Here is a 112,182-nt window from a genome sequence, read left to right as displayed (position 1 = left end):
AAGCTTGTTAAACCTGAAGGATTCAGGTATGTAATGGTGTGTGACTGCCTTGTTCTGCTACTGCTTGAGCCAAGACTTGAGTATAACACAAAGTAAAATGCGACGAGAGAAAAAAGTTCAAACCCAACCAACTAAAACCCTCAGAAAAAATCCCCAAACCTTGCAGTGTTGATTAATCTTATCAGTGATGTGGGTCAGGCTTGCATATCAGGGTCTTTAAACAACTTACGTTTTAAGCGCTATCTTAAAAGTAAATGTGAATAGAAGAGAGAAAGTTTTAAATCCAAGGCAGCCTGAATTTGCTCTTGGATTTGCAGATAAACTGATTTTATACAGGTAACATCTATCTAGAATGATTTTTCCCCACTATCTTATAGGAGTGCCTCTACAATGAGAGAAACCAGTTCTGTGGACTGGACTCACTGCTCCAGTTGCTGGATATGGGGGTGTGTAATTCTTAGGTTCTTTAACAGACATTTCACTGTGGATCCAACATTCACACTTACAGTTTAGGAAGACAGCTGCTTTCTTTGTGAAAGGTCTCTCTTAATCAATTTATTTCCTCTTTTAAGTTGCTGTTACCCAGAAAAAAAGTTACCCAGAAAAAAATGTCATTGATGTTGAGACAGTTCATCAACAGGAAATTTGGTCAAGGTTTTTATTTGTTTTTATGTTACTTGTATTACAGGAAATGAGTATGTCATTACTAGTGCCTTTCTGTGATTTTCCTACAGTATTTTTGCATTTACAGAATTTGAATGTGAAATTCTTACTAATCTTTAATCAGACTCATGCAGACCAGAAGCCAAAGTTTGCTGAGTGACAATTTTTATGATGTACAAGTCACAAGTGTAGAGATAGGAAGGGAAAAAAACTCTTAAATTCCTATTATTGACCAAGAACGGAGAACTTGGAATGGAGGGCCTGAAGAATGGGTGAAGTCCTGGCTGAGGAGCAAAGAGGTTTTATACTTTTATGCATCAAACCATGCTCTTTAGTTTTTGAACCATTCCCTGTGGGACAGAATTCTTTGTAAAGTAGAAACAAGTTTCCTAGGGCATCCTTTCTGTTCAGGTCCCTTGGGTAAGGAATAGAGAGGGAGTTTCCTTGAGGGTGGGAGGAGGTTTGTGATCACTTGTGATTGAGGACAAACCCTCCCTGCACTGTACTGACTCAGCCCTGTGGTCACATCTTTTCAACAAGACAGGCTCTGATGGGGGGATGTAGAAGTCCTCACATTATCTCACCTGCTTTTCAGTGAGCCAGAGCACTCGTGCTGCAGGCCAGGCTTACAAGGCAGCCAACTGAGTGTGGCAGATGAAAGGCTGGTGCCCATCTGCCCAGCCACATGTACCTGGCTAAAATAAACTCTGTCTCCTGTAATTGTCAACAAGTGCAATTTATTATTGTGGACAAGGCACCCAGGAAAGTGCCTTTTGCTTTCTTTGGGAATTGTGCTCTGCACTGCAGTGCTGTGATTATGCCAGACGTTTTTCTCTGACTGCCTTCCCTTAGCTGTTTTTTGAAATTTCTTTTTTGTCTAAAAGTTTATGCTTCATAAGTGAAGCAGTGGTCTGTGTCTGTTGGAGCTCCTTTAAGCTGCAATGGGTCATCTGGCTGATGGAGTCACAGACTTTGGTTGAGGCACAGGGGAGGCAGGTGGTGGCAGTTGTTATGTAAGAACTGGTACAGCTTGGGCTTGTCTTTGGAGGAAGAAGGTTAGAAACTGACCCTAGGAGATATCAGAGGACAGGCTTTATCCAGGTTCCTAAGACTTCTCCTAGTTCCTCACCTACAGCAAGACAATGTAACTTGCCAGCATTCCCTCAGAACCTGCTAAACTCATTCTGCAGCAACAGGAATGTCAGGCAATAGCTGTACTCTGATTAAACAATGACATTGGGGTTGATTTCATGCACTGCATGTACGAAGCATAATTTAAACTTAAACTAGAAAATACACCACCACTTTTCCATTTGATGTACAAGGTGCCTGATGTGTTTTCTTCTACACAGTTCTAGTCAACAAACAGTAAGCAATTCAATCATTTTCCAAAACCAAAGCTTGATGCAGAATGCTATGCCATGACTGTCATCAGTGAAAGAAATTGAACTTAGCAGTTGCATTCAAGTAAAGAACTAAAAATAAAAAACTGCAGTCATTAATCTACATAGATCTGTTAAAATTTGGATTTTCTTCTTGTGAAATAGTTTGATTTTTCATTGATGGGCTTCTGCAAATGGTAACATAGCACACTGCATGGTGGAACTGCTTGTCCATTCTGGAAGAGGACATACTTTGATGTTAAGTTTATGTTAAGTTGTTGAATTCTTGCATACTACAACAACTCAGATCTTTATAGCAGGATCATAAATGTGCTATCAATTAATTTATTTAAATCAATAAATATTTAATAACTTTTTATTACAGCTCTAAAAAATATAAATCTAGTTTTAATATTCTCAAGTTTGTTTTGAGTTATACAATTATAGGCAAAATACAAAAAATTCTTCTGATAACTGACCCTTAACTGACCCTTTATCCTTTAAGATCTAATTTACACAGAGATTAATGCCCAATTAATAGTATCCTGCTACAGAGATCTTAGCAGTATTTAAACAGAAATAACTGAAAATAAACCTAACAATTTACTATTGGTTGACAAATGGTAGTTCACCATAGAAGGAGCTCTATCCCTGTTTAACAGGTAAGTGTTGGTTACAGTTATGAATAGTTAGGTGAAATGTGAAGGCCCTCTGCAAAGTTTTCATCAAGTTCATCAAGCTCCTTACTGACGTCAAAATCACTGTCACAAACAAACAAATTTGAAGCTGCCTCACAGGTGGGTGAAGTGTCTGGGTGTTCTTCAAATACCACACCACAGAAATCAGACTCTTTCCCAGCACCCAGAATTTCAGCGGTATCTTCTGAGAAGTCCTCCTTGCCCCGTGTCTCCCTTGACCTTTTGCTCCGGGACAGTGATCCACATTTGCTTGGTTTCATTAATGACAAGTCCCTGGTCTCAAGGAATTCTTCATTTTTTGTAGCTTTCCTCAGCCTGTGACCTTTACTGGCAAACTCGAGCTCTTCTGTTGTATCACACTTCTGCCGCTCCAGTGGGCCCGAGGCCTCCTGATCTGCATGTGTTGGCTCAGTGTCGCTGTCCTGGTCGCAGCCAAGGTCTGCTTTCAGCACATCCAGCATCTGGCGCATTTTGCCCTAAGGGGTGGAGGAGGAAAAGGGTGACACTGCTCCAGCCCCATGGCACCTGAGCACCACTCACACAGGGCTTGGCTCTGACAGAAGGAAAGGGAGGCTGCTTGCAATCAAGTGACTAAATGAAACACTGAGTGTCACCAACTGAATTGACTGTTGTCCATTCTTTGTCACAGTACCTGTGACTCCTAATCTGCTGTGATCCATGAGTGAGCAGATCTCATTCATGGAGAGAGAGAGGCTCCCCACTGAGTATTCTGAATATTCTGGTTACCTTTAGCCTCCAATATACCTGTGCCTTTGCCCTGCTCTTTGGAAATGTCACCTAAACCATATGCAGAGACTACTGTAAGGGCAGCACATACCTCATCAAGGCGGTTCTTATTTTCTTCTATATGGCACTTAAACAGTTGCTCCAGAACCCTATAAATAAAAAATCAAATTATTTCACAGGAGGAAAACCAACTTTTAACAGACGTACATAACCTAATGACAGTATGTTTTTATTTCCATTTCTTAGCTGAATGGCACCTCTAAGACTGTTTCAATTCCTCTGTCACAAAGAGGGCTACCTGTAGTCAGCAACCCACTGGACACATGCTCAGCAGGCAGGCTTGGCTTTGGGCAGCACATGGCAATTGTGGGGTGATTTGTTGTACAGCTATGTGTGTGTTTGACCTGGTGTGCCTATGTGCTCCAATCCAGTGGCGATTCTACTGGCATGTTGAAGTATACAAAATCTCTTGGATGCACCATAGTGGCTGCTATACACAAGAATAAATAAAGAGAAGGAATAAAATCCAGAGTCAGTAAAAAGAAAAAAATCCAGAGAAAAATACTCAGTCCTGAGAGCTCTCTTCCATTTCTTAGGCTGAATGAGAAAAAAGATTCTGTAAAGAAAGTGTTCTGTGACAACTAAAGTACACAGTCACTGGAACAGAGTTCTAGAAAGTCAAGTGAATTTAACCTAGCTTACATGCGAAATTATAAAAAAAATGTGTAAGAAGGGTTCTAGTGGAAGAAAAAATTACTGTAAAAGAGCCAGACGTAGACTGCTTTCAAAATTTCTTGAAGATGAATTTTTTTACTTGGTGTATTTAGTATTCTTATTGACAGCCTTGACATAAGAAGAAAAAATTAAGAGCACATAGAATAGCAAAAACAGCTGGGAACATTATCAACCCAAAGCAAGATCAGAATATACGAAATTAGACTGCCTTGAATGCAGATTTTCAAAAACGGTTTAAGATTCTGTACATATATTCTGTGTATGTATAGAAATACTGCAATGGTTTTTTGCATAAATTGAGAGTTCTTTACTAGAAAGAACCAGTATCATATTGAAAATAAAGTTCTGATTTAACAGTTGGTGAACTTGTATCTGCAAGAGAATGTAACCCTTGCAACTCATGTTGAAGACTGAATTCATACTGGAACTGGAAGGACAGAAGGGGGACAAAGGACCTGTTGTGTAAAAGACTAGTAACTCAGTTTATTTAACAAAACAGATGTTGCAGACTAAAATGAGTTCTTAGTATTTTTCCACCTAGGGTTCCAGGTCAGTTTTTAACAGAAGCTTTTATCTCATGGTACATAGCAGCAGATCAAAGTCGATGACCCAAAGGTATTTCCTAGTTCCTCTTTCTTACATAAAGCAAAAAAGAAGAGGAAACAAAACAAAAGCAAGGGCTAACTGTGTATATGTGTGTATAAAGACATTATTACTAATCACTACTTCCCTTACTTATGGAGTCCATGGGTTTCTGACATAGCATTGCAAAATTGGAAACAACTGTAACCTACCTGTTAGAAAATATGCCAAGTCTAAGAATTTCATTTGTTACTTCTTCAATGAAAGTTAAATACAAAAGCTCCTCTTCTCTGCAGGGAGAATAGAAATCCCAATGTTAAATGCTCTACCATAGAAACACATATGACATATTTTAGTAGGTTTAATCACCTTCACTGGAAAAAAGATTTTATAGTTCTTACATCAGCAGTTATGTTTCATAAAAGGTAAGGCTATCATGACAAGCTAAACCTTTTGTTCAATCTGGATAATAAAAAACTGCAAAATATGAGACTGTTAGAAAGGTAGTCATAGTGCTTTGCCTTTATGCTAACTTTCTGCTGGAGAATAAATTAGCAGAGAGATCCCAAGCGAGGGAATCAGTGAATCTTGGCAAGAGTTCAGAACCTGCACTGCCCTCAAGAAAGGGGAGTTAACTGGGAAAAAAGTGAACAATTGCAGTTTCATGCTCTGGGTATAGGCTTCCAAAGGAGCTTCTAGAGAATTTTCTCTGAAAACTGCAGCTGAAAATTGCTGGTCCTAAACGGAAGCTGAAAAGGATATAACTGCTTATTTGCAGCATCCACTCATTTCAACATATCTCCTTGATGGATAAAATCTTAGTGTGAGATGTGACTTTCACCTCTTATCTCTATTTTAGTACCTCCAAAAGAGTTGTTGATGCCAATTACTCTAAATTGGACACTTAAAAAGTCTGGAGTTCTGCTTGAAAGACAACAGGAAAGAAAACCCCAAAAGAAAATATTTCAGTTTCTCTTTCACAACATCTTTCTAAATCTCCCAAAGCATCCAATCAAACTCTACTGAGTCATTCTCCAGTCTTAATAAACAGAAAATAAAAAATGGAATACATTTTGCATGATTTTCATTATATAAAATTTGTTATTGTGCCTAAAGATTATAATTTTGGTTCCCTCTATAGTCAAGGAAGTTACCTACAGCTGGTATTTGAGACCTTTATTATAAGCCTTAAGTTAGGCATACACAAGGCTGTCCTAAAGCACAAAGAATTAAATGACTTTTCCAAGGCCACTTGATGAAGCTTTACAGTGTTTCTGAATATAACTCAAAACTCTACTAATTTTCATCAAATTTCAGTGCAGAAATGTGGTAAGAATGCCTTTTAATTTGGTGCTTCGTTTGCCAATATTTGCTTCAGAGATTACAGACCTAAAAAGAAATGGAAAAAAAACTATAGGCACTGTACAATCTTCTGAAGATAAAATAAATTTTCTTTGTTTTTTGATTCACATAAATTTTTAAAGTATTTTATTTTTCAAATTCATCAGTTTTGAGGAAAGCCTTCTAGTTTGATGTTGTAAATGAGAAGAAAAATGCTTTAAAAGCATACTTACTCAGCATCGTCACTTCTCTCTGGTGAAGACTTCTGAGGACACCATGATGTCTCTCTAATCAGAGGGCAAGAAAAAAAACAACATTCTAAACCCCTTTTATACTACCTTACATGTAATTTTCTTCTGGAGCCATGGAGTGCCATTATATGATGCTCTTTCACAAAAAAACCCACCATAACACCCCTAAACCCTGCTCCAGGAGCAAAATCCCCTGCTGGCACTGAAACCTGAAAGACTTCAAGAGTATTACACCACCTCCCTCGATGCAGTGCTCAGAAGACCTTGGTGCTACTTCAGATGCTATTCAATCTCTGTTATCTGTAAGAATGCTTTTTTAACTCAGAGTACATTTTTTTTCCTTAGATAAAAATGCCTTTGTATGAAAAGGCCAGAGAGCAAATCAGCGAGTCATGCGTGACACTTAGGTCAGCAATGAGGAGAATCAGCTCGGAGCCCTTGGGCTCTGGCCTGATTTCCAGCACTGCTCTTGTATTACAGCTATCCCAGTATCAAGTTTTCAGAAAAAGTTGTGGGAAATGCTCCTGCAATGTAGTATTTAGTTATAGTACTATACAGTCTGTGAACTCAGAGGTGCAGAACTAACAACTGTATTAATGTCTCATCAGTCAATTCTGACAAAAATACTCATATTTTTCAGAGCTCTCTTTCTTAATTGGCTTCCCAGTGGAACTTATCTCAAGAAAAGAATGAATTTTGAAGTTGGAAAAGGCCATTGATATAAAAAACCCAATAAAAGTTCTGTGAGAAGAAGACATGAAGAGAAATGCTAGTGAAGACTAATGGCCTAAGGACCAGCTGTATAGAAAGGAACATTTCAAATATTCCCTCCTGCTGTAAATCAGGCACCTTGGGATGGAGAGTTGAAAATCATCTACTCCTCTCTCAGGCTCATCCAAAGTATATCTTTTATCTTCAGCCTACAACACAGAAACAAAAATCTTTATTATTAGTGCAAATATACAGCAAATTTCACCATTAAAATGAATCTAACAACTCTCTGCAATTAAGCAGCCCTAGAAATTCCATATCTTTTCTGAGAAACTCTGGGTAAACAGACAAATGGGACACCTGCTGCTGGAAAGTCATGTAGCAATTATCTATGGCCTTAACAGATATTTGATAGTGGACTTATAGAAACAATAAAAAAAATAAAATTAAAGACATCTCTTCATGGGTCTCAGTGTTTTTTCTTATAGTTTCCACTTGGTATTCTGAAATTCTCTCTCCTCTATGGAACTGACTCATGTCATGGCAATAGAGAGAAGAACAGCTAAATCAGCTGCTCACTGCTGTGGCAGTGATGAATTGCATTACCCCACAGTGATGGTGGTGGGGAGAGTACTCAGATGACTGACACATGCATCATTACCTTTGATTTGATCTTCTGCTTTTCACCCATAACTTTTCTCACAGGCACTTTGTCTTCAGGTGGAAAGCTACAAAATTTAGAGAGGTATTAGATTCCCAAGTAGACTACTTTCAAAAAATGTAGGATGAGAATAGCAGTGCCACTGTGGAAATGTCTTATTGGCCTCAACAGAATGTAGTAACAAACAGTTCAGAAAATTTCTGCCAGACAGGTGATCCAAAATAATTTTTTAGCTGCATATTAGCAGTGGATAACTGAACTATTCAAAATAATTGTTCAGAATTAAGAATGGAGATGATCCTAAAATTAAAAGTGCACCAGGAAAATAGACAACCCACAGATAGAAAATCTACAGTTGCAATACAGAGCCAAAGATATCATAATTCCAGTCTTAGGAAATTCCTAATTTATTCTATGACAAAACTGGAGTTGGACATGCAGGCATGGAGGGCACAGAAGGGAAAAGACTTCTCTTTACAAGGTAGTATCAGTAGAAACAAAATCAGAACTGTTCAACTTGCTAAGAAGTTCAATGCAAGAGGACACTAATTTTGTTTCAAGTATTTTATACATAGTATATACCTGTATATAATTTAATTTAAAGGTATTTTAAAAAATGAAGAGCTGCAATCAAGAATTAAAAAAAGACGTTTGCATGATGCATTAATTAACAGACTGGAAAGCACGAGACTACAGAGGCAATAGTGGGAACTACTTGCATTCTTATATTGGTTAATTCTTTACAAGACAGAACTATACATCAGAGAGCACAGGGAAGAGAGAAGGAATGATTATTCCCAGCAGATGTGAGATTCCAAAGTTTGAATTTAGTAGCACTTTGTATCCAATCTGTATAAATTAAAACAGTTGTTCCAGAAAGAAGACAGGAAAATATGCCAGTGAAAAAAGGAAAATCACATTCTTTTCTGGCTTTTCCTAAGGTGTATCTAGAATAATTAGTCTAGTTGTAAGTTCTAGTAAGGCATCAGTACAATTATTCTGGTTTTATACAAATGTAATGAGAGCAAAACATCTCGCCTTTATGAAGATGTTATGATAACATCTAAATTCCAGAGCTTCAAAATAAAGCTTCACTCTCTGTACCTGGTCATATCAGTCTGTGTTTGAGCTTCCACAAGCTGTGATTTGCGGTGATTTCTCCTCCTCCTTTGAGCAGGAGTGTAAAACCTGTACTCTGACAGGAAAGGTTTAGCATCTGATATTAGTGTGCGTGGAGTGAAAGGCTTTCGGCTCTTGGTGAAGCATTCAGAGTGCCTCTCTAGAAGGTCCCCGCCCATGGCCTGGGAGTGGTGTCCTTGGCACCCGTGGGAACAACCAACAACGCTGCCAAAACTCTCGATGGAGCGGCTGCGGGGCAGCACAGAGCGCCTGCCCGCTGCCCGTGACACACACACACTGGGGTACGACGCCCCGGCCGCGTTCCGACAGTGTTTCCTGGTGCATTTCCCTGCACCGCAGTGAACCAAGCAATCCTCGCCGTGAGAAGATGCTGCTCCTGATAGGTACTGTGCCTGCCCAGCAGAGGGGGAGACACCATCTGCTTCTGAGAGACTCTAGAAAAAATAAAACAACATTTGATTGCCTTGTAAGTTACCTGCTTTGCTTATGATGGTACTCCCAGATATTACTGGGAGCTATCCAGTTGGAAACTGGGAGTTACCAACTTAGAGCCTCAGTGCTAACAGATTTTAAAACCTAGTCACTGGAAATAAGAGAGTAATAAGGAAATGGTTTACTTCAGTAGCAAAACATTGGTGCTCTGTTACAGAATATTGATGGCTACATCAAACCAAGAGTTTAATCAATAAATTTTTAGATGTCAAGAAATCATTCCACTGAGTCAAATAATTTGGAACAGTTCAAATATTCCCCCCCTGTCCATACTACCTGGGCAAGCTAAGGCAGATATTACCCATAATTATCCCATGCTGAAAAATTCAAGATTATTCCAGAATTGTATTATGACACTGTGACAAAGACAAATAAGACAGAAACACAACTAAATTCCAGTGATACTTTAAGGTGGAGTTTTTGGTTGGTTTGGTCATTTTTTGTTTGTTTTGCTAAATTAGAATGAACAATTAAATAGAAATTTTATTTCCGTCATAGAGTTTTGAAAAACTTGCAATATCAAAGCATAAATACCTGGATAGGTAATTTTACTTTACAATGTGTCTAAAACACCTTATGGAAACAGATGTTGTATGTTATTTTCCCACCTAGGATACAGCCACCCACCGAATATTCTGTCAAATCAGTGAAAATCATGTATGACATTTTACAATCTCCATGGGCAAGCATGCTGCAGAACTGGAAATTAAACCAGAAGCCTATCAGCAAACAAAATTTTGTATAAACCAATTTATTGCATCCACACATATAACTATTTATGAAATTCAACAACTGTGTGATGCAGAAGAGATGACTCCCACTGCGTGTACTCAACTATCTAGCACCACAACTCCCAGAGACAGGGCTTACAGTGCAACAGTGAGAGAGACAAGCTGAGGATAGTGTAATTCTGGAAAATCTCACTGCTGTGCCATGCAATCAGCAAGGCAAAACAACAGCTGAATTATAAAATCTGAGAAAACCCAATTCAAAGCCTACAGCTAACTTTCTAAAATTACTATCATACTTTCATAACACTAGGGCAGTTCATATAGGTCCACATCATCAGCAATAAATTGTTGTAAGATTTTAAGATAATGTATACAAGTAGAGGTGTTTCCAAAGAAGAAAATTAAATTTCTAAGCCATTTGAGGTTTTTAACAAACTTGAAGTTTAGTTCAGATAGGCTAACACAGAAATTAACTTGTCCATGTACCTCCAGGACCTAACAAGAAACAGGAAGACAAGGAGACACCAGTACAGACCATAAGCTCTGCAGTGACAAAAGGAAGAAAAGGAAGATGATTTCCATATGTGTTTCATTCATTTCTACTATACTTCTATCAGCCAAATAAAAACTATTAAGCAGAAGCATTACATTACTGAAGTTACTGAAGGAACATGTGCCCTATGGGAAGCCTGAGAAAGGGTGGATGCAGTATGGTGTGACCTGTACATGTGCTGTGACACATTTATTTATGACATACAACCATAATGCCAATTGAGAAGATTCACAGATTCACCAAGTAGCCTATCCTGATCTCACAATTAAACTATGTGGAAACTACTTTGAGGAAGTAAGACTGAAATACTGATCCAGTGCATTTCCAATAGGGCTGCATTGCCTGAGCACAATATAAACCTTGAGAAAATCCTCAAGAATACTTCACTTTTTGAAAATAATCAGCTGATTAAGATTTGGATTGAAGGCTGGATGTGTGATTTTCCCCACCAGGAAGTGACAAATGGACTGAATGCCAACAAAAGTCACAAAAACAACTGTAAAATAAAGTGCCTGTGGGGATTCTGCAAGATAATCAATACTTGTCCTGAGACTTCTGAAGTCTCCTACTGGGGTGAGCATGGAGAGAAAAAAACCCAATAACCAAAACTAGAATCTTTATACATTTATTGAAAATTTGTGACATTCTAACCTATAAATAGATAGTGTAAGATAGTAATATATTACTAGCAAACCAGTAAGACATAGTGTAGTATATTAACCTATATAATTGGTAGTATAGCTTGTAAATTTTCTATTCTAACATTCAACCCTAAAAAAGGTGTTTTTAAAAATTCTTAGCAATAGACTCTAACTGCATAAATGCTCCAGTTTCTCATAATTCTGCTACTGTTATTGCTTAGAATCTACACTATTTCATTCTTTTTCTTTTCAAACACAATATTTTAAATTAAAGCTGAATTATGATGAATATACATTTTGTAGCATGCAGTAAATGCTATTTACAAGAATATTAAAAATGCAGGTATTTCATTGTGAAAATTAAGTCACAGATCACACTACTATCATACCATATATTTTCTTCATAATTTTCTCTCACATCAGTAGATCTATCTAAATTATTCCAGTATCCCTAAATATCCAGTTGCTGGTGCCTAATGCAAAGAAGTTTTCTTTTACTTAGCTGAGGCAAAATAAGCTCTTCTTGATGGTGTCCCATGTGAGTGAACTGCATTTTACTACTACAGCATAATTAAATGCTGAACTGATAACATGCAGTTACAATGCCAAACAAATGCCTGTGTTAGCAAGCAGAATAATGAGGCTTACCAGTGTGATTGTTTGCATATAAAGTGGTTGCAGTGGTAGCTCAGCACTATAGAAAACAGATAAGACTGGAAAGTTTCAGCATCCACCTATATAGATAAAAACTAATTCCATACCCTTCAGTGTATATTCTAAACAGCTTAATTCTTGTGAATGCTTTACTCTCAGTGACTAAAGCAGTTTCATTGAACTGCAATATAAATTGTATTGTAGAAGCATTTGTCAGCATATGAGGACTGGTTCCCTGCATTATGCAAAATAATTATTAAGAAAAGAAACGAAGTTGTATTAGCCAATTATTTATCTACACCTCATGAAAATGAAATGCTCTGTTCCTCAGAAGCAGTTGAGTTGATACAAAACAAGACAAAATCACAAGGCTGACATGGAAATATCCTAAATTTAAGCAGTCCTTATGTATGAGGAAGCTTAGGGCAGTTATCTTCTTCTCCTTCTCAAATATTTCATAAGTAGAACAGACCAATTAGCTCACTCGTGACTAGAAAGAATTTCAACCCAAAGCTGCATCTGTGCCAGCTGTGAGATGTACTCCTCCAAATACTGAGAAAAGAATGTCTTTCAAAGCCCTTATCCTGAGGCAAAACTTTACCACTCAAACAGGGAGAAGTACACTCCAAGTAGACAAAGAAACAATATCATGAACATGGAACAATGTCACTTCAAAAGATTTTAAGGAGTGTCAGAGAATGCTGTTTGTCTGCAATTTGTCTCTTTTTTAGAAAATTATCCTGTGTTGCAAAAAAAAAACGTAAGCAAGTGTGCTCACTTTCTGCTCTGTTTTCTATTCAAAACATCAGATGTTTAAGTAGAAAACAAAAAAAGACAAAAAACATGCCTACAAATAGGAAGCTTATTAAAATATATTATTAGTTCTATTCTTCAAATAAAATTTTAAAGAAATTCCAGTATAGTAACTGAACTTTAGCTGTTATAACTAATGTAATTTGGAGTAAAAAATCTTGACTTATATCTCGCTTATCAATATATGTTTCTATTCTGTTAATTCAACCAAGTACAATCTGTTTTGAAAGATACAAATCTACTCAATGATACATTTCAGCAACTCCTTAAAAAAGTTTCATAAAGTATGTATTTATGCTTTGATTTCATAGTCACAAAACTGGGGTAAACTGAGCAGTACTTTGCAAAAAGGATGTAAAGAAAGGACCTCTGAATTTTCATGGACTCTGTGGAAGAGAAAATTCAGTAAAAAGAGATCAAAGCATCCTGCTGTCATCTGATGGGCAAAAGTAGTAACACAGAGAAAGAATCCAGATTTCTCTATAAGTTACTTTTAATTTCTACAAGAAATTTAGTTTTCCAGCTCAAAAGCCACTAAAGTATCAGCTGCCTTATAGAAAACCAAACCTTGAAAAGAAAGGTTGCTAAGTACTTTTTCACATAAAAGGTCCAATGCAGCTCTCACTGGGGTCACTGAAATTACAGTAAGATTAGTTTAATCTTGAAATTAACTTGTTCTTGTATGAAAAGGTCTTCCAATAGAATAGTTCATCTACCATTATAAAATGAGATCAAAGAGATGCCTTATGAACTGCACAGTCAGGATACAGAAGCTGCAAATTTGCAATAAATGAGTGTATGATTCTTTTAACTTGAGAAAGCCATTTAAATATTGCTCTAAATCAGCTGAGCTCCTGCTCTCTGCTGTCTGGGTAGAGCAAAACTCTCCTATAGGAAGTGACAAGCTGCCTTTAGAGAAAATTCTTACAAACATGTGAACAAATAGGACCTTCTATAAATATATTCAGTTTGTATCCTGGTACCACTATTTTTCAAAACTATGGTCTTGGTACACTCTTTCATTTTGTGCATGTGTGTGTGGGTGTCAATTCTTTAATGTACTAAGTTCCTACTTTTATCAAATACTGTGATGTTATCAAGAAGGGGTATTACTGAGTGTGCATTAATTCAAAGAACCAGCACAAGAGGTGATTGTCACTATGAAGCCTAAAAGGAAATTTGAATATTCCTAATGAAAACAACTTTCTTTGATGCTCAGAAGGTTCTTCTGCTTTGTTTAGTCACTGACATCTCCCATTATGACAGAACTAATTTAAGCACAATACATGTTCAGACTGCTGGTATCATAAGAGTGTAATAAATTTTTAAATATAAAGCATTTCAGTAGGCATTTCACATAGCCACATGTGTGTTGCATACAAAATTAACAAGAGACTAGAACCAGTTAATGGTGTTTCCCAATCTATATTTCATATTCACAAGCAGATAGCCACAACTTTCATTCTTTAGAAAAAAAAAATCTCAAAAAAAAAAGGCTGAAAGGGATCTTGAAAGGTCAAGGCAAAGGCACACTTCAAATAGTTAAAAGAGAAAATTTAACCTCCTATGAAGCAGCCTTCCTTCAACTTCCTTCAACACTTTTGGCATGGATTAATTTATTTTAAAAAATTCATTAGCAGCCAGAAATGCCTATTAATAGGATTACTTGACCACAAGATATGAAATACCAAGTTTTGTTTAAATCAGAGATTTTACTCATGGCCAGCTCAATTCAGGTAGAATTTTAGAAAATCTTATTTTGAAAAACAAGGGGAAAAAGCTGCACTTTGTTATAGTGTGTCCTTTCATTTTAAAGCTGGAAGTTCATGCAGTATTTAGAGACACAGGTTACTTGGTTTTGCAATGAAACAATTTAAGGAACTTTGCCTGCCCCAAGTTTGCAAAAAAATAACATGTAAGAACAAAAACAGTATTAATAAAAAATAAAATTTAGATTTTAAATATCACATTTCCTCCCTTTTGTTATTCATGCCTGTGCTTTCATCCATAACTAGGAGCCATGTATTGAATTTCAAAGCATTATTTCTCTGCACTGCAATAAGGTCACACTCTGGCTGCCTGGTACAAAAATCAGTCACACAGAAAGAAACTGATGGTGTTTGCTGTACTACTTGGAAATGTCCTCTAGCTTTACAGATATTTAAACAATGTATGAAGCTTATGCTGTTAGAATCACAGAGTTAAGTCATTATTCTATTTCAAGATGCAATTGCTCATTTACAGTGATGAACAAGAATGTAATTTATTGGGCTATTTATGTATTTATTTATTAGTTAGAAATATACACCACATATCTTGATGAAATGCCAGCCAAACTAAGTGAGCCTATGCATATAAGCAGAATATATATATACAGAATGGTATATTTTGGTCTTGAAAGCATTATTTCTGCTTTGAAGAAATGCAACTGAATGATTTAATATACTGTCAGATAAAAATGTATTATCAACTAGGACTTCTCATTAAGAAAAAAAAATGAAGATTCCTGATACTTCTGCTTGGAAGGGTAGAGATAACAGAGCTCTGCCTTAGGAAATGGTACAAAGCTCTGGAGTGACAGAGGACAGGAATTCCAGGTGAGGTGAAAGCGAGAGAATCCATGGGAAATTAGAGCTTGTATTTACTGCAAGCACTCTTCATCCAGATACCTGACATCTTTGTCAGAAGGTCAAGACATGCATTCAGTGTTGGGCACATGCCAGGAAGATCCTTGTCTACTTTCTGCTGCTTGAAAGATGCCAGCCCTCACCTCACAGCTGCACAGCAGTGATCAGCTGTTACTATGGGAGGCAAGTATATGATAGGATCCACTAAACAGAATTAAAATACATACCTTTCTAGAAGAGGATGGCAGAGCCCTTCCTCTGTCTCTTGGATGGGATGGAGAGACAGCTTCACACACACTTAACTTCTCTCTACACCTGGCTATCTTCTTTTTCAGTTTCTCTCTTCTTTGCTGGTCAGCAACTTAGGGAAGAGACAAAGTTGGTCAGATCCAAGCTGAAATATTCTTTGTTTTCTTAAGTGATTTGAAAACACTGAAACACTGTAGTGGTTTCCAATTGCTCAGTAAAGTCAGACTATTGAGATACATTCCACTTCCAGCACACAGCAGTTATAAAATTTATGTCTACTCTTAAAAGAAAAATTATTAATAGAGTATACTGGTAGCGGAAGCTGTGCCTTAACTTTCCTGAAATTTTCTTACCTCACAACAAACACCAGCATACAAGACTTCCAAGATCAGGATTGCTAACAGAGCATTTTGCTCAAAAAGTTACAAGCTTTCTATCAGTTTTTTACAACTAGAACTCCTTTGACTCTACTCTCATCCAGTACTTCACAAAAACCTCTCTGTTTATTGGTAGCAAATCTGACATGTAAAAAATCCACACTTACAACATGGAATTTCCTAAATACAGAAGTCCTGGGCAGAACAAGCAAATTTTTCTTAAGAACACAAAAAAAAAAAAAAACGAAGGCTCTGAGAGGGCTACTGTCAGATGAGAGCGGGGCATTTTCATCAGTCCACACTGGTCTGCAGTCCCAGACCTCCCCTGCAGTGCAGAAAGTTGAGTCAGGTGTCTATGTCATCAGATAAAGTAGCCCAAAGGACAGGTAAATTTTCTGTGTATGAGTTTGCCATCAGTCACCTAAATCTTACACAATACAGTCCAAAGTTTTGGCAGATTATGAGCAGCCAGGTTTCACAGATGAAACAAAAAATTATTTAGGTTGGAAAAAACCTCGAAGAGTGAGTCCAACCATTGACCAATCACCACCTCACCAAGTGAATCACAGCACCAAGTGCCACATCGAGTTGTTTCTTAAACACTTCCAGAGGTGGTGACTCCACCACCTTCCTGGGCAGGCCATTCCTATGCTTGACAACCCCTTTCCATGTAGAAATTCTTCCTGATGTCCAACCTAAATCTCCCCTGGCATGCTTAAGACTGTGTCCTCTTATCCTGTTGCTGGTTGCCTGGCAGAAGAGGCTGACCATCACCTGGCTAGAGCCTCCTTTCAGGCACTTGTAGAGAGTGACAAGGTTTCTCCTGAGCCTCCTTTTCTCCAGGCTAAGCACCCCCAGCTCCCTCACACACTCCCCACAGGACTTGTGCTCCAGACCCCTCACCAGCCTTGTTGCCCTTGTCTGGATACACTCCAGCACCTCGACGTCTTGACGTGAGGGGCCCAGAACTGGACAAAATACTCAAAATTTGCAAAGTTGAAAAATCAAAATGAGGCTGATGAAAAAGTTAATAATTTCATTTCCCAAATAGGGAAAAATTAAGCAAACACACTTTTGAAGTCTGTATACCAAATGAAAATTTTCTCATTCACTTAACACATATCCAAGTGTGTGAATAATTTGTTTGATAGAGACACACAAAGGCCTTTGAGGATTTCTTCTCTAGTTTCATAATATATTTATATCATACTCTGGGAGACCCCAATCTGCACATGCACTACTATATTTAATGCATGGAAATGTAAAAAACTTCAGGGATTGGTGTGGTACATTCTTTTACACAGCTGAGACCTATAGTAATCTGAGGATGTTTAATCAACCTTTAAACTGCATTCATCTGTGTACCCTACATACATATTACTCTCCAGGAAATATTTAAGTAAGTGCATTCATTGCATTTAAACATTTTAGTCCCCTTTAAAGTTGGAATTTAATCTTTCAGATGTGAAATCTTTGCTCTCATTGCTCAGGAAACTCCCTCTTTCTTTTAATTCTTACAATTGGTGAGTAAAATATAGAGTAATTTCTTTTATGGCTGCTGATTTATCCATCCTATGCTATTAAAGTACTTCCAATATGAGACTGCTTAAATTACTGTGAAAGAATTAGCTGAAGTTAACAAATGCTACATTATACAACTCTGAATTAAAAACATACATTTTAACAGAATGATAAAATATACCGTACCATTAAATAATTAAAACTGAATGCTTTTCTTTCTATACTGAGTTATTGTGTCTGTTCTAAATTAGTATTATTTCTAATTGTGGTTGTCTTAAAAGTTACAGGGAAGCACTCAAAAATTAGCTACAGATTAGACATTTCATATGTTTGAGATAAATAATTACTTATTCTGGGCCAATACAGCATGTCTAAGTGTGCACATCCATGGAGGCTATAAAAACTCACATCTTGCCTACTGCTCAGGTAAAATGGTGATGGCTGATTGAACAAATATCTAGAGAAACAATGGGTGAATGAGAACCCTACAAAGCAAAAATGCAATACATACAGAAGTATGGGTAAGGGTGAGTAGGTGTCTGAAACAGCAAATCCTTACACTCAGGTGCTTAGGTGAAAAGTGGGTTTGTCTACGACAATACAAGCTTTAACATTGTACTGCATGTTCCACCTGCACACCATGGCTTAACAGGAGTGTCTGGGCAAAGTGCAAAGCAGTGCGAATATTACGGCAAAGCAGAATTCCCATGTTGTCCTTATTCTGCTCTTCACAGGAGAAACTCTGAAATTTGACATACATGAATGCCTTTACTATTGGCATTCAAAGCTGTTAAAAAACCTCCTCCAGGACTGCGGCTGTGACTTTTCACTCAAAGCATGGCTTATGCCGAAGTATAAAGAACAGTAAGGAGTCCAGCTAAGACTATCTTGGGATATCAGAATGACCCTCTGGGACTACCATCACCTGCATGGGAAATGTGGAGTCCTTGTCTCACACCTGCCATACAGTGAGCTTAGCTCAACTAATCCATTAAGTGTGCTCCAAAACCCATAAAGTCACTTATGTACTGAAAGGCAGCACAGACATGCAAAACAGAATGTCAGAAAACTCCAGTAATATACACCTTATTGCCAAATCAGGAGTTTTCAGGCTAGATCTGTGGTAAAAGCTAGGAATTTTGAAACCAGCAATGTAAGAGATAGAGAAATCCTTCTAAAAAGAGTTAGTGTAGATGTAAACAGCTGGAGGTAAGTTAGGATAGCTCTGAGGCAGTCAGCAAATAACAAATGCAGAAACAGGCACGCTGTCCTACCTCTCCTTAGCTCGTGTCCTTCACCCATGCAAGGACTGGAGAATCCAGTCTTATGCTTTGACTTCAGCCAGATAGAAAACTTGCCTGGAACTCTGAGGCAGTAATCACAGTATTACAACTGAGAGGAGCTGAAGATACTTAAGGCTGTCATAGATAACCACTTGTGTTGTAGTGCAAATATATTAAACATAGAAAGAAAGAGACCAGCATTCAAGAGACATCCAATTTCAGAAGAGAGATTTAGCTTTTAATTGAAAACACTGCTCACTGTTTAAGTGAGTTTTATCTTCTGTTTCAAACCCATTACAGATATAAAGCTTCTTTAGCTTTCAGTGAGGTCCATAAATTACATATGAAAGAAGTGCCCTTGGCATACTGTCATAGACTAGTAGAAAGTAAACATAAACTGCATTTGTTAACAGATACTTAAAACAGTTTCACTGCAAGTAGGTTTTATTTGAACATTGGCTCCAGGAACATGTCACATATGCAGAGTTAAAAATGGGAAAACTACATAATAGTACATATCTCGTGACAAATAAATGAAAAAAAAAAAGAAAACCACTGGGTTACTTTTAATCTTTTTGAAAGGGGAAAACAAAATGTGCAGCAATAAAATAATACAGTTTGTAAATCCAAATAATGAGTCCCTTTAAAAGTCTTATTAGAGCTTTAAAGATTAATTGTATCTCATTAACTACTGTGCTCAAAAGCCCACAGATTCACAGTATAGTAAGAGAAAAAGTATTAGAATATAAACTATTTAGTGATCAGATAAATTCAGTCTGTGAACCTAGATTCCATACCTTATGGCATGCACTCCCCATGAATCCATTCTCTTAATTTTGTTGTTAGTGAAAGGGAGCATAAGAAAGACTGAATTTCAGATGTTAAACTGTAAACTCCTCATAAAGAGGTACCTGTAAGACACTGATCAATCTGTCACTTTTGCCTAGGCAAATACTCTTCCCAGAGTACACCACACTTCAAAGCAGAGATCACATCACTTTATCTCCCTTTTAGAATACTCCCTCTATAGGCTTAAGTATTTTTGCTGTAAGTCTAGACTGCAGCAGCATTTCAAGACATGTTTAAAGTTATAAAACAAATGTCATAAATCTGGAAGAAACAAACTAATCATATATATCACAGTCCTAGTCAGTTTAAAAGCTCTGCACTTAGAAGGACAGTATGATCTGGAATGCCAGTGGTTGTTCTTTGCTCTGAATTTCCAGTTGCTAGATTTATCACATTACAAAACAGTCTGCAGTTAAACTTCAAGTTATTTCACTTTTGATGTAAATAATTGATGGCAAAAATGAAATATAAAGTAAGACTTAAATTGAGTTCAGCTTACAGAACAATGTATCTCAAAGGAATTACCCAACACTCAGAATTTCTCTACTGTCTTTTTATATAAGCTATTTTTGCAATAACACACTTGGAGTTATTGTTTCCCTTTTGAATTCTTTTTTAGACAAATCACACAAACACCATCTCAGCTGAGCTTGAAATACCTAGTGACCATAACTAAAGTGTCCAGTATATCAGTTGGTGATATTACTTCTGCAAGCAAGCTCTTCCTTCTCTAAGAATTTTTACTATCAGTTTCCTAGCTCTACATGAACTTCCAGTACATTATAATTTAAGCACCTGGGGTGAGATCTTATCAAATATAAAATGAATTTTGCCATTAGCTATGAAGTTCAGGTCCCTTATAAGTCTAACTCTAAATTCTTTAACATAAAAATTTTAATTTTTATAACTCTTAAGAGATGATTTTTTAGTCCTTCTTAACATCTGATATTAGTAGCACTGTTTCATCAAACAAGGGAGGAATCACCATAAAAAAGAGTGACAAAGTATTTATTAAGGGTTTGATAGTAAAGCCTTGCTTGCATCAAATACAAAGTAACAGCTATAAGAGGGTTTGTACTTCAGAAATCTGATACTACTTGGCAAAGCTACTAATGGTGAAACCTGGTCATTGCTAAGACTTGGAAATAAAGCCTAACAGTGAGATATGAATCCTTCAAAGGCATTTCAGAAGAGGCTAGAAGCACTGGATCATCCCAAATCTATCCACCCCTGATGCTGCTCATCCAGCAGACATCCCCTACATCCTTGTGTCAGCCTTATGAAGAACACAGCAGCCTGCCAACAGTGCCTGCACACTACCTGTGCAATGCTGCACCAGCCCTGAAGGACTCATCTAAGGCTGCCCAGGTAAACCTCCATGTGTGCACCCTAGAGAGAGGTCCAGCAGGCTTCTGGGTGGCCCTTGACAGTGATTTTGTTTTCAAGGTATCACTGGGGCAGCCCCTAAGGACAATTTAGACATGCTGTACTGAGAGAACACTGAAAATAAGTGAAATGCATAATCTTATTCTTGTTCTCTGGTATGCTATGGCTACTTTATAATCCTGAGTAATGATGGACACTTGTAGAAAAACAAGAGTCCTCCCCACCAGCAGACAGATGGTAAAGCTGGGTAAATTAGAATAAAGATAAGGGACACATTTTCAGTAATAATGATGAATAATTACTGAAACATCTACAAAAGGAAATTATGTTTTTTCTGTTTCTTGACCTTTACAAGTCAAGATTGCAGGCTTTTCTTGTTTATGTGCTTTATTTACCACATTCAATATGGCTGTTTAGTTCCATTTTAGAACAACTGTATTGAACTTTTGGTTTGCTTAACTCATGATGTCAGTCTTGATGATCCAAAGTCTTTTCACAACTACAAGTTGTGAAAAATGTATTTTTGATGTACATATCTAAAATTAATTACCTCATAAAAAACCCCAAAACCTTTTATTATAGAAGAAACTTTACAGTAAATAACTACTGGGGAAAAAAGTAAAATCACTACAGTTAAAAGTACAGATTCATAAAAAAATTTTTCTGTAAGTTTTCCTGCTCACTAAATTTCAGACTTGAAAAATATATTAGAACACCTTTCCAAAGACATAACACAGGCATTAGAATTACCTGAGTGTTTGAATTTAAAGACATTATTTTAGTTGCTTATAATTTTCATTTTCAGACATACATACTTAAGGACAAGATTTAACAGAAAAAAAAGAGATAGGGTGATTTTGTGAAAGCTTCCTGTAAAATGGCAGCAACAACAAAACATGTAAAACAGCTTTTCATAGATCTCTGCTTTTTCATAATGTAAAGTGTAAACAGATATATGTGTTCATGGGAAAAATAAGATTTAAATACAGAATTACATAACAATATGTATTTCTTGATATTTTTGCTAGAACTTAACCCCTTTAAAGGGTAGAAAACCAACATTACTATCAGTCTGAATTGTTGCCTCTCCCTTTCTCTCACTGCCCTCTCTCCAAGAATTCAAATTCCACCAGGCTAGAATAGATCTATGGTGGGTAACTTCTCAGAATATTTGTTTTCCTTCTTCTTCTCCCCCTGCCCCAGTATCAAAGAGACCTGCATTCCTAAGCACACTAATCACTGAGTTCAAGCTGTACTATGAATATGCCTTGTGGAAAAACCTCTAAACATATGGATTGAAAAGTTAGTACTGTTAGAAACCAGGCATGTGTAGCAGCAGCTGTCTTACTTGGCATAGCCTTTGTCAAGTTTTCTGGCACAAGTTTCACAACCACAGGCTTCTAATGGCCACTGGTATCAATCAACATGCTTGGACTAATTCTGAACATAGAAGTTTCACATTTCCAGAAGTTTCACATTCTAACAACTATTTTAAGTCAGTAAGCCTGATCTAATACACAGGAACATGCTCACTGCTAGCCCAGGGGCATGGCACCTTGCCTGCTTTGCTGCCAGCTAAGATACCAGGAAAAGAACAGTGGAAACTAAATCCACTTTAAGGACAGAACACATTCAGTTGGCCAGGGAGAAAGCCAACTACAGTATCATGTTTAATTCTTAAACGGTAATGACTGATTCATGGCAACAACCCCAAAGGGAAATACTCACCTGCTATTCTAGCAGTACATGAAGCACATTTTCAGGAGGTATTTTTTAACACTATCTGCAGGAATTCTGTTTTGTAACTCTATGCTATTAATAAATCTTATAATTTTGAACTAAATTTGCCCCCTTGCCCAAATCTTGAAATAGAGGGGGAACAGAAACTTTATTTGGAATGCAATAACTACACAAAGAATACAAAGAGAAAAAAGTAATAATAAGCTTCAGTTGAAACAATGACATGCTACTGAGAGAACTACTCACAGTGAACTACTGTGAGAATAAAGGTGCAAACCCCTCATCCTCAGTGACACTAGAGATACTGCTGATATTCAACTATATTGAAGTTAAAATTGTGCCTGGATAAATCACATATCTCATTTTGAGCAAGAAAGAAGAAATTGTTTTGAAAGTATTCTAAAACCCCTCTTCCATTACTTTTCTTCCTCAGCATATTTGCAACATTCTTCCTGTCTGAGCTATTGGCTATCATCTCCATGTAATCTGTTTCACAAAACAATAGAGGAAGAAAAATGATTCTCCAGTGGTTTACCAGAGACTCTACAAACGGTACCTTGCACTGAGCTCAACACCTGAACTTGTCACACTTGATGAACAATGCATAGAACTGCAGGGAAAAAATGCAGTCACTCTAATTTTAGGTACAAAATAAAATTGAAATAATTTTAAACTTCATTATAAAAACCTAGAATTTATAAGGATAGTGCAGAAACTGAAAAAGATATGCCTGGGTAGTCTTAACTTTAAATACCAAGAAGTCAGTGAGACCAAAAATGATGAATTTGAAAGTAGGTGTTTCCCATGGAATTATCTCTTTGATAACTGCAAAAATTAAAGCCTAAATGGCAGAGTTTCTTATCTTATTATTTGTAAAGGAATCTTGGTCAGATGGAACAGCCTATAAAGTAAAGCAGGTCAGAAAAAAAGATACCAGTTACATGCACACATTGAGCAGTGAGAGAAATCCTCAAAGGCTTTTGTTAAGAAAGGTCCAGGACTTTGCTATGCATTTGTACCATATACTTAAGATTATCCTATCTCTTGCAGTTGAGACACTTTTGCCATTGACAAATGAAGTGTCCTGCTAAGCACAGCTAATCCCTGACAGCCCAGATCCATCTCTCCAGCATTCCATTGATGCAGATTCAAGGTATCTCCAAGTAGCTGAAGAAGGATGTGAAAACTGAATAAACAAGCAGATACATGAATGCTCAGTTAAGGGTTCTATGCTATTGTTACTCTTCACTGGCTCTTTTGCCAAGTTAGTTTTATAGCAGCATTTGCACAATCAACATAGAACAAATACTTACGTTTGATGCTGGCCAACCTACTTTTGGGCAATGAAGAGTCTACAGCTGCTGAAAATAAGAAAAACACCAAATGTGAGTGACTCAATATTTACTTAGTATATGTGATAGCTAGAAAAATGGAGCAATAAATGAACACAGAAGACTAATTTAATTCTTTATTTTAAAATATGCTAGTTACTGTGTACCTAAAGTCTTAGGTTGTCATTAATATGGTCACAGGATTTGAGATAAAGCTCTCTGGGTAAAACACATATTTAAAGGAAAAATCATCACTTAAACGAAGACTCCTTTCAAAAGGTTTCTGTACATTTTGTTCTGATGGCATTTACCTGCATCCCTAAGGATACTGAGTATATCATGAGACATAACATTGTGAGTATTGTATTTGTGAGCATGGACTCTGTCAGTAACATGATTTTCTCATTTGCAAACACACAAGGCAATTTTCACAGTCCTTAGAACTCACTATTACTATTCATTGCAAGATGAACAAAAGATTATGAAGTTTTTGAAATAAAAATAATAAAAGAAAGACATTGTGATCTGAGTTTAAGTAGAAATGTTCTGCCTTCATTCATAAAATAATTTTTGTATGTTTGCTGTTATGACTATCACTATGACCTTCAGTTCAGCCTATTATTTCATAATTAATTATTTCATCAAAAGCAGAATGAAGTCAATACAGCACAAAGTGCTCTAAAATTAAGGTAGAATCTTTGGTAACATTTAAGGAAAATGTTTTCATACAAGACTTCCCATCTCAATAATACAGAAGTACTATTAAGTAGAAGCCACATCTCCTTGCTGACACATGTATGGGTAAGAAAAATCAATGAGGCTTTTCTGAGAGATTGAGACAAATTTAGGGGGAGACAGTTCATTCATACATGCACATTTTTACCTTTGGCTGAAAGAACTCTGTTATAATGAACCACCATGTGATCTCTGATCAGGTATTGGCTAGCTAGATTTCGAGAGGAGCCAATGCAGAAAGCTGTAAGATTAAAATACATTGGAACATTAGAAAGGCAAGCAAAAGAATACTACAATTTTAAACAGTTATTAACTACAATTCAAAGTCACAAACTTTAAGACACTGTTTAACTTTGCTCAAAGGCAGTATTTTTTTTACCAGTTACTATCACATTTTTTTCTTTCCCCAATGAGCCATTAATTCAATAAATAGCTGCAAAAGTAGCTGAAATTGTACTACGAATATGTTAACATGGAAACTTCTTGTTCTTCACTCTATGTTCTTTTGAGAAAAAAAAGGTGTCTGAGGTATCAGTATAGCACAGAATCACAAACTAGCCCATGTAAACTACTGTCTCTAAAGGAACATGTTTAACCTCAGGGGTTCTTTAATATGGTAAACATATATATTTATAAGTATATTACAGCTAACAGAGATGGGAGATTTTTATATATTTGTTCATCTTGCTACCAATTTGTAGCCAGCAGTAAAGTCAAGGCAAAACTAACTCCTTGAAAGTATTTTCAGTAATGCATACTAAATATAAGTACTATTAAACTTCTTCAAATAAGCTTGATACAGAAGTTTTAAGAAAAAATTAAGCACAAAATCAATGAATTCACATAAAAGGAACCAAGTTGATCTTCTGATGAAAGTATACGTTACTTACCATTACTTTTATTACTTAAGTGTCCTTTAAATGGACTTGCTGGACCACATCTGGGAATGACAAGAGCTGAGCATTCATTCATCTTAACTAAACATGAAACAAAAACCAAAGTTAGAGAAAAATCCCCACACATATTTTTATAGACAAGATAAAGTCTTTCTCCAAAGAATGCAAGAATGGTTCTAATGGATCTTCTTCAAAATCATCTTCAATCATTTTATAATCACTGAACTACAAGTGTAGTTAAATAATTTAATCAAACACCAAGATACAATGATAGTGCTCTCAGTGGTTTAGTGAGCTAAACAGCAGAACAGACCATCAGAACACTTTAGTCTGAACTTAATGCTGGTCATTAAACTGTACAGAGATACAGTCACAATTCTGTTTCTATGCTAACCTCCAATTTGTTTCAAAGTTCATGGCACTTTGATAAGACTGGGAACTCCATAGACAAGTGGAGATGTCAACAAAACTTAAGAAACCAGTTGTTCTGGAAAATGAGAGAATGTGGATTAAAAGATCTGCATCTCCTCTTTGAAAACATGTGGCTGTCATGCAACCTAAGATTTAAAAACTGGCTATAGAACAAATTTGTTTTAGAACAAATTTGGACAGGAGATATGCTAGGACTACAAATACTAGTGTATACAGAGCACTGCTTTAAGGCATTCAAGGTATATAAAATGTAAACCAAAACAAACAGGATTTTTTTAACAGGGTAAGTATACCAAACACACTTACTTAACATTAATTCTAAAACTGTACAGACAAGTTCTACAAATTTAATACTATTAACTCTCAAGGTCCATGTGGTCTTGCCATCCCCATCGTACTTCTCAGCTGTCAGTTCAAGAGTCTGCAACCACCATGCAGGTGAAGTGGGTAACTCAACTGCTCTACTGCTCCTGCTGACCTCTGGCTTTGCCCCTTTCAGCCCATGAAGAAGCACACTGGACCTACCCAGTATGAGCAGGAATCTCCTCCCAGTGACCTCAGCTGGGTGATAAAGGCTGTTTACCTTTACAAACTGACCAGGGGTGCAGGGAGCCATGGTGACAGCCGTGCCACACATGGTAACAGCTCCTCATTCCACCTCTCACAGCTTACCTCCTGCATGCCCAGCACTGGCTGTCCAGGGCTTCTTTTTCATTTCCCACTGTTATATAACGACTGCTCAAGTACTATTGCAATTACATATATAACTACCATAGTATAGAACTCTATTTTTAAGTTCAACAGCATGTTGCACAAGATGGTTAACATGGTGTCTTAAATATTAATAGTAGAGATTGCAGCAAAACAAACCATTCGTTTAATGATGTTTTAACATTATTTACCCAAGGCCTTACAAAAAAGCCATACTGAACTAAATTTTGAATGACTCACTAGTATAGGAGGCCATAAAAAATATCTTAAGAAAAAATAAGAAAATTAAAATAATTTTCCCCTGTTGTGACATAACAATAAATCTGGATCAATAGATTCAACCTTTCTTACAAAGCTCAGAAAATACCAAAGCAATCTTGAATTACTTTCATACTTTGAAAAGCCAGCTTTTATACAGTACAGGCTTCTGGGGATTTATAGTATTATCTGTGGTGTTTGCAATAACAGCACTCTCACTCCTTTTGCTGTGAAGCTGCCAGATCAGCAGTTGAAAAAGGACAATGAAAAGAAAGAAGAAAATGCTCTTGGAGATTTTTTTCAACACTATCCTGCAATTGTTTTAACTTTATACTGTTATCTTTAAAGCCAAAGGACAACACTCCTGCTCATCTGTATCAATTTCAAATGGCTCATTCCCCTCATGGCAACTCTTCCTTATCTCAGTTTGTGATTTAAACTGAGATACACATGAACAAACAATAAATTATTTTTCAAATATTAAAATTCCAAATATACATTTATTAGATTTATTAGATTCAGGATTTTCTATAATAACTGCAAACCTTTTCCAATAAAGCATTTCTTTCCTGTTAAAATATTTTATTTCTCTACCATACATTACTACATACAAGTGGTGTCCACAGTCTAGCTGGATCCACCCTGAAACCCATGACTTCCAGAATTTACAACATGCAGGTGTTGGAAGAATGCAAGTCTTTGGGAGGACTTGAATGTTAGATTATAAATTTCAGTTCATAGAATTTTCTCTAGTGACAAAGACCTGCATGCATATATACCTGCAATCTGGATTACAGCAGACAACTGAGAACCAGAAGTGTTTCATTCACAATTGCTCAAATAACCTAAATATTCTTCTGTTTTCTTGCTTCAGAGCTAGGCCATAATTCCAGAGGGAAGAATCTGTGGTATTGTTAGGTAAATGCTTACAGTACCACTGACTCACCCTTATGTGACAGAATCCTAGAAGATCAAGTGTGATCACGTTAAAAAAAGAGACATGGCTCTCTCTACAATTGATTCTCTTTAAGTAAGCTAAATTACTTTGTCCCACATTAAACACCATCAGGGACACTCAGAAACCCGTTGCTTTTTCTGTCTCCAGCTGGAGAGACAACTGTTCAGCACTGCAGGAAGACTGGACTTTACAAGGTTCACTTGCTTTGCATCACCAGCAGATGGCACAGCGGAAATTCTACAGGAAAAACTGGCTGCTGGTTTAGTCCTTTACAATTCATTTGTACCGGGGAAGGAGCAGGGAGGAAAAAAGGAGTCGGCATCAGTACTTCACAGGCGAAAAAAAACTGTCAAAAAGCGTCAGTCGGGGAAAATAAAGAACATTTCTATGCCCTCTACTTGGACTATGGACATACAGACAGCACAGAAATCACTCTTATCATGAAAACACATGTTGCTAATGTCAGAGAAGAAACTGGAGAATTTGGTATGTGCAGGCTCCTTCTACCTTACTTTAGGCAGAAAGTGCTAAAGGTCAAAAGTTTCACAACTATCATTTCAGGCTGTCTTTTGACTTGAACGGGTATTTATTTGGATTCCAGCTGTGTTTTCAGTTATTTGCACAATAGCAGAAACAAATTGATGGCTTAGATATGTGAAGAGAATTTTAAAGGAGAAGGTGGGATTTTCAGTAATTTACAGCTAATCAAATACAAACCAAACAATGAGAGAATAACTACGAAAATATCTTTGATATGTGACACGTGTAACTATCTGATCTAAATGTAAATTTCCTTATAGACGTAAGTGGACTGTCCTTACTGAATATAAAATCAGGATTTTCAAACTGAGTGTTCTCCTAAAGTACAGACAGCAAACAAATTAAATACTTCTAAAAATTTATTTGTCCTTCTATGACACTAAGCAACAAGGAAGAAAAAACTAAAAAAGCTTTCTCTAAAATTTTTTCCAGCTGGTATCAAACATAAGCATTAACTACATCATTCCAAAGAAAATGAAAAATATTTTGTTTGAATTCTATTTTTATTTTAATTTAATTGCATCCTATCTTGATTTCTGGTTTTACAGTATTAAAACTTATAGAAATTGGTGGTTTACTTTGTTTCCTGGTTGTTAGTGGATAGGCAGAATTTATAGAAATTATTTTTCTACAAAGCCATTTCAGATTTGGAACGTGAATATATACTGGAAAGAAGCCCAGTCTTTCATTACCATGTTCTCCCAGAAAAGATTTTAAACACAAGTATTAGACTTACTATTTTTATAACAAGTATGTACTTCAGTCATAGCAAATGAAAATTAAATAAATAAATCAATCTATCACGCTACCCTTACCCATCAAGACTTGCTACTTTAAAGATAATCCATAAAAATACAGAGACCTCAGGGAGGATATTGGATATAGGCATCTAAATCCAGCACTACAAGACATCAAACCTTAACTAGAGACCTGTGAACACTGTAATTTCCAAAAGACAGCTCCCAGACCTTAGCCTGGGTTCAAACAACCCTCAGCCCCAGGTGGATTTAGACCTCAGGTCTCCCCAGCTGTTCCAGAAGAATATGCTCATCACTGTCAATATGGACCCTCCTGTGCAGCAGTTTGGTTTTGGGGGCTCCAGGACTCTTGCATTCCTAGCTCTATAGTGGCTTCCTCTCAGCTGGCAATGCAAAACACCTCTGCCTCTAACAGACTAGAATTGCATCATTTGCAAGAGATTTGGGCATTTGATCCCTCTGAGCCTCATAAGGACCCAAGCTGTCAAATGCTTTGCAAAGACTCTGGCCACTGCAGTGATTTATAAAGGTTTGCTGTTCTTGCTTTTACTGCCAACACTTTTTCTTCCTTTTTTCCTTCCCTAATATCGCAATGCTATAAAACCAGAAAGAGTTAAAGAGACACCTTTGCACAAGTGGATAATTCAGGCAACAACATGCAGATGGTTTGTGCTGTGAATTTCATACACGTCAAGGATGTCTGCCATTACCACCCTTATTCTACCAACCAGTTTTATGACCTCTTCAGCGGGCTCCCTGCTATGAATCAACTCTTCTAACTCTCTACAACTAACAGTACACAACACTAATGCTGTACACGTGCTGAGGAAAGAACAAAACTGGTTTAAATAATCTCTGTGAAATCTGAAATGACTTCAAGCAGTGATGGAAACTCGTTTAAGCATCTTATCTAATATGTCAGACAAGGTCATACTTGAAAGAACTGAATTATAACCTGAAATACATGTTCCTTACCTTTTCAGGTAGAGAACTAGGAGAATTTTCAAACCAGAGTATCCATTAATTCTTTATGCTACAGAAATTTTTATATAAATGAATACAACACAGAAATACAAAGAGGAAAGATGATAGCTCAAAGTACATTAAAAGATTAACCTAGTTATGAAAATCCACACTGGATTTAAACTTTATTTAAATAAGAAACTAATTTTTTCTATTTTTAACTGTTTTCCCTTTACATTAGCACAATATACTCAAACCCCCCCATATTCTATTAGTACTATTAATGAGGCCAGGTCTCCTATTCATGTAGCTTACATCTTTGTACCATCCCCCCTAAACTCCCTTCAATATCCCCAGTTTGCTGCCTCTTCCTTACCTGTGGCCATTCCTCCCCTCAAACACTCCCTACTTGCTCAGCTGTGGCTGACCAGGTGCTAAAGAAACTACAACTGCTCATCTAGTTTAAGCTTCTCTGGTTGCTTATCCTTGGCTGCCTAGTTCTTACCCTCTACTTACATATCTGGGAATGAACAGAGAACAGAATGAGTTTCTCTACAAAATGTGTATTAATTTGTTGGGTTTTCTCCTACCCAGCCACTGGGTAATACTAATGCTCCTAGTTCTTACTCACTGATGGGTGAAGCTGGCAAACTGCTGCAGAACTGGATAGACAAAAAGGCCAGCAGAGAGCAGTGACTCACCCACAGACTCCTTCTCTAGGTGAAGAACACAGGCAAACATGGCGAGTCTCCACTACTTTTCTGCAACACCAATGCAATCATGAGAGGCCTTCAAACATGGCTTTAGATTTAGCCACTTACTGAATGCAGATACTGCTCCATTTTATTTGAAAGTTACAGTGAGGCAAAACAAGCATGTCATAATCACATTTCTCATATTTCTTTCCTGTTCATGCAAGTGAAACAAAAGCCTCTTGGACCCCTTTCTGGTTTCACTGAAAACAAAACTCTTATCAATCTTGGGAGTATAAAGTCTCATATGTGAAGCCATCTTTAAAATAATTACATTTAAGAATTCACCAGCAGAAAGGATAGTCATTATTATCCAAACTTCCTAAAGCAAACTCAAAGAATAGAGACCCAGGAAATCACACGACTTCAATTTTGAAATAAAGTCCCAAATTTTCCATCTGAATTTTGCATGGGATCATTTGTGTCACAGGCAAAATATGATAAAAATTATACACCCCCTGATCAGCACTATACATAACCTCCTAAGCCATTAATTAGATGGGTGCTATTTATACACTTACTATGCTGGATTACACGAAAGCTCTTCTTTACATATACTCTCAATGCCTAACAGTTAGATCTCTCAGACCTTTAGAATTAATAATCTTACAGTATTCTGCATTAATTAAAACCATGCTACCAAAATTGTATTTCAGTTTCAAGAGTCAAGCCCTCCTCTAAAAAATTTAAGGAACTTAATGAAATAATACAGTAGCCTTGAGTCATATCTGATTACATAACTCTGGAAAAATAATTGTTAAAATTTTTCTAGCTATAGGCTTCAGCAAGGGACGTTCTGGATGTAAACTATTGCTCTATTCATACTCCAAAAGCAGAAACAAACAGCTGTGTATGTCAGTAGCACCTTTTGTGATATGGAGTGCAGGCAAAAGAAAATGAATTTACGTCACTTTGCTACAACTACCTGGAAGGAGGCTGTGATGAGGTGGGTATCAGACTCTTCACCCAATCACAATTTATAATTTATTGAGTGAAGGTTTTAGTTTGGTAAATTACAGTAAATTTGATAAAAAGTTAAGAACACTGAATAACATTTCCCAATTTCAGTTAAAATTATTATGATTCAAATAAAACTTGTAAATGTCCTTCCTTCTTTGAAGACATAACTAGATAATTTTCCATCTTTCTTGTTGGCCAAAGAAAATTTCAGCTCCTAAAAACTGGTGCTACCAAACAAATAATTTAGTAAATTCAATTAAACACCCTTTCAGCTCTAGTCATATTAATGCAATGCAGGAAAAATTGAAATAAGATGATGTTGTCTATAAACATGTGAAGCATTTAAATTTTGTTTTAAAATTCTGGAAGCCTGTGCAAATTGCCTAAACCTACCAGCAGCCTCCATGCAGCAGTAAGGATGAGTCCTCCACTCACCCCCACTTTATGCTGTAAGATAAAAGTGGCCCAAATGTGTGTCATTGATTGACAGTAAGTGCACGATGCTGTCAGGTCCTGCTGTTCCTGAACACATACCTGAACAGCAATGGGCATTAAACAGCCCAATGCAGATGACTGGATTTAAGCAACAAAGCTGGTTTAAAATTACAGTATTCAGATTATTTGAGGTCATACTACAAATCTGTGAGTATATTAACTGGCTCCTGAAAATACAACAGTAAATAACTTCAAGGTTTATACCTGGAATTAGGGAAAAACATAGCAGATTAATTCTTTGGTATTTCTAGGAGGGTAAAAAAAATCTCAGCCTTATTTGAACTTTGACAAGACCTACATGAAAATCCTATATACTCTGATATATTAAATATATATATATATTTTCTCAGTATTCTCACTAGACAAAACAAGGTCTGATGCAAACAAGTGCTAAATTTTGGTTTTTTCTTTAAAATGATGAGGCTAAGACTGAACAAGAAACTTTGAATGGCATACAACCACAACATAGAATAGTGTATCCTACTTTCTCTGTATTAACATTTTAGATACAGCTCTTTTGAGAAACCATAAATATGATGTGTTCTCCTCCTTTCATGAACTGCAAGCAACCCAGTGGCTGTTCTGCCAAATTTGTTCAGGCACAGAGATTTCCAGCTCAGCTCAGTGTATTAGTCTCTCTGCCTGTGCTAATCTTTGCTCTCTGTAAGGAGCTGAGAACCCCCACACTGGACTGTTCGGCCACACAATTCTGTCTCCATTGTAACCTCCTATGCAGACTAGCAATGGCTCCCCAATTTAACAGACACACAGTAATTCTTCCCTACTTTTGAACTTTTTTTGCTAAACAGAAGTCATTCAAGTAAAGCTTGTGGCAACCTGAATGAAATTTAGATCTTGACTCCTACTTATTCCCTTTTTATGGTCAACAATTGGCATGCTTTCTGATTGTCTATAAAGTATTCTGACAAACATAAGAGTAGTCAGAAAAAGCATGTATTTGTCATAAAACTTCCTTCACACTACATAAGAAAGCATAAAAATTGGGTGTACAAGTTTTTGCTCTGAATTTCATATTCCCATATAGTATTAGAATTTATGTTCAAACTGTACTTTGATATCAGACATCTTCTGAAGTGGCATCTGTCACTGTCTCCAAAGATTGGAACTGACACTGAGATGCAACACAATAGCCTAATGTTATCTCAAATGGCTCTGATTTTATGCAGCGATGTATGATCTTGACATTACAATGCAGCACTGAATAATTCCTACCATTGTTATACATTATGCATGTAATCAAGTTTATACCTGAAAATATTTTAGGTATTTTCCAAAAGCCACAGTTGGCTCATGCAAGCATTTTCGCATGTTTGCATCTTTTTTTATCATGAATGACAAGTGCCCCTAGGATTATTCATAGGAACAGGGCACCAAAGCAGCCCACGGATGGCTAAATGTGAGTAAGGAACCACTTTATAAGACCTTTAAAACTTCTGACTCTTTTATTTTTTAACTACACTTGCATTAAAATCCCACCAAGCCAAAATACTTTGATCTACAGCTAAACGCCGTGGGATGTTGTACACACAGGGTACAATCCATTATAACCCATGAATAACAGCTTTGCAGAAGACGAAAGTTGCCTAAGAGAAGAAGCTGGCACAGAAATCCCAGCAGCACTCGATGCCGGTCCTGTAAGGAGGCACCGTGCGGTGACGGCCGCAGGACGCCCAGTTCCAGGCCCCGACTCTGGGAGGATTACAGCCGGTCCCGGGCCGTACGCGTTCCCTTCCAGAGCCGTGGCACTCGGCTCCTTCCCCCGCCGGCTCCCCGCGCGGCACGGCCGGGCCGGCACCGCTCGGGGCGGCCGCGAGGGCAGGAGCGAGGCGCGACCCCCCGAGCCCCGCTCTCGGGCGGCCCCCGAGCTCCGTGAACCCCCGCGGGCTCCTTGCCGGCTCCTGCCCGTTCACACACGCCAGCGGGGAAGGCGGAGGCACCGCCTGCCCCCAGCCCCTGGGCGAGACGAGCCGCGCCCCGCACCCCCACGGCCGGCAGGGACGGGGGAGGCCGGAAGGCAACGCGTCCCCCGGGCTGCAGCCGCCGCCCGGCCGCGGCCAGCGCTCCCCGCTCCTCCCGCAGCCGCCACCGAGCCCCCCGCACCTTGGCTCCGCCTGCTGCCGCCCTGCATCCTCAGCCCCATGCTCCCGGCCGGGGCGGCGCCGGCCGGGCTCGGCGGCTGCGGCGGTTCGTCCCGCGGCGCGGGCGGGCGGGGCTCGCCGGGGCCTGCTCGGCGTTGCCATGGCGGCGGGCGCGCGGCGGGCGGCACGGGGCCCTGGGCCGGGCCGGGTGGGGCCGCGGGGCCTCGGGCCCGAAACGCCCTGCAGGCGGGGAGGTGCTGGCCCCGTCCGTAACGGGCCCTCCTGAACTAAGCCTTTTCCTTGTAACTTGACGGGAAGTTGTAGAATAATGAATGTCCGGGAGAAATTTAGGGCAATCTGCTGATATCTGAGGGAACGAGTGACAAAACGAGAGCCTAGAGCGTTGCCAGTGCGTTACACTGAAGAAATTAATCTCAATGTCTTTGAAAACGAAATGCACCTTAAAAATGAACCACAAAATAACCTTTTGAAAAGCAGCCTTTGATCCCATCACTGATTAATGTGTGCGTGCCGATGTGCTAGATTTGAACTTTGTGAAGAAGCAATAGGGTGATATTTACAGTTTGTCTGACAGGTTGCTATTTTCTCTAATCTGTCACAAACATGTTTTATGAAAAATCCTTTCCTTAGGATTTTTTCTCCTGAGAAGCTCAGAGGCCTCAGGAACAAAATGTAAACAATGGTTATCTGCTGCTGTAGAATGCAACAGGTGCATCTGGGATTGATCTGATGTGGTTGTTTCTAATTAATGGCCAGTCACAGTCCAGCTGTCCGGACTGTCTCAGTCAGTCACAAGCCTTTGTTATCATTCCTTTTCTATTCTTAGCTAGCCTTCTGATGAAATCCTTTCTTCTATTCTTCTAGTATAGTTTTAATATAATAAATATCATAAAATAATAAATCAAGCCTTCTGAAACATGGAGTCAGATCCTCGTCTCTTCTCTCATCCTGGGACCCCTGCAAACACCACCACACTAATTGGGGAAATCTCTGAGGGTTTTTGTGCTTCTTGTGTGAAGATTTTTCTCACTGACCGGCCAGGAGTACTGCAGTCCGTTCCATAGCCTAACACATCACAAAATCACATTGTCCCAGATGGAGGGACATTCGTCTTCACTATCTAGAAATGAGTATTAATTATAGGCTAAATACAGTGTTTTATATTATTTGCTACACTTCCTTACATGCTAGAAAAATTCATTTGAATGTAGCTCAAAATCATAGCAAAATCAAGGGGATGTTATTTGAAAACCACTTTTTTTCCTTATTTCTGCCTCAGTCAATGCTCCCATTTGGTCACACAAGCATACGTGCTGGATGAAATCAGTAGTTTATCTTCCCCAGTACTTTGTGTAGACTCTACCAAATACTTCAGAAAACTCTTCAGTAGTATTCTGACTATTGAATGTTGTGAAGTCCCTTTTAATTTTAGATATACCAATTATGAAGTACTCCTTTGATGTAGCCTTAGTTTCTGTGATTCATGTTGTAGTTATCATTTTGGCAGTTGGTTTTCTGTTAAATCATCCTTAAATGTAGTTGGTGTCAAATTTGTCTGGGAGAGGTCAGGGAAGAAATATATGCCTTGGAAACTCACTGATACTCCATCTTCTGGTGGCCCTCTGTCTTTCTGACTGCTTTTTATATAAAAGCATCAGTTGCTGTGGCATTTCAACTACTGTCAACCATAAGGTCACAAGCACCTTACCTTCTTGTCAAATCAAAATAATTGTATAGCATTTTGTCATTTTCCTTTATGTCTCTTGGATTTGAGGTCAATGTCTTGGAAAATATCTACCAGGAAAAATCTACAAAACAAAAAAACATAATCCAAGAGTTTGTGTGTGGGTTTTGTTTGTTTGTTAGCTTTTGTTCATTTTTTTTGTTGTTTTATTTTTTGTTTTATTTTATTTTTTGTTTTGTTTTGCCGTTTTTTTCTCCGAAGCAGATTGTGTGAGAAATTCGAGATTTGGGGAAAGGGCTTCAGGAAATTATTTACCATTGTTCTTGTGTTTCAGGGCCTCTGGTTTATACTTTGATCCAATTCAGATTGTTAAATCTGTAGATCTTAAAGGCAGAGATAGACTTTAAACAGTTTCCATTTCAGATACCTGAAGATATTGGAGAGAATAAAAGTAAGTGTACAAGATTCTCACCTCTATGTGGTTGGCTGTAATACTCTCTACTACAGAGATCATGTCACAGAAAACACTTGTCTCTGCTTTTTCAAAAACAAAACAAAAAATACCCAAAAAATAAACATGTTTATAGTTCTTTCTAGACTTTTTAAAGACTTTTTTGTTTGTTTCTTTTTCTGAATATCAGTTTCCCAATTACTCAGTTTGTAGTACTCAACATACAGTGTTAGTCTGTTCTGTACAAACCCCTATGGCAGATTTCTCATAGTCTCTTCCTTATTGTTCCTATGCTTTTTTCCACCACATAGATAATTAAAACACATAAATGTAAGTAGGCATTTTTAGAAATATTCCCCTGGTTTCTAGGCAACGCTGAGGGAATGTAGAGATTTCCATTTGTTCCCTTTTAGTCAGCAGTCACAGCATCATAGAGTTAAACTGCTCTGAAATTTTTGACCACCAGTAGCAACACATCCCAAAGCTTTATGTATTTCTAATTGGTTTCACTAATGGGCCTGAGGTGGCTTTTGGCCTCCTTTGGTCTGTGAGAGTATATATATTTTGAATGTAATTAAAAAGTAATGCAACTTTATAATAGTGTGCACATTAAGTCCTATCACATGCATTAAACAACAACAACAAAAAAAAGCCTTAACAAAAATGCAATCAGTTCTAGATTTTGATCTGCTCAAAAAAGTAAAAAAATAAGTTACACAGATCACTGCAGAGATCTTACCACTGTTAAAGAATAACATGTCAAAACCTGTAAGATTTGTCCTTTCCCAATCTGAAAACAGGAAACATGGTAATCACTGTTGTTGTCTGTCAGCAGCAGGAATTTTCCCCTTTTCCTTAGGATGCATTACAACAGAACATGGTTTTAAAATGTGCCTTCACTGGGAGGGAAGGAAATCACCAGGAATATGAGAATCACATTTGCAAGTGTAGGTGGGCATCTGTCCCCACCCTGGCATGGACTTAGGGAACAATTGCCTTCTTTTCTATACTTCTGCCCTCTGTATCACCCAGTGTAGACACCTAACTTCTGTAAAAATGTACAGTTCATATATTCAGCAACAAACCAACACAGAGATAATTATGTCCAAAAAAAGGGAAATACCCCATAAGATGTCCACTTTTGCATGCTTAGCCCAGACAAGTTTCCATTCCTCTGAAAAAGATGGTGTGTCTGGCAGGACCTCAAACAAACCTGCTCACTTGGGACAGAGATCTGTTCATAATATCACAACTTTGCTTTTGTAGGATTTGGCTTTCTTGGAAAAATGGTTTGCGTGCACCCTGGTAAATTAATCTGCAGTTCTTTGGAGAGTCCTTCTCTTTCAAGCCATCGATTTTCTTTTATGCTTGCTTTTCCTTACAGCAGTCAAGTGACCATACATATGCAGGCAGGAAACAGCCCAACAACCAGATCCCCACACTCTATTCACAGACTATTCTAGAACAGTCCTAAATTCATCACAATATGTACTTGATCATGGAAATAAGTCTCCTGGCTGTACTTGAGTATTTATTTGGCATAAGTGCCCTATCTCAGTGCAGATTGTCACCTGCCTGTGGCTCTGTGTGTCAGTGTTCCAAATCCCTCATTGCAGCTCTCAGAGGGCTGTCACTGAGTTGCAGCAATTCCCACCTGGCACATTCAGGCCATCAACCTTGAAGTCTGTTCCCCTACAACTATGTGGAAATAAAAACATTTACCTGAAAGATTAGAGGACGTGGTACCTTCTAAATGCATTTAAACAGACTGGCTGAGCAGTTTTCTTTTGCTACCTACTTAGGAAATTCTTGTGTTGAAACGACTGAAGTAGCTTTCAGACAGCTGGTATGAGGGGAAAAAAGGATTTAATAACTACTGAAATATGTTGTTTGCTTGTTTTGGTTTGTTTTGGATTTTTTTAAAGAATTGGTTTTCCAGGAGGAATGGTAGGTTCTTTTCTGCCTTGTGTTTGCTGCATGTTCTTTGGTAATGTGGTTCTTTAAGTTATTTAAAATCATGTACAGTCTTGAAATATCATTGCAGCTTTCTAAATGATGGAGAGTTATGTGTTTTGGCAGGGCTGCAGACTCCTTTGCTTTCTTCATGGCAATGCATTTAGTTGTTCTGTTGTTGTCTGTATGGCAGCAGTAGTCATAGATTGTTGCAAAGCTAGGGCTCCAGTGGGAAAGATGATGCAAAAAAACTTCAGAGGAGATGATCCATATCTTAAAAACTATAGTTTTTAATACCTTGTGATTTAGAATGCAATAAGGGAGCTAGCCTAAAATAAGAGGGCAACCATAGGAATATATAATGATATAAATTTTCTATGAACACTGTATTAAAATTCCATAAAATTTATCAGCTTAGAATGAAAAATCTCCCTGGAGCATTTATAGAGTAAGTGCTACAAAAACCCCTTCAGGAAGCTGTTGTGCAGATGTGCACTATACAACTATTCTTTCTCTTTAGATCTATACAGAGTTTTATAATGCATCTATACTGTCATACAAGTCTATTTTTAGATGTGTCAAGGAAGAAACCTGTATAAATTGTATGTGATATTATTCTCAGCTGTAATGTAATATCTAGTAGCTGGGGTGACTCAGGATCTGCTTATATTTCTCCTTATATTGTGTCATTTTCTGTTTGCTGTTCCCATGCAAGTTTGCAGATGGAAGGCTTCTAGGTGAAAAGCTGTCCTTTAGTAGGGCTGACTGCTGAGGGCCATTCTTTTCTCATTAGTTTAATTGAACTGTTAGGTATTAAAGAATGTAGACTGGAATAACTAATGGAATTTTAAAGGGAAAAAAGCCCTTTATGGGCTTTATGTGATAACTCTGTTATGTCTTATGTCTAGATCATAAGAAATTCTTTATTATCTGACTGATTTACCTACTGTAATACATAAAATTCTTACTCATACTAATTAACAAGAAACAGGATGATTTTTAAAAAAAATATTTTGCTGAAGATGAGAATCTTATGACCCAGATTAGACATATATAAATGATATAACTCCAGTAAATTCAGGGAAGCTATTCCTGCTTAGGCTGGATGGATCATCTATGTCTATCTAGCCCATCTCAGGCAGACAGAAGGATGTCATTATGGCATTTTGTGTGGCCCCTCCACTTTCTGCTACAGCATGCTCAGGCTGACATGGCAACGTATTAGTCCATGCACATGCTTGAATAAATGGGATCCTTTGTGCTAAAGAAAGTTCTTCCAGCTTTGTCAAGGTCAAAAAGAGAAATTCTCAAGGGTATCTTTAGAATTTTCTACAAAAGGAGACACAGATATACTATGATTTTGCAAAGCCCTTTGTTACATTTTCAATATCTGCATGAGCATGAAAAACAGTTTTACTAGAAATGGGCTTAAATTCCTGCTCAGAAGACTGTGGGGGTATTATTTATCCTTAAAAAGGTACTGTAGTATTTACACATTAACTTCATTAAAGCCTGTGTGTTTATACAAATTGGAAGATGAAGGAAACAGGTTGGGAAAATAGCTGGCATGCAAAGTTTCATAAGTAATAGCAATTTTGGTCATATTAACCTCTTCTAATTATGTGAGAAAGAAAGCAAGAAAATAGCCAAGAAAATGGCCAGAATCAAAATGCAGTGTGTGGAGTTTAAGTACTGCACTGAAATAGTTTGAGTAATTTTTCTGTGGAATAATTTTATCAATACTTAGGAAAAAATCTTTGGAAGAATTACTGTAAGTACTTTTTGTTATATTCTTTAGACTCACTTTCATCTAAAAGTTATCTTCCAAGGAAACATCTACTACACACTAAACTTACATGTTTTTACTGACATCATAAAATTTCAGGAATACCTAGTGTTCCGATTTAGACAGAACCTGAAATGTACTTGTTTAAAATTTGATATACAGCCTTTTTTGCCCCCTCTGTCCATTAACATGTTAAATGTATCAGAAAAGAAAGGAGCTTCAGTTTGATGGATGTTTCACAGGCCCAAGGGCCAGGATGCTCAGGGTCTATTTATAGCTTTGTCAGTGACACGTGTGACCTTGTGTAGAGCAATTTGGGTGTCTCAGTAGGTTGCAGTCCAAATCACCTTAATTCATAGTTGGTAGTAAAAATGGAAGCATTTAGAGTTAGTGCATTTTTCTGCATTTTTGATACATGCCTTTTTGCACTATGCTTATGATCAATAGGAACAGAAATTACATCTATCCTTTGAGTAATAAATATCAGAACTGCAGATTACATTATATGGATGAGACCTTAACACAGAATAATATTTATCCCTAAGATAATGTCACAGAAGCCAGTAGGGCCTGTTATTTTTAATATTAAAGATGAATATCTGTAGTGGAGTCTAGCAATTCCACATAAGACTAGAAGAAGTTGAATTTAGTCTGAGTAAGCAAATCAGTTTTACAATACAGAAAGAAAGAAAAACACAATTAGGATGGAAAGTCTTTTGTGTTATAATGGTGTATTTAATAAAAGACATCATCATGTAAGTCTCTTCCATAAGCTGTTTAATCTCTGTCTTGAAAGTTGCATGTATTTCTTCTTGCAGACCTCTTTAAAAGTTTGCTCAAAAATTCAGTTCCATAGAGGAATACAAAACCTTTATATTCCTGATCAGTCTATATGCAGTTAATGTTGTGTATTAGTCTCAGGTGGAATTAGTCTCATGCTCTTCTGTTCACTTTTCAGAAGTTAGCATTCCCATTCCCCCAGTCCATGTTTTCCTTCATATGTTCTAGTAAGATCTGTGCTAGAAATTTCAACCTGGTTGAAATAAATTTTATTTTCTAAAACCTTCCATGCTCATTTAATATTCCTGTGTCTCATTCTTCCTGTGTCATCTGCTTTTCATAACGACAGTTCTTTTTTCTCATCCAAGGCATGCCTCTGCACTTAATGCTGCTAATACCAATTGTTTTCTAATTTGTACCACACAAATCTGCAGTATTAGTAAGTACTCTTCAAATTATATATTGGCAATACCTTTCAGTTTCTGTAATTCCCACACCCCATAATTTGCACAACTAGCTATTTTACAGAATATACTATGATAGTATTAAAAGTTTTTCAGGATCATCACTAATAACGTCAATCCTTGTAGTTTACCTATCAAGAAAACATCTTTGTCTCCCTTTTAGCTAAGTGCATCTAAAAACCCCTCAGGTTCTATGGGTTTTATTACATTTAGTGATTACTTCTGCAAGTCCTTTATTTTTGCTTTCTTTAAAACATATCCTTCAAGAGTACTGAGGTCAAACCAGCAGGCCTCTCCCTACCTGGATAATTTTCCTCCTTTCTAAACTATATTGTGTTCAGAGTTTTCTTGCTATTTAGTATCCCCTTGAGCTTGGTTGCTTTGTTTGGGCAAACCATGTTTCTCTCCCAAGTTTTCTCTTTTCAGTTTGTTCAGAACTATGGAAGGATTTCTGGAGAATCTTCACTGTGTTATGAAACTTGATAATCTTGCTATGTCCGATAGATAAGGACATAGCCCTTCATCTGTGAAGGGCTAAGACACCTGACAACTGTAAGGCAACAAACTCTTCAGTAAGTGCCCAGTGCATTATACATTAATACCATGGATTAGAAAATATTAGGAGGTTCTTTCTACCTTACTGAAAGTTATGGGAAAAGAATTTCTGTTCACTTTACTGCAGATGTAGCAATTTCATTCTAAACAATGTGTTCTAATCACACCTCATAAGAAAAGGAGTTTAAGAGATGGCAATTTTAGACACAAGTTTCTTGACTAATTAAAGCTTAATGCAAGTTTTAAGTAGCCCTAGTTATTCTTGGTCTTAGTGACATTAGCAATTTTTGAGGTGGAATAAAATGTCTGAGAAGGAAGATAACATATGAAACAAAGCACTCATGATCAAAATAAAATGGAATTGAATGCAAGGCTCCTTGTAAGACTTTAAAGCCTATAAAAATGTTCGAGTTAAAATTAAACTAAAGTTAAAATAAAATAAGAGTGGGTTTTGTTTTTTTTTTTTTTTTACAGGGGAGTGGGCAATACTGGTAATTTTCATTTGAAGATTTGACTAACCATTTCTGTTGCATTCCAGAAGATTTTGAGGAATACATTACTGGTAACTAACTCATGTTTTCTGTGTTATGACTGATGCAGTGTTACTGATTTGAAAACTCATTTGTCATAAATAAAATGTATAGCTATATTGGTTTTCTGTTGTCAGTTCCCATGGCAGCCTCTCCAGCTCTAAAGATGGTATCAGCTGGCAGACTATTCTGTATCCAATGGTTGCAACAGCTGGATTTCCTCCTACTACTATGTGTTTGTTTTAATTACATCATCCCTAAAGCCAAAACTGAAATATTACTCATTTTGGAAAACTTCATGACAAAGAACAGCAATCTTAGAGAATATTCATGCACAAAGTCCTAGTCCCTGTATCTCGAAATCTGTTGGTTTGTGTTCATTACATAACCAAAGAAAAAACCCACTTGTTTAAAATCCATCCCAAGTCAGTGAAGCAAAAAGAGGTTCTATGGGCCATGGATATGCTACAACTCTGAAGATGAAAAAAAAATGTTTAAAAGACAGATACTAAATATCACCTCATTTGTTTTAGAGCTTGTCACAACTTAAGTGATTACTGCCTTCAGTGTTTTTGGCAATTTCCTACAAGAAATAGGCAAACAATAGGTTTCCAGCATTTCTGTAGTTTACCTTGAGTGAATGTCTTTACCCAGTTATGAGAGAAGCAATACTATGTTTAAAAGAACTGAGCATAGTGCAAAAAAAGTTTGCTTTCTAATTATATAAAGTTGAAATAGATATTTAATGATCATACCTGTATTTAATTCAGTTTTGACCACTGCTTCTCAAGACAGTGGAATGAAGATAAAAAAGACAAAGAGCATTATAAAAGTCAGAAAAAGGATGTTGAGGCATGAGGTTAAATTGACAGGTATAAGTTTCTGTTCTTACAAAATGGAAAATTAAAGAGTCTTTGTGATTTATTCTTTTTAGACTGTTAAAAAATCAAGGAAGAGATATTTATTATAATTAAAAGATGATGCTATTCTTCCATAAAGTGATATGAAATTGCTAGCATGTATAATTTATACATGTTTGTGGTAATTGAGGGAGAGAGTGGTTTTATGCAAAGATTTAGTATTGAATAAATTGCTGGAATAATAGGTGTAATATTGTAAAGCAAAATGATAATTACAGTTACATGCATATCTTGGTTCTTATACTATTTCTTTAACAGCAATGGTTTTCAGTATACCAGTCTGGGTTTTTAGGTCATAAAATTACCCCTTTTTTCTGATTAAGTGGTTGTGTTTTGTAAAACCTTATTTTCACTTTTCACTGTACTGAGAATTTTCATGAAATTAGATGATGTGCTAGACCATTCCATATAGCAATTAAATAATCTGAAATGGCTATAATAATATTTATTCTAAAGGGTTTTCATGATTCACTTTAGCTAGTGGACTGTTTTCAGACAGTGAACTGGAAGACACTAAAGAAAATAATGTTAGTTGCATTATTTTTCTACTTGAAATAGCATGTACAGGCACTGGAAATTGCAAATTATTGATCTGTATAGCAAAATTCCATGCCTCTTTACATATTAAGCAGCATCTAATGTTAGTTAAGTCCAATTTATGGAAACAGTTTTACAACCACAGCTGCTCTGAGTTCCATCCCAGCATTCAGAAAGCTTGTGCCATAAATCATCACCTGCGCGCTACTTCTGAACTCGTTGACAATGGAGTCCACCATTATAACTTTGTGCAGATAGAGAATTATGATGGTGTCAGAGCCTTCATTCCATCACCTTTCTTTACTCAAAATGCTGGCCAATAGAGTGCTCTGCTAAATTCTTTCCTTCTTTAATTCCACTAGCATGGTTACAGTACTGATGCATTAGGTGATGTGTACTTAAGAGATCTGCAAGGTATTTAGATGACTACCTAACTGTCATTGACTCAGAGTTTCTTGCCTAAATACCTTTGGGAACTTGTGAAACTATTTCTTTGTGATAATGAAAAAAAAAGGGGAAAAAATACCCAGAGTGCTTTCAGACTGCTTAGCAGAGTTTTACATGCCTTTTTTAATAGCAATTTTTATCTGGCTGTTCAATAATGTTAAGTCTCTGGGATCTAGATATTGCCTACATCACATTAGTTTATATAGTAAAAAGGCAGATTAGAATTATTAAGTGGGATCTGTATAGACAAATACAATGTAAAGATGTAAAAATACATAGTGGTTTATATTGTTCCTTTTAAACAGAAAATCTCAAGGATTTTCTATGCATTACATACAGAAGTAACTGCAGCTGGTTTAGAGCTGTAAGGGTGCATTCCTGAATTACTCCATAAAAGGCTTGAAGGGATATAATGGAGGCTGCCTGAAGACAACCTGCAAATGTTAGCTTAGGAAATAATTATATATTACATTTTTCCATTCTTCAACATGAAGATATGTTATCTTCAAAGATATACAATAGTTCCCAAGTCACGTAAACTCTTCTTTGCCTTTATATTACCAGAATACAAATGGTCCAGAACATTATTACAATTATATACAGTGACACATTTCTTTAGATGGGTAGCTGAATGAAATACATGTCACCTCTTGGTCTGTAGGCTGTAGCAGATCTGCTAACTGTGAGAAGTCACTGCCTATGGGTTGATTCACAGTGAGGTTCTCACTTTGCTGAGAATATGCCATGTGTGAGTAACACTGCATTCTCTTGCCATGTTACATCTAAACTGTTGTAATTCCACTACATCTTCTCCCACAAAATACTATGAAACAGGTAAGGAAATGGAGAATGGTGATTATTCCAGAAAGTTACATTATGTATTAGGATAAATCCAATTTTTTCAGTGCTCTCTTTTTGCCAAATGCACTAGATTCCCCTCATGGATTTGTGTTGGGGGTTTTCTTTTTGTTTGGTTGGTTGGTTTTGGGATTTTTTGTGACTCTAGATGTGTATGCACAATTTGTGTAGAAACCCAAATTGGGATGCATCTACTGTTAGGCTTTGCATCTTCAGAAATGCAGAAATAGCTTTTTCCTTGTGAGTATATTAAGACAGTCATGAGCTGTTTTCATGACTGTTATACTGCCTGACACACTGTTCCTACTATTAATATTGATGATTTCTAACTTACACTCAGAACACAGCCCTCACTCTTCCTACAACAGAATAATAATTTATTGATTTGACTTTGCTTGAAATATCATCCTGTTTCAAAGTAATTTTCCCCTGAGAGCTCCTGCACTGAAGGTGGCAATGGTGTGCAGATAAGGGGACACAGGCAAATCCCAGTGTTAACCTTCTGAACAATGGCTAAACTAGTGATTGTAAAAGTTCTACATCTGGCTGAAAAAATGCATGTCTTGTATTACAAGGCTGAGGAAAAACGTGGGACAGTGTTGGAGTGAAACTCAATAGAAAGCCTCTTCTCATTCCTTATTCCACAGCTCCAATCTCAATCCCATTGCTTTCACTTTTTGGGAACTGCTTCTTACTACTCGAGCCATGTGAGAAATATGTTACTGAATTTAGAAAGTAGTAAAGCTCTTCTGAGTACTGTAAAAGTGATGATGATTAATGCAAGAGTTGTAGTCAGCCCTTCAAATGCTCAGTGTAGCTTCTTTCTTCCCTTGCTGTTGAGAGTAGAAAAGAAATAGGCAAGACTGAAAGCTATAGGAGGACTGGTCACAGTGAATGGTGTTTGTGCAGACTGTTCCTCCCTACTTCAACTGTTCTATAGCTGCATTAATCCCCACATTTAATAGGCTGCTGATATGATATATTGCATTGCAAAACACTGAAAGGAACAGCTGCTGTTAGTGGTTGATTCTAAGAAATGTGGAAGTTTTCAGTCAAAATGGGTGGTAAGACATTTCTTCTGAGATCAGCATTAATGTCTTTGGTGTGGATGGCCCCTGATCCTGCCCCACTGGCTGATGAGGCCACTGTCAGCTCTGTGGGAGGTAAGGTCAGAGTGAAGGATAATTGTTCTTCCATGTAACTGCATTCGTTCTATTCCTGCTGAGGAACAAGCAAATATGCAGGCTAGGCAGCAACACAGAAAACAATCTGAGCTCTTACCCAAGATCTCTGTGTCTTCTAAGTGCAAAGCTTTGTAGGTTTGTTTCTTATATCTGAAGGCTTTAAACAAAGGGACATTAGTGCAACAAGCATATACATAAAACTATGGGAAGTTTGGCTCTATTTTCCTTTCCTTTCTACTCAAGCAGTGCAATTTTGCACCTTGCATGTGAAGGTGTGGTTTAATGTGTTTCTTCCACTCATTTATCCCTCGTTCTGTGTTCAAGCTAGCGAGTCTCTCCAACCTATTTATTGTTACCCTTCTCATGTCAAAGCCATTTATTCTTTGATCTTTTATTTGTATTTCAAGTGTTGGGGTTTTCCTGTTTCTTTCTGAGATCCCCACTAACATGGTTGCCCATGCTTCTGTCACTATGCTCCTGATATTGATTGTCTTTCATCTGCTGCCTCTCATTTTCCCTTTCTGGATATTTTGTGTGCTACTCTTCCTCCGTGCCTGCTGCTGCGTTCCTTCACAAGGTGGCAGTGCCACTGCCCTGGCGCTGCATTGCCTTGGCAGGCGGGACTCTCACACGGGGCATGGACCTCATGCCCAGCGGGGCTCACAGCCCCGTTTCCCCTCCCCGGCCAGCCCCAGAGCCGTGGGACCCATGGGTAACAGACGGCCGGGGCGGCAGAGGGTGTCCCTGTCCAGGGTCCTGAAAGCTGGCTAGGCTGGCTCCTGCCACCCGCCTCCGCCCTTCCTTTCGTGGCTCTGCTGCTGGTGTTAATGGCAAAGAAACGGAGGTATCTTCGAAAGCTAACTCCCAAATTTCCTGTTTAATATGGAAGAAAGTTATCAGCTGGATAAGATAGAGTTTCATGTATCTATCAAGTAAGAAATCTTTGAAAAGTGACATGAGGGAAGAGAATAGTACTGCTTAAAATGAACTTGATGGCTTGTTTTTATTAATCAGGCTTGCTATTTTTGTCAGATATCAGCCTTTGATCTTATGAGAATTCTTCAGGGACATCATGGAAAAACTGAGAGCCAGATTGTAACTCTCTCATGAGTATGATGCAGGAGTAATTGAACTGAAGTCAAATTAAACTAATGTGAAACAGATGTAAGTGGGTTCAGACAGACTCAGTTTCTGCAGCTTTAGTTAATATTTTCTTATGAGACAAAAAAAAATCTACACTATACTAATACACTAATAATGTGCATGTAGTTTTTCAAATAGAAGAAAAAAGTGAGGGAACTACTACACTATAGTCCCTGCTGGCCATAGAAAGGGACTGATATAAAAGGTGTCTGAAAGCATGAGTCTGTTTAATGAGGAAAGGCTACCAGAAAAAAGCCAAGAATGGTGAAGATGATTACAAACTGTGAACCAGGTACCCCCTGTGCTCTTCTGGCACTAAGATGACTGATGTGTTAGGATGTGAGAAGCAGGATCATGGTGTATTCTGTTTAGTGTCACTGGCCAAAGGAACTGCAGACAGGCTGTGGTACCATCCCAGCATAGTTTAATGCTGATGTGTAGTTTCCTCAGGCAGATTCACTGTTTTCATTTAAACCATTTCTGCCAATCAGTACATTTTCTGTTCTGAGCATTAATCCATGAAATAAGGAAAACATGGCACTTCATGGGGTAACTTAAAAAGCGAAAAGAAACTCCATGCAATAAAAGACAATAAAAATAACGTTTCCTTTCCTTGCGTAGTCCTGATTCTTAGTTAACTCTCTGATTCCTAATGACAGTAAACCTTCTGAAAACTACTTGAACAAGAAGTTTTCAGCTTATCCTAAAGAGGAAGTTTTAAATGTTCTCCTTGACAGAAAGCTTCCTGGAGAATAAAGAAATTATAAAAGGATTCTGCACTGGATCATGTCCAAATTAATACTACTGCAGGATGGGTCAATAGAACATAAAGAACAGGATGCAATTCACTTGAGTTGCTCTCTTGGTCTCAGTGTAAATAACAGCACTCCTGTGCCAATAAACTGAAAGAAAATAATCTTCACAATTAGAAACACCAGATTTCAAACAACTATATAGGTAACCATAAACTGAATAGTTATATACACAAATGAGTACAATGTTAAGTCTAGAAAAAGACTGTCTAGGCTTCCATCTAGCCCTGCCTCATTTCTTCAGAGCATGTAAGAAATGGAACGAACAAGTTACACATGATTTCTGTCTACTATCAAGGATCAAGTTATTTTCCCATTCCTGCTCACTAGATTTAAGTAGGTATAAGTGGTATTTATTCATCTGGTTTTCTATGGCTTTCTTTGAATTACATCAATTTCACTTCTAAATCACTCACCACATTAATGAACAGTAAAAGGGCACTTAGCATTTTATTCTTTTTCCAATGAGATGGCTTGCAATAGACGGCCTTTTATCTTTTGTGTTGTGACTGTCACAGGCCCTGTCGTGTAAGGTGCTGATTTTCAACTAACTTCAACTCTGAGGATTTTGAGTCTGAACAATAAACCCTGAATGAGAAGTAAGAATTTAGGAAGACTAGTCAAATCCTGAAAATTCCTGTCCAGGTACTAAAATAGGTTTATTTTTCTTGGTGATCTTTCATTTAAACATTAAATACTACTGAATCCACTTAGCTTATAAAAGTTGACAGAGTAACAGCTTGAAATGCTATAGCTTCAAGGCACCAGTTCTCCCTGTCATAAGAATATGACATCACTGAGGGGTGAAAGGCCTTTTATTTGCATAAGATAATAGTTACGTTTCTATGCAGCAGCTGTGCTGTCAGTGAAAGATGCCAAATTTATCTCTGAAGTAACCCCATTGATTTTAAATGAGTTACTTTGGGAATAAATTGGCCCTCTCAATAAAATTGCAGGTTTGAGGCATTGAAATAATTGAGCAAGTTTTCCACGATCATAACATGATTAAAAAATTACAAAACAATTACATGATGTCATGCATTTATGTACCTGATAGACCACAACTGATTTGCCACAAGGTTTCTCAATCATAAAGCTAGAGCAAGTATGTAGAGCTTACAGATATTTTTTGGGAGTATGGGATTAAGGGGATACAAGAAACATAAATATGTTATTGTGTCATTATTATCTATTTAGTTTTACAGTAAGTCAAACAATTGTGAGATGTCTCATCATATCATTTTCATGACAATTCCTCTTCTTTAGCCAGTAACAATCAGGATGCATTTCTGGTAATACACCTGAAGAATTCACCTCCAGACTATAGACTTCTTGCATGTCTTAGCAGGAATTTAATGCCCTCAGTTTATCAATGGACTATTTCAGTTTGGCCATCTTAGGTGAATTCCCAGCGTACCGGTGTCTGTGGCAGAATACACTTCATCAGTTAACTGCTGATAGTTATGGTGGAGGGACAGGGTAGTGCTTGGGTTAGGGTGACACAGCTGAGTGATGTTTGTCTTTATGTTAGGTTTTCCCTGGTGATATACAAGGAAGACGCCAGTAAGCTGGAAACTTCTGCATGCTAAGGAAAAGTTATTTACACACATATGTATATATTATACATGTGTGTGTATAAATACATGAATTGTTCCTTATTGATACATATTTGATAACTTGTCTTGTTGGGGCTTCAGAAAGCTTCTGAAGCCTTTTAGGTCACTGTAACCCTAATTAAAGTGATTACACAGCACAATTAGCAAAGCCTACCCTCAATTTTGTTCCCACTAAGTTTGCAGAAGTAACATCAACAGAAATCCCAAAGTGTGTTCAGAATGCATTGTGGTTTGCTTGCAAAGGAAATACCTTCTGCTACTGATGTCATCATTGCAATCATCTCAAATTCAGTCTGACTGAGCAGGCTCATTATCATTCTCACCATGTCCTCCCTTAGAGCAGCCTCTCCCTCCTCCTCCTGTACAGCACAAAACAAGAGCCACAGGGGTGCTCAGATTAGGGGAACGAGAGACTCCTAGCACCTCCCCCAAGAAAACTTGCTGCATTACTTCCATCTAGTTTCTTCAAACTACGTGCTGCTTTACAGGACCTTGCACCCCAACCCTAAATGAAAGAGTGGATTCCCAGTACCGATTTCCTCTTCCTGTTTAGGGTTGAACAAAGACTAGGAGAAAGCATGGATTTAGTTTCACAACGTCGATGTGAAAAGAGTCTGTCAGTCTTCACAGTAAGAGTTTCCTAAGGAGAGTCACACATTTTGGACCACTTTGAGTTTGGTTTTTTTTTTTTTCTTCATCAGGGCAGATTTCTCCTTTTTGGTCTTACGAGGTTAGCTCAGAGCTAACCTCGAGCAACAGATAGAAAAGAAAAACAGAAAAAGGGCAGTTGAGAAAAAAAGTACAGGGAAAAAAGCAGAGCACAAATTATCATAGGCATCAGGTATAGATCCCAACCACATTTCCTGAAAATTCAGAAGGTCTATGGACCTCTGGATTAATTCTGGTATGGGTCTCTGACCATGACATATGAGAATCTGTGGATCTGTCCACTAAACCATCCCCTGTAGGTGATCCCCTTCACACAAAGAGTTGATTTCCACTGTGAAAGAGAATAGGCAAGACAGGGTTAACCTCACACAGTTTTCCTTCAGGCCCCCAGAGGGGCTGGGGTTTTGTTTTCCTGGCTAACAGAGGGGAGCTGGGGCATGTATTGTAACTGGAAGTGGAGACCTTTCTGGTGTTACTAGCCTGTTTTGGGTTTGAGGGAAAGCCTGGAGAATGAGGAAGAGGAGGGAGAACGCAGATCTGGAAAGAAGCAAGTGCCTGGTAATTGCACAAGTGTCCTCCGTTTCCCCGAAGGCCCCTGACAGCTTAGGGCAGCTTCGAGGAACCTCCAGCCTCCTGCCCCCTCCCTGCAGCTTGGCCGCGTCTCACAGCCCCGCTGTGCCAGGCACTGCCTTGACGCGAAGTGTCTGTCCCTGTCCACAGTGCGGATCGAGGACAGAAAGGGTGCAGGGGTCCCTTGGCTTTCGGGGCACCCGGTCCTGGTCCCCAGAGGCTGCGGGGGCTCGGGCGATCCCCTGCCCTTCCCCTCCCCCTGCGCTGCAGAGCCTCTGGATGCTGCCGTACTCCTGCCATGTGCTGCCGCCGCCGCTCCTGCTGCTCGTAGCTTATTCGAGCGTGTCTCCGGCTGCAAACTCCGCCAAACAAGGCTGCATTCCCCTCCCGGGAAGGATTCCTCGTGAGTACCAGCCGGAGCCTGCCCCCTCCCTAGGCACCCGCCACTGCCTCTTACAAAGGGACTCGCAGGCTCTCCCCACCCCCTTTTTATGCCAGTGAAGAGAGGGGCTCCGTGAATTCCCTCCAAAGCTATAGGGTGGCTCCCTCCTCCTTCTTCTCTTCTTCCTGCTCCGGCTCTCCTGGGCGAGCCAGGCTGCTGCTGCATTGAGCCGGGGTAGTCCCAGCCTCGCCCCTGCCTCGCCCCAGCCGCGCTGCTGCGGCTCCCGCCCCATGGCTGACTTTTGCTACCCCTCTAGAGCCCGGGGCTGAACTGAGGTGCGCTCATTTTTGGGGGATGGCTGAGGCCAGGGAGCTTGTGCACGTGTGGGAGGTGTCTCTGGGGGCGTGGGGGGCTGGACGACTCCCCGAGCCTTGCAAGCCTGCGTTGTCTCCAGCCCGGGTTCCCCTCGGGTGGGCGCAGCAGAGGGGCCGCGCTGCAGCGGGGACCCCGCCACCCTGACATCTGCAGGTGGACGGGGCGAAACAGCTGCGGGAGCCTCCCCAGGAGCCAGCAGCGCCCTGGACCCGCTGCCTACCTCAGTCTGCTCCGTTCCTGCTCCTCCAGATTCTCTCCTGTCCTCAGTCCATCCCTTATACCCCTCTCTGTGCTGGGGTGCCTGCAAACCCCTCCATTCCACTCCCCTGCCCGCCCCTCCCCACCTTCTTCGATTTATTTGTGTATTTCTTTCCTTGGCAACCACCAGTTTCCCTCTGTCAAACAGCGCAGGCTCCCTATAATTTGAAATTAATTTGTTTGACTGCAGCATCAGACAGGAAGGTTGGGAATTTATTTAATTCTTTTTACTCCCTTTGCAAAAAGGAAGCGATGAAATTTCCAATTGAGACTCCAAGAAAACAGGTGAACTGGGATCCTCAAGGTTGGTGATTCTCTATTACTATCATTACTACTGTAATAACAATTATTATTATTCCTTGTGTCTATTGACTTGTAGCAGACTATGTGATTCCAAATGGGAGGAGGCGTTGGATGTTTGTCTGCTTTCCATGAGCACTGCTCAGTCTTTCTTGCTCAATCCTATAGCAGTGCATTAGAAAATGCTACTGAGATGTCGGGTTGGGTGGCTGCATGGCTAAAACCTCTTCTAGGTATAAGTTTTACAGTTTTATATTTGATATCTCTCTTGCCTCCCCCTCTCCCTTTTTCTTGAGTATTTTCAAGGCAAACTTGGCTGGCATGGCAGTGATCTCTGGCTCACAGCATTGTTTGTTTTATCAGTGGCTCCTTTGTTGTTTCTAGTGATCATTGTCTCTGCTAAATGGGTGGTACAGGAGTGGACACAGATGTGAGTGCTTGTTCAGGGCTCCTCGATGGCACGTGTTGGTTGGCAGGAGCAGAATGCTGCAGCAATATCACCTTTAGTGTGGACAGAGCTTTAGTCTGAATGGTATAAAATGACACATTAAATAAGGGAGCCCAAAGGGACCTTCACACTCTTTCCTGTGTCCTATTAACAACTGATCAGCCCAAGTGGATAGTTTGATTAACTACATTTGGTACATTTGGACTCAATCTTAGGAAATATGTTTGTGTGATGGTGGAATGAGATTTACGCCAGTGCAGTGGTTTTCAATAAGATGATCCGAGTAGTATTTAAAAATAAACCATAGTCAAACACTCTCTTTGCCTGACATGGGGAGGAGGTTCATCTGCATCCTACAGAAGTGACTGAAAAAACTCTTTTGGTAATTTGTACACTGGTGTGTCATATTTCTGTGCATTGGTACAGGAGCAGAACAACTTGAAGCCATTGCTCAGGTTTGCAGCAGAACTGCTGGCAGCCAGTTGCTGTACAGCAGTGCTTGCAGGAATTATGAAGTGATAACACGGGCTTTGATTATTCCTCTTTATTCTACAGGTTTGGTTTTAGTGGTCAATTTGCCTGTCATCCTCCATTCCCTCACATTTACAAAATGAAACATTAGAAACAGTTTCTCATGTTATAGAAGGAATACAGCAGAACAATCTGCTGTACACACAATTCAGGTTTAGTTTAACCCTCAGTATATCTTTAATTAGATGAAGGATGAAATTGACACATCAGCCTCCTCCGCCCTCATCTTTCTAATGAACACATGGGTAGTAGTGCTAACAGAGATTTAATTATTTAAAAAACAATATATTCCTTATCCTAGGGTCTAAATTCTTTGTGGTGAAAACTTGGTCTACCCAGGTGCTTTTCTAAATGTGTGTTTGCCATTTTATGAATTGCAAAATATCTTTTAATGAAAAAATCTTTTCCCTTCTTTTGTCTGACAAGACACTTAGGAGGATGTATGATGGCATTCTGTGTGCAGCCCTTTGCTTGGCAATCAGTTTTAAAGCATATGGATCCAACAGGTGGTTGGCCACAATTTACTGATGTGATAAAATCATAGTATTTTAGCAGTTAAAACACCCCAAACCCAGCAGGTTTCCTCTCCGCCTGCTAAAAACTTCAGAATCCTACCAGTTATTTCCCCTTAGTGTATTGACTTTGTTAGGTAGACAGAAAGGATGCTGATGTGTTGCTAAGAAGGAAGCAAAAAAAGTTTTTTTCTAATTCTCCAAGAGACTCAGAAAATAGATAATATTTGGTGTAATAGAAAACAGGCAATTTGACAAGGAAAAGCTGTCAAAGTCCCTATCCTTTAACCAACAGAGGAACAGTACAGTGACATTGTACTCACATAGTCCCACTGAAGAATTATGAGTGTAGAAGACAAAGTAGATCAGAAATCTGTTATTTTTGAAACAAAAATATATTTATGTAGATATAAATGTTACCAATGATCTATGTGAAATAACTAAAAACTCTAAAATGAATTTGATTTACAATCACATTTATAGTCTGTTCTCTGCACATGCAAGAATGATGTTATGGTTTGCATCCTGTGTGGTATATCTGGAATTAAGAGCTGAAGTAGCTTTTCTCAGATACAACAATCAATGTGTAGAAAGTTGGTGGTGAAGGGATGCAAAGAGTCCTAAGTATTAGAGCACAGCTCATGTCCAGTTAGCATTCTCACTCTAATACCAGGCTCATTTCAGAGTTTATTTTATAACTGTGCCCTGTTCTGGTTGTCAGCCAGAGAACATGCAGTTTCCATACTTTTGTCTGGTAGGAATTGTGATAACTTGTGCTAACAGTATTTGGAATAAATCAGCTGATGCTCCTGGCAAGCAAGATAGCAAGGACATAAGTGAGGGCTATGGCATCTCAAAGACTGTTTAGACCTGATTATTGCAGGCAATATTTTCTAGAAACTATACACATTTTTAAAGGTTGGGACTCTTTTTTTGGAGATGTGGCTGGCTTGGAATTGATGATATTGCTGGTTTGAACCCAGGTCAGAATGATAGTAATTGAAATGAATTAATGCTCAATGCCATAATGCTGACTAAACTATAAATATTTACATAGATAAATAGATAAGGGGTTGCTGGTGGCTCTCTTCTGGCATAGAACTAGTATTCTCAGTTTGCATCAGCACAAATCAATATACCATAGAAAGACTTTGTTGGCCACAAAATCAACAAAGACTTGGAGAGTGGAGAGAAGGTGTTTAAAAGAATATAATTGACATGAAGAATGGTCTGACAGACAGGTGATGGGACACTGATTTCTTAGCCATTAAGCTGGTCCAAGCAGGGCTTGGAGATGAAACTGTGACTTTATCATGTTGTGAATTATCTTCATGTGTCTTGGGCATAAAGTATATCTCTGTGTTACATGTAAATGCTGAGTGTGTTTTATATATAAATCAAATATTTCATAAACCTGGAAGTGTTAAGTCTGGATTCCTACAGTGAAGTCCCCTTACTAAATCAAGCAATCAAACTATATGAACCCCTTAACAAACAGATCAAAATAAATCACAAAAATCATTGGAATTTGGCCTTAACAATTCAATGTGAAATATGCCCTAGAATTTTATATATATTGATTAAAACCCATGTAATTAATATTCAGTGAATTAATAGGTTAAGAAATTACTAAAAAAACCCCAAGCAGGTACTTCAAGAATGTTTTAGGGAGCACTGGACATGTTGAGTAGGAATAAATGATATCACAGTACCTGGCCTTACATTTTAAAAAACAAGCTTGCTATTTTGTGTTACTGGTGGAATCAGCATGTATGTACTCAATCAGAAAACATTTGATCTGCCAATATCTTATTGTCGCTTCTCACATTTGGTGCAAATCTCATCTATACATTCCAGAATATAAGATTGGATTTTTAGCAGCATGTGAAGACTTCAATTCTCATAATTGTTGTTCATATCTCTCCTTTCTTGCAATCCTCCTGCTGTTTGTTACACCCGCCTGTTTTCTGTGCTTGAATTAGCTCATGTCTTTGCACATGTATTTTTATATAGTACCTAAAACAAAGTGTGTCCCTCATCCTGTCTGAGACATCTGGATGTCACAGAAATATAATTTTTTTTTCCTGAAAATTATCTGCTTAAAATTGGTGTTTCTTTGTAGGAAAAAAAAATAGATGAGACAGCTTCAAATATGCTTAGAAATTATCCCCAAGTGTGACTATCTTTTAGGGTGAGGATGAGATGTCTTTTTCAAGGGAAGGATGTCTTGTGATGCTCATAGCAGGGAGCAAATGGAATTCAGTCTTGTTTGTTCCTTTGTGCCTGCAGTTTCTGCTGTCATTGTAGTGATATGGATTGTCAGAGCTTTTTGGATATCCAGCTCAATGTTTACCTCAACATTAAAGTTTTGGAACTCTGAAGTTTGCATTCAAGTTCCTGCATCCTTTTACAAATGCACTGTTTGCAGTTTGAAACTCTACAATCATGTATTTATTACTATCCTTACATTTAGCATGGGAGTTTATGGTCTGTGGGAAATAAAAACTGTGGTTGAGAGTCTGGAGTTCCTCTTCAAATTTTGCTACTGACTCACTGTTTAACCTTCAGGAAGCCACTTACCCTTTCTTGTCTTCCCTTTATCCTAGACTGGAAAACAGGAATATTAATACTTCCCTAATGCACAAGGGTGTTGTGAAATATAATTAACTTGTTTAGAGCAATCTAAAATCTGCCATTGAAAGAAGAGCTTATGCATTGCAATTAAATGCTAAAACAATTAGGAGGGAGCAAAACAGCCTGTCATCATACACAGATCACATCGATTAAGAAATAAGGTTGTCTCTGCACTTTACAACTAGAGGAAACTAGTATCATTTATGCTCCTTTACAGAAACTGAACAGCCAATTGAGTTTCCCATTAGAAGTACCAAAACACCTTTGATATTCCCCAGCTGCTGCTTCAGAGAAGCTCAAATCTTCCATAGGTCCTTTGTCACTGACCTTGGGATTTCTCAGATCTGAGACACCTCAAGCAGCACTGGACACTTATGTGTGGGACAATTAGCTGAGTCTCAAATGCCTTCATGCAGGTATCAGGATTGGACCTTGATCCCTTGATGACTGTTTGAAAAATCTTCAATATCCGTACTCAGTACAAATTAAATTGATGCTGCTGGTGAAGTGTTACAAATTGTTGCAGTACCTGCTTTTTCTGTTATTTTGTTTGAAGAGACCAATGCAGAAGGTAAGCTTGATTAGAAAGGCAGAGATGAGTAGAATAAAGGTGCTTGTTTCTGTCCTCTGTTTTCAAGGAGAGATGTAAAAAGGAGTAGAATCCAACTCTGAGTTAGACAATATCTTTCTGCACTAGCAAGTCCGTTGTTACTAGCTCAGTAGATAAAGGCTGTTCTGGGAAGATGTAATGTATGAAAAATTAGGTCTGATCCCTGCCAATGACCCATGATCAGAGGGTACTGACCCTGTGCTAATTGTGCCACAAAGTCATATTGGCTACTTACCCACCCATCTGATAGACTGGGACTGCTGTGCCTGGTTAGTATGGATTGTAGAACACTGCAGGGAGTTTATTTAAATGAGATATCTGAAGGAGGATATAAACTGGACAAACAGGAGGACACCTGGAAGTGCAAGGTGTAGGCACAATAGTGCCAAATACAGTAAAGTGGAAAATTTGAAGAGTTTGGAAAACAAATAGAGGAGAATAAGACGCACAGAGCTTTACTGAAGGCTGTGTGGAACCTGCAGAGAAGACGGATGACTACTGTGGATGCCAGTGTGACAAAAGATAGAAAGATGCAACTGAATTAGGAGGAGAGGAAGAAAGACAGCAGACAGCTATTAGTTTTCTCATTGTTGTCATTAAGGTGCCCTGGTAATGGTAAAACAAAGGATTCAGAAAAGTAAAATTAGTAGTAAGAAAGTGGCAGAGCAAAAGACTTGACAGTAGCTTTCTCAGAGTAGTGAAGGAAGACTGAACTCTAGTCAAGGTAAGAAGTATGGAGGGAAGGGTATCATTAAGATGTCATCTGTAGTGTGAGGAAAAGGGAATGAGAAAAATCAAAGGCAATAGGAAGCTGTAAGTCTAAGATAGGAAGAGCAATAGAATTGTCATCAGTGGGAGAGGTTAGGACAGGATTTTGATTTCAGTGAAGAATACCAATGCTCTTTTTTGCTGTGTATGTACAAGAGTAATCCGTTAACGTCTTTTGGACAGAAAAGCCCCTTGGGCAACTCTTGAAAAAACTGATGGTACCTGAAGTGATGGAGTTTGCTCTTGGGATGAAGATATATGATACCAGTTGTAATTGGGCAGGTTTTGGTTCAGCTTTTGGCATTTATGTGGATTTATGTAGCTAGTGTGCGGACTATATCAGCTTCAGACAGAAGAGTGCATATAGATGGCGATACAGTTTAATTCTTACCCTCCTTATTTAATCCAGAGCTAGGACTTATACCACTCACTTCAGTGTGAGCAAAATGCAATTTTTCATTTTTAAAGAACTGTGTTGTTGCTGCAGGCTACTAAGTTAAGAGTAAGGGAGTGCCTGGAATTACTGGGAAAACAGAGGCCCTAGATTTTGTGCTCTAAATAGGGTAAGCACCTGGAGTGCAGAAATGGGAAGGGAAAAATGAAGAGGTCGATATAAGAAAGGGATAAGCAACACACTAGTATTCAAGGTCGATTATTAAAGACCTCAGTGTGATGCAAGGGCCTAACGTTTATTTTATAATAATCTCAGTGTAATAGCAAAGGCCAAAGCAGAGAATATGAATGCTGAGCAGTTGTCTTTTTTTTATATAGAAGTTTTATGTAAAAGAAGTGACATTCAGCAAAAGGCTAAATAATACCTTTTAAAATACCTTTTTCATAGGAATATCTCTGGTCTTTTCTGTAGGAGTTAAAAACATCCTGGGACCTGGCCTTTGTCAAACAGAGGCTGCTTATATCCCAGTTCCTGAAACATTGGTTATTGGTAGTTTGTCTATAATGTAATGGGAAACCTGCTCTAAGATGAACCTGCTGACTTTCATAAATGATGTGCCATGCAGTTCTCACTGGTTACCCCAATGAGATAAAAACACAGGTGAGAACAGCATATATCCTACACCCTTGTACTTCACTGTGGTAGTACCAATCCTTTTTAGTCCATGGACCACTATTATTCTCCAAGCATACTTTCTGGACTGCTTTTCTCACAATCAAATATCAACTCAGAGTATTTAAACAAAAATATACTTCAAAATTGAACTATGTTACCACGCTAATGAGTCACAGAATTTAGGGACTGTTTCCTTGGTTTGGGAATGCTGAAACCAAGAATTCCGATTTCATCTTTTTCTTTAATTGCTAATCAATCCATATGCTATTACAAATCTTACTATTGGCAAAGTGTCTCAAGTACATGTCTTAATATGTGTTATCCAGTTGTCCTAAAATATGATGAGCATAGGAGAACATTGGTGCAATTTTGAGGTTAGGGTAGAAATTTCAATGTGGGTATATCATGGTGTTGGAAGTTGAAATAAAAGCTAGTAGGGTGATAGAATATGTTATCAAAATCTATATGAGAGAATAAAAAGGTGGAAGAGAATGCACAAGCCTGGCTTAATTTTATTTTTATGCTTTTAAAATGGAAAGGAAACATCCTTCTGGAAACTGAGTTGTGACAAGAGGCGTGAGATATAGCATATATGAAAGGGATTGAAATATGCTGCACTTAGGAACTGGAGTCCTGAAAAGGAGTAGTAATCAGTTGCAAAATCTGGGTGTGGTTCAATTTATTTTTTGAAACTCAGACGTACTTATTTCCAGCATTTTGTGAGAGTTTGCTATTTGAAATTTTAGAAGGTATTTGAAAAGATATAAAGACCTAACAGAGAGAGACAAAATAAGTTGCTTCAGGAAATATGGATTACAAAAGTGTGGGTATAAAGTGTGATAGGGTCAAAGCTGCTGACAGAAGTGCAGAAAATGCTGAATGAACAGAGTGTACCTGTGGTAAGGCTGAAAATGCAGTGAAAAGAAAATAAATGTGTAGACATAAAGATGAGTTTGTCTGCCTTCAACTAGAATTCACTGTTTTCAAGTATATGTTGTTATTTTGACTCTTAGAAGTAAGCATATATCATAGTTCATATTTTAAAGATCCCTGAAATATCTTTGTGTTCTCTATTGGTGCCACAGGCATGTATCAAGTTCTTCTGTGACTCAAACTAAATCACATTATAAATAATCTCATGGACATATTACAAAATATTTTTAGCTCATGAATTAAGTATCTGTTTTAGATGATGATCTGTTTATTTCACTAGTCTTTCATTGGAGAAACATGCTTAATGTTTCTTCCTTTTGTTCCTCTATTTTGTCCCCAAATGGATGCATTTAATAGAACTTTAAATTGCCTCAGTTCTTTTTCTGGTAATCTGTGTATTATGCAGGACTGTGTGACATTTTTTTTGCTGAAGACAATGGACTGTTTTGCTAGCAGAGGATGACAAAAAACAACACCCTAAAAAATCTTGGAAAGCAATACAAGTTATTATGGTATCCCTGTCCTACAGGACCATCACAGTGCCTTAAGCACCAGGCTTTGAGTACCTAGGTTTGTTAGAGCCATATGTTCATATCTCAGCAGGACTGACTCATCTTTTCTTCCCAGGGAAGAAAAAACAACATGCCACTGACTTTACTGGATGAAGATTTTGGATTTTGGCAACTTCAACTTGTGCCACTGAGTTTTTGAAGATTCAGTGATATGTTGTTGAAGGGTGTTTGAATGATTTCCTACTTGATACTGCACTATAATAATATTAGTGTGATTTGAAACCAGAAAATACATACTGACAGCTTGTCCGGGGCTTTTAACCTCTCAAATTTCAGCTTTTCATCTTAGAGAAACAAAAGACAGTCACTAACTACTGTGTGTGAAAGACCTCATTGATTGAAAGAATTATGAAAGATGGTACTGCAGAAGCTCCCAGCTGAAATGCAGGAAGCAGCAAGAACATCTCAAAGATGTTCTTCTAGGTTAACCCAAATCTATCACTGATTACTTAAATGTTAACATTGCTGAGTTTGGATTGCACAGGAAAGCATTGGGCAAAGAGGCTTGAGTAGCAGCAATCATGACAACTGCAGAAACCACCTCAGAGTCACCTCTTCGTGATCCTACAGCCTAATTTGTCTTCATAGGAAATAGAGTCTGTTTATTGGGTTACAATGATGAACTGACATGTAACTTTGTGACCTGAATTTTTCATTCCTATCAGACATTTTTTTGTTGATTCAGTTTTCTAAAAATAGGCATCTGCTCATATTTAAGGGGCTTTAAGGTAGCTGACATATTTGTATAAGCCTGGTATATGTGATAACAGACCTAAGGGAGACTTCTGCCCTTCTGGAGCACAGCTTAAGGTGGTTAGGTTATCCCATAACCTCACACTTGGTTGTGGTATAGGCAACTGAATTACACCATTTGAGTATGACTTAGTTGGAGAATAAAACAGCCACAAATAAGTAGGTATCTGAAATTCTAGGGTATTCTAAGTTTCTAAGGACCTTCAATGGTTTAGGGAGCTATAGGCAAATATGGTTATTGGAGCCAGGAGAATTTTCAGTTAATGTCTGGTTTAGGGTCAGCAGATTCTCTCTAGGCTGCACTGATCGATTTGACCACGTCTGTATTGACAGATTAATGGCACGTAATCCAAGTTACAGACAAGCAAAGAAATGAGACAAGGGTTGTTTCTGTTGACTTACACACTCAAAGTGTAAAAGAAAAATGTGTGTCTTACAAAGAATTTAGAGTAAGAGGATATAAAAATGCCTATGCTGAATAAATATGTTTCAAACAGCAACTTCTTATTCCTTGTGAAAAATGTTTTCTGCACAGATTAATCTTGTCCCACCTGTTTTGTATGTATTCTTCATCCCGTTCCAGAATAGGTTTTTAAAGTATTGAGAAGCTTTCATTCACTTTAACTAAGAGTATTAAAGTATATAAGAACTTAAGACCACAAAATAGATTGAATCCTCAGGTTATGCAAATAGTATAGCTTCAGTGAACTAAGATTTCAGACCATTTCCACATGGAAAGATCCACTTTTATTGCTGTTGCACAGAAAATTTGAGAAATTATCACTTAATTGAAATGCTAATGAGGTTTGCTTGAATTTGAAGTATTTTTCTATAGTTCCTATGCAGTAATCAGACTGGGGGACATGCCACTAGCCTGAGGTCCAGTCAGTGATGCTGCTAGAGTCGCCTTCTCATGACTGAGATGATCAATAAATGCCTTCACTCCACTGTAAGGCTGTACCTCTGGCAGACAGCCAGCATCAATCATATTTCAATATAGATAGCTTAGATAGCTTCCTTCTAGGGAGGCCAGCACAAATCTTTGCTTCTTGTCTCTGCCACTTGATTACTTTACCCCTAAGTTTCTTTTAGTAAGAAAGTCCCTCCATTTGTACACAGGCCTTCTTATGCTAAATTCCAAGACTTAGGTTTCCTTGACTATTTGGTCTGGCCATGAGACCATTGGCTGAATTTCTTTTCTGACTCTGTGAGACAGAATATTTGGAAGATTCCAGCAAAATCCCTGACCCTAGATCATCCTGTGAGTACTTTGAAGAGGAACACACTGAAAACCTGTGCTGGGAGATTCAGACTCTTCCTAAATGTTGCTGGAATCCTGGGACACTTCCTATTGAGGAAAACTAAACAACTTGCTTCAGACAAAGCACATAATGGTGTAATGAGAAATTTTGGTTTAGTCTGTAAAAAGAAGATTATGGATAAATAGAAGCATCATATTCAATCTGTCTGTTGTTCACTGAAGGGTGAAATCTGCAGAGAGCCAGAGAGCAGCTGTTTATTCTTTGGTGCTTGTACCATACTGACAAAAAATCAGTTTTTCTATATGTTACCTAGTGAGGAAAAACAATGATATGGTCATTTCTTTTGACAGGGACTCTTTTTCATAAAGTCATCTCTACACCTCAAGATCTTGAGCCAAAAGCACTTGCTTCCTATTTGGCAGAGGAGAGACCGGCATGAACTAGAACTCTCAATTTTAGCAGGAGCAAGAGCTACCAATCTATTGCTAGGGAAACAAGTTTTAGTATGATCTATTACTTTTAGTCTTATTTCAGGAAGAGAAAGGTGAGAATTTTTCATGAGTTTCTCCGTATTCAGTTTCTCTATAAATAGCCTCATAAAGCTGATAATAGCTCTGCTGCCAATGAGTGTGTTGGAACAAACACAGTCACCAATCTTGAAGCAGGATGGTTCCATATTTGGGACTTGCCCCTGCCAATCACTTCTAATCTCCCCTCAGTACTTCCTGCTCCTCATTGTAATGCTCTTGTGCTCAATTTTTCATTCTCCTGAAGTTCATTGATGAGCCCTGTCACACATGGACATGGGCTCAGATGTCGGGGGCTGTGGGAAGGGTAGTGCTGAGAAGAGGAACTGAACAGGGAGGTAGGGGTGTGCTACCTCCCATGCTGCCAGCACGGTTGGAAAGAAGTGAGGGACAAGAGCAGATGGATGGATTTGGAGGAGGGCAGGGTAGAAGAGAGGTCAGGAGAGAGAGAAGGCAAAAACAAGGGAAACAAAATCCAAACAGCCCTCCAGCAGTGAGTGTACAATCTCACTCCAGCACGAGACAAACCTCTATCAAGTATTCGTCTGGACTTGGCAGCTCTGTAAGTAGTGCTACAAATGGTGTCAGCAGCAGTGCATCTTCCTGCAAATGCCAGTGCTAGCTAGGAACCTCCCTGAGGACTGCTGTCCTGAAGCCAAATGAGAAAAAAACCCTGATGCTTTCAGCTATTCCTGGAGTTCATGTCCTGCCTTAGCACATCCATTCTTTTGACCAGTGAGCTGTCACGTATGCATTAGAATAGCGCAGTGCCTGGGAGAGGGAGGAGGGAGGGGAAAGTATCCCAGCATCCCATGACCATGACTTTTGCAGATTTTTTTTAATGTCAGTGGATAAGTCCTGGCAGATACCTGCTCAAGCCAGCCTTGGGCTTCCTGTTGTTTCCCTGACATTTGCATAGCCTCAGTAGCAGGAGCTCTAAGGCTGTGTTTGCAGAGACTAACTCTTGGGCACTCCGTTTTCAGTTCATGAGCACGCTCAGACTGCAGTTCTGACAGAGGAGAGGCTGGTTCAGAATCTGGAAATTCTTGTAAATAATATTCTAGACCAGCTTACACATGGTCATCATATTTTTCCTTTATAACCAACAAAAGAAAGAATCTGGTTTATGGCTGTCCATTATATTTGTAACAGATAGAATGGCATTCTAGTAGCGTCTAGTGGAAAAGAGCACGTCCCCTAAAAGAACTTGAAAATTTGCTAATACATTGATGAAAAATCATTGTACCTTCTTGATGCACATATGAAAAGAGCTTGTTTGATCAGCTTTTAAAATTACTTGTGAATTTAATTAATTTGCTAAGTTCTCTGTGGCAGTGTTTACATGAAGCAAACTGTGCACACATACAGTGTTGTTTCTTTCCAGTGTCACAGGGGTTTATCTATTATTTGTGAAATGCTATGAGATTTAGCACAACTGATACAAAAAGGAATGTTGAGGTGTGATTGACTATCTTACATTGAAGGGGAGGAAAAGGATTTCAAGAGCATTTTCCTGCTAGGAGTTGAGACTAGATTGTCAAGATGGATGATATTTATTTATTTATTTATTTATTTATTTATTTATTTATTTATTTTAATATACCTTTAACATTTCAGTAGTTGGGGGTTTTTTAACAGATTCTGGATGTTGAATATGAAAATATTAGCCTGTTTTTCTCTGTTACCCTTCACTGGTAGCTTTTCTTCTTGGATTCACAGGGATATGCAGGACATGAATAACACTGACAGTTTCTGGCAGGTGATTTTATGCCCTGTTCTTAGATACTTCCAATAAAGCTCATTTCAATGTATTGATGGCTGTTCCCATGCTTAGCTCTCCTTGTAGCTAGACTTTTTCCTAATATATATTCCCCTACTTCCTTGGTACAGATTAATCAGTTATTTCCTGCTCTGTTCTTAAGAGATCTAGGAAAGAATTTATCACTCTCTTTAGTTACTCGTGTCTTCTTTCTCTTATTTTTGTGAAATTACACTTCACCTTTTTACATATAATCTAAACAGCATTTTCATTTATGTTAAGCAAATACTTTGGAAGCTGCAATGGAAATTGATGTGGGATGTTGAATAGATGACTGCATTGACTATTAATAAGGACATATACAAAAACTAATTTAGGAACAAACTTACTGGCATAGCGAGATTTTCTGGGGTTTATATGGTTAAGGGCACTTAGATTTTATCCCTTCAGACTTCTTATTTTCCTAGACCACCACTGTGAATTTTCCCTTTCCCTGTTTTGAAAGCTCCTGTGAGATGCTTGAACTGCCATTCTTCTGTCCTTTAAAACATTCACAATTAGAAATGGCACTGCCTTTCAGATATAGAATAAGCATGAAAATGGTATTCAGACCCTCCTCTCTCACTACACTTTCTTGACTAAAATTAAATTTGCTGATGCATACATTTTTCTATCTCTTTAGGGACAGTAGGTTCAGAATTGCTAAATTATAGAATAGCAGAGTTTTACAACAGCCTCACAAAGCAGAGGGACATGGCATAGCTCAGGGGGAATGATAATTGCATAGACTTTTTAATCTTTTGCATACTTGTTAAACTGATTACAACTGGATTAATAAGTAATCCAACCTCTCAGGTTTACCCAGCACCCAATTTCAAGCCATTTAACATCTACAAGAAGACTGAGGTTTTCTTATACTTTTTTAGGATTTTCAGAGGCATCACATTGTATTGGTACCTCATTGGTTACATATGCATGGACTTCCTGCCAACATGAAAAATTTAATCAATTTGACATTTAGCTTTATGTGAAAATGTATGCTGCTGGCATCCATTTTTCTTAAATGTGTGTAGAGAGTGAAATAAAATGCTTATGTTTGAGAAGGGAAAACTAGAATGAAAGGTAATAAAAAGTGAAAAAATCAAATCCACTCAACAAGACAAATGAATGTTTTTGTTCCAAATTGACTCAGCTCCAGTAGAGAAGGACAAAAATGCCTTATTGTTGGAAGGATGTTTGCTCCCTCTGTAGCTAACTCCTGTTCATCATTGTTCTTTAAATCCTGATCTATACATTGATGTTCTTAGTGCTTGGACTGATGACTTTTTCACAAAATCCATATGCAAATAACTGCTGGGACTCAGGGGAAAAGTGTTGCTGAAAAATACAGTCTGAGTTGTGTCCTCATCTTTATTGCACTTGTGCAAACTCTCTGTGGTGGGTTGACCTTGGCTGGCTACCAGGTGCCCACCCAGCCACTCTCACTCTTCCTCAGAGATAAAAGCAGGGAGACCAGTTAGAGATTGCCATCACAGGCAAATGAGACTTGAATTGGGGAAAGTTTATTTGATTTATAGCTAATTAAAATAGATCTGGGTGGTAAGAAATAAGGACAAAGGTTAAAATAACCTTTCCCTGCTTTACGTTTTCCTAGCAACTTTATTGCTTCATTCCTGACTGTTCTTCATCCTCCCCACCTCACATGGTGCAGGGGGGATAGGGAATGGGGGTTTTTGGTGGGTCTATCTCCTCTAGACTGCACCTTTCTCCTTATACATTTTCCTTGCTCCTGCATGAGTCCATATCATGGGGCTGCAGTCATTTAGGACAGACCTCCTCCAGCATGGTCTCTCCACAGGTAGCAGCACTTCAGGAAATATCAACCTGCCCTGGATTGGGATCCTCCACATACTGCAGTGTGAATATCTGCTCTGGTGTGATCCTCTCCAGGAGCTCCAGGGAAACACCAAATCTATCATGATCTCTTCCAAAAGTCACAGGCTGCAGGAATATATCTCCTACAGCTCCTGGAGTGCCTCTTTCTCCTTCACTGACCTTGGTGTTTTTAGGATTCTTTCTCACACTTTTTTCCTCATTCTTCAAAGTCTGTGCAATATTTTCCTTTTCTAAAGTATGCTTTCACAGAATTGCTACCAGCTTCCCTGATGGGCTCAGCTATGTTCTGTTGTGAGTCTGTTGGAATCAGTAGGAGCTGTCTGTGTCCAGAAAGGGGCAGCCCCAGGCTTTCCACAGAGACCACCACTGTGGCCACCCTGCTACCATCACCTTGCCACCTAAGCCAGGTATTTGTTTCTGTCAGGCACTTGCTGCACAGGTAAATGGGAGCGGTATGTTCTGGTCGTAGGACAGTGGAAACTGGAGAAGATATCCTCAAGATTTGTTCTTTGGAAAAAAATGGTTTCAGATAGGAGTGATATTGTCCTTCAGAGGAAGGTAAAATTCATTCTTATTACTTACTGCATAGCTAAGTTCTTGTCTGACACTAAAGAAGCTCTTTGGGAAGAGACAAGAGGCTTAGGTTCTCCTTAGTTCTGATGATTTACAGCGCCACCAGCACCACCACTATGTGTAGACTCTCATCATTGGAAAGCTCTTTCTAAAGAGATACCTTAACTCAGGCATAACTGATTTCTTAATTTCTACCATGTTCCAATTTAGGCTGCTTAATTTTTTTTTTTTTTTTGCCTAAACTATAGTTTTCTAATGAAAAAGAATGAAAAAAAATTATAAAACAGTGCCTTTTTGTTCTCTCATAAAAGCTGTGTTCCAGATTAATTAAATAGCTAGGGTATTCCAAGAGTTATTAATTTGTATGTTTCATTTATAACTGATACAGCAGAATTACGTAGATTTTTTGTAAGCTTACCAAGAATCATTATTTTGAGCACTAGATGGGAATATATGACAAATGGTACAGAAATTACAGAACCCTTTTGGTATGACATACTTCCCAAAGCTGCTGCCAGGGATGGCAAAACAATGGCCAGATACAATTCCCTCTGATACATAGTGCTGACATTTCTCTCCCCACCAACAGAGACAAATCAGTATTTTTTTACTATTATGAACTTTTACTCTATTTCACTATTATCCTATAATAGGAAGAAAACAGTGCCTTTATTCCCTATGCAGAATTGTAACCTAACTTACTCCCCCTTTTTCACCACCCCACTCAGGGAAAGGGGCAATTGGGAGGAATCAATGCTACTTTTCTTCTAACAGCACATCCAATCTATTTTGTTTAATGTGTATTGCCCTTTCTGCCTTTACCTGTCTCCCATACTCCATGTAATGCCTTGCTGCTGATGACTGCATTTGCAGCAGACAGCTGAGATGTTGCTGAAGTCAGCAGCACTAATGCTGCATTAGAGAATCCTCTTCAGGGAAAACAGTGTTAGATTTAACCCAGGGGGCTGTTGCTGCAGTGAAAAGCTCTATGCTCTGAGCCACTCCGTGTTTTCCTAACAAACAATATGTCAAGCTTTGTTTTCATGAACAGTAAATGCAATAGTAATGCTTCTCACTTGAGTGGCAGTTCTCAGCAAAAGGCTGTAGAAGCAGTAGGGTGAAATTCCCCTCGTGTGGCAAGCTTGCGATGACTTCCACTGCTCAATTTGTGTGCCTTGAGGATAGGCAGAAGGACCAGGGCCAAGCTGGTGTAAAACATGTCAGCACTGATAACAGTTTTCTTGATCCATGAGTGTATGAATCCCATGGTCCCCAGACAGCAATCCTTATTATTCTTATTCCTCAATCCAGAAAAACTGCCACAGGGATACTAGTGTTCTGTCCCATATGTGTAATCGTAGCCTGCAGGCAGGATTTTTCTCCCATTTCTTGATCACAGCTGTAATGTCACCTGTTAATTAGCCCACATCATGCGAAGATGCTGCACAAACACAAAGGCAAACATGATCATTTTCTACTGGGATTTTGTTCTAAAAGCCAGACTTTCTAAACCAGCATCAGATTTTTAAATGCCCAGTTATAAAAATTCAGCATTCATTGTGCTGGTTAAATGGATGCTCCCTACAAAACCTGTTAAAAACCACAACAGAAAGAGATGAATGGGAGATGAGGGGGAGTGGAATAACAAGCAAATCAGGTAGTGGAAATTATTTGCCATATCCTCAAAATGCAAAATTTTGACAGTTTAATAATTTTTTGGTGACACGTGGATAGAAACTTCAGTGTTTCAATACTTTCACCTGCTTCCTGTTAGACCATCCAATTCCCTTCATTCACTGATCTGCATGCATTTTCTGTAAGTGACATATTCTTGAGAAGTTCCTACAGGTGATAGCTTAATACACTGATTGCCTCCACTATTTCTCTAACATACTTCTTATACTTGCTATGACTTCCAAGCACAGCCCTGCTATCCTAACTCCAGCAGCCCTTATCTGAAAGAACTTGAGGAGTCTGTGGGAAAGATTTGAGATTGGAAGCAAATGCTAGATGCCCACATCCCCCAGGAATTTCTGTTTGGAGATGAGCAAGAGCCTTGGAGTGAAAGATTAATATTTTATCCACTGGTGGGCTGCTCATTTCCCTGGCTTCTATATTGTTTAGTCAGGAAATCTTTTAATCTTAAATTCAGTGTGTGGCTATTTCAGAAGAGGAACTGGGGGAGGAAAAAACCCTGTCCAGTTTAACTGAAATAAATGACTTTAAAACAATTATGGTCAGTGAGGTTCCTTCATCCCCTAGTCCTTTATGATCCATTCTAAAGAAGGTGGATCCACTTACTCTTGGTGGTCAGTTCAGGGAAGCTCTAGTGGACTTTGTCAACACCTCACAGACATTTCTGAGCTTTGGTGCATGAGTGCTCTGTCCTGCAACTTCATACACTTGACAAAAAATTGTATTTTTTGTCAAGTGTATGAAGGATTGTATACAGTACAATATAAAAATTGTATTCAGGAAGGAGTGCTGGCTTATTAAGTAGTGCTACAGGAAGGATGTAGAAGTGCCAATAACCCAATGTAGGATCTTGTAAAAGCTGTAAGGAAGACTATTTGCTCCTGAATTTTCTCAGTGAAACTGGACTATATGATGAGATTATTTTCTAATTCTAACTAAATTTCTAGTTTAATATAAACATAAGAAAGGCTTCATGGGAAATTTTGGATGTTTGACTATAAACATGTCTGAAGAATGCATAATTTTCTTTCTTTGAAGAAACCTCCAGTTGTATTATGAGGATTTTGGGAAAAAAATACTGGTACATACCTTTAAACATGCATCAAAAAACCTTTTTACTTGAGCTATTTTATTTCCTTCCTTTGATGGCACCAATAAAATAGGAGATGAAATGTTGAGTTTCATTTTTGATCAACTAATATTTCAAGCTTAAAGCCTGGGCCTGATTTTATGAATGTGTAAGTGCATATGGCCTCTATGTAATTCTGTGTTGAATCCTATGAAAGTAGCATTTTTATTAGATGTGTCTATTATTCTCTCATTAAAATGCACAACATTGCTGTGTGCCTGTGTAACACAGGAATGTGGAAGAAAATGAGGTACTAAATAAGACACTGTTAAACCTGACTTACATTTTTTCACAATAGAAATTGTGACACCAGTAACACAGAGGAGGGCGTGTTTATTTAAAAAAAAAATTTGGTTTAAACTATTTAAGAAGCTCTCCTCCAAAACCAGGAGGTTTTCTTCATATCTCCTATCTTCTTAGCATATTGAGTAAGATAGTTGTCAGGAGGTCACAGAGGTCATTGTGGCAAAGCCACATTTTGTTATTTTCACAGTCAAAAGTAAGTGAAGACTGAGGCAAAAAAGTTGTTGAGTACCCCAGCTTTCTCTTCATCTGCTGTTACCAGTTTGCCAATGTTGTTTATCAGGGGGCTTGTTTGACTTTCCTTTTCTGGTTAACATACCAGTAGAAGCCCTTCTTGTTGTTATTGGTGTCCCTTGTGAGGTTGAGTTTCCGCTTTGCCATAGCCTTCCTTTCCCTGTCCTTTCATCTCTGTACTCTTACCAGGTTACGTGTCCTTGTCTCCACTGTCTGTGCATTCATCTCTTTACCTTTAGTTCGACCAGCAGTTCCCTACTCTGTCTCAGCTACACCAGTCTCTTGCCTTTCTTGTCCAATTTCTTGCTCCTGGGGATTGCCAGGCTGCCTTCCTAGAGGAATTATTCCTTTCAGATATTTCCCTGGTGTTTCCCTGTGGCTTCTTTTAGGACTCCCTGGCTCATCTCCCTACAACTCCTGGTATGGTCCAGGATGTCTGGCACAGTTCAGAGTCACTGCAAAGAGCCCTCCCTAGCACCCTGTCCCTCACTCTGTCTATTTTCATATCTTCTCACATTTGCCAGGGACAAGCCTCATATTGCCCCTCTACCCGCTCACATCCAGTTCAAAGCCTTGCCAGTGAGCCCCACCAGTTCCTGAGCAAAGACTCTCTTCTGCCACTGAGAAGGGTGAATCCCATCTGATGCTAGCATGCCTGGGGCTGTGTGGAACCATTTCATTGTCAAAACCCCCAAAATTCTGATAACACCAGCCGTGGAGCTCCAGACTCAGTTTGCCCATTTCTTCCCATGTTGCCACCTTCAACTGTAACTAGAGAGCAGACTATAACCCCCACCCCGGATTCGCTCACCAAACGTCTGAAGGCCCTGAAGTCCTGTTTGATCACCCTTGGACCATGTAGGGGCCCATTTCCTCGGCCCCTTCTGTGGCAGAGCGGGACGGGCAGCGGTGTGAGGGCCGTGCCAGCTGGAGGTGCCCCGGTGATGGCCGGGCCCCAGGCCCCAGGGCTGGCGCGCCCTGCCGTGGGCTAGGCCCAGTCAGCACCCTGGGCCCTCTGCTCTCCCCGGGAGGGATTTGCCTGCAACTTTAACCAGTGAAGATGTACTCATCTTGATGATGAGTGAGAGTTTTGCTTCCTCAATTCCCATCAATTTTAGCAGAAATTTGAGGTATTTAAGCTCCTGACACGTGAGACCTGGCAATGATGTACGCCAATAGAAGAACAGGTAATGTGGTGATCTCAGATGTGAACAACTGTATAGATCCTAACATTGCAATTTCACTTGTAAAATTAATATCTTCAGTTGTTTAATTTTGAAGGTTATAAAAAAAATCAAGAATATACCTTTCTTTGCTCCTTGGCATCCTTTTACTGGGATAAGGCCTATTTTGAAACACTGGAGTGCTCCTTTGAGGGTTCTTGACCTATGAGATTAGCTGTCAGCTAATATAGTGCATGCATGTGAATGGATATCTATCATTGCTTTCACTAAGGCTGATTAAGTCTTCTTTGATACGATTTAACAAACATATGGATGAGGCTGTGTTTGGGGAAAAGCCTGTTCTGATAGCAGCTTGTTTTGAAAAAACATGAACAAATGAAGAAGGGATTGTTCTGCATTTATTGTAAACATGTCCTCTTCTCTTTTGCTCTATGTTTGTCCTAAACTGTGGTGTAAACCATCTTTACAAATGCAAGAGTTTATGTAGCCCTTTATTTTTTTAAGCTTTAAGGTATAAACCTCTGCACATTGTTGAATTGCCAGTTCATCCTTTGACTTTAGTAAAACTACCTGTTAAACTTCTGGAATTTTATGTAGCTCTTATTTTCAGAAATGGACTCTCCCAGGGAGCTTGTAGAAAAGTAAGCACTACTTTATCTTTTTGCTGTTGATGACACCATGATTTAAAGGTAAATGGCAGCACTTTTGTGAGAGTTCAGGTTCACAGAGACAGTGTTCCAAATAGAAATTAGGATTTATGACTTCTTACCATGTGCTGAAGTCACTAACCCCACTGTCTTGTAAAGAGTGGGAGAGCTCCTAGATGGAGTATCTACAGTGTTCTTCCAATACCTAACTCCTGCTTAAAATTCTCAGCAGTATTGACTGCTGTTGTGTCATGTGCATTGGCTTTGTAAGACCATTTCTGTTACACATCAGTTGCTTAACTAGCTGCTTTAGTACAGTCTTTATATTCATTTATATAATATAAAATACTTTAGGATCAACAGTTCTACATTCACTTAGGATAGCTATTACTAATAAAAGAAAATGAAAAACTAAAACAGTTCTCTTCTTTTTAGAGATAAGCAGGCTGAGCACAGTAATCCACTAAGCTCTTTAAGTGACAAAATATTTATAAGAACGTTTTGTGTTCTCTACTGTGAACTTCCCATCTTGTTCTTAAATTAGTACAACACATTTTCCTTAGAAGACAGAATCAAACAGGCCATGATTTTACTGTAAGGCTGTTACTAACACTTTGCCAGAAACATTCTTTGAATAAGAAAAATAATTTTTACTAGCAGACAGAAAAAGGAAACTCACAAACACTGTTTTAATGGTACCAGCTCTTTGCTTCCACCTTCTTGACTTACTTGTGTCATATCAAAGGCACTACTTTCCACTGAGACGCTCACCCAGTTCTACACTGGACTATGCCAGTTGTGGTAAGGTGGATTCAAAAAATCGTAGCATTGTTACATGAACTCTGCTCTCTTCTTACCACATGAGCCTTGGATCCTGACACTGAGTAATCTGAAGTGTGAAAAATCAGCCCTCAGGCTTGCAGATTTTGTGTTGGTTTACAATATACATGGTAGTTATGGGCTCTAAATAATTAAAATGGTATGAATTTTATGGAATCTATGGAAGCTATGTTACACTGAGTTACATCAGCTGAGCCACTTCTGTGAGTACTCAAATTTAGTTCAGTAAGGAGATGCTGTGACTCAGGTTTAGGACACTTGTCTATGGAGAAAGGGTAGTTCTAACTGTTTCATGCAACCTCAATATTTTATGTTTCTTCTGCATACTTTTATGGTGTTTCCTGTTGAAATTCACTTTATTACAATAATACTTTCAGGAGACTTAGAGAATAAATACACTGACATTCTACAAAAAAATGTGACTTTTTTCTAATACTGTCGCTCTTCTTCCTATTGTCACATAAAGTTCTTAATAGTCACATGAAATACATCTGGAGGTAAGAGAAAATATCCTTTTAAGTTTGATATTACTCCATCCTGGTTAATAAGTGTTGGGAACCATAAAGACCTTTTGATGGTCAAACTGAACAGCTATGCCACAGGGTGTTGCAAAACAAACAAAAAACGAATCAACTACAAAGGCTTTTGCCCTGATCCTGGATCCTTTCTAATCTTGTATCTGGAAACTCTAAATCATATATGAAATGAAATATTAACTGTAAGTATAAAGCAACTATAGATTTCTGTAGTTTATTGATTATCGAGGAATCTGGAAGCTCTATCCTTCATGCAATGCTTCAGGGTTGTAGTGCTTGTAGGAAAACATGACTGTAGTAAATGCCCAAGTTCTGAAATTATTCAGGATCATAAAATGGTTTCTGTTGGGAAAGAGTTGTGGCCCACCTCAGAATCAAGGTATAATCATGTTGTATGTTTAAATTTTAGAGAATGCAGTTATAATGCCACTCTGATGGGATGTTGTAAATCTTTCTGCTTTAATTTCTAAGTGAAACAGCACAGACACATTGTGAATAAGTTCAGAGAATGAGCCTAAAGCAGCTGTATTTTAACTGTAATCTGATTTAGGTCTGATATGCAAAAAATTAATCTGGTTTCAAAGAAATAACAGGCCAGTGGCAGCTGCACCATGGTAAGATTACAGAGGAATTTGGTTTAAAATGAATCCAGCATCTTCAAATCCTACATGTGGTACCCTTATGTCAGTGGATGCTGAGGAACCTGGCCTCATCTTGCCATTGGTAACACTTGCAACACAGAGTGGGGAAGTGTGATGATGGAACACCTGAAGTATTTGGAAGGGACTGAGCTTTGATTTACATGCCTTGGTAGCTTGACACAGTGGTTGGGCTGTTAAGTCCAGCTGGAGGTCAGGACTGGTTAGCTCTGATGTATTGTAAAGGTCACCTGGGCTATGCAGTGTCTCAGTCCCAAGATGAGAGGTCCACAGTTGCGCTTGGCATGTAATTTTGACCTCAGACATCTCACATACTCTGCCTAACACATGATTTATACTAAATTTTGTGAAGCTTCCAGGCTTTAAGGACATTTTCATGAGTGATGCTTTTGTGAATCCAGATAAATGGTATGGGCCACTTTATGTTAGTGAGCCAGATAGCCCTGTGATTTGCAAAGCATTTTCTGTTTCTGTCAATACCAGGTCAGGTGGTGATCAGCGTTCATTAGCAGTTCAATTTCTTAGTGCTATGAATACTGTTAGAATTATGATTTAAGTTTATAAATCACTGCCAGGGTCCATCACCAAACACCACCATGTGTAATTTATATGCTAGCTGGTCAGAATTTCCATGTTCATTTTGCATAAATGGTTTTCTGCATATTTCTGAACTTTTTGCACATGTAACTGGCCTGTTCAGTTCTAGAGGTAATGGGTGAAGTTCTAGAGGTAATGGGCAAAGCAAACCCTTGAGGTGTCTATTGAATATGAATGGACAAAGAAGACATGGAACTTTCTAGATGAGAAGAACCATATCTATATGAAGAACGTGATTTATGTAAAAGTCATGAAAATATTATTTAAGATTTTTTAAAATGTAAATCAAGGTCATACCTCAAGAGACTTGATTTTGAATAAGGTTTTTTGCTTTGTGTTTCAGCGGCTGTTCCCCCAGCAGTGAGGGCTCGTGAGCCTGAGCCCAAAAGTATCAGGCATTACCCATCCCCACAATTCGCCGTTTCCACCCAAACCACTGTTGTTGCTGCCATGGAAGACACTTCTCAAGGCCGGCAGAAAGTGATGGATTGGAGAGCAGTGGTGGCCATCTTTATCGTGGTGGTAGTTTACCTGGTGGCAGGAGGACTCGTCTTCCGTGCCTTGGAGCAGCCCTTTGAGAACAGGCAGAAGAACACCATTGCATCAGAGAAGGCTGAGTTTCTTCGGGAGCACCTTTGTGTCACTGAGCTAGAGCTGGAGGCACTCATTCAGGTAGGCCATGTGAAGAAGATGGTATTTCTTGGAAGTTAGGAGAAACAGCTCAGTGGTTTATTGACCAGCTGAGTTGGTGGGGAGCAAAATTGTTCACGGAGACCTTGGAACGGGCAGTGGGAAGCAGGCTCTTTCCCAGTCATTTTAAGGTCTGAGAAGCAGAAACTATGTGTCCAAAATGTTGTAAATATGTATAACCATAGACTCATAGAATAAGCTTGGGTAGGAAGGAGCCCATCATGATCATGGAGTCAAACTCCTGACCCTATGCAGGAGACCCTGAGTCACACCATGTGCCTGAGAGCATTATCCAAATGCTTCTTGGACTCTGTCAGGCTTGGGGCTGTGACCACTGCTCTGGGTATCTTGGTCCAGTGCCCAACCACTCTCTGGGTGAAAAGCTTTCTCCTGATATCTCTCCTGACTCAGATTCAGGTCATTTCCTTGAGTTCTGTCACTGGTCATGAGAATGAAGAGATTGGTACTTGTATACACTAGAATTATGAAAGATGTGTGCAAAGAAAAGCAGAACCTAATATCTGGAAAAAAAATTTGAGACAGGTGATAGATTTGCAAGACTTATGCCCTCATCTCTACAAATTTTCGAGTAGTCTTAAGTTCTTAATTCTTTCTTCAAAATTAAACACAGCAACCAGCAGGGCACATAGAACATGACAGGTGGGATTTTGGAAATAAATATTTAGCCAAGAATTCTGAACATACAGGTTTACTGTTGTAATTTTTAAATAAATTAAGGAGGATGAAGTATACAAATCAAAAAATAACTGTCATTTAAAAGCTTTGGAATTTTTAGTCTGATGTAGTATGAAAAGTTTTAGAATCAATTTTGAAGGAAATAATTATCGAATATGCAAGGATAAGTGGAAAATGTATTAACATGCAAGAAAGGTCTGTCAAGGATAGATTTATCTATCTTTAATTGATTAAAACTCTAGACACGGAAAATACAATGGATCTTACAAGACTTCAGTAGAGTTTCTTTTGGGATTCCATGTAGAAGCCTATCAGTTAGCCTGGATTTATGTAGTCCTGGAGAAAACAAAGATTAGATAAGAAATGTAACATACCTAAGGAATATATTCAAACTTCAGCCTCAGTATAGGTTGATTGGTTCTTAAAGTCCTTTGTGGGATAAGTAGAAATACTGAAGGAATGGACTTTGAAAGTTGTTACTTTTGATTAAACCAGAAAAAAATTGCTGGCCTTGGTCCTTAGAAAATGCTGTAGTGGAAAAGTGAAAAAATGTCAATTTATAATGAGGGTCTCTAATCACTGTATAAGAGGTGGTGAGAATCAGTAGAGAGGTAGGGAGTATATTAAAAAGTTATTAAAGAATTAGTTATTAAAAACTGTTTGCTAATGAGAAGCATCCTAATAATCCTAATCAAGAAATATCAGAGCATGAAAGGCAATTGAAGCAACTCTGTGTATGCTTGATAGGAATCTGCTTGGAAAAAGAATTGTAGAGGGAGATAATAATTATTGGATTAGAATGATCTGTGAAGAGGAATTAATAGAGCTAGGCAAAAAAAGGACTAGAAGTTTCTTTTCCTACCAAATTCCTATCCTTTATAACAAATAGAGTAGATACATCTTTGACTGTCTCATCACTTGAGAGGGATATTATCCTTATCCTTGAAAAATATTTTTCTTCTTTCTACTTGGGATCTTACTGGAAAAATTACAGAAACATGAGCAAATGGAGCAGATAAAAACCTTTCTTCATGGAGAAACCAGAAACAGTCTGTTTTGCTCTTCTCTCTCCTCACCAGCTGCACTGGCTTCCAGCTATCTTGTTGCTTGTGTAAGTGGAATTGATGAAGTGTACTTCAGACTGAGATGCAATTTGGTTTCACTCTCTTTGGGAATACAGGACTCAATTGTCCCAGTACCACTACAAATGCTGGGCTTCTGCTCTGGGATTTGCCTTCAGTCCCATGCAGACCATGTCACCACACCATGTCTTTTTTCTTCCAGAAGGACTTTATTGTGTTGATACCAAAGAGGCTGAGACTAAAACACACATCTATGGAAGGATGGGGAGAAAACCAGAAAATTGTGGTCAAAAATACATGTTTTTAAAAACAAATAATATCAAGTACTTTTATCTACTTCAGTAGTTTTGTCATTCTCTTTGCTCCTACCTGTCTGTTTGCTTTAGCATGCATCCATCACTTGAACATCCAGAAAGACAATTTCTGCCCTTTGAGGTATTTCAAATTATTGCCTTCCCTGAAATGGGTGGCATTTCAAAAGAAAAAAATACCATAGGTTGGTAGTCATTCAGTAAAGAAGATTGGACGTTCAATTTATAAGCACTGAAAAATACTGTGTACTTGTATACTGTGCTTGTAGCTCCTTTGGAGAAGGAAAAAGAGATGGGGAAAGGAGCAAGTGTGAAACAGCTTTGGGTACTCTGATGACCTCTTACTGTCAACAATATTTCGACTATAGAAGTAGCTGAAACTACTAGTTTAAAATATCTTAAATATGTGAGGCTTGTTAGCAAAGTGTTTAGCACTCTGGAAATTAGCTTTTTTCCTGCTCTGAGATAACCTGAGGATGCCTCTCTTCAGGTCATTGCTGCAAAACCAATCTGAAGTTTCAGATGGGAAACTTGTAAAATTTCGTGGATTGTGTGAACTGGGAGAGTCTTGCCAGTAATAGTATCATTGTTTAAATTTTGTGTCAGTTTCCATCTAGCAGGATAGTTCTGTGTAGGTGGACTTGTGGTGGTAGTAGTAAGGCATCCTTTTCTCATGCATGAGCTGAAATTGGTTGTTTAAGTGCTGTTAGCTGCAGGCTGACGGCTGCTTTTGTTTTGCTGCTCTCTTTTTGTCCTCCATCGCTGTATGCAAAATACAATGTATTAAAAGACAGCATTGGAATAGTTGGATATTTATAAATGAATGATGTCAGTGAAGATTTAAAGAAAAAATTAATTTTTTTCTGGATGAGAAGGGAGTCTGAGAATCTCAAAGCTATCTAAGGCAACAGCATACTCCTTCACTTCAGGGGTTCGTGCTTGGCCCTGAAAGACTTGCTAAACTGTGTAAACTCAAGTGTGATTTAAGTGTAATTAGCTTGCTGACATTCACACACTCACGGGGAGGGCAGACAGCATTCTTTGGCAGAAGTAACCAGGGTAGCTGACAGTGTGTCATGGCCTATTTAAACGGGCAACCTGTCTGTTGTGCTGATTTATGCTGTTCTGCATAAACCAACAAATGATCTCTGCTTTCACACCACCTGCAATATGCAGCAACTGGTACAGAAGCCCTTTCAAAGGGTTTGGTCTGAAACAGATCCATTCTCTATATCCCTAATTCTTGAGGTATGGACATGTGCTGAGGAACCCTGGCTTTCTGCCCACATGAAATGAAACTGGTCCAGCCTGGAGCTTGCTTGTGCTATAGTTTCACTATCAGCTTAGCCTGGCATGTAGTAGCTCTACTTCTAAAAAAGGCTGTCCCATACTGATGTCTTTAGATGTAGCTGTCTCTGTTCTTGCCCATACACCTCTTCTCCCACTCCTTTCCCTTTTGTAAGGCAATGTGATGAATAACTAAAAGCTGGGAAGCAGATTAGCTACAGCTTGCCCAGGCTAAAAAAGCAGTAGAGGAACATTTATGACCATGAAATGAATTGGAAATCTAGGCAAAAAATGAGTGAGAAAAATGGAAGTGGAAGATAGAATGTGGTAAACAAAGCATTGGTGGAAAGAGATTAATGAGGAGGAAAGTGTATCCTGAAGGCTAGGGAGAGAAGGTGTTAAATGAATGTGTTTAAAAGTCAGTGCTAAACCCATATAGGAATGTGAGGTTTTAGAGAAGATTAAGAGATACCTCATAGACATGACCAGGTAAGAAGTGGGGCAATGGCAAAAGAGAATGGCTAAACTTGCTTTGCACATGGACAGTATAGGAAAAGGTGAAATAGAAAGCCACCAAGACAATTGATAAATCATATGGAAAAGGGAGCTAGTTAAAGAAATGCAATAAGAAAAGTCAAATCTGTGTTGATAGGTGGGAATTCCATTTTGAACATGTCAAAGAAACAGAGGATGCAAGAGGTAGCACTTTGCTTCACCTGTTGAGCCTAGCAATAAGTTCACTGAAACTACCGAGGCTAAAGATTGGTGGCAATATTTAGGAGGAGGAGCAAATAACAGAAAGAGAAGGAGAAGGTCTGGCAGTAGTGTGAGCAGCTGATAACAGCAACATGAAGTGAGGCTGGACCACAATGGGAGAAAAGCAAAGAGCTGGAAATGTTAGGAGGAAGAAAAAGAGAATCTTGGTTCCTCTGCAGTGGTTTTATGGAAATTAGAGTTGGGAACATTTGGAAGGGAGAAAGGCAGACATTCCTGCTGCTGTTCAAGAGTGAGGTCTGAATTTCTCTATGATGAAGAATTCCCTTATATATGATCTAAAAGCAACTTGAAAATACCTGCTGAAGGGCATCTCAAAAGTCATCTTAGAGCAATTCAGGTGAGTATACTGGATGCTGATGAGAGATTTATTTCTGTACTTCGTAGGCTGATGTGTTCAGCTCTGTCTTCCTTTGGACTGTGAGGCTGCAATGAACAGTGAATGTGTATGTCCCCATGATACAATATGGTGCATTTTTAGAAATTCCCAACAAACATTCAGGAGGCTGATATGTCTGCCTGGTTTGATTCAGTATTATGTGGGACACAGGACAGTGACCAGGAAGCAGTATAGCTACCTCAGCTTCTATCCAGAATATACTTCATTCAAGCACTGTCTGGGAGTCTCTGTATCGTGTTGTATTTATGGACATGAGATCATGTGTAGTGTGGCAACTGGGAAGCTTGAGCTGATCACAAACTTTATTTATGATGTTTCCATAGATATGTTATTTGTTAATTTCAAACAGGGTATATATATGCCATATTTTTTTCTTTTGTTAGCATAAAATATAAATTACTTAATCAATTACTGATTGCCTTGGAATTTAAATTCTTGGCTGACTAACTTCAGTTGATTTCAGAAACACTATTTGTATTTACCACCTTTCTAGCTGCTTCTAACATAACTGTTCCCCATGAGGAATTTTTCCTTTGGCAGTAGTCACTACAAGAACAATATTTATGGAAGAATTTATGGTGTTGGTCCTTTACCTCTCAATTGCTTTGCATCTTTTGTCATTTGTTTATGCATTTTATCTTTCTTCTACCTTAATGGGTAAGTTCAGTTGTGTGTTCAACTTATGTGTACAGAAGAGCTGTACTATACTCTGAGCACATATTAAAAACTTAAATTGAGGCTGTTTCCATGGTCCTAGAAGTTTCCCTTTGGAGCCTATATGAAGTAGCATAGGTACAGTAAGGCATGCATGATGCTGATTCTTTGTATTTTCTTTGCAGCGTGCTGTTGATGCTGATAACTCAGGAGTCAGTCCCGTTGGAAATTACTCTAACAAGAGCAGTCACTGGGACCTTGGAGGTGCCTTTTTCTTTGCTGGAACAGTCATCACTACTATAGGTATGTTTATTGTTTATTTTTTAAAAAGACACAGTCACACTGAGACATAGATGATGAAATAAATTTGAGGAAGGTAGGCAACAAAGAAATAAAGTAGCTGAAGTGTATTTCTCTGTTGGCAGAAGACATGACTCCAGCATGTGTGAAGGGCACTGAATCTTTGGGTAGGTGTCAGAAGCTGTCTACATAATTAGGGTAGAGTAGCAATGCTGAGCTGAAAACAGGTAAAACTCATGCAGGCTTTATAACTGCTCTTGATAAAGATTGAAGCAATCTACAAGCAATTGCTTGAGAACAAGCAATTCTTTTCATATCCTCCTCCTTTCCATAACTGGAAATATATTCTCATAACTACTACATCCTTTTAAAAATTCTTACTTGCTTTCATACTAACAATTGGAAGGAATTACACAAATGATACATTGTATAAAAAAACCCTTTTTTTCCTTTCTAGAATTCATGGCCTTGATTATTGATACATTTCTCTGTATTAAATGAAGAGTACACTGAACTGCTCCATTCACTTTTCTTGAACCACTTATTTTAAAAAGATAATTATTCAGGCCCTTATCATCTCTCTCCCCATGCATTGTGTCCAATATATTTAGAATTAGATCTCTGAATGTTGTTCTTAGATATGCTAAGGGTTTTAATCTCTCTTCTGTAAGCCAGTTCCTCTCTTGAAGAATGTTCAACAAGCTTGGATTTCAGAAGATGGTCTGAAGGAAAAAGAAAATAAACCAACAGCATTGTTGATATAGTTAATCTGCAGAAAATTATACAGTAGTTTTATAATTTTAAGCTTGATTTCAGTGCTGTCATAATAATCAGATCAAGAGATATAATTATTTGGAAGTCACTGGCAAATTGTTGATTTTTATTTGCATTTTCTATGAGTATTACTCTGTTTTCAATATTGTATAATTTGCTTCTCCACATTACAGCTGTGGTGCACACACTGGTGACTGTACAGAAAAATAACTTGATAATCACATAACCCTTCAATAAAGTATGAGAATCTGACTAAATTCAGTAGGCTTTTAAAACAGGTAATACAATAACAACAAAAAGAATCCTGTGGCAGTTGAAGACTTGCTGTGGTGATCATCTCTAACAGTAGAGTTAGAGATGCCTTTGGCTCTGCCTTTTCTTTGCTGTCAGAGTGAGGGGGAAAGAGTGATTGTATAGAGTGTTCCTCTATATTAAGCTACATTACCACATATTTTTGATGGTTTTGATGGTAGCATAAAACCAGAGGGTGGCAAGAAAGAAAAGATTTCTGATTCATACCTAAGAAACCCGCCCCCCCCCCCCCCCTTAATATTTGTTTACTCAATAGACCCAAGTGACAAGCTTTTAAATTGCTCATTAAATAAATGCCACTATGTAGGCATAGTTCATGCAGGCATATTCATTGACATCTGCTATTTAAATAATTTTGAAAAGACCTTGTATTTTTGCCCATATTTGTTGTAAATTCTCCATGAATAAGATTTTTATAAATCCCATTCTGCATAAAATCTGTGTATTGTGTCAGGGCATGAAAATGGTTTTAGTTTATGCACCAGAGGCCTGTTAGGCCTCCTCTTAGTCAGAAACTCAGATTACCTGGTCAACCTCAGTCCAGTGGCCCATGGAGCCTGGACTTTCTTGGAATTTTAGGAGACATCTGGGATGATAGATGCAACCTGAAAAGGATGCCTTAAGACTTAGCTTTCATATTTTCCAGATTCTTTACTGCCTTAGTATGTAACTCTGAACTTCATATAGAGTGCTAGCAAGTTCTCTTCACAATTCAGTTAGGCAAAACAATCCTTTTCCAGCCTGAGAACCAAGGACACCCTTGCAGCTTCAGGCCCAAAAAATATAAACAACAGTGAATTAAGGAGAGCAATTTGGAAGGATGGGACTTCATAACCTGAATCTGTAATTGGACAATTAACCCCAGTATTAAATGGACCAAAACTTATAAAAGTGTAAAAACCCATGACTCAGGGTCCATATTGGGTGTAGCCATGGTCAGGCTCTTGTACTGCCCAAGGTGTATCCTTTGAAGGCCTTTTAGTAAATACTTTAATCCTTTAACAAGGTCTAGCCTCTGTTCTAGGTAGCCTCTCAAGGCATCATTATTGCATCAGGGGTTTGTGATTATAGGGTAATTTTTAAGTAATAATGTATAGTGAAAATCAAAATCTCTATGATATTTCAATTAAAATAGCCAATCTTAAATAAAAAAGGTGCAAATATTACTGTCACAATTCTTGGGTTTTTTTCTCTTTAACATTTTAACAGAAATACCATGTCTACTGGAGTCATAATGGTTTATTGAAAAGAGTTCAAGGGCAGATTTGCGTGGTGTGGGTACAGTTTGGAGGCTGCAGTGTAACTAGTCAGTATGATGAGGGGCCGAGGAAAGTATGAGCTAACCACTGAAAATGAGCCTTGTCCACTGAAAATGAGCCTTGTCAGGTGAATCACACTCCTGTCAGGAGACCAGTGGCACAGGCCAAGAGGAGCAACAGCATGCAGGCACCAGGCCAGCATGGAGGGATTTTTGTGCTGTGGCATCAGTTAGGTCAATTAAGCAAACAACAATTTTAGAAAGATAGAATCTACAGAAAATATGGGTAGCTGAGGCTTCAAGAAAAATGGAATAACAGAGGGTGGCTTACCCAGGAAATGACATCATGCCATAGAAAATCTATAAATAGGAATTATAGATGGAACAAAGGTATGCCTGCAGGAAGACCAGTTTTTTAAAATTGGTTAGTTTGTTTTCTAAAAAGCCATGTATAAGTTCTGAGAGTGTGACAATTGTTTTTCTCCTCAGGGTATGGGAAGATTGCCCCAAGAACTGTTGGTGGCAAGGTTTTCTGCATCTTGTATGCCCTATTTGGGATTCCACTGTTTGGCTTCTTGCTGGCTGGGATTGGAGACCAACTTGGAACCATCTTTGGGAAGAGTATTGCAAGGGTGGAAACGGTTTTCAGAGTAAGTTCACAGACAGTTTTTTGCTTGTGTTGTATAGCTTGCTCTTAATTTTGTTGCTATTACCTGCAGCATTTTTTACATGTTGGACACCATGAAACATGTTGAGATGATAGTTAACATCTGTAAGGATCTCTGTAGTCAGTGGAGAGAAACAGACTTCTCTAGATGATGATGCAGGGGTTATAGGTCAGACTCTGAATCTCCTTATTGAGGGTGTTGCTGGGGAATGTATCTCCTAAGCTAGTTTCCTTACAAGGAATTGTAATACAGTCTTCAAAACACTGTAAGTGCTTTAGATACATACATCTATTCACTGAAAATGAAAAGAAGGTAATTGTTCCCTCAAGGAACAGGGATATGGTTCTGACTGTGTTGCTGATACAGCCAAAAAGAAAAGCAGGAAAGCAGGAAAGCGGGGTTGCTGTTGTGAATGTAAACCTGGGAAGAGAGATGGTTGTGTTATGCCTTCACTGCAGGGCAACAGATGTGTTGGTGTAGATCTGCAGCTCTGCCACAAAAACTGCTGTAATGCCACTGGCTGAAATCATGATCATTCTCTGCCCTGCCTACCAGGAAGACATCCTACCCTAAATTTTTGTGTAGACCTCCTCATGTATAATTTCCCTTTATTTTGCCAGTACCCTCTGGTTTGAAGTCTGAATTGCTGTAAGCAGTTCTTTTGCAAGCAGTGCCACAGACCTGGCAAATGCTGTTTTGCTAACTTGCTAATGGTTCACTTCAGGGATTCTCTCTTTGAGGCAGAACTTCTAGAGGTGACCTGTGTGATATTTCCCTTGGAAGTGGCATAATTGAAGGTAAGTCTTTCCAGGGATGGAGTGGATGAGAAGCTGCCCAAGCTGGTTAGTTTAATAGACATCTATTTCTAAAACATTCCCACAGATGAGAGCAAATTGGTTGTAACTGTTTTTGGAAGGAAGTAATTAAGTATTAGACTGAAGAATGAGCACTTTCCATTTTGATTAAATGACTTTTAGGTGTCCCAGACCAGACATAAATAGTGTATCAGAATAGTGACTAGTGATTATCGGTGAGTAAGCATGTACATGCCTGTCTGGAGAGCACTTCAAAAGGCTTATATTTTCATTTAATGAAAAGAATCTTATTGAAAAGCGTCTCAGTTCAGTTTGGTGAAAACACAACTAAGATCCCTAATTTATTTTTTGTCTACCTTTTTATTACACCTGCTTAACTTCAGTGGAATCTCTGAACATTCCAGCCTGCTTCTGCTCAAGAAAAATGACAATCTTTAAGTCATGATATGGATTGAGAGTCAGAAAATCTGTGATTAATTATCAGCTGAGTGTTGTATTTCTGAGTGACATGGAAAAGACATTAAACTGTTGGTATGATAGTTTATGATTAAAATAACCAGAGAATCACAAAATAACTGGGGCTGGAAGGGATGTCTTGAGATCATCTAGTCCAGCCTCCCTGCTAAAGCATAATCCATACTCAAAGTATTTTAAGATTCACAGATGAGTGCTGATAGTAATGTTTCATCCAGAGGATAGCCATTTGGCACATAATGTGAGTTCTTTTGGTATTCAAAGCATTCCTTAATTTTCTTGAGTCAATGCAGTTGCTTTTTGCTTATAGCCATACAAAGTATTTGTTTTCCTCCTTGGTATTTTGTCAGCTTCAAAGGAATTTGGAGATTGTGGTCTTCTTGTTTAGCCAAGATGTGTGTTTATTCTTTTTATTTTGATTGTCATAAATCCATTACATTCCATTACATCTATTATTTTGTGATTTGGTGAACAGGGCTATACATAATTTCCTCCATTACTCTTACTAATGAGTTTCAGCTATTTCAAATAATTCTGATGGAGTTTAGAATTTACATGCATCTTAGTAAATAGTCTTAATACCAGTAGTTTCATTTCAGGTGATTATTTAACATTTGGCATATGCAGAATATAATAATCATTATAATTTTAGTAATTGTTTACTTTATTATCACATTATATTTACATTGTTAGGCTTCATAAATGTTTGTACCTAATCAGATGAAACCTCAAGTAGAGTAAGAGTTCTTGATTTAGTGCTGAGCACTGAGCAAATTTTAACTCAATGTGTAACTCTTGTTTCTTATTTTGTAATTGTCTCCTTAATGAACTGAAATTCAGCATGTTTGGTGGTGTAAAACACCCTGATACCACCTGTAAAGAGAGGACATAAAAATTAGGAGACTAGTGATTCAAGAAACTAAAAGGAGAAAATATAGGCTAAAAAGACACTGAAAAACATAATAACGTGTTGGGTGGTGTGCCTGACAAATCTTCTGGGAGTAGCTGAGAAGTCAGTGAGTGCATCAGTGCTCTAGAGAGAGTACAAACTATCTATCTGTATTATTTGTCCTCACAGGCAATTTGGGACAGTCCAGTTTCTTGTGGAAAGAATGGGAAGAAACTTAGCATGTGTATAATGCATCACATTTCCATGTTCATATGCCTTAGCACTCTGCTTCTGTATGTATCTAGTTGCCTCTGTTTTTGCCCTTCACTCTTAGGAATGTTGCAGGGCTGGTGTCAGGGCAGTGAGAGTTCTGGAAATCCTTGCAACTATGTCATTGCCTGAACAGGTTGAAGGGACTTGAGGGCAACTTGATCCTGCATTGTGGTTAGGATCATTTTTGAAGCTAGGTAGGATGCAGGATGCACACACCGGCACGTGGGAAGGAGAAGAAGAATTTTCTGTTGTCACTGCAGTCCTTTCACCAAAAGCTTTTCCTTAACAGGTCTCTTGCTCCATCCAGCAGTGTATCTATGAGCATGGAGCCCATGCCACAGTAGGGACAGCTTGCCTCTGGCATTCCTCAGCATATCTGGAAAGATGAAAGGAGGATTTCTCCCAGAGGACTTGTGCTAGTGCATTTCTGCTGCCTCTGACATGACCTGTGCAGAGCTCCACCAACCTTACCTTAATTAACACCACAAATTAGACCTTAAGAATCCCACATTTAGCTCCTGCAGTAATCAGCATTCTGTTGGAATTTTAAGAACAATTTGAACTACATAGATTGAGAAACAGATTTGCTCTCATCCAGTACACACTACCCCAACAGTATTGACAGAATATTTCAGCAGAGGAGCTGGGCACATGCCACCACTCATCTTCTAATCCAAAATGTTACCATTATTTCAGTGTGTAATTAGTCAGGAAAACAACTACTCATTTATGAGTAGGTAGGGCTGGAGGTACTTCATTGCAAAATAATACTTTGTAAAAAATAGAGTTTTTCCTGTACCATTTTAGGAAACGGAGGCACTGGCAGGATGATGCTATCCCAAACACCATGCATTGAATAGTTAATGCCATCTGTCCTACTGGAATGGTTATATTTGGTGCAAGTAAATAAGCATCAACCAGGTCAGAGATGTAAACCAAAGCTTCCCCCACAAAAGCCCTGTCTTCTCAGCTCCTGGTTATTTCTGTATGTTCCATATTCAATAATCTAGGGCAAAACCTGGGTCCCAGTCTGTTTTTACATGCATGCAACTGTGATTCCCCAGAAAATGAATATGTACAAGGCCAGACACAACAGAAATGAAATATGCATTTCAAGGTGACATAATGCCATAAAAGTAGTATTTTTATCTTTCACAGGTTGTTCATAAGATCCCTCATGTATGTATGTTTCTATAATAAACAGTAGAACAAAGCCCCATTCTCTTGGCATGCTCTGTACACACAGTCTGCAAGCATCTAAAGATAGAAAGCACTCCATAGGCAGAGTACACTGTCACAGAACGCAGCAGCTGCCATTATCATGAGTTAAATATAGGCCAATTCAGATCATCTTTTTTCAAACCTTGAATGAGTGTTTAGTCTCACCAGAATTAGATGGGTTTAGCATAACCTGAATGATCTTCACTTATCTTGCAGTTTAGTACAGATGCAGGAATTCAGCCGGGGCACAATGAGTTTCTGAGAGCACTCCAGGATTTTCTGGCTTCTGAGGTGAGGCCACTGTGAGCAGTTCCTGGGCTTGGTTGCTGTTTCACTCCTCTGGTTTCCAGCAGGACACAGAGGACAGGTCTGGCAACACAGCTGGTAGACTGTGAATGCAGTACCAGGATGTGAGCAAGCAGCCAGAGACATGAGTGGTGGCAAGGCTGCACCACTGAAAACACACTGCTTTGTACAGAAAGGCAATGCCTCTGCAAGCACCTTGTGCCTCACTGAACCAGGGACTTGTCAGAACACACACTTCTGCTGCTTCACTTTCAGGTTTTCAGCTCAGGGAACAGGTTTTGCTCTAGTTTTCAGAGACATGCTATGAAAGTGATCTACACTTAATATTTTCCTGAAAGATAACAGTACACACCACCTAACCTTGGTATTGTCCTAGGAAAAGTACCTCTTAAATTGGCAGATAGGGATGGGGCCGGGGTAGTCACATTGAACTGGTGGAAAGATTTCTTTTAGTACCTGTCAAAGCTCTACCTTTCCTAAACTTTATTGTTTGTCTTTCTGAATACATCTGATGAACTCTAGCCACTCTTTCACTTAAAGATTCAAGTTCTTTTTAGAGATTTTTGGCTTCTCCGATCTCTTACTGCAAAAGTGACAGGAATTCCTTCCCTGAAAGTGAATAGAAAACACAATCTGGGGAAAAAACTTAGTATAAGACAGTAATTGTGTAGAGGAGGAGCACTTAAAAATGCAGCCTTTTTTCATAGTCTCCCCTCTGTTCATAGATTTGCTCTGTTCAAGACAATCTCTTAATTACATAACGTTACGAGCCAGCATCAGTGTGTTATTACATCAGCTACTAAAAAAATCACTGAGCATCTTAATACTTTATCTTTTTTTTTTTAATATAGTGTTATTCACTGCTATTTTCTGTAAGGAAAAAGGTAAAATTAAAAAAAGATATATTCACATAAGTTCTACAGAGTAACTATCTGATGCAGTGATCTATCTGCCATCTGCTGGCATCCTGTCTCTGAACAGAGCTGTCAGGACAGGGTGTGAAATCCAACCTCCTGTTGCACATTCACATTATTATTCAAAAATTATACAAGGTTTATGAGCTGAAAGTTCAGGGTTCAGACCTCAGCCTATTTGCTGAGTCATTTCCACCAAAAAAAAGGCAAAGAAATATAACAAATCAGTGATTAGAAAGGTGATTTACAAACTCAGAACAAATGCATGTAAACAATCTCAGCTCATGATCTGTTCTTTTGCCTGTCACACCTTAAAGGTCCTTCTAAGAGTCACATTTCCCTGAGCAGGGTTAACATAGGGGTGCTTGAAGGCTTGATGGTGAGGGTTGTCACTGCATTACAGGTGGTGACTCCTCATCAAGAAGAGACAAATTTGTCTCTGAATTCTGTTTTAGGTTAAACCACTGTCTTCCATACGTTGGGTTTATTCTTTAGATCACTTACCCCTTCCATTATATCCGAGCTGCAGAAAAGTATTTTTTTCTGCACAGACCTAAGATAGTAAGCTAGTACTAAAAAATCAATTAGAACATCTATGGATCCCAGGTTTTGATATTTTAGGCCATCTAACTGGGTATTTAATTTAGTTAGTGATGCTTACATCTATTCCATTTCAAGGAATGCAACTTAAGTGTAGCAGACATTTTGCTAATTTTGTTCTTATCCTCTGGTCTTTGATGGTGAGTATGTTATACCAGGAATGGCAAGATCAGATCCATTCAGGTACAGGGAAGCTATGTGAAACAATCTTTATTAACCCATTTTTGCACTCTCTGGGTGGGGGGATATAGGTGTAACTCAGACATGAGTTGAAGGAGGGAAGGGAGGAGCAACACATTACAAATTCAGCCTCTAAAATTGCTGAAGTCTATGCCATCAGCTGCTGTCCTTTGTCTGCTCCAGTGTTTAAGGAAAGCCTGTGTATATATGGATTCTTCTTATTCAATTTGGTTTTTTGCTTCTTTTTTTTTCCCTTGGGCTGAATACAGCTCAGCCATAACAGAGGTTTAGGATCATAATTTTTATTTTTGTAATAAGCAACATGCATAAATTAGTGTGTCCACATCAGAAATCCCTCTGTGTGCTTTCTAATGAGAGGAAGAAGATGGAAAAAGACATATAAAGCCTAGAAAATGTCTGAGCCAGTGTTTCTGTATTTTCTTGACGCAGTACTCCCATTATAACTGCAGCAAGATCCATGCAGAGATTTACAAAAATGACATTAGTGAAAGCTACTGCTCTGTGAGAAGCTTGTTGCATATTCCATCTGGGTCTAGACAAACACCCTACAGAAATGTGGTTTTATGGGGAAAAAAGATGTTAAAAATAACATGAATCCTTCCTTACTCTGCCCTGTGTCTTGTATGAGTTCAGGATTGTGTCTCCCAAGCCTAATAATAAATGTGACTGCTTACAGCTTTTAATATCTGTCTCTCCTCTGGTACTGACTACAGTTAAAAGGCAGAGGATGGATTCTGCACCTTCTTGTGCAGCCATAGCAGCATTCTTTATAAAACATGAGGACTAAAATAACAGTGGGGCACCAAGAGGTTAGAATGTATGGGAAGCCCATATCTGGTAGAATGGTTCAACCCCCTTTTTATAACCCGTGGAGATGTCTGAAATGTCATCTATACTTTAATAGATATTATAATTCTGCTGCTTGTTTTCAAGGAGTGTTGTCTTCTTCACTGATGTGGTTAGTAGGTCCTGGCTGGCAGCAAGCACCCATGCAGCTCTTTGCTCACTTGCCTACAATGATGGAGAGAACATGGGAAGAACAATGGAATGTTCTCTAAATAACCTCATGGGTCAAAATAAAGACAGCAAAGTCACCTACCATGTACTGTACTCTCACAGGCAAAACAACCTTGATGGTTGGACTTTAAATTAATTTATTGACAATTAGCATAAAAAAATTAATTACTGAGTTGAGTGTTTGGAAACAAAATCCCCACAAACATTCAAAATGCCTTTCTTCCCCATTTTTCAAGCTCAGCTTCACTCCAGACACCTCTCCTCCACCCATGTTGTTACTGTGGGTCACCTTCAGTCCCTCTGGAGCAGCAGCAAATGGCACAGGGGTTGGGGTCAGAGCACAGTGGTTTCTCTGCTGTTCTGAACTCTTTTCCTCTGTTCCTTTGCTGGTCCTCCATGGGCTGCAGACCCTGCAGTACTGGCATTGTCATGGAGAAGCTCCCACTCACCTGACCTTGTTATTCCCTTGTTCTCTCCTCTTTCCCTTGTCTTCTGCCTGTCCAGCCTTCCTGCCCTTTCTTAAACACACTTTCCCAGAGGTGCCACCATGTCATCTCAGTGGCTCAGCTGTGCCCTGAGGTGGGCCTGTTGGGGCTGACAGGAACCAGCAGTGTCAGAGAACAGAGAAGAACAAAATATTGTTATATTTTTCTTAGGTGCTATGTCCAAGTCAATGATATTTAAAATACATTTCATTTCAGTCTCATTTTGAACATGAAGGAGCTCGGACAAGTTACAATGAAATCCACAGTGACTGTTACAGGCAGCAAAGAGGTTGATGTGACCAAATCACTGATGAGCAAGCCAGTGCTGTGCCAGTCTTTCCATATAGCCTGTTGAGAAGGGCATCACACCTTACTGTGTGTGCCAGGCTCTGGACCAGGACTGGCTTGCATTTGGCTGAGCTGAAAGACAAGCAGTGTGAACTATGACTGCCTGCACCATCCACAATAGCTTTGCAAACATATTTTGACTAAGGACATATCAAATGTTTGTGAGCTGATATATGTGATATTCTGGTTTATGGCTTTGGTACAAAGACTGTCATTCCTAGTGTTAAAATATTTTGGTCTAGAGAAAGTGATTTAGAAGACAAGCTGTTTAATTAGTGCATGGGCAGAGACAATCTGTTCTCAGAATAGCTGGCAGCATGGGGAAGGGCAAAAAGTTAAGAGTAAGTGAAGGGAACAAAAGAAATACTAAAGAAATGTGTTTTGTTTGAAATGTGTTTTCTCTGCTCCAAAATACAGAGCCTTTTGGAGAGATGAGGACAGCATTTTCCATGCAGGTATATTACATTATCTCTAAAAATCTGCCATTGGTCATCTAGCAAAAAAGGTAGCCAGCTTGCCTGGAGCCTTGGGGAGATTTGTCAGGAATTCAGAAAAGGAAAAGTTTGGAAGACAGAAAAACCATCTGAGCTCACTGTGAAGCAGCAAATGTTCCAGTGCTATTTTTAGTTTAGTAGTACTGTATAGTGGGGGAGCTTTCTATGAAATGACAGGTGACACTACAGAATCTTGGAATAAGCTTATATGAAATATGCTGTCCATGGAAATATATATATGCTCCACATATTTACCATTTAGTCTAGTCTGATAAATGACTGTAGCTTCTTTTGATCCCCAACTTCATGCCTCCTCCTCCTTTTTCATAGGAATATATATCAACTGTGTGGTCTCAGTTTGCAAACTTAAAAACACTGTTTGGTGCTTTTATTGTCAACCCTCAGGTCAGAAAAATTGTACCTCAGTAGTTCACCTGAAGAAAGCAGAAAGTATAAAATAATCCACTACGCTGGCTTTGATCTATTGGGCCAGAGAGAGAAAAAAAGTAAAAAAACTCCAGGTTTATTTTAACTCCTGAAATTATTAGGTAATACCAAAACTACTAAAACCCCTGTATATATAATACAAAATGAGGAAAAAGTGAAGCTGCATATATTGATGGAAAAGATGGATAACTAAATTCCACTGATAAGGGTGTGTTCATTGCTCTGTCCTTACCCCTGTTGACACTAGAGCAGATTGACAGGAGGTTGTTTGAATTCATGTAAGCAAGTAATGTATGTAAAGTAATTCATGTAAGCATCAGTAATGTTTGGCCAGTTTAGCACTTAGCCACCTCAAGAATAAAATCAGCACTGTCAGTGGAAAATGGGAATGACCCTGATGGGTGCACAGAAAATTCTCAGTTCTTAGATACTTAGATTACTTTGATGTTTTTCAGGTTAGTTCTGGGTGGATTTAAATTGGTCTCATTAGCTGGCACTAATTTATTTATATTTGAGGAATGTCTTACAAATCATCTGCTTCATCACTGTGGAAGGAACTTGTGGGTAAACAAACTTGAAAAGAAAGAGTGGAAACCATCTCTTTTAAAGGTGTTTTAATTTTACTTAAACAGCTATAAGATTAGCTACCTTTCTTGGAGGAAGAGGTTTGTTGTTTTTCCTTTTGACACCTATAAAAAATTCTCTATTCATGTCACAAATATGGGTTCAGATGATTTCTTAGCCTGCAGAAGTTGCTCAGCTATTTGACAATGTTTCGCTCCAAGCTGAAAATACTGTTTAAAAGAGAAATTTGTGTGAACTTATTCAGACTTCTAAACCCCTAGTGTTATATAATGTGGTTATTTATTTATTTATTGTAATAATGACTTGGTGTAACACTGCAGTGGATTGAATTTTGTAGTGTGTCATTATTACAATGTACATATTTCATTAGTCAGTACAATTATGCCTTAGCATTTTTATTCATCTGTAACAGTTAGACTCTGCTGTGAATTTCCTCTGAACGCATGCCTAACTGTAAAAAGACCCTCCTTTTCATGTCAGTCCTGCATTTCATGTGTTATTGTTCATTAAGTAATTCTTTTTCTGAGTCCTGCTTTTGTGTTCTTTTCAGCAGCTCTAAAAATGCTGTGCCAGATTCACCATTGCTTTCTACCTTCATTTGTACCCTCAGCTGCTCTGCTTTTGTGTCAGTGATAAAGGTCACTGACATAACCATGAGTCAGGCCTTTTACAGATCCTTTCATTAACATTGTTACCATTTTTACTTAAAAAAACCAAAAACCTTTGGCTGAGTTTATTGCTCACAGACAAGGGGATGTCCTGAACATTTGTTACTCTTTGAAGGCCATTCTTTTCATTCCTGCCTCTCTCATGAGACAATTCTGACACATACTGAAATGCATTTTAATTTTTGCTGTGTGGGGACTGGAGGAAGAATTATTATGCACTACTTTGATGCCAGGCAGCTCCAAATTACTTTTTGTTCAAGGATGTCCAAGAGGCACTTGTCTCCTAACTTCCACAAGGCAAGGTTTCTGACATTTCATTTTTACATATCAGGAATCTGAAGCATTTAGTAGAAGTAAACAAGTCACCTTGGTCAAACTAGAAATTAAACCTCAATTTGGTTAAACCCTTATTCGCAATGAAAAAAGGCAGGGGTGCCAATGTAGGACACTATGTAACACCCATGTGATCTGTTCTTTTCCTTTCATTACTCATTGAATAAATTTGAAATCCTGCCATTGTGAAGGTGTGTCCATACCTCTTAAAGAAGATAGATTGTCCTTTGGTATTTTAGCAAAATTCTCAAAATGGCTCTTTGGAAAAAGAGGCGATAAGGAATGAATTCAGATTTTATATTTTTTGTTGCTTTTCCTCTTGGTACTTGGCACTTTCTTCCATGTCTTATATTTGGCATTATATTGCTAATCTTATTGAACTATTCCTATTCATCCAGACACAGAAAATAAACACACACCCAAATGAAATATTAAGCATAGGGATCATATTAAACAGTTTCAGAACTAAAAGTATGAAATATATTTATGCTACCTGGTTCTGAATGCATCCCAGATCAGAGGAGTACTTAGCGAGGGTCTGACACTGCATCTCTAAAATAAATGCTCCCATTTTAGGGTAGCACCGTATTGCTCACGAGCTGGTTAGATATTAACCAGTTCAGGCAATATCCCTTCTGTATATTACAAAGATAACTTCTGAGATCTTATTTCCTGTCTAGGCAGTGCCTTAATCTGAAATGAAATCTCATTCCTGGGTTAAGGGAGATGCTTGATTTGAAAAACTAATTTGGAAATATGACTTACAGTGACCTCCACATTGCTTTTTCAGAATAAATAGAGAATTTACACTACCACTGAAATGAATCCACAGTAATGTTTCTAGTAATTTACAGGCTTCTCATGAAACTTTATTGGGTGCTGAGATTATTCACAGCAGAGAAAATCTGAAATAAATCTGCCAGAGTCAATTGTGTTAATCCAGGCTTGCATCAATATTAATAGAAACAAAATCTAAGTATATATTAAATAAATTGAGAGTTTATATGATTTAGGAGTGTAAAATATTACAACTACACTGGTTATATTTGAATTCAGTTTATAGAAGCCAGTAACACATACTCTTTGTTCAAGAGCTTTCCAGTGTGGATTTACATAGGTAATTTTATCTCAGGCTGTTTGGTATTTGACATAAATCCTTTTTTTCTGGAGTAAACCAATAATACAGTTTTCTATTTTTGAAAAGGCGATTTGACCTTCATATTTGTGAATGAAAGCTGGAAAACCTGAGTCTAGAAAACCCAAAGCATGAATTATTTCTACATAAAATTGCACCTTTTCAGTGAGGGAAAAGGGCTTTATTTTCATTTTAACCTTGGTCCTGTTTGTTGAATGCTTGGTGCTGGTGAGGCAATGTGGGTGTACACATACTTGTATGGAGGTGTGAATGTGCACTTTTTCTTAGGCATTGAACCTGATATGGAGCATATTGATGCCTTTCTGAAGCTCAGGAATGTTTTTCCAGGTGGTGTTTGTGGTAGATTAGTCACTTCCTAGTGCATAGAAATTGGGAACCATGATAAACTGGGGCCAGACATGGGGCTTTACTGTTACCTGGACAGGACTCTCTCTAACAGGGAGAGAGGGTTGTATTCCACCCAACAAGCTCACAAAAGGCAGAAAGAGACATACCAGGTGACACCAGCATAATCAGTGTGTCATTCACAAAGAAAACCGTTCCAGAAATCCACTCAAACGTTTTTTTTTTCCTGTTATTTCCTTTTTCTAGAATAAGCAAGTGAGTCAAACAAAGATCCGGGTGATCTCCACCATCGCATTCATCCTGGCAGGCTGCATTGTCTTTGTGACCATTCCTGCAGTTATCTTCAAACACATCGAGGGATGGACAGCCTTGGAGTCCATTTACTTTGTAGTTGTCACTCTGACCACTATTGGCTTCGGTGACTTTGTAGCAGGTGAGCAGCTTTGAGCCAAGATGCTCTGCACAAGGGCCTAGGCTCTTAGAATTTGCTTTCTGGTGTAGAGAGGAGGCTCTTCACCATGTGTTATGTTCCAGTGAAATCATGCCAGGTGTTTCTGTTGGAATTACTGGGCAGTACAACACCAGGCTGATTTAAGGTCCAGGTGCCTTGCCATGTGTAGATTGTGAGCCTTTGGCAGTGGAGATAACGGGAGCCTGGAAAGTCCTGATTATCCTTTATCATGCAATGAATTATGCAAAAGTAAAATTACTTTCCCATTGAATTAAAGATTTGTATTAGTCCATTAGCGCTCAGTCTGAGGCTGACTGCAGGATCAAGCAGCCCAAATGATGAATGGAGGAAGCTTTTACAAGGGACAACTGAGCCATAATTCTGTAGAATTCTCTGGTCAGATGCAGTAGTAGGCTGCTACTACAGGAGCTGCAGCATTTCAAAACCTGCATTCTGTTTCCTAACCTTGGCTGAAATTTTGACATTGCAGTTGACCTGCTAAGGAAAACTCTTGTAGGAGAGAAGGACTAATGGGGTATGTATCTCAATACTTGGGGGAGACTCTCCAAGATTAATACAGTGCAAGCAGGAACTATAAATGTCTACCCATATACAATTTCCAAAGAGGGAATTGAGATAGCTGGCTGGAGAGATAAGAGAGACATTTTTTTCACACAGCTGCTTTGCTAACAAAAAGGTGTTAAAATAAGTGAATTTTTTCCCATCAGTGCATGACCTCTACTCCTCATTCCTGTCAGTGGTCCTAATTAAAGGTATTAAGTTGCCTGTGTTACAAACAGTCAGGATGTGCTTCTTAGTCCCTATAAACAGAATGAGTTAAAAACATCAAATAAAACTACAAAATTTTCTTTGTTGAAGGACAGTAGACAAGTCTTTTTCATAGAGAATACTCTAATCTTCCTTTTTTATGACATACTGGCATAGAAGACATGAATTATTGAGGAAAAAAAGTCACTGAACAAAGAAAGACCCAGATATAAAAAAGAAAGTTTTAGAACCATTCAGTTACAGAAATGATTGTGTGAGCTTTGCCCATTTTAACCACTTAGATGTGTAAAGGAATTAACTGATATTCTTTGAGGTATCACAGTATGAAATAAAAATAATTTACAATATTTTTCTTAATAATACAATATTTCAGTATTGGTTAATAATGTGATAGTAAAAAAAAGCTCTGAATAATAGATTGTTCTATATGCACATGATTAGGAGAACATAATCCACAGCTGGGTGGCTACTAACAAGCATGATTTTCCAAAACTCTTATGGAAGACCCTGAATAAGAAAACTTCAGAGGCGTTTTCATTATTAGAGTTTAAGGCAGGTGATCACTAGGAGATTTGGGGTTTATTGCTGGTTTTGAGAGAGATTTTCTGCCCCTTTTATTTTCTGTCACTTTAATCTTTCAGTATCTTTGTTCCTTCAACAACAAATCAAAAATAGTCTACCTTGATGGTTAAAACAGTGTCAATGGAGCTATGCTGGCTTATTCCCCTAGAACAAATCCCAGCTCTTGGGAAAATGGGAGGTTTTTGTACTACAGTTGGAAATAAAATTGTGCATGGAGCCTGAAAAAACACAGTGTCTGATAGGCTGAAAAAAGTGGTCTCATGCTTTCTCAGTCACCTGATTACTCTGCAAGATAGATCCAGACAATCTGTTTCCTAGTGAGTTCCTCAGGGACATGTATGATCAGAAGAGGCTTCTTGTACCATAGCAACAGCAGTCCCTACCTCCCATTGTTTCAGACTCTTAAAGACTGGAAAAAAAGAGTGTGATTCATGCAGTCTATGGGGAGAGATTAACATCAAAACCAATGTTTGGGTCCCTGCCAAGTCTCAAATGTCTGACCTTCTATGGGGTGTTCAAACATTGTAACTACACTCATATTGAGCCTTGATAAAATAAAAGAGTCACAGAAATGTCTCAGATTGCAAAAAGCCAAAGGGGAAATGCTGAACTGTGTTGTCTGGTGATTTTAACAGGGAAAACCCCTAAGATCTCTCTGCAGTCATACAGAGGAAATATGCAGACCTCTGCCTGAGTCTCCTGGCAGGTTTGCTCTTCGGGCAGGGATTTAAACAGTTACCCCCAGGGGGATGTTCACTTGCATTGAGGGACATAGCAGTGCCCATGGGGCTCTGCAGACTCTTTCCTGCTGACTCTCTTCCACTCAGGGCTGTGCTTGCCTCTCACTGGCTCATTCTTGCAGTGCACATAGCACTGTGATGGGACTGAGAGTCTCAAAAGTGTGGTTGCTTTCTTTTGTAAAAATTTCAGTATTTTACTCTATAGCAGGCAGCAACCTGGCCCCTACTGCACTTATTTGGGAGTCTTCATAGTCCATGAGGTTTGCCAAATGTCTCACTTCTTGTTTTGCCAGCTCACCCAGAGACTTGCATGAAGAACACGATAGTACATTTGTTGCTTGGTTTGATCCATATCTCCTATGAAGTTACTATCCAGAGAATGCATCCCTCTGAATGATTCCCAAGACTGTACAGCCTTATTTTCAGGGCTAATGCATGGTTGGCTTCCTGTCAGATACCCTGATTTGGAAGAAAAGGCTACATTTCTTTATTCTGCACACAGATCTCTCAATCCTGTAGCTAAACCCAAATAGTCTCAAAACTCTAAAGGGCTTGATCTGTAAATTTTCTTAACTGTGAGGCTGCAGGCACTTCGGAATAAGGAAGACCAGCTATTAAATTTTTTTCTTGGACAGATGTTTGTGCTGTTGCAAGTACTATCCAAGTAGAATTTCAGAGCTGCTTCAGCCTATGAGCAGTATAATGGAAAGTATTTATTGAGTGCTCTGGCAGATCACATAGCACCAGAACAATAGGTGATTTTGAAGACTTAAATTAAAACAGACTGGGTTCCTCCCATCTGACAGGCTTTTTGTCTTATTATCAGAACTACAGTACTGTTGACAAGAGTTAGGAAATACTTTTAGGCATTTTTCAGAATTGCAGATATTTTGTAATGATGTTGGCACCTCACGATTTGTAAGCATAATTATATGCCTATTTCAGGAGGAGATGCTGACATCACATACATGGAGTGGTATAAACCCTTAGTGTGGTTCTGGATCCTTGTTGGCCTTGCCTACTTTGCTGCCGTTCTGAGTATGATTGGAGACTGGTTAAGAGTCCTGTCCAAGAAGACACAAGAAGAGGTATGATCAGTAATTTCTCAGCAGTTTGTCATTTTACAAGAGAGATTAAAGGGCCTGATTCCTGCTTGTCTAAATAAGGATGCTGCTCTTCATGACCAGGGCTAGACCAGGGCTGTGGTTTACTGTCTGCCTTTGGTATAAAGTTAATTCTGATCTTTAGCTCCTTCACAAAGGAAGAGAAAAAAGCCACGGAAGCAACCAAGGCTGTTACACCTCTATCAGTACTCAAAAATACACAGAACACATCAGTAGGATTGCAATTATGGAATGAGACACCAGCCTTCACTCTGAAACTAGTTATGAAATCGTACTAAAAATTTAAGTGTCCTCACCTTAAAAATTAGGAGATTTTCCTGTCTTTTCCTATGCCAGGGAATGTGGTTCTGAATAGAAGTTTACATTCAGGTCCCTTACTGTGTACTCTGTTTTTAAAACTTGAAGAAACTGAGTAGTCAGCATCAAGGAGAGCATGATTAAATTCACTCAGAACATGCCCTCCCTGATTCAAAGAAGATGCTGCTCTGGTTCCTATTTTTCTATTTTTCTCTTTCTATTTTCCATACTTATTTGAGTGTGGATATTTTCCACACTCAAATAAGTGTGGAAACTAAAAAGGCAATTGCCATGCCTCTAGAGCTGAATCCTGTGGTGGAGGATGTTAGTAATTTAATTTCAAATTTTAAGGCAACCCTGCTTTTCTAGGAAAGTTTACCTGGCAGGATTAACCAAATAGCAAAATTTGGCAGGGGGACAGTGCTGTTTCTAATTTTTGTAGGCATCTGCACCACCCAAGGCCTGGTGCATCCCCCATGCATCTCCATTAATACAGGGGACTGCAGAGAGCGCGGCTGTTCTGCTGATCATCAGGCACCCACAGGGAGGAATCTGGTCTCCCACACAGATGCCTTCTGCCAGTCCTAAATGGACACCTGCACATCTGGCCTGCAGAAAAAAAGATGACTCCTTGTGGGCTATTGGATGCAAAAACTTGAGTTCAGGCTGCAGCAGCACAAACAACTCATTGACCATGGTGGGCTCCTGCAGACATTGTACTCCTAAATCTGTTCTTTAGCTGAACTTTGAGAAAGGCTTGTTTTAACTGAAATATTGCTTGGTCATTTATCTTGATTTTTCTCATTTTGGAAAGTATATTTATTGAATACCGACATTGCTTGGTGCTTTATTATTAGCCATTATTCCAGCCTCCAGTGCAAAGGAGTAAAACAGAGAAAGACAGTAGGACATTCAAGGATATAGTCATAGTGCCCATACAGAATGTATATTGAAAACTCCTCCAGATGGTTTGACAGTGTGGTATTTGGACAGTTGTGCAATGGGAATCTCCATTAAAGACAGCTACATTTGTCCCTGAAAATGAACCCTAGACTGGGGGAGTCAGAGGGCCACTTGAAATTAGCTAATGGGTATTAAACATTAACTGCTCTATGACCCTGTGGCTCTAAACAGAACCTTCAGTGGGACTAAACATCTGCATCTGTGAGCAATACAGGAAAACACATTCCTGTACTGCTGCACTGGTTGTTGTGTTGTTCTGAAGTGTATTGGTTTAACTGTGTGTGATTAACTTTGCCCACTCTTGACCATCTACTGCTGACATTATAAGTCAGGAATGTCATTCTTAATCAAGGCTGGATTAGTATGAACATGTCCCACCATGTAACACAGCTATAAAATGTATGGGGTGGCAAAGTCACACAGGCAGATGAGTTCTATGTCACATAAGCCATCAGCTGGTTTGTTTAGAGTTTGCCCAGTGTAAGCCCTTTACTACTGAAGTTTGGGACCAGATGGATGCAGTGGAGATGGGACCTCTTCCAAGTTTCATGCCAGAGAAGAAAGTGCTTGTGTTACTGTTACTGTTCTACAGGAAAGATTTTTCTTTTTTTTTTTTTTTTTTTTTAATTAATTTCTCTTTCCTCATGTTGTGAAGGTTGGAGAAATAAAAGCCCACGCAGCAGAGTGGAAAGCAAACGTGACGGCCGAGTTCAGGGAGACGCGGCGGCGGCTCAGCGTGGAGATCCACGACAAGCTGCAGCGGGCAGCCACCATCCGGAGCATGGAGCGCCGGCGCCTGGGCCTGGAGCAGCGGGCCCACTCCTTGGACATGCTCTCTCCAGAGAAACGCTCTGTCTTTGCTACCTTGGAGACAGGACGCTTCAAGGCCTCCTCTCAGGAAAGCATCAACAACAGGCCCAACAACCTGCGCCTGAAAGGGTCAGATAAGCTCAACAAGCACGGGCAGGGGGCATCTGAGGACAACATCATCAACAAATTTGGATCGTCCGCTAAGATGACCAAAAGGAAAAACAAAGACGTCAAAAAGACCATGCCTGAGGATATGCATAAAATTTATGAGACCTTCAGAAACTATTCTGATAGAATACTGGATGAAGAAAAAAAGGAAGAGGAGACAGAGAAGATGTGTAATTCCAAGAATACTTCTAGCACTGCAGTTCTGACCAACTCTATCCAGCAGCACTCAGACCTGGAAAATGGAGTGATTCCCAATGAAGCCAAAGAAATGAAGCAGAAAAACAAAGTGTTACTTTAAGACAGAAGTTAAATGTTAAAAGATGTTTGACTTGAATTAACAATGTTGGTGTTTTTATATACGTATATATTGAGACACGTGCCTTATACAGACTCCTTATTCAGTCTGAATTATATAGCATCCAAGAATATTTCACTGTGCCATAAAGACTCAAGCTTGCTCTGCCAAAACAAATCAGGAACACAGCACTGCAGAATGGCAACAGAAAGCTACGCACATGGAAATTTCAGCCTGTATAAGATTACCAGGGCAAGACACAAAGAAGGGCTTGGACCATGGCAGTATCACCAGAGGGCTCCTACCATGGTGTGATATTAGACAAAGGGCAGCTATGCAAGAAGGGCCTGTGAAAGGGATGAAAAACAGTGTATCTTTGTAATGGAGTATGCATCCATAAAGCCTTTCCCTGGTGATTAAAAAAAGGAGAAATGATTGGAGTGAACTAGACACTTTCAGTAAGGCTTAGTTTACGTTTTGGCACGTGATCCAAGCTAGATTTTTTTTTTTTTTTTCCTATACTGGAGTCAGATGCATTACCTTTCTAAATGCCAAAAGAATGTCCATGGACACAGCTAGCAGCTGAGTGCTGGTTGGAAAATCAACATAGACATAAGTAAGGGTTGGATTGCTCTTTTCAGTAAAAAAAAAAAAAAAAGAAAAAAAAGAAAAAGAAAAAATAAAACAAAAAAAACCTCTGTGGGTATTTATCTTAAGCAATGAAAAAAAACCATAAAAAAGAAAATAAACAAATGGATTTTTTTTTCTCATGTAGGAAAATTCAAAGTAAAGTCACAGCAAGAAAGTGCATATGAAGAAAATACAGCATTTCGTGTTATGTTCTTTAAAAGAAGAGAAACACCAATTTAATGATATTTGGCTAAAAGTATAAAACAGTGGGCCAAGTTTTTTTTTTTTTTTAAGAATTTCTCATTCACACCTTCCACCACTGAAAAAGCCCCTTCTATTTTAATGCTGTAAGACTATAAGGACAGAAGGGAAGCTGTAGCTTTTGCATGTCAGCAAACTGCTGTTCTCTAGCTAAATCTGAATTTTTAAAAATAGACATAAAAGCATATATGTGATTCAAATGAGGGCCAGAGCTACCATAGAATCTCAGGGCTCTCTGTTCCCTTTTGCTGGGTTTGGTTTAGACATAAGCTGCTGTCATAGTCTCAGAAAAAAAAGAAAAAAGAAAAAAAGAAAAAACAAAAAAGAAATTTAGGAAAAAAATATTGTGGTAATCTTTTAAGTGCTTATAGCTTTAAGTGCCATTAATGCTGTCATATTTTTTAACTTTTTAAACAAGTATTTTGAATTATTTGGTTCGTTTTCTTTCACGTACAATCTTTGTTGGAAACTTGCTATCCCTTTTATAGATAAGAACTAAACATGAGCTCTCTGCATTTCTAGACTAAAGTGAAATGTAACTAAACTGTGGGCATTTTTAAAAATCCTTTGTGCTGTCTGGGCATATGAATATGAAAAATAGAATTGTGTTTTCAAAGAAAATGCTGCAAAATAATTAATGGGAATTGCAAACATACTAAATTTTTATAGTGTCAACCTGTGGGCTACTGGGTGGGCGATTGCAGATAGAAGATTATGCATGCTGGAAATGAGATACACATGATTGTACCAGCAATGTTTTTCCTGAGCTCTCACAAAATCCTAAATATTCTTGCAATTCAAACTGTAGGCTTATAGGTAAGGTAAGCATGGATGTTGATTGCAGAGACTCATGCAAGCTAGTCAAACATGCAGACATCCACAGGTCATGCAGACACAGACTTTTGGAATTGCATGCTGATGTCTACACACACACAACTGCATGTATGATTCTCTGATACTTTCTGAGATTTTATGCACAATAAGACAACTCAACATCAAACTGGCCACCAGAATTCAAGATTGCCATGGCTATGAACAGAAGCATGGCACTGTGTATGCAGATTTTGAGTATACATATTTGCATATCTAATAACTCTGCTGAAATTGCAGGAGGGAGCCAAATTCCACTAGTGCAGAGGAGGAAAGAAGTTTTTAGTTTGTTGTGTCTGCTGGTTACTTCTCTTGAAATATCTTATCATATTTCTAATTTCATTATCTGTCTGAAAATCAAGGAAGAAAAAGCAATGTTTGAAAAATTTCAAGTCATTTGGGATTGCTCTAAGTCAATATGATCCAAGAGAAATTGAATTCTGCTTACTTCACCAGTGAATCTCTGAAGGTGCAGGGCTGAGCTCTGGCTTCACCTTACCAGAGACAGGACAGTAAGCTCAGACCCTGGAGAAGGTTCCACTTAACTCAAGAGCTGCCATGGCTTCTGGAGACCTTTGTTCCAGACAGCCCTGTGCTTGGTTTCACACACACAGTGGCTGGTGACCATCCCAGGATCCCATGCTCCTCAAGCCCCAGGCAGACACCAGCAAAGTGCAGGTCTCCTCAAGCTCTGGAGCTCTTTAATCCACCTGTTACTGCTGGTTTTGGGCAGGCCTTGAGTTCCACATATGAGCAAATGTTCTGAAGTCTTATCCATGAGCATCACTAATTCTGTAGTGTCAGGATGGATGAAGCATATCTGGATATAGCAAGGCTGTTCAGATCTGGTGTTTTATTGGTAGGAGGTTAGGAGTGAAAGCTACAGTTTAGATTTGTGTTTGAATTTCAGAAAAGGTTCAGAAGTGCTAAGATGCACAATTTGGGTCTGAGAATTGCAGTAATTCCTTGTTACATCATCCTGTGCTTTGCATCTGTGAAGGATCTGGCACTAAAAACATCTCATCTGACTCTGAAAGCATGCAATCCATTCAGTTTTGCAAATAATTCTCCTTGGTTACCAAATGCCAAGATCAATATCATGCATGCAGTGTTATCTGTTCTTCAGATGAGTTCTCACAAGAAATGCTTGCCTGCAATAGAAGAGTTCTGCATAGTCACACAGACATCTGTAAGGATATGGGAGATGCACTTTCCATATATGAAATATAAAGTTTAGCCATTGCCAGGGCATTTCTTCTGATTAAGGTCAGGGAAAGTAAAGTTTGCCTTGTAGGAATTATCTGTGTGAACAGGGAATTGGACAACAGAAAAATCACAGAAAACAAATCGACATGGAAAAGTGAGGAGGCAAAAATTGTTGGGCAAACTCAGAATTGTTAGCTCTGATGCAAGAGAAAGACAATGACATCTTGGTATAGTTTTAATCTTAACTTTCTGAGTTGTCAATCTGTCCCCTGTCCATATTCTATGTGATGGTGTGTGTATATCATTCTAATTTCTGATTGGCCATGCCATGCAGGAGCCCCTGGCTGACATTTTATCAGCTGTTTCTTCAGCATCCCCTGGTTTGGGATATAATAGTTCAGGGACAAAAGGTGATGCTCAATAAACTCAGTGAGATACTGAGCAGAGCATTTGATGACCTTTTATATGAAAACAAAATGCTCTCTTTCATTCCTCTCCATTTCTATGTCTGTGAAACTTGCTGAGAAAGTTGCCAGGCTATGACAGGAGTAAATATTTTCTGCTAGATGGTTGTCTATTAAATACCTCAATATACATAATTTTTATTATAATGTGGGAAGTGCAAATGGTGTATTTCATAGGGGGCCAGACAGAAACATCTGGACACCTAAGATGAGGCTAAATTGCTTTTACCCTTTTAAAGGGCATCCCTTGGTTTTAATTGTCTGCAACAACTTGAGAGAGAATCTCAGTTCACACATCAAGTGTTTTTATGGCTAAAATTCTCACCTTCTGGCATTTAGTAACACCTATAAAAAAACTTATGTTATTTCTAGTGAGGCTATTCCACCATTATAGAAATTTTTTAGCAAAAGTAGTCTGAACCACATCCAAAACTTCTTTCTCTAAATTAGTTTATTAGCTTATTTCCCAGCAGCCTGAAAATAAGGCTGGGTTACTGAAGAGTGAGTTACTGACTTTTTAACTCTCTGATCCTGCCCTGAGCATAACATGACTTAACATGGGAATTGGGACCTGAAAGAACAAGGAAACATGGATTTTCTGTAGCTGCAGCCCTCACACACAGAGGATGACTCAGCTGCTGCATCCCTGTAGCTTTCAGCTCTACAGTCCCACTTTCCACCTCTTTGTGCAGGAGAACTCTGCTCCACCACTTTGGGGATCCTTCTGAACCATTAACCATCACAAGCATTGCTGAACTTGTGCAGCTACTGGTTTTCAAAAGATTCGTAATTTCATTACCACTTAATAGGGAACATTATTTCTAATAAATCCTAGAAATAATAGTAAATAAAATACAATAATCCCCCCTCACCAGTGATTTATATTCATGGAATCTGATTTGGATTGTGGCCATGAAATTATAAATCACTCGAGCCTCTGCTGCCTGGCTTTAGGATGTTGCTAGTACCAGTCTGCTTCCTCCAAAGCCATTAATGGACTATGCCAGAGACATTCTGCAAAAATCTCTAACCCATAATAAATGAAATTATGTCTGAGTTCAGGTTATTAAAACCTTGTCCTTAAAAGCCCTTCATTGAAGTATTTGTATTTATGCTGTACATGGGCTGTTTATTTGCCAGCTTTGGTTTTCTCAGGGGTTTATTTGTGTTGTCAGGTTGCATGATGTCTGCTACTCTCACTTATCCCATCGTTCACTAGAAATAAATTACAGGTAAAGACCAAGCATCATGTTATGTTGTGTACTAACCTAGAGCAGGAAGTCTCCTACTGAACAGATATGAATTTGAAAGGTGACTGTTTCAGTCTTTCCTGTACATTTACTTGTTCTGAGCTATGTTTTGTCTAATCTAGGACAAAATCTGACCCTGTACATCTCTGCAGTAAAAAGAAGCTACCTTGTTATTTTTAAGCTTTTTATAGCAAAGGCCTGATGTTATAATTAATCTCTTCTGTGCAATTTATACTTACTGGAATGGCATTATATCAATACTAAACACAAATAAGCTGAGCTTCAGAAGCAGTTCCCTAGGCATTTAAATATCAATGAAAACACAAGGCAAATCGACACAAATCTGTGGAACTCAAAAAAAGGCTTGTAGATTAATGTATGAAACTGGTTGGCTAAAATGTATCACCAAAATAGTAGATCTGAAAATTCCTTTGGGTTGCTGAAATTTTCCCAAGGTCCCCATCTCCTTTACTATCAGTAACAGTTACTGTCCTTAATATCATTGTTAAACTGGACTGTGTTTTTTCCTTCTGCCACTGCAGTTCATAACATTGTTAGTCTCTGTTGACTTGTGCTGTTGAAGTCATGGAGGAAGCAGTTGCAAAAGCCAATTTGGAGTTGTCCTGGTGTAGCCAGTGCATAATCTGTGAGCTGGATCATGCTGGGATGGGAAGGTCACCCTAAAGGCAAGCCTTATTCACCCCACTGGTGAGTTCTTAGGAGCCAGCTGAAGAATGGCCCCGTGCCGGTACCCCTCTCGTGGCTCACATAACTGGCTCTTGCACACAGGTTTACAGGTGATGCCTCCTCGCTCCATGCAGGTGGATGCAAACCTCTTGTGCTCCCTCCTCTCTGGTTGCAGGTCATATCTGAGCTAGGTCTCATCAGCAGGAAATGACAGGGCTGCTGCTTTGGGGGAAAGTGGACATTTCTACAGCATTTATCCTTTTGAGGCAAAGAGGATCTGCTTTCCCTTGCTGATCTTCAGAGCAAAGCAAAGGCAGGTGATACTTGGCATGTGAGAATACTTTTGTCTCCCAAATACATTCTATCCCCAAAGTGAGAGCTGGATGCTCTCAAGAGGAAAGCTTATGGTGCATGCTGTGAGATGTAAGCTGAACATACCAGTTTTCAGCCTGGTACTATTTTTCAAACCACCTCTCAAACCATTTAGCAGTTTCTCAGATCCTGGATTCATATAGTAAGTTTAATTAGAAAAAAAGCAGATTTTGTGTCTAGATCATATCTCCCCAACAATTTAAATTTATTCAGGGCAGCATATCAATGTAGTTTTAGAGTGATTCTTTTCCAAGTTCTAATAGAACTTGATCTAGATCTTGGACAGTACTGAGAAACCACTATTAGTCATTTTCAGCTTTGTATTTTAAAAAAGAAGTTTCTTAAAATTTGGGGAAACATTTTTTTGGGATGCTGTTCTAAAATTTTTTCCTGATCAACTTCAAATTGTATTATAAACAATCAGTAAAACCACTTGCAAGGGTATTTTATCTACTTTCTTGTCTCTGTCCCTCTTTCACTCTTTCTGTAAGATTCAATGGTGCTTTAGGAAGGCAATCTCAGAAAAATGAAAATTTCAGAAATGTCATTACCAGAGTGCAGAGCAGAATGTGCTTGTACCAACTTGATAAGTTTTGCTGCTATTGTCTTTATTTTATGATGTAATGTTTTGAAAGATTAAAAAAAATTGCAACAAAGACCATCCAGATGAAAACATTTTCCTTGTTGTTTTTTTTTTCCCTTCTCTTTCTGTTGTCTTATCATCCAGCAATGGGAGAGGAACTGTAATAAATCTCCTCTTTTGTGTATCTCTAGAAAACAGTGCATGCTGGTAATATCACTTTTGCTGGAAATGTGAGCTTGTGTTTGCCCCTTCTACCTTTTCTCTTTGGTTGATGATCTAGATTCCCGTATTTCCTGGGTGTCTAATTTGGGAAGCCATGGTGCTGGACTGGTTTCAAAAGAGAGACACAGATTTCCAGCCATACTTCTGTTCATACTTAGCCATTTCTGCATTTAGTGACCAGTCAATAGGGAAGCATGAATCAGAACGTTGAGGAGGCTCTGGCTCTCTTTCCTAGTTTCTTTACATAGAAACTATTTGCTAGAATGACTGGAAGAAGTTATGGATGGAGAAATGAGGTGAAGCTTTTTGACGTTGGGAAGCACAGACCAGGTTGGAGTTGTCTTTTTGTGGCTTTTTTAATGTCTGTGTTGACTATTTTCGATGTTGGGCCTCAGATTCCCTCACTGTCTTGTTTTTCCTTTAGCTTGGGAAATTGCAACACAGGCCAGTCCACTCAGAGGGTGCAAATTCTTGAGTTATGGTTCCTTTTGTCAGCATATTGGGGTGATAAAAATTTCCAGTAATCATGGTTCATAGCTCTGCATAGTGTGTATAGAGATCCCTCATGGCTGAGCCTTTGTTTGACTTTGAGAAAAAAAAAAAAACAACCCAACAAACCTTCTCTGGATTGAGCAAAACAATCTCCCTTGTATTTGTGCTACTTTTTATATGCTGTTTGTTCTACTCAGTCCATCCTGATTCTTGCTACTTGTGTATTAACTGTGCAAGTCAATACATATTTCTCCAAAGGCCACCTCCATCTCCAAAATTCTCTCTCTCTTCCCTTATGAGTGTCTTAATTGGACCTACTTTAGCCACCCCGTATCACTCTTATTTTTCATGAAAAAATGGTTATTTGCATTTTATGCACATTCTGCCTGTTCGCTTAATTTCGAGGTCCAGACTTTATCAAGCTACAGAAGTTTTCTCTGACTTTGTCACCTATTGCCTGGGATATAGAGATGGTACTTAAGTTTCTGGAGTCCTCCAGCAAACTGACCTGTCGAGCAAACTGACCCAAGTCACTTTTCCAAGAGGTGATTGAGAAAGACAAAGGAAAGAAGAAGAAACTCCAACAAGCCAGCAAAAACCAAAGGCTGGACATGTGACAAATTGTGAAATATCTTTTTTTTTCTCCAAAATCTATCTTCAGGATGCTGAGGGTTGCAGTAAGATTCTTGCTGAAAAATTATTTTCTCAGTACAGTCTGCTGTTTTGCATAATACCAACTGTTTTTGAAACAAATTGTTACATGGTAGAAAACCAATTAAAGTTGCTTTAAAAACAATAAATTAGTATATAATAGTAAAGCAACATAGTAAAAGTGAATAGTTCAGGAAGGAGTATCTCACAGAGATTTCACGGCACATTTTTTGGCCTGGCACTTGTCACTGCTTTCTAGCAAAGCTTTAGATCATTTCCACAGGGCACCCTGGAGACTTTCCCCAGTGTAGGAGGCTGCCTCTGGGTCATCTGTTCCTTTCATTCTGGCACAAAGTGCTGATGTTTTTCTTGATGGAGAACTCTTTTGACAGTGCCATTTCTGAAGCAGAGCAATGTAAATGTCATTACCAAACCCAATTTAAACAGGATGGATGGACACCATTGGTTTGACTTGAGGCAATTAGCTAAATGGACCTCTGCCACTATTACCCTCTAAGCACAATTATCTGACTGGGAAGAATACAGCTATAAATTAAGATTGTATTACATTCCAAAGCATGTGGTCCATGTGAATCTTGTTTGTGCATATGAAGAACTTGCTTTCCCCTTGCATGAATATCTGGGCAGAAAAAGAGACACCAAAAATTCTACAAATGACAGAGGTTGGGCCTGCACATCTCTTCTTCCTACAAGGGTTTGCAGGAAAAAAATACCCAGTGCATTCCAGGGCACAAGCTGGGAACATTGTGATTGAAAAAGAACCAAAACAGCACATAAACTGAGGCTGTTTTGCAAAGAGTCATTAAATACAGACAGGAACCTCACAAGATCATTTTTATGATGTCAAATGACAGACCCGAGAGTGACTTTTAAGATGTGGCAGCAGGAAAAACAGGAGCCCTGGCAATCATTGTCACATCTGTTGAAGTGTGGAGAGGCTGGAGCAGGGCTAATCAATAACTCCTCCACAGTGAATAGAGCAGCAGGTGTTTGAGGGATTAAGCACAAATGAATGATGACTGTGTGTTTTGTAACAAGTGAAATAATAGGCACGGTCTGAGTAACAACAAGATTTCAGGTGTGCCTTAGGTGCCAAAAGATACAAGTTGTGCTGTCAGGTTTACACCAAAGTGTTTAATCCTCCAAACATGGGTGTCTGTAAAACAACAGCCTACTCAAGTGTTTAGCCCAGACTATCCTAGAGCAGGTCCATCTTGTGGGGAATTCATGCTGTGCTGTGAAGCCAGTTATAGTCTTTCATTTCCTTTTCTCAGTCTGATGTAGCTCAATTTGGCAAACTAAACATATTTTGTCAAGCTAAGAAAGAAAAAAACCCAACTAAATACAAAATAGCAACAAATATCCCCTTAAAGTCTGCAATTGTCACTTTTCCCCCTTGGATTCCTTCAGCTGCCTGCTGAGAATGATTTATAACAGAATTTATAATGTTGTTTAGAAAGAGCAAGTCTTGCTGTCTAAAGAAGGGTGTATGACTGTATTTCTTATGAGAAGGAAAAGAGGAAAAATCTCAGAAATCTGGTCTTGTCTTAAACTGGAAAATAAAATTTTTACTATCACATCCTGCAACGATGACTTCCTTTTTAGCAGGAAGTTATATTTCACAGCTTAACAAGAGCTTTAAATGAATAATTTCATTCCTGCTTTTGATTGCTTAAGTTTCCTGCCTTGCTAAGCCCTCACTAATCTATGAAAACAGGTGGCTTCCTCTCTGTAGAATGGACCTCCCTCCCCCAGGCTGACTACTGATAAATTAGCCCTGCCCACTTGCAATCCTG

At 38.6% G+C, this 112,182-nt stretch overlaps 2 protein-coding genes across 3 annotated transcripts; one reads left to right on the top strand and one right to left on the bottom strand.

Annotated features, from left to right (window-relative positions):
* Nucleotides 1-644: 644 nt before the first annotated feature.
* Nucleotides 645-34,893, bottom strand: SPATA7 (spermatogenesis associated 7). Of its 2 annotated transcripts, none has more exons than XM_077180593.1 (12): nucleotides 34,738-34,893; nucleotides 25,784-25,870; nucleotides 25,042-25,134; nucleotides 24,141-24,188; nucleotides 15,650-15,783; nucleotides 8,876-9,345; nucleotides 7,772-7,838; nucleotides 7,249-7,319; nucleotides 6,382-6,435; nucleotides 5,020-5,097; nucleotides 3,582-3,639; nucleotides 645-3,219 (listed from the first exon to the last, which is right to left on the bottom strand). In XM_077180593.1, exons 1-12 carry the CDS (start codon nucleotides 34,775-34,777, stop codon nucleotides 2,725-2,727), a joined length of 1,695 nt encoding a protein of 564 aa, XP_077036708.1. In that variant the 5' UTR covers nucleotides 34,778-34,893; the 3' UTR covers nucleotides 645-2,724. The 2 variants fall into 2 exon arrangements, with proteins under 2 accessions (XP_077036708.1, XP_077036709.1); XM_077180594.1 differs by having other exon boundaries at nucleotides 24,141-24,185.
* A 17,615-nt stretch (nucleotides 34,894-52,508) lies between these two features.
* KCNK10 (potassium two pore domain channel subfamily K member 10) lies at nucleotides 52,509-109,092 on the top strand. Its single transcript, XM_054635211.2, has 7 exons — nucleotides 52,509-53,014; nucleotides 76,025-76,353; nucleotides 81,761-81,878; nucleotides 84,709-84,869; nucleotides 96,705-96,891; nucleotides 99,966-100,108; nucleotides 102,060-109,092. The coding sequence occupies exons 1-7, from the start codon at nucleotides 52,963-52,965 to the stop codon at nucleotides 102,678-102,680; spliced, it is 1,611 nt and encodes a 536-aa protein (XP_054491186.1). The 5' UTR covers nucleotides 52,509-52,962; the 3' UTR covers nucleotides 102,681-109,092.
* The last annotated feature ends 3,090 nt before the right edge of the window (nucleotides 109,093-112,182 follow it).

The sequence above is a fragment of the Agelaius phoeniceus genome, chromosome 6 (genome assembly GCF_051311805.1).
Source record: "Agelaius phoeniceus isolate bAgePho1 chromosome 6, bAgePho1.hap1, whole genome shotgun sequence".
Lineage (NCBI taxonomy): Eukaryota > Metazoa > Chordata > Aves > Passeriformes > Icteridae > Agelaius > Agelaius phoeniceus.
The sequence above is the reverse complement of the archived record's forward strand: the minus strand, read 5'-3'. Positions and strand labels throughout refer to the sequence as shown.

What these genes read in the sequence shown, in the direction of transcription:
- SPATA7 (XM_077180593.1), bottom strand. Translation starts at nt 34,777, where the DNA reads ATGGGGCTGAGGATGCAGGGCGGCAGCAGGCGGAGCCAAG. An exon ending in CGGCAGCAGGCGGAGCCAAG is followed by an intron (nt 25,871 to 34,737) that starts GTGCGGGGGGCT and finishes TTTCATGTTTAG; the next exon opens with TTAAGATGAATGAATGCTCA. An exon ending in ATAAGAACCGCCTTGATGAG is followed by an intron (nt 3,220 to 3,581) that starts GTATGTGCTGCC and finishes TCCACCCCTTAG; the next exon opens with GGCAAAATGCGCCAGATGCT.
- KCNK10 (XM_054635211.2), top strand. Translation starts at nt 52,963, where the DNA reads ATGAAATTTCCAATTGAGACTCCAAGAAAACAGGTGAACTGGGATCCT. An exon ending in AGCTGGAGGCACTCATTCAG is followed by an intron (nt 76,354 to 81,760) that starts GTAGGCCATGTG and finishes TTTTCTTTGCAG; the next exon opens with CGTGCTGTTGATGCTGATAA. An exon ending in GGGTGGAAACGGTTTTCAGA is followed by an intron (nt 84,870 to 96,704) that starts GTAAGTTCACAG and finishes TCCTTTTTCTAG; the next exon opens with AATAAGCAAGTGAGTCAAAC.